Source organism: Lygodium microphyllum, chromosome 19, assembly GCF_053477565.2.
Source record: "Lygodium microphyllum isolate KBCC chromosome 19, Lygodium_microphyllum_v1.1.10, whole genome shotgun sequence".
Lineage (NCBI taxonomy): Eukaryota > Viridiplantae > Streptophyta > Polypodiopsida > Schizaeales > Lygodiaceae > Lygodium > Lygodium microphyllum.
This window is the reverse complement of record NC_141153.1, coordinates 58804444-58948622: the sequence shown is the minus strand read 5'-3', so window position 1 is coordinate 58948622 and position 144179 is coordinate 58804444. Positions and strand designations below refer to the sequence as shown.

Genomic DNA, 144179 nt, shown 5'->3' with positions numbered 1-144179 from the left:
ATCGGTAACTACATTCTCTTTTCCAGGCCTATATTTGATTTCAAAATCATATTCTTCTAGCACTTCGATCCATCGACGTTGCCTTATATTGAGCTCATTCTGAGTGAAAATCCATTTAAGACTTTTGTGGTCCGTTACTAAGGAAAATTTGTTACCTAGCAAGTAATGTCTCCAAAGTTTGAGAGCATGGATGACAGCCAATAGCTCCAGGTCGTGGGTAGCATAATTCCTTTCGTGGCTCTTCAATTTTCTTGAAGAATATGCTACGAGATGACCTTCTTGCATAAGTACACATCCTAAAGCAAGTGTGCTAGCATCAGTTACCACTTCAAACTCCTTACTAAGATCAGGAAGTTTTAGTATGGGTGTTGATACTACACTTTTCTTTAGTTTGTCAAAGTTGGTCTGTTCAGCAGGTGACCATACAATTGCTACTTGTTTCTTTAGTAGATCAGTTAGAGGTGCTGCAATCAAAGCATAATCTTTGATGAAAATTCTGTATCACCCTGTCAACCCAAGAAAACTATGTATTTCTTTGTTAGAAGTTGGTGTTGGCCATTCTAGAACGTCTCTAACCTTAGCTGGATCTACTAAAATTTCTTCTGCTAATACAATGAATCCTAGATATTCAATCTGTCGCTTGAAAAATGCGCACTTCTTCTTCTTGGCATAAAGCTTGTGTGCTCTCATTGTTTCAAGAACAATGCGAAGCTAGGGTTCATGATCCTTTCCCTGTTTTGAGTAGACTAGGGTATCGTCAAAAAAGATGAGTACAAAGTCATCAAGATAGGGCCTAAAGATATCCTGCATTAACCTGTTGAAGGTACTAGGAGCATTCATCAGCCCAAATGACATCACTAGGAATGCGAAGTGTCCATACCTTGTACTGAATGCAGTCTTCGGGATATCTTCTTCTTTGATCCTTATCTAATAATATCCAGATCTGAGATCTATCTTTGAGAAGATCTTCACCCCTTGAAGATGGTCAAGTAATTCATCTATTCTTGGAATGGGATATTTATTTTTTATAGTTGCTTAATTCAACCCTCTGTAGTCAATGCATAGGCGAAGCTTTCCATCTTTCTTCTTTTGGAACAACACTGGAGCTCCCCATGGAGAACTGTTAGGACGCATGTAGCCTTGATCTAACAGTTGCTTGAGTTCATCTTTCAGTTTGATAGCTTTTGGAATGGACATCTTATATGGCCTCTTTGCGATCGGTGCAGCTCCTGGCACAAGTTTGATTTCGTGGTCGACTTCCCTTTGGGGAGGAAGTTACGGGGAATACGTCTACGTATTCCTTTAACCATGAAGGTTCTTCTCTCGATTCCTAATCCTGATCTAGCTTATTCAATTTAATTAGATAGACATGTAGACCCTTTTGAACACCTTTTATTATCCGTGTTTCTTTTGCCAACTGTATTTTTGGCTTACCAGCCTCACCTTGAGTCGTGACTAGTTTCCCCTCAAAATTACGGAAGGAGACTTGGCCCTTCCCACAGTGGATGTGGGCATCATTGGGTATTAGCCAATCCATTCCGAGTAAACATTCATGGACACCTAGGTTCATTACCCTGAATCTCACAGAAGTTGGCTTCCTGCCCAATCGGAATTTTGCCTTAGCAGTTTGCCTAGTACAAGTGACCTCACGATCATTTGCTAATTCCACAAGTAAGGTAGGTGCATCTATTGTGGCTATCCCTAATCTATTTGCATAGATTGGTGAGATGAAGGAATGTGTACTGCCACGGTCAATCAAGGTTTTGAAGCTTTTACCTTGATATTCTAATGGAGTTTGAATCACCGAGAATTGGCGATTTTGACCCTTCTTGTGAAGAGTGGCGTGAACCGTTGCCCTCTCAATGTCAGCATCCATGGATGGATCTTCTTCGTTGTCCAGCTCCTTGTTGGAAACATTGGAGGTTCTCCCTCTGGTCATAATGATGGTTCCTTGGCCATAAGCGGCTCTGACCTTGGAATTGCCCCTGGCGATGCCCTCTGCCAAGCTTGGGACACTCCCTTTGCAATGGAAGCAACATGGGTTGCGATCATTGCTTTGTGTTGGAACAAAGTTGTTGACAGCATTGACCCTAGCTTTCTTTCTTTGGCCATGATTCTGACCCTGTACTCTCTTAGTCTAAGCCTTAGACATGCCCTTATTTTGATCTTTGTAAGGCCAAATCCTGTTGTTCCTTGGTTTGGTCTGCACCTCCTGTATTATTGGAGTAGCTCGAATGAGTGTGTTTTGTAGGTCCGTTGGGCACATTGATTCCAATCGAGTGTTTATGGGTGGATTCAACCCAATATAGAATTTTAACACCTGCTGTGTCATATCCATTAGGGGTGCATACTTTAGGAGTGAGACGAACTTTGAATAATATGCCTCAAGGGATAATCCTAGCTGCTTCAAGTCATAGAATTCATTCATCTTTTGTGTGCGGTAGGCAGGTGGCAGATACCTCCCTCGCACAGCTTCCTTAAGCCTATCCAAAATGATTGTCCCCTCCGAGATCGCTTGGTCTCTGCACCACTATTTCCACCAAAGTCTTGCTTTGCCTGTAAGCTTAAGTTTGGCGAGCATGGATTGGTTAGCAAGTGCAGTTCCTGCTGCCTCAAAATAGTCCTCCATGGACTCAATCCAGATCTCGGCGTCAACTTGAACAGTCCTTCCCTTGCCATCAAACTCGGGTGGCTTAATTTGTTTGAGAAGGAATTTCTTCTCTTGAGCTGCAATTGGACTTAGTGCAGGAGTCGAATTTGGAACTTGCGCTTGGGGTTGCGTCTGAACAATAAGATTCTTTACATTAACGTATTATCATACGTTCTCATATTACGTTAATATGACTAGCACAGCTTTTTAGCTAAGTGATTTAATCACTTAGCACCGTAGTTAACATTTATGATCAAGTTAGACAATTGTAAAAAGTCTTATTTATTCATGAGGGCATAACCCTTTGAGTACATTTATTTGGATAAGTAGGACAGGCTGATTGATACATTAGTTTGGGGAAAATAGGATTGTGTTACAATCGGCTACAAGAACGAGTCATGGATTTTCAGGAAACGGTAAGTCATAAGAAGCTTAGGGTATCCCTTCCTTCGATACCTGTTCTTCTCATAGCGCCCTAACACTTTGATTCTGTCAACAGAGATCACCCGGGTCACTTCTTCATAAACATACTTGTTCTACTTGACTTGCCGACCGCTAACGTGCAAAGTTGCGTTTACGCGATCTTCAACAAAGATGAATAGCTTCACGATCTTTAAATCCTCCATCCACTTGATTCTCTTCAAGTTGGTCTGATGGTACATGAGTCGGTGGGCTGCTATGTAGTATATTCCTGAGTCCCCCGTCCATCTCCGCTCCACATACAGGGGCGAAGGATTATAGATGCGGCCCAGAATATTCATCACGCCAAGCCTTTGACGATAATTCAAAGCATGCATTGCAATCATGAACATGACATGGAACGCCAAGAACTTGCTCCATGCTTCATGACTCTGCAACCCAGCATCCATAAGTGAGTAAAGAAATGTTTTCAATAGAAAACACTGCTCTATTCTACTCACCCTCCCCTGTTTACCCCCTTATTCCCTTTATTTTCCTCCATTAAGCTTCCTTATAATCTTTAGATCTCGTCGGTTCGCTCTGGTACCAACTGTAACGTGTCCACTTGTCCACTTGTGGGATACATCTTAACAGCCCATCTAGAGGGGAGTCTAGAAAGCGCCACCTGGAACTCGCAAGGAATGTCACAGGGTTTGTGAGCTAGGTCTTCCCGAGTCTGCCCTGAAGTGGAAGTATCTGGCCGTTCCCACTTAGGACCGACCTGAAGTCAGGGTTTCTTTCCTATCAGCCAAGTCTCTAGGAACTAGCTAGCATCGAGCTCCAGATGAACCACTTTGCGTAGGAACAACAGAGTCGAAGCAGATTTATGCTGCACTTGGTTCATGGAGAATGGGAAACGAGAGGGATGCGAAGCTCAACCTTTTTGCCCATAAGGCATAGTCACATTTCGCTCCCCTAAAACAGCATAAATCGGGATTCTACTCTACTGACTCTAGATGTTCACAATCTCGTTATCACATCTTTTGAGAAAAGTTCCCGGCTAACCGGGACTACCCTTCCGTAGGATGAACCCAAGTCGCGTCCACCGCACTTTCCTTGGGTTGCTTAGTTATCTAATTACACACCACATTGTGTTTGGCATGCAAAGACAGCTTCCTTAATTAATCAATTTAAACACAGGTTCCTTCACGTAACTTAGGCACTGACATCAAAAAAACAATGTCAAGCAAGTTCCTTTTCCAAATATTTGACATTTATTTATCATAGTCTTGGAATACATCAAGTATCACGCCCGAAGGCTATCCCAGCAACAATCAACAGGATTGCTGCTCCAAGTTTCGCCCATAGACCAGTACACGGGCCTCGAGATTCCATCTCGAGTCACGTCGGCCTCTTGTGCGAGATCCGAAGGTAAGGAATTTACGGCCAGAGCCTCCCCTGGCACCCAAGCATCCTCCTGCTCCAAGCAGCACCCACGAAGAGACCTCTCGCAGTGGGTTCGGTCCATGTACCCGGCGCGACTAACAACCCCCTTGGATAGGCCCAGGCAGGCAGTCAGAGGTAACTGAACCTGCCTCTCCCTCTAGGCTATTAACCTAAAGCATTAAGTGTTTGGCCTTGAATGAGTTTCTTGAGCAAAGAAGTTCAACAATGTACCTAAGTGTACAATCACGATCATTTCTGTGGTCGTTCATACAACCAACTATTAAGGTGTGATTCCTTTTTCCCAAATACTCCCAGCATTCAATCCTAGAACGTTCACGACTTGGCGAGATTCCAAGGGCTTGGCAAGCTAGGTTGCTTGTTTCCCCTTTTTCTTTGGGTTAGGGTTTGTACCCTACCGACCCCAATTATCCTTACCTTAGGTCTCCTTGTAAAATAGATCTTGGACAACCCCATCGTCCTCGGTTGGTCAATTTGCTTCTTGGCAATTCACAATTTCCCTAAGTTTGACAAATCGGTCCCCAAGAGAGAGAGTTGTAGTAGGGCGACTACTTGACTTCTTAACGAATCTAGCTTGTAATTAGATCTCACCTCCCTTAGCCTAAGATGTAGTAGTAGCATCTTATGATTTAGTTGCAATAGCATCTGACCTTGCAGACTAGTTGCACGAGATAGATAGCAGTGCCTATCTTGAGGAATTACATCCCTTGGTCGATATTACTAGTATTCGTGTCCTAAGGCCCGGTACCCTCTCATTACTCGCAACATAGAACGATCTAAGTACGAGAATGCTAGATTAACTCTACAAGTGCAACACTAAGCAACATTTTAACTTAACTTAACCTACCTTTCATATTGAATGTAACTGTCATTTCATGTGTATTATATGCTTTTCATCAAATGAAATATAACCCCTTTTTTTTTTCATACATCTACTTATGTATGCAAGTTGCTTATGCATGCAAGTTATGCTACCTAAATTTATAACGTTATAAAAAAATAATATTTTCTTTTCCCATGCAAGTTACGCGAATAAGAATATAGTTGCTTATTCAAATTCTAAATAAAATATTACTCTTTTATTCCTCCCCATAGCAACTACCTATTCATTAATTAAACATCCTTCTATGAATTAACCTATTTACGGTCGTTCACAAGGGGTTTTTTTATTGCACAAATGCATTGTATACAACATAACTCATTCTTTCCAACGTAAATTACCCAATGCAAGCCTTCCAGAGCACAAGAATATCGCAATTTATATTTAACCTATATGCGAGATGCAACTAGGACATGATTGCATAAGTGCATCTTTTAACACATGAACCATATATTAAAAAATGCAACAACCTTTCATCATGATGATGTGAGAAATATAAGTACCTTGTCATGCGATTTAAAACTTTTCCAAACATTCCTATGATCTTTTTTTAAAACAGAGCGTTCTAATTAAGTTTTTCCTATGCGAATTTATGCTTAATGCACTCATATCATGCGGAAATGAAAAGGGTGAATTTGATGGAACCTAAACATCTGCAGGAGGGGTATTATCGATTATTGCACTTTGGGTTGGGACTCCTACATATGCTCCTCTTACTCCCGCATGTGCTCCTCTTGTGTGGCACTTTGGGGACATCGCAATCAGGACTTGGAAATAAGTCGAGCAGGTGGAGGGTGTGCTGAAATTCTCTGCAAACTGGCAATCCTTCCTTCCCTCAAGGGAACTCCCTTTGCAAATGAGTTGTGTCCTTCCGCGGTCTACGGGTGAAGCACCCCCTAGGAAGCTTTTTTGTGGAAGCTTGTTGGAAGCTTTTTTTTAACTTCTTTTTTTCTGACAAGGGGCCCTGACAGCGTCGTGCTGAGAAAGGAGATGGAGACAAAAATGATGTTGAAGGGGAGCTACAAGCTCTACCCCGAGACCTACGGACTGCTTATTGATCAAGCGTTTCAAGCCGAGCGGCCATGGCTACCTCTCACATAACCGACACACCATGCCTACCTTACGAGTGTAGTGAGCTTACCTTGATGCTCGATCGAGTACCCTCCTCTCTCTTGCACACCGGTAGCTCCACGATCCTTGTGGCAAGCTCAAGCAACCTCAATCCCTCTCCCATGAGCTCCATTCTCCATAGCCACGCGTGAGACAAGGGAAGAGAAGAGAAGAGAAGAAGATGGAGAGAGGAGATGGAGAGCTTCTTCTCCACGATCCCTCACTCTCACACACTCACTCCCTCACCCTCTCACACTCCCTCACTCCCTTTCTCAAGCACAAGCAAGAAGGCAAGAAACAAGAGAAGAAGAAGAAGAAGCTTTTGCCACACACAAGAATGAGCTTCTCATTCACTTTTGAACTTTATATATATGCCCTCCCTTCTTTGGGTAGTCATCCCCTTTTTTACATGGCCGGCCATTGGCCTAAGCCCAATTCTCATTTCCCACCATTCTAATTTATCATATTCCCAACTAATGCATACAATTTGCACAGGAGCGAGCATGGCACTCTTTTACAAGGATTCAAGAGCGCTTCCATATTTAATGGTGCACTTTTTATTCTTTTGCTTTCTCGGGGCGACACAGAGACTTTCTAGGGGTCATGCCCGAACATTTAAATTTTTCAGGGTCTAGTTACCGATCAAGGTGCCTTTTCCTTCTTTTATCCTGCTCCTTTTTTTGCTATTTCCTTTTTTCCATTTTCCCTCTCCTCTGTGCTACAGTAAACACGGTAAACATTACCCCCTCCTAGCCAAGTGCCAGTCCCATGGCACTGCGGTGGGAAGTAGTGGGATAGTTGGGTCTACTGCTAAGCGGAACTAGTGGGTAGATGACACTGATTTAAAGGTGAGGGTGTGAATGAGAGGTGATGGAGTTTAATGACGATGACTAGAAGAGATTCCGATGTGCTTTAGGCTTCATGAAGATGCTCGGCATTTCTCACACAGTTGTGGCTTCCATTCTGCGACGGCTGATAAGGGTTCCAGTTGGCTAGTGAAAAATATGTAGCCGGTCATCCCTTGAGCATCAGAAATGCTTGATCAATAAGCAATCCCTTAGGAGGATGGTTTTGGAGGGATTTATCTTGGAGAAGCCCCCCCTGAACTCTGCCTTGACAAAGATATGCTTTGTCTTTGCATTGAAGATCTGTGTCTTTGATTTGAATATCTTTGTCTTTTATTTGAAGATCTTTGTCTTTTATTTGAAGACCTTTGTCTGTGATTTCAAGATCTTCAGTGCTACGTTGAAGATCTTCAACCTTGCATTGAAAATCTTCAGGCTTGTGGAATCAATAAGCGATCCATAGATCTTGAGGCGTTAGGCATGCATCTTTGAAAGATGAGGTTCCAAAATATATGCCAATGGCAGATCTATTACTGAGTACTCCTTTTGCTTGATTTGGTTCAATCATGGTAGCCATCAGCAGGCAGATGGTTGGCGACATGAAGCATGTTGGTCCGTCCAATCCAATGCAGAAAAGCTCGTGAAACAACAACAAGGGTGTCATGTCCGACACATGGAAAAAGTTTTGGTCATTAAAGGATGACGTTGATGATCTTCTTTAGCTGAGTAGCCAGTTCTTGAAACACGAACATAACCTGCAAGAAAATTTGTGCACTCCCTAAGGGGTGTGTCTACCTCACCATGTAGTGCATGGTGCCCATGGCAGTGGAACTGGGAGATGGGTCTAACCTTGGGCAAGCCCTTGGTAATGTCCCATACTTGAGGACCCAGTTCGTGTGTCTTGGAGGTGCGGTGCAAATCTTAGGGTGACAGGTCTGAAAGTCCTGCCCTTGATGTGCCCTAAGTGTGAAGTGGGAAAGGGGCTAGGGAGAACCCTAGATGCAGTGACTGTGGTGCACAACAAGGCGAAGGGAAGTTGCAAGCTCATCATGTGAAGTCTTCTCTCTCTTATATTTGCTTAGTAGTAGATTCATCCCTTGGCTTTGCTATTCTTTGATGTTGTCTCTTCTTTCCAGTTCACCTTTTCTTTTGTTTCCTTGTGGATTTTTTTTTTTGAAGAGATTATACATAGATGCATGTGATACAAGGGCATGATGGGAGTTTAATCCTCGTCATCCGAATGGCGGATAGGGGATGGTGGAGGGCGAGGGGCTTTGTTAAGGAATCTGCGACTCAGCATGTAGCCCTTGAGATTGAGGTGGGTCTTGAGAGTGGTGGTGGAAAGGAAAGGGTGGTTGCACTGTGTGAATTTACTATTGCTCATATCCTCGAGCAGTGCAATACAGAAGGATGGCAAAAGAGTAGTGCGCATCATGAGATGAGTCATGGTGCCGCTATCTATGGCATTGGGGTCGAAGTAAAGGGGTGGAAGGTGGCATTCTTGAGGTTCAGGCTCTTGGTAGATTAGGACCCTAATTAGTCTAAGATAATTACAGGTTGTTATGAAGGCGGGGTCAGGACAGGATGTGAACTCACTAAGGAATCTATCTATGGAACTGTACAAATTAGGGAGGGTAAATACAAGGGCATCTTTATAGGAGGTGCTATTGGCATTATAGATGATAGGGAAGTCAAACTTGCCGTGGATGGACGGATTAAAATCCACGCCTACCCTTCGAGGATACGGCATAAATGTGGGGTCATTTCTCTCAGAAGGAAGGGTGTTACAAAACGCCATCCAAGCGTCAAGGTTGACATAAAAAATGTGTCTTCTCCAGGTGGGTTGGCAATTGTAGCCCTCCACCGATCTAGGCACCTGGAAGACTTTATCATGCCAAAATTTGTGGCCCTCAGTTCCCCAAGCAGTTGGGTTGGCCTCTCGCTCCGCTAGCCACTTGTCCTTGAGCCTTGCACCCATAGCGATTACATCGTTTACAACTTCAATGGGCATTACTCTATTTAGTTTAGTGGGAAGCTCGAAGCTCAAGTCAAAGGAGTTGCGAGCACATTCTTGCTGTTCCCAGATGATTAACTCTGCATGGAATCCAGCGGGGAGGTCCTCAGGGCACGGTGGGAGAGGAGCAGGTTGCCTTGGGACACGTCTAATGTTCAGCTTCTTCCTTGCCTTCTCCACCATTTCTCTTCTGCGCTTAGCCAGGGCTACTTCCCTCTCAGCGGATGTGTCATTGGGTTGCACTTCATCTTGTCGTGGAGGAGAGGGTGGTGGGACATAGTCCTCCTCATGAGATCCCAGATCAAACTCTGGTCCACCCCCTTCTGCTTGCACTTCTTCTTGCACCTTCTCTTCTGTGAAACCAAGTTCGTCAATTTCTTGCACCGTCAAGCCTACCTGTGTAAGGTATTTTCTTTGCTCCTCCAGGCTCTACGGCGGGCCTCCTAGTCACAGTGGTATATGCAGGCCTGATGTTAGGGCTCTGCGTGCAATGGCTAGCTTCTTCTGCAAACTGATCATTGGCCTCATTTTCTTCTATTTTGGTGGAGTGAAGCAGTGTGTTGAGAAAAGTGTTCTATTGGGCCATCATAGAGACCTGGGCAGCCTCTGCCTGATTTTCAGCCAACACTCTATCTCCTTCTGCTTTGGCCAATCGGCATGCCAGGTCTCGTACCCTCCTTTTGTTGTGGTCAGCCCATTCCTTCGCTCTCTTCTCCATATCTTCCAGGCTCTCCCCCTGATGGAGGGTCATAGCCATGAGTCGTTGCTTTTGGTCTTCGAGCTCACGGTGTAGGCAGGATTGCTCCTGGTCTTCATTGGCGATCTGCGCACTGAGCTGATCTAGCTGCACCTGGTCTTCTCTTAGCTTTTCTAGCTCTGCAGTCTCCTGTTTGATCTTCTCAAGCTGGTTTTGTGCCTCCTGGTTCACTGCAGTGAGCTGGTCGTTCTTGCGCTGCAAGTGAGCAATGGTCTCCCTCTCTCCGTTGAGGCGATCCATTTGGATTTTTCTTCTTCCCTCCCAGGCAGCATCATGTTCCTTTAGGGTTTTTGCTTCTTCTACATCTCTATTATTGGCTTCCTCCTTTAGCACAGCAATCTCCTTTTGGTACTCTGCTATCTATTTAGTTTTCTCCAGCTGGAGAGTGGCTCTTGATTCTTGCTTTGTTGCCAACTCTTCCATGGCAGTTCTCTTTCCTTCCTTGGCCTTTTCTAGCTACGAAAGCAGCTCTTTAACGTACTCATCGTACTAGCCTGCTGGAGGTGGGGGATGGGACATGGTGGCGACAGTGGTAGTAGCTTCTATTTTCTGTCTTTTAAGCTCTGGACTTGGCTCCACATCAGTCGTGGCTGCCCTCTTCACTCCTGACACTGAGGTGGCTACGCCAACTCCCTTTCCACCAGGAACTGCAACCATGGGACCATATTGCTCTCATCGACCTTTGGCGAAGTTCATGGGGCAGGGATGGTTATTACGGAAGCAGCAGGGCTAGTTGGCACAAAACTGGTAGGGACATGCGTGATGGCCTCCTTGCCCTTGCCCTCTATGACCGGCGATAGGATGGGATCTGGCACATTCAAGCTCGTGTCCGGGTTCTCATCCTCCTGGGGCAGGGTTTGCTTTCTTTATCATTGATGTTGTTCCAGAGATAGGCAAGTTGCAAGTTTTATATCTTCTTGTTCCTTCTTCCTCAAGGCTTCTTCCTCCTCCTCGGCCCTTCTTTTCCTCTCCTCTTCTGCCTTTCTAGATTCCTCTTCCACTCTCTGTGCATCCTCTTTTTCTTTCCTTTTCCTCTCTATTTCCTAGTCTCTTAACACTCTTTGCGCTTTTTGCAGTTCTCCTTTCTCTTTCTTCCTCCTTTCTTCTTCCCTTTGCTGTTGGAAGCGCTACTCTCTTTGCTACTGCTGGCGCTTTTCTTCTTCATCACTACTCTCGTCAGTTTTTGTTTCCTCGTCAGAGCCAGAGGATTCTTCGTTGTGTGGTGAGGGTGGCGGCCTCTCCTGCTCCTCCTTTGCTGGTCCTGCCTCCTTTACTGCTTCTTCAATTAGGGCGGTTAGTACACCTCCATATCCAATGAATGATGCTTTGGAGGTGGCCTTCTTCCTATCTTTTGCTTGCTGGGGATTCACCTCCAGCAGGTTGGCTTCCCAAATCAAGCGCTACGACAGCCTTCTCGATTGTGTGTCTTACATAATCATTCCAGTTGATCTCTTCTGGTGCATTGGCCACGAGGCTTTCGAGCACAGGCACACTTATTCTGCCCATATAGGCATCGATGGTGGCTGGAGAAGAGGGTGTGCATGACTTTAGCACGCATGTGGATTTCATCATCAGGGATTCCTGGATATTGACTCTGTCGTTGGACCACACCTGGCCCCTGTCCATTTTTAGCATGGCAAAGGCATCCCCTTTTGGTCTCTTTACGGCCCTTGATTCCAGGCCCAGTGCCTTTTCTACTAGTTCCTTACTTAAGGGTACCCTGACTTGCCTGGTAGCATCCCCCCTTCCCATAGTCACCGTGGCACACTTGGAGGTAGAGTCAAAAGTTTGTAAGAGCTCAACACACCTTGCATGATCCACATTTTGCTCCGCCTTCTCCACATACTTGGTCATATTGCACTTTTCTATGACCTGCTTAGCTGCTTCCTCCATTTCCACGACCTTGGATAGGTTGTGGACAGTTTGGAAATTCAGCCGTCCGTAAGCTTGAATTTCTAGACTCAGCATATATTTTTACTTTTCTTCTTTCGTGAAGAGAAGCTTATGAGCGCGATCTTGATGAGCCATCTTAAGTTCCTGCCCAGTAAAAATACTTTTCATTAATTACAAGTGGAAAAGAAAAACATGGCTAAATGAAGCTAAGCATGAAAAATACGCAAAACAGGAATGCAAAGAACTTGAAAAATTTTGCTAACTTTTTTTTTTTAATCACTGAGTTCAACCTTTCAACAATTATATATGCCTTCTTAGCCTTATTTCTCCCCCTCGGAAAGATGAAAATCCTTCCTAGGATTGAACGAAGTGGTGAGGATATCAAAGGTGATTGTGATGGGGTGTTTCGGCCAACAGCCACTCATAAAATGCAGGGTTGTACTCAAGTTGAGCGTGACGATCGAGTTCACGGGTTTGTACAGAAACTTGGGAGATATAGGTCAAGACATCGTGAAAAATATCTCCGGTATCAAGGCGGCTTGCAACGTGCAGTTCTTCTTCCGTAAGGAATTGGTCAATGTAAGGATGGGCTAGGACCTGGTCATCTAAGTGTTGGTTCTGGGTAATGGCCAAAACTCTAAATGAAAGAGGTGCCACATAAGTAGGATCATACTCAATGGTCTTGATTGCCCTCCTTTGTTCAGCATTTGTCATGATACGACAGCCTTTCTTTTCCCATTGAGTCCGCAAAGTGAACCACTGCTGTAAGAACGAGGAAGTTGAGGTTGCAATGCGTGAGCTCATGTAATTCTTGTTCGAGAGCAAAATGAGGAGGCTTATGGTATGAGGTGATTAGTCGCCTGAGAACAGCTTGCTCCTTTGAGATTTCTTCATTTGCTATTAGTTCAGCAATCTTGGGGAATTTGACGGTCATAAACTTGTATTCCTCCCAAGTGCATGATAATGCACGAACATCGGAAGCAAGTGGTTCATCAAGAAGACCTAGGTCCAATTGCTCATAACTCCTAGCAAATGTGGTGAAAATGTGGTCTAACACCTTAATGCAGGTCACAAGGTCAACTCCCGAAGTTTCAGTAAGGTCTTTGGCCAAGGAAAGGAAAGATCGTACCGCATAGGAAGGCCTAAGACCTGTTGGTGGTGATGGTGCAATTGAGCTGGACAGCAGTGACTCCATTGCAGGTGTCACGGGTGTGGCTTTGCACTCCAAAGCACTTTGAAGTGCTGTAGGAAGCTCTGGTGGCATGGAAGTTGTGCTGGGTTCTGAGTGCACAATCACGGAAGTATTAAACTCTTTTGAGCGATGTAAGCTTGAGGCTTTTAGAAATTGCTTTGGTCGATAAATTAGCTGGGACTTATTAGTCACAGCCGGCAGTGGTTTGCTAACTACAGCCCGGGCGCTATGTTTGCAAGCCTCTCTCACTGGAGTAAGGTTGCTTGGAGATGAGCCTTTAGACTTGCCATTCTTAGGCACCCAAATCTAGGGGTTGCCTTCATAGTAGCCTTGCGCGCAAGAGATCTTTGGGGATCCATCGTGGCGTGGTTGTGTGCCTACATTGATAGCATCCAAATTGCCTCTTAGGCCATGATGACTGATTGTTTTGGCATTTAGAAGCACGTTTGGGTGGTCTACCCAGAGGTGGTCTTTGCCACTTTGGCACCCATATAAGCTTAGACTCCTTGGCCTTGTGAGCACTCTTGGTGGGTTTGGGTCTAGAGCTTGGCGTGAGACCTTAGTGTCCTTCTGTGTAGACTTGAGCGTAAGTGCGATCGTAGTGATTTCTACCGGTGGCTTCACAATGTTGAAAGGGTCAGAACAGCCCTTGCTGAAAGTCGTCACTATGCGCACATTGCCAATAGCAAGATGGATGCGATCTAGATTATAATCCACATTACAATTCGTCTGCTTCTTAAAAGTACGACCTAATAGTGACATATTACCGGCCCCTTTTGTGTTAGGCAACACGTGAAAGAAAGCTGGTATACGCTCAGACTTGATAGAAATGGCCACTTTGCACTTCCCAAAGAGCGTGTAAGCATTGCGCCCAAATGGGGTGAGTTTGGCATTGGTGGGCTGCAGTTTAGGTTGACCAATGCATGTCCAATGGTCATGCGTCAAGATATTGTAATCGGCACCTTCGTCAATCAAAGCATCAAAAGAATAGATCTTTTCCGCAGTGACGGTGATTCATAAGTAGGCGGGTGCCACTGCTTCTTCATCTTGATCTGTTATTTCCGTAATAGTAGCTATGCAGACGTTGACAGGGGCTTCCAAGATAGGTGGCTCATGCAACGGCTGGGAAGGAGGATAGTAATTTTTAATGCAGTTGCCATTGAAAAAGCCGATTCCTTTGCCTTCGAGCGTCTCTAATTCAACATTGCCCATTCGACTAATTGCGCGTACTCGAAAAGGTCCCAGTCCATGGAATTTCATTTTCTGTTTGTGACCCTTCATATAGTATAGCAGAACGAGATCCCCTTGATTAAAGTCGCGTTGTTTGACATGCTTGTCCAACCACATTTTCTTCCGTGCTTTCTCACAAATCAGCGGCCAAGAGCCGGGTTTCCGTGAGACATTCTAGCTCTACCAAGCGATTTGTCCAAGCATCTCTTCCCTCCCAGCGCTCCTGCATTGCTATCCTTAAGCTAGGGACAAAAAACTCTAAGGGCAGAATGGCCTCCATTTCATAAGTCAGCCTAAAGGGCGTCTGGCCTATAGCCGTTTTATAAGCCGTACGATAGGCCCACAAGGCCACCATTAACTTGTTGTCCCAGTCACTCCGAGATGTAGATACCACTTTTGTGAGTACATTGACTAGGATTTTATTGGTGGATTCTGCTTGTCCGTTAGCATGAGGGTAATAGGGCGAGGATTTTCTGTGAATGATTAGAAAAGTAGAGAGTAGATGCGATATCACCTCATTAATGAAGTGTGGGCCTTGATCACTGACTAATTCTATTGGACACCCAAACCGTGAAATGACTTGCTCCCACAAGAACTTTGCAGTGGTTCTAGCGTCATTCTTCCTTGTAGCTCTTGCCTCTGCCCACTTCGTTAGGTAATTAGTTTGCCACTATGATGTAGCGAGCCTGAGAGTACTGTGCCACGGGACTGATAGGTCCAATGAAGTCGATGCCCCATTTTTCAAAGGGTTGTCGGGCTATGACAGGGGTCAACTCCATTTTATCTTTGCACACGGGCACCTTGGTTCTTTGGCATTCGTTGCAGTGCTTCACAAATTTAGCAGCATCACGGAATAGGGTGGGCCACCATAGTTGGGATTACAGCACCTTTTGGGCTGTTGTATCCCTGCTAAAGTGTCCTCTAGCGATTCTACCATGTGCTTCTTTCAATGCATCGTGCATCTCGTGCTCACACACGCATCTACGCAACAAACCGTCTTGTCCTAACCTATAGAGTTGGCCGACTATCAATTGGTATGGTTGGATTTTCAAAATAAGTCTCCTCAGCCTGGCCTTCTCAATTGATCTCTTAGGTAATCCGTTCTCCAGTACCTGAACTACATCATCGGCCCAATATGGCGTCAGATAAGCTTTAAACAATTCTCTCTCACTAGACAGGTTAAAGAGATGAGCATCTGGTAAATCGTTAGGTATGCCTTGTCCAGCGGCTTCTCCTGTGGGTATGCGGGACATACGGTCAGCCATGTAATGCTGCTTTCCTTTGCATACAACCACAAAGAAGTCAAATTCCAATAGGAGAAGTAACCATCTAGCTATGCTTCCTGTAGCGCAAGGCTTGTTCACAAGATAGAGCAAGGCTTGATAGTCAACAAAGAAGATAAAGGGAGTGGCCAACAGAGATAATGTCTAAATTCCAATACAGCAAATACCATGTTTAACCCCTCCCTTTCTGTGGTGGAATAATTCATCTCGGTCTCTGTGAGCTCCCTGCTGGCAAAACTTACCAAATAGTCTAAGTTATGTTCACCAGGCTGGCATAGCACGGCCCCAATAGCAAACTTAGAGGCGTCTATGTGCACATGAAACATTATGTTCCAGTCTAGGGCTCGTAAGATTGGTGCAGTGGGAAGAGCCTTCTTCAACTCTTCATATGTGCGCTGGCATTCCCCAGTCCACTTGAACACGATCAGCAGCTTGTACAATGGTCTAGCAATCAGTGCATAATTTAGTACAAAGCGGCGATAGTATCCAGTATGTCCTAAGAAACATTGAACTCCCTTGTAGTTATTGGGTGATGGAAGGTCGACAATGACTCTGACTTTTGGCAATGCCGTTCTTTGACACCACATGCCCTAGGATACATCCGTGTTTCACCCAGAACTGGCACTTCAAGGGGTTCAACGAGAGGTTGTATAACCGACACCGTTCAAAGACAACTCTCAATTTCTCTAAGTGTTCGGCCCAACTAGAGTGTACGCATAAGTCATCTACAAACACCTCTAGTTCGCGCCTAAGCATATCTTTGAAGATAGTGCACATTAAGCATTGGAAAGTCACAGGTGCATTCATCAGCCCAAAGGGCATGACAATGTAGGAGAATACACCCCATTTTGTGGCGAGGGTAGTCTTGTGCCTGTCATCAGGGTGCACTTGTACTTGATTGTAGCCCGAGAAATCGTCCAGAAAACTGTAGGCCTCTTTACCTGCTACCCTCTCAAGCATGTGCTCGGTGTATGGTAAAGGATAGTTATCCCTCTTCATAGCGGCATTAACTTTCTTGTAATTAACGCACACTCGGATTTTTCTGTTCTTCTTCATTACGATCACAATCGGTGATACCCAGTCCGTATGCTCAATCTCATATATGAATCCCGCCTTCATGAGCTTATCAATCTCCTCTTTTACTGCATGGGCGTGTTTGGGATTCATGGGGTAAGGTCGTTGCTTTGTTGGCACTGCATCAGGGACCATTGGGATATTATGAGTCACAACCCTAGGGTCGACCCCTTTAAGTTCTTCCAATGTCCAGGCAAATACATCAATATACTCTTGCAAGACTGCAACAAGTTTGGCCTCCTCATCCTCAGTCAAATCGTCTGCAATGAATATAGGTCTTGGCTTTTCGCCCTCCCCAGCCAAGTTGACTTTCTTAACTTTAGCGGGTCCTTCGATGGGTTCACTAGTTTGGCCCTCCCTCTTCACACCTAACAAAATCACTACTCTGTCACCCTTTTTAAATTTTGTAAACCATTTGGGTAGATCCTGCGGTTTCTTTTGCCTCTCTGCTTCTGAGCCCTTGGCTCGCGTCCTGGCCTCCTCCTTTAATCTCCTGCGCCTTAGGTGGACTGGCAAGTCCCCTTTTGTATGTTTGATCTTAGAGGGTTGGGGTATCTCGGGATCACTCTCAGTGCTGACTTTCGACTTCGAGTTAAACTCGCATCCCTCGCTCGAGGAAGGAGTTTCCCCAGGGAGGCGTAGTTCAGTAGGTGCATCCGTCTTGAGCACTGGGATTACCCATGGTCGTGCTACTCCGGCTTGCTCGTAATCCACGGCTCCTATGTGTTCTAGCCAGGATCTATCGCACTCCATCCGCATGACTCCTTTTTCACTCCAATTCGTCTTTTCCTTCCTGGGTCTCGAGTCTGCCTTGATTTGTTATATCGTTCTCCCTTCTGTGTCATACTCTACTGTATCTATCTCTTCCTCACTTTCATCTCTTGTAGAGCGGCAGTCCTCATATTCCTCATCGTCAGAGTCTTGCTCTTCAGACCATTCATCATCGCCTAAGCTTTCCTCTTCAGTCTCCTTGTCATCAGTAACTAAAGCCCAATTGTATAACAAATTCAAATCGTGGACTTTGGTCCATTTCCATTCTGGCTTAGTCAACAGATCACGTAGAGGCTTTAGGTTGGTAGCCAAGTTGCCCTTCAGTGTGTCTATCAGATACTCTACGATTTCCTAAAGCTCTAGCTTATTGCTGGGGATATGGATGAGACAGGTTTCCTTGGGTTGAGTGAGCTTCATGCCATCATGCAGAGTGGCACAGTTGGCTCCTCTATTGGCATGGTTGCGGCTTTAGCAGATTGCCGATATAGTTCTTCCTCATCTGAGAATGGTAGGTCAATGGTTGCCAAGACGTGCATTCAATCCCACTCATCCTCAGGGCAGGGAATATATTTAGTGAGTGATCCATAGGGTTTGGTCATTTGAGTATTGCCTTTTAGCATGGCTGAGATGGCATTTAGGTCAACGGGGGTCATTTTCCAAGTGTCCATCTCTACCCTTACTGCTTTAGTTCTGCTCCCTAGGAAGATCAAACCATTCCCCCAATCTTCGATGACTCAAGCATTTCTCATCCAAGGTCGGCCCAGTAGTATGTCGTAGTCCACTCCCTTCATGACAATGAAGTTCATAGAAAATTGCACACCTGTAATCTTTACTGGCGAGTTCTTTAAGACTCCGAATGGCCTTACCTTCATTCCATTTGCTAACGTGACATTGAACCTGGCAGTCTCTACAGGAGGGTTTCCCCATGCCTCTAAAACTACATGGCTCAGTTTGCTAACACCGGTGCCTGTGTCTACAATTTCTTTCGGCGTCATATCTCCTAAGGCTAGAACAAGTAGGACTGCATGCATTTCAGTGCCTTCCCAGAAAGCATTGATGTGCAATGACTTAGGACTTGAGTGTAGAGTTAGACTTGGGATTTGCATAACTGCATCATGATCTTGCTGATTAGCACCCATAAGTCCTGTGTGTCCCTCCACCAAATCTTTTAACTCCTGTCATAAAGAAGGATTCTGCCTAAGCAGGTCTTCTAGGCTTAGAGTTACTAGGGTGGACAGCAGGGTTGCAAGGAGACTGCTGGGCTCTTGTCTTCCCCTAAGGCTAGCACTCCTGGGCCATGCATTTTGTCTGCCCTGGTAAGTTCCCCTTTGGCCTTGCTGCTGAGTTGCCCCATGTGGCAAGTGTACACTTTTAGTTTGTGGTTTTGTGGGTGAGACTGGTGTGCTAACGCTGGAAAAATCGTCCATTGGATCTTCTAGTATGGGTTCAGCATCCTTGAGGTGCTCCTGGGCATCCTTGACCCACTCCTTGACTTTGGCTATAGCTTCGAGTTGCCGTTTGGGATGGGGATATTTCCCTACCTTGGCACTCCCTAGCTCAGCTGTCTTCAGGGCTGAGGTCTCTGCCTCTGCATCCGTGACTTTCTTTCTTGTCACTAACGTCGTGGCTTCCTCGGTTTTAAGGGTTATCTTCGCGTCTATTCTCTTTTTCCTTCTCCTTCGGCTTTTCTTTCCTATTGAGGCTGCGTCAAGGTTACTTGGTCCAGGCAAGGAGATACCTGCATGCCTTGTTTGAGCTCGTGTCATAACCTGTAGTGGGATAGGTGTGTCCTCACTATCAAAGGTTTCCACTCCAAACAGCCCCAGAGGTACTAACGGTACGTTGGCAGATCTAGCTGATGGTTTTTGCCTGGGACAATCAGGAAACAGGTGAGTGATCCCACATTCTGTGCATCGGAGATCTGCTTTGTCCTTGTTAGCCTATTCCTTCTCTGGGCAACGTGATGAAATGAGGCATGGATGGCCGCAGGTCCAGCATGTGATTGGATCTTGGCTTGGCCCTACAAAGCCTCTGCCTCTTCCTCTACCTAATGCCATCACCGGCACTGGCCGATAGTCCATCAAGACTGGGTTGCCCTCTTCGTCATAGGATATGTATGGGTTGACATATGTCTCCTCTTCACTAGGCTCTTCCACATAGTGAACTAGAGCATCGCTCAGTGGGTGGGTTACAAAAGGCCCTGGTGGTCTTGGTATACCTGTTGGGTTCATCTCCAGCCTAGGTACAGCAGGTCTTGAGTCATTTGGTGCAGGGAGTGCCAATTGGGCTCCCCTCCCAAAGAAATTGGGTGGTCTATTACCTAAGTATGGAGGATTGTACTACTATGCATATGGGAATCTCCTCGGCATCCTGCAATGCAATGCATCATGCCTGAATCTACCACAATTTGAGCATGGTCTAGATCTAGGATCTTGGCATTCAACTGGGAGGTGATTGCCGCCACAGTATATACACTGTACATGTGATCGCGCAGGCTTCCTTATTAGTTCCTGCAGTCGTGCAATCTCCATTCTCATCTCCGCCATCTTCTAGCCTTGGTCCATACTCTTTCCCTTTTCCTGCACACGAGCGGTTGCTTTTTCTCCTGAAATAGTTGATCTCTCTAGATCCCTCTGATTTGCACTTTCTCTGCTGGTAGTCCTCATGCTTTATTCCCTAAGCTGATAATCTACACGTATTGCCTCTTTGAAAACTCTAGCTAGCACGTCTCGTTGCAAGGTAGAGTTACTGGCCAAAGCCTTGTAGAGCTCCTCACTTCGAATTCCGTTCATGAATACTGTAGACACTGCCCTCTCAGTAGGTCGTTCATTGGCAGGGATCCTTTTGAAGAGGCTACACACATCAGTGACATAGGCTCTGACGTCTTCCTTCTCCCTTTGGCTGATATTCATCAACCGGACGATGAGGTTGTCAAAATACCCTGCCTCCGAGAATCTCTTGATGAAGAGGCCCTTAAGGCGAGCAAAGTTTGTACGTTCTGCGTCATCGAGGCTAGAATACTAGATTCTCCCCTTATCGCCTAAGCACATGCCAAAAGCTTGAGAGCATTGCGCAAGGTCAGTAAGACCGTTTGCCTCGCATACTTGCTCAAACTGCTCCATGAAGCTGTATGGGTCACTACTAGGCTCATACTTCGCTAACTGTTTTGCTACGATAGGGATTCTAGCCTACCCTTTAGCCCCTTGCGTGACTCCCAATCCCGAGAGTAGTGCGATGGCTAGGGCTGTAGCACTCTGCTCAATGGACGTATTGTCCATGAGTCGCTTGGCTACAAGTTCGCTCAATGTCATGTCAGCCTCTGCTGCCCGTTCCCTCTCTTCATTCGGTCTAGATTTGGCTGCCCCAGCTAGGTCTACCACCCTTCTAGCCTCATACATATCTACATCTTGCTGTAGCTTTCTAGCCCTTTGCTCATGGTTGTAGGCAATTATGCCTTCTAGCGCTCTCCTGATTGCTCTTCTCTCTTCTTCGAGGCTTGCCACCACTTCTTCTACAGGTCTGCCCTGGATCACTGCCCTAGTAAGTAAATCGTAGTCATGGACTAGTTCCTATACTGAGACTAGGAATTCTCCTAGGTCTAGCCGGTCCTCTCCTCGGTCTCCTCTTGATCCTGACATTGTTTCTGCCTCCAATTCCACAAGGCCGTTGATCAGTTCAAGTAGTTCTGGCAGCGCGCGATCCTCTATGTTGTCGTCTTCTGAATCCTCGCGTCCACTTAACGTCCTCCTGGGTCCTAACCCTATTTGTCTGCTAAGTCTTGGGGTTCACTCCTATTGGTGGGTTCCTTGAATGATTATGTTTGAGTGTATTCCTTGTTATTACAACCAATCCTCAAATTATGTACACTCAGTGTGGTGTCTGTGCGTTCGGTCAGGCTTTCTGCTCTTCCAGTGCACAACCAATGTGGCCTACTATGTGTGCGGGATTACGGCCCTCAAGTGCAATGTCAATGCTACCTTCAACTCTTGGCCACTGGGTATGAGGTCAGCACACAGTTGCCTCGTTAAAATCTGGGTCTCTGCTGCGTCTCTCAAGTATGTGGGGGTCTGATGTCTGGTCTGCTGTTGCGACTAGGCTACGACAACACACTCTGCTAGGTTTCCTAGCCACACGGCCAAGTTTTCTATGATTTTCTCGCATCTACAGGGCCGCACTAGTGTTGGCAACGTAGATCTCGGCTTAAATTATTAAAATAATGTCAAAAATACATTCGACCAAAATTGGCCCAAATGGCAGGGTCCGAATCCCAGAATCGACGTCCGAACCGCCAAAGTCTGAATGTCTTGTTCGGCCGGGCTGAAGGCCAAATGGCCGGGTCCGAGGGGGCCGAACTCGAATTGTGCCGAATGGCCGGGTTCGAGCGGGCCAATTCGGCCGTCTGAACACTGAATGGCCGAATCCCGAATTCGAAGGGGCCGAACCGCCGAAGCCCGAATGATAAGGTTCGAATGGCTAGATGGCCCGAAGGCCTTTGTTCGGGTGGCCGAAGCCTGAAGCTCGAACGGCACGTGGCCAAATGCCTGAAGGCCAAACGCCGAACCCTAGGTTTGGGGCAGCCAACTGCCCGATTCTGGGGTTCGGACATCCGAACGCGTCGGGGTCGGCGCACTTCCGACAATGAAAATGGTAACGAATCTAGTGTTATGTTGATGATTAGCTATTCTAGGCTGTTAAATATACACAAGGGCATGCCGGGGAAGAGATTTGTATACTTGTAGCACCCCGGAAGTGTGATCGAAGGGTGTCCACTCCTCTCCTGTGCCTATAGCTCTCTCACTCTCTCTTGCTCTCTCTCAACTAAGTCAGAATGCAAATGAGCTCTTCTCCCCTTACCCCAGCCTTACATAGCATTGCCCAACCACTCTCTAACCTTAGAGCCTTTCCCCTTGCAATTTCCCCCTTAAAAAACACAATTTTTGCCTTCTTTTTCTTATTGCAACCAGATTTATAGCAGTAAAAACCCTACCATTTCAGTTTCGAATCTTAATCCTATCCTACCTAATGCTAACAAAAAATCACAAAACCAAGCATGGGTTGTATTTACCTACTTAAGCACTCATCAAAAAACTCAAAATACTTACTTGTTCCAATGATTAAACCTCCTAAATCTCCTATCTATCTCAAGCATCGTTTCGGGCAAAGGCCCTACTCCTATGCTCGATTTGATGCGCACGACGCTCAAGGCTCGATTCCGTCGGTCCCGGCAACGGAACCAAAATGAACGGGAGCTACAATCTCTACCCTGAGACCTACAGACTGCTTATTGATCAAGTGTTTCAAGCCGAGCGGCCATGGCTACCTCTCACATAGCCGACGCGCCATGCCTACCTTACGAGTGTAGTGAGCTTACCTTGATGCTCGATCGAGTACCCTCCTCTCTCTTGCACAGCGGTAGCTCCACGATCCTTATGGCAAGCTTAAGCAACCTCAATCCCTCTCCCATGAGCTCCATCCTCAATAGCCACGCGCGAGACAAGGGAAGAGAAAAGAAGAGAAGAAGATGGAGAGAGGAGATGGAGAGCTTCTTCTCCACGATCCCTCACTCTCACACACTCACTCCCTCACCCTCTCACACTCCCTTTCTCAAGCACAAGCAAGAAAGCAAGAAAGAAGAGAAGAAGAAGAAGAAGAAGTTTTTGCCACACACAAGAATGAGCTTCTCATTCACTTTTGAACTTTATATACATGCCCTCCCTTCTTTGGGCGATCATCCCCTTTTTTATATGGCCGGCCATTGGCCTAAGCCCATTTCTCATTTTCCACCATTCTAATTTATCCTATTCCCAACTAATGTATACAATTTACACAGGACGAGCTTGGCACTCTTTTACAAGGATTCGGGAGCGCTTTCACATTTAATAGTGCACTTTTTACTCTTTTGCTTTCTCGGGGCGACACAAAGACTTTCTGGGGGTCATGCCCGAACATTTAAATTTTTCAGGGTCTGGTTACCGGTCAAGGCGCCTTTTCCTTCTTTTATCCTGCGCCTTTTTTTGCTATTTCCTTTTTTCCATTTTTCCGCTCCTCTGTGCTACGGTAAACAGATGTTGATGAGGGAGGCGACATCCTGGCAGCCTGGGGGGTGGCACTGCGTGTCAGGAGGAGGGGGGGCATGACGTGTAGGCAGAGCAGGGGCATTGTTTCTCCATACCACAAGGGGGGGCTCTCCCCTTACATAGTGGGGAGGGGGGTGGTTCATGAGGGGGAGACGGCCGCCACCCCTACACCTGGGGATGCATGCCCCCCTCTCCCACTCATACTCCCTCTCTCTCTCTCCCCACCATGTTGTCTGCAGGGGGAGAGAGAGAGAGAGAGAGAGAGAGAGATAGATTTTTAAAAAATTTTAAAAAAGGGGGGTTCTCATAGGGGAGGCACGGGAGAGATATTACAGGAATGTGTAAGTGTAAGTGTATCTAGTTTTGCTCATGTGTGCACAATAGAACTACTAATACATAATGATGTAAGTATAATATATATGTAAATAATTGACAGAGAGGAGATGTGAATGTATACAGAGTGTGATATCACTTGTGTATGTATAATTCAACCACTAATATTGTGATAATATTATAAAAATAATCACATAAGCTTAATGTAGTGATGTAAAGCAATTAAGGAGAGAACTAGTAATGTGTTTTTAGAGAGAGAGAGAGAGATGAGAGATTTAACGGTAAAAAGGAGAAAGAGATAAAGAGAGAGGGTGTTATTGAGGGGGAGGAGGAGTTGTAGATGCATGTTGTGGGTGAGAGAGAGAGAGAGAGAGAGAGAGAGAGAGAGAGAGAGAGAGAGAGAGAGAGAGAGAGATGTTATTGAGGAGAATGAGATGTCGATGGTTGGTCTTCAACACATGGGGAGAGAGAGAGAGAGAGAGGAGAATCAATTGTGGTTCTAACGAGGAGGAGGAGAGTAAGATGTGGTGGTGTAGTGGTGATGCTAGTGGTGGTAATGTTATTGAGGGGAGTAAGATATAGTGGTGTAGTCGTGGTGCTAGTGGTGGTAATGTTATTGAGGAGAGTAAGATATCAGTGGTTGGTCCCCAACATATGAGGAGAGAGAGAGAGAGAGAGAGGATAATTGGTTGTGGCTCTAATGAGGAGGGGGAGAGTAAGATGTGGTGGTAGTGGTGGCGGCAATGGAGGAGCAACATTGGTGCTTGATATATGCCCAAAAGAAAAAGAGGACCAAGTGGACTATATGGAATAAAACTCAAGATTACAAAAAAAAAAAAGCTCGCTCAAAAGCTCGCTCAAAAGCTTGCTTCTTGCGTGCACTCAAGCCTACTTATAAGGCTAGATTGGTTACTAAGGGTTTTAAACAAGAACATGGCGTTGACTTTGAGGAAGTCTTTTCTTTTGTAGTCAAGATGACTACCCTATGCCTGGTACTAGTATTGGTTGCTCAATTACATTTGGACCTTTATCAGATGGATGTTAAGATGGCTTTCTTACATGGAGATTGGCATGAGGAGATTTATATGCAGTTGCCTAAGGGCTTCAAGGAAAAAGGTAGGGAACTCGTAGTGTGCAGATTGAGAAAGAGCCTTTATCGCCTTGAGCAAGCACCTAGGGAATGGTACCACAAGTTTGATGCTTTTATGCATTCACAAGCCTATACACGCAGTGATATGGATCCGTATTTACATGTGAAGAAGGCTTGTGATGACAGTCTTTTGATTTTGGCACTCTATGTGGATGACATCTTGATTGTTGGGAGAGCTCCTAATGAGCCAAATGCTCTGAAAAGTCAAGTCAAGAATACTTTTGAGATGAAAGACATGGGAGAAGCCTCACATATTCTTGGAATACGCATTACATGTAACCGCTCTCATGGGCTCCTTTACTTATCACAAACGTAGTATATCCAGAAGGTCCTTGAGCGGTTTCATATGTAGAATGTTTAGCAAATTGGTTATCCTTTGCCTTCTCATGTAAAGGTGAGCCATGTCGATTGTCAGCAATCTGATGAGCAGAAGGTCGAGATGGCCAAGTTCCCTTATGCATCCGCAATGGGCAATTTGATATATGTCATGATAGCCACTCATTCTGATAGCTTTTGTAGTGGGAGTTGTGGCACACTATATGACTACACCTAGCGGGCGACATTGGGATAACGTCAAGGGTTTCATGGGATATCTGAAGGGCATAGTAGATATGTACGTATGTCATAGTGGCTAGGATACAAGAGTCATGGGGTACACTATGCAAGATATGTAGGTAGTAGGAAATCCACCTCTAGCTATGTGTTTACCTTTTGCTAGGGGTGTTGTTTCTTGGTTGTCTAGGTTACAGAAATGCATAGCTCTCTCTACTATAAAAGCCAAGTATCTTGCAGCCCCACTGAGACTTGCAAGGAGGCTCTCTAGTTAGGCCATCTGGTGGAAAACCTTAGTATGATTGATGTGGTCCCTACACTACATTTGGATTCTATGAGTGCTATGTAGTTAGCTAAGATACCGATCTTCCATACAAAGATGAAGCACATTGAGATGCGGTACCATTTTATCATAGAGGTCATTAAGGACAAGTCTGTTGACCTTGTCAATATCTCAACTAGCCAAAATCCTCCAAATGTACTCACGAAAAGTCTCTCAGTGGAGCATTTTGCCTTCCTTAGAAAGTTGTTGGATGTCGGATGAGATGACCTCTATTTCTCATCGTGTCGTCGTACTCTATCTATGCATTGTACTTTGTCATTTTTTCTTATTCCCTCTTTACTCAAGGCATATTTGCTTTAAAGTGGGAGGTTATTGGGGGTAAAGGCGCATGTGCCTAGCAACTCGTGTATAACAACACTGACAGTACATGCACCTGCATACTGCAGGTGGCAGGTACCCATCACTATCACTTCATTCTTTATTCTCTTAGTAGCAATTGAATAAAGGAAAGACGGGTCACACATTGTGACTATTGGAGTTTCCACATCTTGAGTTATTTTATCTTGCTCTCTTGCTCCATCTCCTGTCATAGCTCACACCTCTCTTGCTTCCACTTGCTCGTGCTTCCACTTGGGCTTCTCCCTACATATTGATGGGATATGATTGATAGATGGTTGCCAAAGCCAAAGTATATGCTTTGGATTGATTTTTGGATAGAATATGTATGTTTTAATGTTGCTATACTAAATTTGTATGAAAGGGATGAAATGGATTTCGAAGGCTCATAATTGCTTAACATAGATATTGATGCCACTAATGGATGATAGCACTTCCGGGTGATAATACCTATTATTTACTATAGGGATTTCATTATGTGCATGGATTTATGAGGCATATGTCATTGATTTTGGTTTATATAGAGCAAAGATATTGATGTATGTCAGAGTATATCTGAGTCATAATCTCTGAGTGTGTTTTGGGCTATCATCCCAAGTGTGTCTTTATGCTTAGGATTTGGGCATATTATATGGATGTGCTAAGATTGCTTTGTTGAGCTACATGTGATACAAGGTCTTTGGATTGCGCCTTAATCATTGTCTTTGGATTCATCTAATCTTTGTATTCTCTCTCTTTCATCCTATTCCTAGACTCAAAATCTAGCACCCTTTCGTCTTTTACCCTTGCAGTAGATATTTCACCTTGCATGCTCCGACAATGTGGTATCAAAGCATTATATTTTAAATAAACTCCATCAGTATCATGATATTAAAATTGTTAAATAAGGATTTTTAAGTTATTCAGTGTCATAGTCAATAGACTAGAATATAAATTTTATTTTGTAGAGACTTTTTAAGCAACTTTTGGGCCACAAGATATTTTGGCATTATATACTACGACTTATGGATCAAGCAAATTTCAATTTAGGCATAATAATATTACCTTGATTACTCTCAAGACTATCCTAGAATTAGATTGGTAGGCAATCCAAGAGAAATGGTAGAAATTGTATAACAAAAATTATCTAGTGGATGTTGACAAGATCAAGTGCATTGAAAATGATATTTTAAGAGCTTAAATTCTTGAAGAACTCAACTCAGTCGAAGCCTTTTGGTTCTTTGAAACCAAAGATTTGAAAGCCCTTATTCTTATGAACAAGCAATTGAGCAATCAAAATCAAAATGTGTATTCACAACTCACATGAGTTGTAAGTCATAATTACATTGGAGTCCAACCTCATAATTCCTTTGTCCCCAACTTAAAAATATCAAGTTGCCTTGACTATTCCCTCTAGGACATGGATGTAAATAAAAATTCTCGTGGAAAATATGTAGTTGAGCTTAGTAAAACCACTATTAATTTGCCAACGAAGTATCATTTTAGGGTGAGTTTGGTGGATTGGTTTTTTGTACCATTCCACTACTAGTTCTTTCATGCTCACTAGTGGATGTAGTATGTGGGTTGGTACAAGACTTCTACCAACCACTGCATGCACATTGATTGCATCAACAACCTTGAGTACAAGCTATGGAGGATCCATTGGGCTGAGAGGCTCAACATAGTTTAACTTTTTACCTTCTATCTAGGTCCTTTAGGGCCTATAATGTATCATGAGAGTGAGGTGATGACTCGAGCCTAATGTGTATATAGTAGGATTATGTGGGTCATATGACCCAATCGAGTTGTATTCGCCCATAGATCATGCTCTTTCAGTTATCAAGTGGATGGATTTTTTAATCTTCACACCAAGTATCTAGCCTTAAATATCCTTAGTGAGCCACCCAAAATATGAGGCTATCTCCCTTTAGTAGTGCCATGGTTGATTTTGTATATCATACGACTTTTAAGTAAAGCAAAGCTCTTGTATATAAATAAAAAATAATATAATTGTTTTTTTTGTTTTCTCTAAGTTGTTCTATCTTTACATATATATAATTGTGTTAAATTAATCTACTTTGTCACAAATAAATTCAAGATAAACCTTGGTATAATTTATTGGTATTTTATATGATGTATCAATTTGCTATACATTCATTGGATTATACTTAACGAAAAGACTTCATGAAGATACTAGAAAGTCTTTATTGCCCTCTTGGATACTACAAAGAAAAATGATGGACTCAACATGGTGTCTATTGCTTTATTGATACCAAAAGTCTCTCACCTATCTTGAAATAAATCTTAAAAGAATTCGATGGATGGAAGAACTCAAACTTGTCATGATATTTTTATTAAAAAACCACTAGTAAAAACCATTATGACTACAAACAATCAAAGTATCCATCAAGATTAGTATATTTATGATCAAGTTACCAACATCCTACCTCCTAATAGAATAACTCACCTAGGTAGACAAAATGAAATGATTACATTATCAAGGGATTTCCAAAACAACCAAGCCACTACCAACTTCTTAAAGTCCATGAGAAACCCCTAGTTTTTTATAAAGAAATACATATGGCTAAGTTTCATAACTAAAGGCCTTACTCAATGTATCAAAAAGTTATTTTCAAAAGCTACATGTTATACATGTTAAAGAAATAAAACTTGAGCTTGTGAGGGTGTTAATAATCTTATCTAAGGTCATGAATAATCTTGTCTAAGGTTATTATGCATTTTCAAAATAAGAAAATAAATTTCTACTAAAGCAAGTTAAATTGCTTGAGTTTAATGGTAAAGGATCAAAGATAGAAACAAATGCCAAGACATGAATCAATCAAATGGAAGACTACTTCTCCATGGCTAGAAGGAGCATAGGTAATCAAGCTATGATCACCTAACTACGTCTCACTAGAGAAGCATGCCTATGGTGGTGGAAGCAATGGTATCATGACAAGGCTATTAGTAAGATATCCCAAACTTGGGAATAAATTGTTGATAAATGTGCAATCACATCCACCATAGCCTCTTTGTTTGGAACAAACAAGGCAAAGAAACAGACTGCAAATAAAGCCTTAGACTAGGTCAAGTATGCATGGTTTATTAAAACCACAGTTGGTGAATACCATGGCCACTTTCCACCTTTCTCCACCTACCAATACCACCTATTGTAAGCCTATAAAAGGCACTCATCCCCCCACTCATTCCATCAATTATTATCATTCAGTTGTACTTGCATTATGCTTGGATAATATTAGTTGTTCTTCTTTGTCAATGCCTTTGTTTCATTATGATTGTCTATTTGCTCATCAATGATCCTCCATAGCATGCATTCTCAATACTTTAACATGGTATCAGAGCGGGTTTCAAGTTAGTGAGTCATTGGGCCACTAATTGAGTCATTCTAGTTTGAATTTCTGGCTCCCTCCACCTTTCCATGAATCTCTCCTACCTCCATAGCTACCCACCTTCAACGAAGGACCTGAATCTCTCTTCCCAGGCCATTTCAACTTGTACTTTCTTTTGAAGAACTCTTCCCTTGCTCTAGCACTCCTCCCCATCACTTCAAATTACATTACTGAGTCTATGCTCCAGCATTGCACCAGTAATAGCTTGCAAGAGGCTAGTTTGTGCCATCTGTGATTCGTACCATTGATTCTACCTGCACACGTGATGATGCCACCCACTACCATAGGACAATTGAAGCTACACAACCAAGCTATCTTTAGCTCAAAGGGTTTATAAAATGGTTATGTCTACATGCTGCAATAAGAAAAAAACTAGTCACTTGTCAAAACCCTAAAGAGGGCAGTCATAGCTATCAAGCTTCAAGCTCATGCTTCACTTCCTTCTCTCCCTCCTGTGGCTCAAATCAAGTCATTGACCCTCTAATCTGCTCCAACACTTAGTCTTCAACAAACATTTAGGTTATTTACTAGCAAGGACGGGAGATCTTGACAAGATTTGCAAGCATTTCAAGAAGATACAAGCATAGTGTCCATTGATACTCATCTAATGTTTTAGCACTTATGTAGTGGCAAACTAGGATCAAACTGATCCTAATGAAGAAAGGTTTGTGGTCAATCACAAGTGGTCAAGAGAAGAAACCAAGGGAAGCTACACCTTCAGTCGTATGGGATAAAAATGATGATAAGGCTCAAGCTATTATCAAGCTTGAACTTGATGACAGCTACATTCATCATGTTGGTGATTGTGAAACCTCTTACGTGACATGGGATCGAGTAGAAACCCTATTTAGAGCTCATTAAAAATCCTCCAAATATGGTTTACTGATTGAATTTTTTAGGCTTGACATGCAAAGTAATACCTCACTTGCAACTCATTTGAATTATATGGAAAGCTTGTTGATACAACTTGCAGGAATCAACTTAAAGATGGATGAAGACATTTGCATTGGAGTGCTTCTCAAGAGTCTTCCACCTGAGTTTGATAACGTGTCTACTACATTAATCAACATGCCAAAGCCAAAACTTGTGGACATCAAAGCCTCTCTCCTGGAAGAGGAAAAGAAGATCAAGAACAAGGGAGAAACAAGCATCCCAAGAGGAGACCAACAACTCAGGGAAGAAGAGCGTAGTTTGTGACTTTTGTAAGAAAACTGGGCATATTGGGAAATTTTGCTATGCTACAGCCAAAGAAGATGAAGACAACATTGAAGAAGAAGGAGAAGAAGAACCCCAAGAACAAAAGGATAGGACTCACCAATCCCTCTTTTGTAGCTCATTTTTAAAATGTGGACTTGCCCTAATGTTCCCATCATAAGCTCCTATACTCCTCATGTAACCTCTGCACACTACAGCCTCTACACACTTAGTGAGGCTTTGTAATAGCCTCTAGCTTTGTATAGTTGGTTTTTTCCATGTCTATACTTAGCAAGGTTCTACTCACGACATCCTTTGTATACTCAGTGTTGTTGGGGGCAAAGGCGCCTTTGCCTAGCCGCCCGTATATTACTACACTGACATTACCCACCACTGCACAATGCAAGTGGTAGAGGCACCCGTCACCATCATTTATTCTTTATTCTTTTAGTAACAGTTTGAATAAAGGGAGGCCCGGTCACACATTGTGACTGTTGGAGTTCCCATTTGTGTCTCTCTCTCTTCTTGCTCTTGCTCTCCACCATAGCTCACTTCCAAGCAAGCTTCGATCCTCCTCACCTTTCAACTGGTATTAGAGCTTAATCATGGAGCTTGGCCCCACGTTACTTCAAACCGGATTGAAGACCTAGAGCTTGGAGCTTCAATGCCAGCCATGGCTTCTTCCCCCCGAGGTAAGATTTCATCTCCCACCTCTCCACGGCCCTCATAGTCTCTTTGCATGTATTCCTTGGCTTCATTGGGCACCTTGTATGCCCCCATTTGTCCCCTTTTCCTTAGCATAACCAACAGGCCCCACTGTAGCAACTCATGTTTTTTTTTTTGTGCCTATTTCAAAATCTGGCTCAAAAATCCCATTTTTTCTAATATCTCGAGCATTTCGAAACCCGACCGATTTAGGCAAGGTAAGAGTCTAACTTGGGTTTTGGTATGCTCTGGACGCGATGGCGATGTCAGATCTGCCAAATTCTGATCACAATATTTTTTGCAACAGATTTGAGTTGATTTACAGAAAGAAAATGTCATACTCTTAGCTTATGTGATGCTCTCGAGGCTTGGCATTTGATGCCCAAATGCTTTGAGGATGTTTGCCCAATGTTTTGAGATATTTTGGGACTTAGTTTGAGCTTCCATAGCTCGATTTATGTAAGGATTTACTATTGTACATTATTTGGGCACAACAAGGTTTTATTAGGGACGGCTTATGCATAATGCTCTTTGTTGACATTCAGGTGTCCTATTGGATGTATTGATGCTTAGTCATCATGGTTTATGCCCAGATATGCTATTTGAGAGCTATTGAGCCTTGATTTGGATGCGGACACTTCGTTGTTGGTTGGGATTTATGCTACCTTGGTTGACATGCTATTTTACCTGCAGTTTGGTTATACCTATTGGTTTCGGGCTTTGTCTTTGGGATATGCAATGAAGTATTGACCTTCGGGTACGACATCGAGCTTGTCTTTGGTTTCGGATCTTCATTTGAGCTTCAACTCGGCTTTGGAATGCATTTGATGCTCTGTCTTGGATGTACATATGGCATGTATGTTACCTATGTCTGACCCCATGCTTGGCCTATGCCACTACTACATGCTAGTTACATTGTTTGGAGTCGATTGCTACTAGTGCCTTGACTTGGCTTGCATCTGACTTCCCGGAACTTACTTGGGATATTTCTTGGCCTACCAGAGTTGTATTTGGGATACAGTTGATGTCTATGGATGCTCTAATTGGAGGCTACAGAACCTATATGCTCATGATATCTTATTGATGTCTGGTACTGGTGCTCTCATATGCCTTTCTTGAGCTTCTTGGCTTGATCCATATGGCTTTTGTGCCTTTGAAATTGTTTTCAATTTATTAAACCGTCTATGGGAGCATCGTTGGATGTTTAACAGACATTGAGTAGGTGGTTGATGCTATTGAGCTTTGAGTCTTCTGAGACTGGGATCTTCTTCACTTGGATGTTGCATGATTGATATGCCATGGTCCGCATGCATATACTTGGGCTGATTTGGGCTTCGCACTCCCTAAGCATACACCTCTTTGTGTCAGGTCTTCCTAGTGTTGTGTACACTTTGCCCTATTACACAGGGGGTGTGTCAGCTTACTGACAGATTTGTTTGACATGCTTGGGTATTTGCTCAATGTCTGTATAACTATCATATGTTGATTTATGCCTGCTTGATGCTGGTTATGATTTGACAGTCAGTGGTTGACTTGGTGCATTGATTTTTCCTACAGTTTGCTCTCATTGTACATGGTTGTAATTTATTATATCAAGAAATTATGTATGGATTGATGTGGGATTTTCATACTAAATTGTCCAAATTTTATATACTTTTGATGGTACTCGGTGGGCATCATCATTAGCTATCAGTTTGTGGTCATTTTGCCTTGGTTTTGGTGGTATTTTGGCTATTTACAGTAGAAAACAACAAGCATTTTTTAATTGTCTGCATTGTTTCGGACTACATTATGGGTTCTTCTTCCACTAACTGTGCTATCTTTAACATCACTAAGCTTGATGGTACGAATTATTCCTATTGGAAGAGCCAAGTTTGGCAGGTGTTGGTGCAAAAATCGCAGTTAAACCACTAAGGATCCATGGCGAGCAGCCTGAAACTATGACTGATGATGAATGGGATGAGCTTGATGAGTTATGCAAGTCCACCCTTATCTTGTCTCTCACTGAACAGGTGCATTACAATGTGGTTGACGAAGCACAGAGTACTTGGCAGCTTTGGGATAAATTTAAGAACCTCTATGACAAGAAAAGTCCAGCAAGTCAGATGTTGGCTGAAGCAACTTATGGACATGCGCATGAAGGAGAATATGAAAATGTCTACTTATTTGAGCCAGTTCCATGCTATTCTCAAGAACTTGACTTTTCAGGTATTACCTTTAATGATGAGGTTACTCCATTGTTTTTTCTTGGGACTCTAAGTGAGTCATGGGATGTATTCCACACTGCCTTATGTGCTCTTGCTACTATTTTAAACTTGCCTGATGTAAAGAGTGCTCTTCTGCATGAAGAGATCAACCATAAGAACTTGGATGCCTCTCGTGTGTCTCATGCTTTGACTGTTAGAGGCAGAGATGGTAATGGCAAGAATGACCATGGGAATGGCCGTGGCAGAGACTTGCAAAAGTCTAGGTCTAAGTCGCATGGTAAGTCACATAGCAAGTCTCGTGGGAGAAATGCTAATGTGACATGTCATCATTGCAGCAAGAAGGGTCATATACACCCACAGTGTCATGAGTTGCGCAGTGAGAAGCGCAAAGAGAAGAGGAAAGACAAAGTACATGAAAAGTCCTCTGATTGCAGCATTATGCATGCAAAATCCAGTGTGAAAATCGAGGAGATAAATGTCATGCAAATTGATGACTCCAATGGGAAGTACATACTTGCAGCTAGTTCTTATGATGCTACATCATTGATCAATGTTCACTCTATGTATGCACAGTGCTGGCTTTTGGATTCTAGTACTTCATTTCATGTTACACCATGCCGTGAGTGGTTCCACTCCTATCGCACTTGTCTCTGGTTTAGTTTGCTAGGGTGATAATAGAGGTCACTTGCTATTATTGGCATTGGGGATGTACGATTGCAGTTCTCTACTAGTAGTACTTTTCTATTACAAGATGTACATCATGTACTTGCGCTTACATGCAGTCTTATGTCTGCAGGGTAGCTTGATGATACTAGGTTTCATGTTTCATTTGGGGATTCTACATGGAAGATCATACGTGGCAGAATTGTGCTTGCTAGAGGTGCCAAAGCTGGCAGCCTCTATCCTCTTGTAGTTGATGGGTCCTCTGTTGACCATGTTTTGTCAATGGGTTCCATCCCACATGTGTCTCTTTGGCATGCCCATTTGGGCCATATGTCCTTGAAGGGAATGGAAATGCTTTCTGGTTTTTGCAGTACTTACCGCCCCTTGACTACTCATATTTTGATTTATGTGAGCATTGACTTTATGGCAGCAAACATACTAGGAATACCCATAAGAATTTTGGTAGGACACGCATGAGTGAGCCCTTGGTATTGGTACATTTGGATGTCTATGGACCCATGCTCTGTCAGTCTATGGGTTGATGCAAAGTATTTTGTGATGTTCATTGATGATTTTTTGCGTAAAGTATGGGCTTACACCATTAAGCTTAAGTCAAAAGTCTTGGTTGTGTTTCTGAGATGGCTTGCATTGGTCGAGAACCAAACTGGGCATAGGCTGAAATGCCTTAGGACTAACAATGGGGGAGAATATGTGTCACGTGCTTTTGAGCAACTATGTGATGAGAGGGGTATTGAGCATCAAATGACCGTCCCCTATGCCCCACCCCAGAATGGTTTGGCTAAGTGGATGAATAGAACCATCCAAGAGTGTGTACGTAGTATGCTTAGCTATGCAAGCTTACCACAGAGCTTTTGGACTGAGACAGTCAGTACAAATGTGCATATCATAAATAGATCACCTTCTAGTGGCTTGGATTTCCAAGTTGCAGAGGAGGTATGGACTGGGAAAACTCTGTCTTCTGCGCATCTACGTGTCTTTGGATGTGTCTTGGTTACAGATGCAGGAGAGCCTCTCACCTATGATGAGGCTATGCGTAGGGGTGACAGTTACTCCTACGAGAGGGCTATGCAGTCAGAGATAGACTCCTTGCACAAGAATATGACTTGGGATTTGGTTGCACTACCTCAGGGCAAGAAGACTTTGCCATGCAAATGGGTGTACAAGCTGAAAAGTACCCTTGGAAACCCCAAGCCGGCTTATAAGGCAAGACTTATCACTAAGGGTTTTAAACAGGAGCATGGAGTTGACTTTGATGAAGTATTTTCTCATGTGGTCAAGATGACCACCCTACACTTGGTTTTGGCCTTAGTCACGCAGCTTGACTTGGACATATATCAGATGGATGTCGAGACTGCATTCTTGCGTGGGGATTTGCATGATGAGATATACATGGAGCAGCGTAAGGGCTTTGCAGAACCTGGCAGGGAGCACCTAGTGTGCAATTTGAAGAAAAGTCTTTATGGCTTGAACTAGGCACCTAGGGAGTGGTATCATAAGTTTTATGCTTTTATGCAGTCACAAGGTTATAATAGGAGTGCTATGGATTAGTGTCTTTACATAAAGAAAGCCCATGATGGCTCCTTGCTTATTTTGATACTTTATGTGGATGATATGCTGATAGCATGGAAAGCTCATGATGAGCTAGATGCTTTTAAATCTCAAATGAAGAAGAGCTTTGAGATGAAGGATGGGATAGGCCTCTCACATTCCTGGTATGCGCATTAAGCGCGACAAGCATCAAGGACTACCCTACCTCTCCCAAAGGGAGTATATTCATAAAGTCCTTGAGCGTTTCTGCATGCAGGACATAAAGCCTATTGGCTGTCCATTACCTTCTTATGTGAAGGTTTCATAGGCCGATTGTCCACAAACGGATGAGTAGAGGGCCAAGATGGCCAATATCCCTTATGCATTAACCATGGGCAATTTGATGTATGCCATGATAGCCACTTGTCCAATATTGCCTTTCTAGTTGATATTGTGGCACACTATATGGCTACACCTAGCAAGAAGCATTGGGATGCCATAAAGTGTATCATGAGATACCTGAAGGGCACATCAGATATATGTATTTGCTATGGCAGCTAGGATACAGGAGTTATGGGCTACACAAACTCCGATTATGCAGGCCATGCAGATAGTAGGAAGTCCACTTCTGGCTGTGTCTTCAGCTATGCTAGAGGTGCTGTTCCTTGGATGTCCAGGGTTCAGAAGTGTACATCTCTCTCTACCACTGAGGTCGAGTATGTTGGGCCACTGAGGCTTGTAAGGAGGCCATATGGTTGGGTCGTTTGGTTCATGACCTTGGGATTAATACTATACCTACGTTGCATTCAGATTCTATGAGTGCTATTTAGCTAGCCAAGAATTTGATCTTCCATGTGAAGACGAAACACATTGAGGTGAGGTATCACTTCATACGTAGGGTTATGGAGGACAAGTCTATTGACCTTGTCAAGATTCCACTTACAAAAATCTTGCAGATCTGCTCACAAAAAGCCTCACTACTAAGCACTTTGCCTTCCTCAAGAGATTGATGGGGGCGTTGGATGAGATGAAGTTTTTCCTCATCCTGTTGTACATGTGTACATTGTATTGTCTTTTCTTTTTCTTTTCACTTCTCACTTGGGTAAATTCGCCTTTAAGTGGGAGGTTGTTGGGGATAAAGGTGCCTCTGCCTAGCTGCCCGTGCATTACTACACTGACAGTACCCACCATTGCACACTGTAGGTGGTGAGCATCCATCACCATCACTTTATTCTTTATTTTTTTAGTAACAGATTGAATAAAGGAAGGCTCGGTCACACATTATGACTGTTGGAGTTCCCATTTGTGTCTCTCTCTCTTCTTGCTCTTGCTCTCCGCCATAGCTCACTTCCAAGCAAGCTTCGTTCCTTCTTACCTTTCAAGTGTCTTTTATGTTTGTGATTGAGGAGGGATGTTGAGAAATGTGAAATAACATCCACCATAGCCTCTTTGTTTGGAACAAACAAGGCAAAGAAACAGACTGCAAATAAAGCCTTTGACTAGGTCAAGTGTGCATGGTTTATTAAAACCACAGTTGGTGAATACCATGGTCACTTTCGACCTTTCTCCACCTACCAATACCACCTACTATAAGCCTATAAAAGGCACTCATCCCCACACTCATTCCATCAGTTATTTATCATTCAGTTTTACTTGCATTATGCTTGGATAATATTAGTATGCATTCTCAATATTTTAACATAAATTAAAACAGTTGTCCAGGGAAGATACCTATCCCTAGCACACCAAATCCATAGAATGGACAAGTTTTTTAGCTCAAGGCGACAAGGCCTAACTATTGAGGGGTAGCACTCTCATTTTGTTTCCCTCCTAAAGTATGCCCCAAAAATAATAATAACACAATATAGTAGCTCACTTTTGTCATGGCCTAAATGCACCCCTAAATGGGCAATTGAAGGATACAAAATCCTTTGACCTCAAAGATATGCTACTATAAGCTCAACCTTTGATGGAATCCCCCCCCCCCCCCTCTCCCTAAAAAAATATTCAAGCTATGTCCTACTTCTCAAACCGTGAATTTCCCTATTCTAAGAGAGTTTATAGCAGCATATCTTTGAGGTTGAGCTTGGACCCCTTGATTGGTCAATCTTTAGATGGAAATTTGAAAGTGGGGTTGCCTCAACCTTGTTAATAATGCCCCCAATCACCAACCTAACAACAACAACAATCCTCCCCCCATAAATCCCAATCAAGGGGTCCAAGCTCATTTCTTTATATGCATGTAGATTCTCATAGTCTTTTTTGGCTCCAATGCCAATTAGGCTACTTTAAGGCTCAATGTCCAATTTGAACAAGCAATGCCAACCCTCCTCATAACCCTCCAATTAGGGAAAACTTTAACAATTGAGGGTGAGGACTCAGAGCAAAATGAGGAATGGGTGGTTGAGCTTGTTTCCTTGTTGCTAAACAGGAAGAGGAAGAGGATCTTGCTCTATGAGGAGTTAGAGAGAGATATTATCCATGCAACCATCAAATAATGAAGAATTTGAATAACAATTCACCATCTTGCAAGTGCATGTAGAGAACCAAGGTAAAATTTTCCAAATACTTATCAATTGTGTTGCTACTCATTCATTCATATCCATTGAGTGCATTAAGAAATTACAATTGGAACCTGAACCTGCTAGAAAACTTGTAGTTGAACTAGTAAATGGGAAAGAAGTATACTCAAATCAAAATGTCAAAAATGTTAATCTTCACTTAGGAAATCAATACACAAAGGTAGACTCTAGGATTCTATCCTTGGAGATGAATGACTATCTCCTAGGTATGGATTGGCTAGGTCCTAATTAGGCAAGTATCCACTATGGAAAAGGATCAATCACCCTTAACAACATTGATGGGACTTTAGTTCAAGCTTACGGAAAGGCTAGGAAACCCCAATTACAATTAGCAAAATCACGTCAAATAATTAACCATCTAACGAAAAGACTACCCATTTAATTAACTATCTAAGGAAAAGGCTGGGAAACCCCAAGTATAATTTTCAAAAGCAAGTCAAACAATTAACTATCTAAGAAAAAGACTACCCATTTAATTAATAAAATTAAATAAGGATAGATCCACCTACGGACATTGAAGAACCATCATGGCTTAGCAAATATGCAAATGTGTTTTTTGAAGAATTAACTAAATTACCTTCTAGATGTAGACCATGAGATTAAATTAAACTTGAGTGATGAGTGACTGACACAAAGACCCTACAAAATGTCTATTTTGAAGGCTATCAAATTTAAAAAGTAGCTTGAACAACTATTAAAGTAAGGATTTGTCCAACCTTGTAACTCACCATGGGATACTCTTATACTTTTTCAAAAGAAAAAACAGGGAATCTTAAGTCTTTACATCAATAATTGTGGGTTGAATCAAGTGACCATTAAAAATAAGTATCCCATCCCACTGATTGATGAGTAAGTGACAAAGTTGTTTTAAAAATTTTACTTTAAGGTCAAGCTGCTTTATCAAATTCAGACTTAGGACGATGATATCTCAAAAACTAATTTTAACATGAGGTATGGCCATTTTTGGATCCACTGTAATGTCCTCTGGATTGACTAGTGCACCGGCTACTTTCAACAAATTAGTCCATTACATTTTCAAACCATACCTCGACAAATTTGTCCTTATATACATTGATGACATCCTCACCTATTCCAAAGAAAAGGAAGACCATCCAAACCACCTGAGAGTTGTCCTTGAAACTTTGAGGGCAAACAAACTCTATGTAAGGCAAAGAAAATATACATTCTTCAAAGAGAAGATCGACTATTTAGGATTCAATGCTTTAGTTAAGGGATGGTTCATTGACCCAGCAAAAGTGAGAGATATCCAAGAGTGGCCACCTCCCTAGATTATCCAATATATTTGAGGATTCCTAGGACTCACAATAGGATACCACATTTTTGATAAAGATTACACCCTTATTTGCGACTCCCCTGTTAGAACTTCTCAAGAAGCAAACCAAGATAATATGGACTCCTATAGAGTATAAGAGTTTTGATATACTTAAGGGATTCTTTACTACTATACCAATACTAAAGCTCCTTGACTCCTCTCAAGAATTCAAAGTCATCACCTATACTAGCATTATTGTAGTGGGTTGTGTGCTTTCCCAAGAAGGTCAACCCATAACATATTCTTCTTGAAAACTCAAGTCTGACGAGAAGAACTATACCACAAATAATGTAGAGCTATTGGCACTCATTCATGCTCTTAAACTATGGTGCCATTATCGCAGATTCACCCTCATCACACTGATCACAAAAGCCTAAAATGGAACTTCACCCAACTAAAGTATGAGGCAAAGAAGGTGGATTGAAGTTCTATGAGAATTGAACTTTGAGATCCAATATTATAATGGTAAAGAGAATACGGTAGTCAATGACCGCAATCATCTTAGAAGGCCTTCCTAAACACCCTAATATTTGAAGACCCTACAAGGCAAGTGAGTCTTGCAAGCCTTGTCTCAATGCTTAGTAACCCCATTTTAGAGGTAGTGGTTACTGAAGGTCCTAAAGATCCAGACTACCTAGAAGTAAAGAGGATTATTTATCTTGAAAGAGAAACCCTAAAGGAGAAGACCAAATTCAAGGATTATATCCTACAAAATGAACTACTTTATTATTAGTAGAGACTTTATGTATGCAAATGCTAGGAGTTGAAAAATAATCTTTTTTGGCAAGCTCATGAAAGCCCAATAGTACTTGGACATTTGGGGTATGCCTAAACTTTGAATGTAGTTTAAAAAAGCTACTATTAGCATGGAATGAAAGCAAATGTCCTTAGGTACATGACATAATGTTTGAGTTATCAAATGATCAAGGCTAAAAGAATCAAACTTCCTAGAGCATTACATCCTCTTGATATTTCTAAGATGAAATGGGAGTATATCAGCATGGATTATATAGTTGCCTTACCAATTGTTCAAGGAGGATATGATACTATCCTAGTGATAGTATATATGCTTACAAAGGTAGCCCGTTCTATTCTAGTAAAATTAACCCATAAAGCTTCCAACGTTGCTAGAATCTTCATCAAGAATATATTATGTCTACATAGACTCCCAAAAAGAGTCATTAGTGATCGTGACACTCTCTTTATCTCTAAATTATGGACTAGTCTCTTTCAAGCCATCAAGACTCAACTACGCTTCAGTACAACATACCATCCATATATTGATGGCGGACAAACCAAGAGAGTAAATCAAGTCTTGGATGATATTTTGAGTGGATTGAAATTTTGTCATTGGTAGAATACGCCTATAATACTTCATTCCAACAAAGCATTTGAATGACCCCATTCCAAGCATTATTTGGACATGAGTGCTTATTTTCTCTTAACTTCTTTGATCCAACTATAAAGGTGGAAGCCTAAAAAAGAATGTTGTGTGTGTGTGTGTGTGTGTGATATAGAAAAGAAAAAGGCTTTAAGCCTTAGTAAGAAGAAGCCAAGAAGGGGTAAGGAGGCTATCTCGAACCTAGTGTGTATCGTGCTTACACCCCAAAAAACACCCTCCCTCTTATTTTTCATATAAACAAATACATAAATTAAAAACATGTAGAAAATTATTATTTTTTAAATCCATAAAAACTAGAAAAACCCTTAAATAATAAAACAAAAATAGTTTTTCCTTATCAAAACCTCACTAAAAGACAAAGTTTCCCCCTTCCTTTAAACTTTTTAAGGGGGGGTTCTCTTAGCTACAATGACTTATTTAAATGAGTTCATGGACATTTTGAACTTCCTACATTTTTCAAAGCATAACCTCCAATGTTTCAAATGGTCTTTCTTGCTATCAATGACATAGAAATCATCAAATGAATAGTCTCATGAAAGCTATGGATCAAAAGTCATGTGAGTAGCTCCCTAAAGCTTTGAGCTTCAATTCTTCATACCAAAGTTGATGATAGTACTGACATAAGCTCCCCAGTCATTGATAAATGTAATCTTGTCCATGTCATCAAGATGCATTATGATCTAGTTATAATCTGATGGTGTCCTACTACATAATCAAGAAGAGAGTTGGTGAATGGACTAGGAAACAAATCAAGAATTATTGTTGCATTTAACTTCCTGTAAACAACACAAACCTTGATCTTTCCATTATTGTTGGGTACCACAACTATGGGAGATAGCCACATTGTCAAGCATCTTTCACACAAAGCCCTAACATCTAAATAAATATGGAACCTCCCAAAATGCTACAAAACTGGCACAAATAGGTATGCATGTCAATGTCCATAGATGAATTTTCTATTTTCATATAATACTCTCAAAAGGGGACAAGTTTTAAGGTGTTGTTGATATTGCCAAGGCCAAAGGCACGCTCATAAGAAAGTGACTAAATGAAGCAAGGGTCATGTGGGTTAAGCCTTGAAAGGATGATGAAGCAGAAATGGTCAAGTGGATGAGAAGGCTAACTAGCATCAAATGGGCACAATGCATATGCGAATTAGGTGTTACTCACAAGATCATATGCCGAGCTGCATGAGAAGGCTAATTAGCATCAAATGGGCACAATGCATATGGGGATTAGGTGTTAATCACAAGATCATATGTCGAGCTGCATGAGCATGCTATTCATGTGCATGAAAAGCAAAGATCGTCCATTATCCTTTTTAGGAGAACTACAACTACTACTTGGAATCATCCAATTTATTATGCGAGTCGGAATTTACGTGATGCAGAAAGGAATTATACCACCACTGAGAAAGAATGCCTATCAATGGTATTTGCAGTGGAGAAATTTCGTCATTATTTATTAGGGAATAAATTTACCATATATGTTGATCATGAGGCGTTAAAGTACTTGCTTAATAAAGCAGAACTTTCAGGACGTGTGATTCGTTGGATGTTGTTATTTCAAGAATTTGATTTTCAAATAGTTACTCGTCCTAGTAGAGCTCATGTCTTAGCAGATCATCTATCACAATTATTAACATCAGACAAGGAGGAAGGTGTGGAAGATGATTTGCCGGATGCATCACTTTTTACTGTGGAGACACAAGTTCCATGGTACGCTGATATTGCAAATTTTCTTAGTATTGCTCGATATCCACCTAGTGCTGATAAGCGTCGGAAATGTCAGATATTAATGCAAGCACACTCCTATGGATTATTAGGGGGTTACCTTTATAAATTTTTTCCACACGAGGGTATCTATCGACGATGCATAAGGGAAGATGAAGTCCCAGTGGTTCTTAAAGCATTGCATGACGAGCCGTGTGGTGGCCATTTTGCCTGTGAATTGACTGCAAGAAAAGTTCTATTAGCTGGTTATTGGTGGCCTACCCTATTTAAAGATGCTTATTATTATTGCCGAAAATGTGATGTATGTCAAAGGACTGGTCGTCCTACTAAGAGTTTTGCAACGCCTTTGACACCCATATTAGCCTTAGCACCTTTTGAGAAGTGGGGAATTGATTTTGTGGGCCCAATTGATCCACCTACCAGATATCGTTCTAATCGTTATATTTTGGTCTGTACTGACTATATTACAAAGTGGGTGGAAGCGAAAGCACTGAAGACAGATAAAGCCATTGACGTGGCTAAGTTTATGTATGAGAATATTATTACACGTTTTGGTTGCCCACTAGAATTAGTAAGTGACCGAGGTTCCCATTTCTTGAATGGTCTTATCTCAGCGAGCTAATGGAAATTTACAAAATTAAGCATCGCAAATCAACGCCTTATTATCCCAGAGCTAACGGTCAGGTTGAAGTAACCAATCGCATTATTTGTGGGATTTTAACTAAAACGGTTGCTTCTCACAGGCGAGATTGGGATGAACGTTTGTATGAAGCGCTATGGGCTTACCGAACTACTTATAAGGTGACAGTGCAAAATACACCCTTTAATTTAGTTTATGGAACCAATGCTATCTTCCCTATTGAGCAAGCGTTGCCCACTTTACGAGTAGCTCTATCATTACGACTAGGTGAGGTTGAATCTTTGAAACAACGGGTTTTACAATTGGTGAAGTTGGATGAAGAGAGATTATTAGCTCTACAAAGTTTAGAAGCAATGCAAAAACGTCGCAAAGCATGGCATGACCAGAATATTAAAGTACGGGAGTTTAAAGAAGATGATTTAGTTCTAGTTTATGATAGTCGTTATTATAAGTTTCATGGGAACCTTAAAATTTGCTGGTTAGGACCTTTTAAGGTTGTTCAGGTTTATGATAATGGTTCTCTTGATGTGCAGGATATTAATGCTGAAAATGAGATATTTAGCGTCAATGGCCTGCGCCTTAAACATTTTTTGACTTAAGATAGCTAGGTATAGCTAGGTTAGTAGCTAAAATAATATTTTGACTAATCTACCTTTGGATTTCTTTTCTTTCTTGGGGGGTTTTTACATGGGATGCAGGTATGGCTTTTTTGTGGATGGATGCACTTTACCCTCGTCTTGATGCTGATAGTTCTGATCCTATTCATGCCGGGCCATATGATATTCCACGTTTTTAGACACATGACAGGTTTTTATATGCATGGAGGGGAGAGGCCTGTTGTGGTTCTTCTTTTGAGATTATTTTTTGTTTACAGTACCATCCACCCTTTGGTTGTAGGTCTTGTCAGCGGCATTTATTTGTGCGTGCTCAGCTCTTGTGGTGGCAGTGTCACACATACTTTCGACGCTATGGTACACATTATAATAGTGTTTTTTCTCCTGAGCGTGGCGCTAGTCAGTCTAGGGTAGGTAGAGAGCATGTAGAATTTGCAAGATATCGTTCCACTGTCTACCGCCTTACTCCATCTTATCATGATTTGCAGACTAGAGTTCCATGTCCATGTTGGGATTATATCTATTGGTATATGGATGCGACCGAGGGGCATTCTTTGGATGCTTTACCAGTGGCCCCTATGCCCTACTATGATGATAAAGCTTCGGGTCCGCTCCATGATGTGATGGAGGTTCTTAGCGATGCACCTGATAGCGAATCTGTGACCTCTGATGTGCCTATGCTAGAGGTTATTCCTGAGCATTCTGTAGTTGATAACTTAGTTGCTAAGTTTGACTTAGGTAGCGTGGATGATTTTGGATTAGGGTTATTGTTTGCAATCAAAGATCTTAGAGAGTTTGAGGATTTTAGTTTAGATCTTTTGTTTTCTTAGAGTCTTTTGTTTTTTTTAAACTTTATTCTACATTTAAAAAGAAGGAAACAATTATAAAAATGAAACAAATAATCATTTTTAAATTTTTTTTTGATTTGTTGTTACCTTCATATTTTAGGTTTTTGCGCACTTTAGTTAGTTAGTCTTCACCTGGTTAGGTAGTTAGTTGCACACACGGTTGGGATACTCCTTCAATGCTAGGAGCTTATTATAAGGGAGTTTGACTAGGAGGCCAGTTTCTAAAGGAGTTTCATTCTTTATTGAGCTAACCTATTAATGGTTTAGTGGTTAGTGGTTGAGTTCTGTGCAGGTTTAATGATTTTTGCAAATTGAGAACCGCTACGTGTTTATCCTCGCATTATTTTGGAGCTACCACGTCAACATTCATAACAAGTTGTTTCATACCTAATCTATCTATTTGTATTCGTTTGAAATAAAGGACAGTAACAATCTCTATAACTTGATTGAAATAATTTAGAGATTTCACAACCTAAGTAATTACAGAAGGAACAATAAACATTTAAAACACAAATACACTGAAAGATACATAAACAATTTAGTCTATATGAGAATTCACTCACATGGAAACGGAACTTAGTACTAGGGAGTGCTTAAAGAGGGGTGGTGTGTGTGCATGACAGTGAATTCCATTGTATGGATGTCTAATTAGGAATCCAATAGAGTTTTTCTCCTTGACTTTTTGTCGTTTTTTTAGCGATGTGGGGTAGCTGAATAACAAGATTCTCTCCACGAAATTTTGACTAGAAGTAGAGTGGAAGAGAGATGCTGAGCTGGTGAGTATCTTTGCTTGTCATTTGTCTAGGCACGGTGACTGATATTATGCGCTAGATTAGATTCCTCGCGCGACGCTGTTGAGCTAAAATGTTTGAAAGTTCAATTTCGTGATGTATTCCTAGCCTTCTATTCGTTCCTATACATCAAGAGACTCAAAACTAAAGTAATAATAATAAATTAAGTTCAGGAGAGTCTATCTATTTATTCTTCTAAAAAGACAAAAAAAAAAGAGAAAGAAAGAAAAAAAAAAGCCCTGAGACTGCAGGGTTGAAAACAAAAAACCAAAAGAAGATAACCATCGCCTCTGAGGTCCTGGTAGGCTGTAGGGATTTCCTTGATGGGTGCCCTGCGTCCGATGCCTTGCATCTCTTTGGGGTGTGACCTTTTGGGAAGGAGAATAAATATATATACTCTTTTGACTTTCAAAAAAAAAAGGGGGGTTTAAAAAAAAAACAACAACTCTGGGACGTTTGGAGTTATGGATCATTTACTGGTTGTTCTAGTAGAACATGGAGGGTTAGCAGTTAAACCATAGGAGTCCTATTTGGTATTGTAGTATTGGATTGCCTTGTTTGGGTTTTTTGATAGGCATGGACCTTATCGGTGACGCTATTTCAGAAGCAATATTTCTAGTAGGATAGTAGTGTGGCGATTTATTGCCTAGAGGGATTATTGTTGTTTAGCGGCTCTAGACAGCTTCCTAGTTGGTATATTCTACACAATGGATGAAGCCTTGTTATGCCTTTTAATGGGGCGAGTGAGTAAGGGGAATGTTAGTTTGCACAAGTTTTTACATAATTTCCTTGACATGTTTGTATTGTTTGCATTTTAATATGACACCAATCAGTATTTTTCTACCTTTGCAGTGTCTACTAGTTGTCCATGTGTGGTTTTGCAGTGTTCGTGAGGTAGCTGTGCTCATGAGGACACTTCGCAATTAAGTGGGGGAGAGTATATTTTTTTCTTGACGTTGCGTAGCAGTGTTCGTGACGTAGCTGTGCTCGTGAGGACACTTCGCAATTAAGTGGGGGAGAATGACAACACCTAGAAATATTTCATACATTGCAAAAAAATTTGACAACACTGTATACATCTGATACACTATTACCATTGTTTTACATTAATTTAATGCAGATGCGGTGTTCGTTGTTGGTGTCTTTGGAGGCCGTGTCCTTGCAGTCTGGCCAGGGAATGTCGATACAAAATTTAATCTTTTGGCCTGTCTACAACCACAAGAAACTCTTATATCTCATTTGCAAGGCATAGGCTATGGAGACCAAGACATAGAGACTGTAGGACTTTGTAGAAATGAAGTCCTTTGAGCTTATGTAATCCATATTCTTAGAGTCACTAGAAATCATGTTAATCATGGCAGATTATGTAGTTTTAGGTTATGGTTCAGGTCATGGAGGAAATCGGGGTAGTGAATGTGGTGGTGGTAGTTATTGGGAATTCATTAAGTGGAATAAATGTATTTAAAGACATAGCTGCAATTGTACATGAAGTACACCGGGCAGCGAGGTTATGGGACTCAAACATTGATTTGCGGAGACCAGTTGGTTCCTTAGGCAACATGTCATGACTTGGAGTGGTGAGCTTTTCGACCACATACCACATGGCCATGGAGTTGCAAACTACACAAATGGAGATGCCTTTGAAGGTACATATGATATGGGAAAGAAGCATGGGCATGGTGTCTACAAGTTTGCAAATGGGGCAATTTATGATGGAGAACATAGTAACAATCTCAAGGAAGGTCTTGGAGTACAAAAATATCCCGATACTAGCTTATATGATGGATCTTGGAAAGTTGGTAAAAAAGAAGGCTTGGGGTGTGTGTTGGGGGAGGGTAGGAACCTTAATGATTGAAAAGAAAGAGATTAGAAAGAAAGAAAGAAAAAAAGAAGAAAAAGAAAAAAAACGTGATGGGAGGGGATGTCAGATTTTTGGGGATGAACGGGAAGAGACATGAAGGGGCGATCTTCTTGGCCGCATGGAGAGGAGATGGACCGGAAGTAAGGAGGAGTCTACCTTCACCATAGATTTTGAAAAGCCTGTCAAGGACAAGCGTACAGAGGAGGAGGACATGGCACCTCCAATAGTAGTCGAGGCAGAGAAGGACACATGGGAAGAACCATGAAGGCACCAACAAATGGGCGAAATGTCTGGAATAGAGAGAGAGAGAGAGGCGTTGTTTCCCAAATTCCAACATGTGATTCAACGACAACGAAATCAGAACAGTCTTAGCAAGTGATGAAAAGAAAGTGAGAGAGAGAGACCAAGCAAGAAGAAATGGGGCGCGAAGGAAGAAAACTGCTGTGAGAAGAGGCAAGATAGGGGGCCACCATCAATAATCTGATAAAAGGCTGGGAGGCCTCTAGCACTGTGCGACTGTACTCATCCGGGCCTGTGATAGAAGTCCAGGTAGCAGCCAATGACAACAATAACACCAATCCTTACCCTTTTCAGAAACCTTCCTCCCTTAATCAAGATCTTGACCACCTCTCCCCTTCGAACTCATCCGCCATGCCACAAAAGGAAGCTCTTGTTATCAAGGGGGGAGCAACGCATGCGTGCGCATCATGATGATGATCGGGACTCAATGCTAATCCCTGTTATTAAACGAATCAGGTACTTGTGGGTCGACTCTGAATTATAATGCACCACCCCATCGATCAAGACGGCGGCAGGTGACAGACTCGTCATTTCATCTGGTTATCAATCAACCTCAGATTATGTCAGTAATAAATAAACGGTTCCAGTAATTAGATCGTAATCATAGGATGTAAGGCTGCGCAATCCATTCAGGATATAAGGTTGCAATAATCAAATGAATTAGATAAGCTGCATAGTTAACTCAATCAATGAGGCGAGAGAGAGAGAATGAAGGGGCGCCATTTTTGAAAAAAAAGGAGATGGGACGCCTTCTCTGAGTGGTTTAGATTGCATGAGGAAGAAAAAATCAAAGTCTAGAGAGCTTGGATAAGGAAAATAATTATGCTACAGCAAGATGCAATGCAAATCTTGGTTCTTCTCCTCCATCGCTCTCTCTTCTTTACAATGGCCAAATTGGAGCCTCAAAGTACTTGGGCAAACTGAGATCATAGGCTGGTAGAAGATTTTGTTCTCGTCAAATCGCCTGGCCTCGCCCAGGATTCGGTGGATAGATCATGGAGATATTGAATTAGTCTCCACCTCCTTCATAAGTCGTCGCTTCCCCAACCAAAAGCCATAGCTAAAATTTACTCTTGATTAAGAGTTTAATCTTTAACTTAAGAGAAAAATGTCATTCCCATTGCCATGGAGCAACAATCGCGCGAGGATCGGTGAGAGAGTAAAAAGATCGACGAGCTGATAGTTGGAATGATTGGCCAAACGACGGACTTGCATTGACTAGACTGCAAGAGGACACGGTCTTCAAAGACGCGACAACGACCCGCGAGATTTACAAGTACGTGCCTGAACCGTTTATCTAAAATGAATGATATAGTATAAGTAAATGTTCAGTTTAGTATTTTTAGAAAATGCTATGAAACTTGTTTTTCTATGTTGAATGGTTGTTTGCATTTATGTGAATCTATTTTCATTTATTAAAAATAGAAAATAGTCAAAAATGCTCAAAAATTACTTAAAAATGACACAAATAAATTTTTATAAAATGGCTGATTGGAAATTTATAAGTTATGATATTTTTCCTATAAAGATTATGACTCAAAATTTACTGAATTTCTATCAGAATTTTTAGAGATGGTTTAATATATTTAAAATTTTAAAACTAGTTATTTTTAAAGCGAAATAGCAGTTTATATTTAAATAAAACTGTTCTCTATCAATAAAAATATGGATCTTTACGTGAAAAGCTGAAAAGACAATTCTTAATCGCTGATGAACTTTTGTAAGCTTTAAAATAAAAAGTAACAACAGTTTAATTATATTCTACTGAAAGAACATTTACATATAAACATGGTGTTTTTATTTTGAGAAAATAAAATGATACGTGATGTACTATTCAATAACACAGGGATGGAAAAAACAAATGAGAGATACCATAGTATTTTATTGATGTTTGATGATGATAAGAAAATTATAACCTTAAATTAAATTACAAATATAAAAAAACCTTAATAAGATAATTATTTGATGGCATGAGGGAAAGCCTCAGCATCCATATTTAAGATCTATATTTTGTTCATATTAAAAAGAAATCATCTGATGATTGCAAGGAAGAGTGGAGGGCCACTAAGACTAATTTATAAATTAAAAGGGAATATGGGAATTTAAAATAAACTATGTATGTGTTTACGTTAGAGTGAGAAAAGTACCTGATTTTGTCCTGATTTGTATTTAGCGAAGGAAAAGAAGAAAAGGACGTTATATTCGCAAAACGAATTAAGTATTTAAATACTAAAAAGCAACGACGAAATTGCAGTACGAAGTGGGGAGACGTTTATCAAGGGATTAAAGTTTATGGTTTTTTAAAACGTTAGATGCTTTGATTTGAATGTTTGCTGTTACTTAAATAATTAAAATGAATTAATTTTAATCAGTTGGAGAAGAGAAATATAAAAATGAATTTAAAAGGGGGTATACGAATAGATCTAAGGGATCTATTCCATGAAACAAACTTCTTAAAGTCAAACATCTAAACTTCCTGGATAAACCGCCACTAGTTTGGCAGGAGCAAATTATGAGGAGCTGCCCCTGAGAGATGGGGAGAAGCCGTAGTTTTCCTAGGTTAGTATTCTAGGACCTAACACAGAGGCCTAGTTGTTTAGAGAAATGAAATATGAAGTTAAATAAGCTTACCAAGTTTTGTTCAGATGATTAGTTGGACTATCGCTAATAAGTGTCACGAATAAAAAGGAAGGCTAGATTAAATTGCAAGAATTAATTATCAAGATCTCCTGTTTAGTGCAACTACTTTTATGAGTTGGCTTGACAACCGGGTTAAAAGTGGCTTGGTCTTTGGCCAGTCAAGAAGTTGGGATCATCTCAATTTTGTGGCGAATAAATATTCATTACATTGTTTGCTTCATTTTATAGATGTAGAAAAATCATTGTAATCATTTTGTATGGCAACATAATGGCTATGATATACTCCAACCTTGTTCTTAAAAGTATACTTGGTCTTGGATAGGAAACATTAGTGGACTTTTCAACCTCTTAAATAGTCAAGGCTCACTATTTAAATACACTCATGTTCAGCATACATGGTATCTTTTGTTATGTTGTCTATATCTATACAACATGTCATTGGACATTGATATTTTGAGAAGTCATGAATTGAATGTATAGTAGATACCTTGTACTCTTTCCTTGACACAAGAAGGATATTAATCATGTTCAATTACTTAAAAGGTTGTCATAAGTAGCTTCTCGAGGGTTGAAGCTTTTGATGCTTTCTTGGGTTGCTAGGTGGTGGTCCTAGGTTGGGTTTTTTGTATTGACTTGTTTTACGTACTAGAAAGATTGTTCTAAGGGTGTAGACTGTAAAAAATTGCATCTATTGCATCACATTACTAAGCCACAACACTATCACCATTGCTCATTATCTCTTCTTATTGGGTTGTGTTTGGCGTTTTCTCCCTTCACCATTCACACAATGTAGAGAATGAAGTGCTAAAAGTCAGCCCAAATAAAGAAGGAGAGCCTAAACCAATCAAAGTAAGGATTATGGATTTATGTAGAAAAAGACTACAATAAAGACTTGATATGCAAGGAATTTCAATATATATTTGCATGGGATTGCACTAACATTGAAAGGCTTTGATTCTATAGTATGTCAGCACAAAATTTACGTACAGAAGGATGTCAAATTGATTATACAAAAAAAGGTATAGGATGAATAGGGTTGGTTTTATTAAACCTATCAATGAAGTGGCATTGTTGTGTGAGCAGTGAAGGGAGAAAACCCCATACATAGCTCATCGAGAAGAGACAAGGAGCACCGATGATAGTATTGTGACTTAGTAATACGGTTTAATAGATGTGATTTTTGGTAGTTTGGACCCTTGGATCAATATTTCTAGTGTACAAAATAAGTAAATATAGAAAACCCACCCCAATACCATCACCTAACACCAAAAAAAGCATCAAAAACTTCAACCCCCAAGGAGCTAAATATTACAACCTTCTAAGCAATCTATTATATGTTGATAGTAGTTCTACATAGTACAAAAGCATCATAGGATTAATAAAAAACACTACATAAAAATCAAAGTAGAGATGTAGATGTGTGATATGCATTAATGGATGCATTATTAATCATAGCTAAATCACCATTTAAAATCGAGATAAAGTTTGGCTTTCAAGCACTCTTTTTAACACCAATTTAGATGCATTTTGGTTTTAAATTCTCACAAACTATTTCATGCTTGTTTAAATGCAAATTTTTTTTTTTAATGCCCACATAGAGAGTAGGTATTTTGAATAGACCCATAAACCAAATGTTTGGGGTAGGAATTGAGAGTACACACACACACACACACAGAGATGGGGGAGCTCATGATACATAAGGTTGTGGAGAGACTCCTTAATTCAATATATCTAAGGTTTGCTTCACTTCCATTCTCTTTAGAATCTATGGTTTGTATACATTTGCTTTGGTGATTTAAACCTTGTTTGTTTTTCTTGAACAATTTAGGTCCATTCTTCTCTATGTCATTTAAGGTTGTTTGTATGTGATAAATGATTGCAAACATTGTGGTAAACATGGGACTAATTGTTGTTTAAACTTGTTTTTTAATGCTTGTTTAAACATATGTTTACATGTGATTTGAAAGGCTCTTTCCTATGATCTAGTTAACATGCTATTAAGTAAATGATTTTTCTCACGTGATATTAAATGCACAAATCACACCTTCTTCAGACCTAGGTTTCAGAGAGAAGACTTCAATCCCAAAAGAGGAAATTTACATTGTAGGGGTTGCAAATCATACTCCTGGTATCCAAATTGACCCAATTTATTTTCCTATGTAGAGCATAACAGAGACTGTTTCCTCATAGAGTTTTCTTCAATGTTCTATTCAAAAAATATATTTTATTATTTGAAATTAACTATAGTTTACCCTCTCTAAGGTTGGAGGATTAATTTTGGAGGATGTCTATCTCAAAATCTAACTGTAAAAATTTGTTGCAATGGTTCTGTAAACATTTTCGGAAACGAGAAACCCCATAGGTTCGTAATCTTAAAGTGGTAATAGTTGTTTGCTCTATTTACTATTTGTTTTGTCATCTACATTGGCTAATGATCGACCCATAGTTTCTTCTTCTTTGTAGTTTCATCTAGTTTGCTATTTATTTTGTTGTTTACATTAGCTATTAATCAAGTTTAGGGTGCCACCAAATGCTAGAGCTTGTATTGAAGGTGTGGGAGCCTTATTAGTATGAAGAGAGCCATCTTCTCAAAAGTTATCAAGTTCTATGGTTTGGATAAATTTATTTTGGATGTTTGGAGCTTTATTTGTTGCTTTTGATGTTATTTCATATATATTGTTGCAACATATAATCTAAGGCTTGTTGGTGTTAGGTTTCATTCCTCAACAAGTATGGTTGTGTCTATAATGAAGAAGAATGTTACTTGATGGGGCACAATAAGAGATGCAAGCTTGTGTTTTCAAGAGAAAGTGAGAGAAGCAAGGGGAGAGACTATGGCACATATGAAGATGAGGTGAATTTTGAGGCAATGAGTGACAACTTTCTTGTGTTGAGTACTGCAAGATTCCATAGACATTGATTTTGTTGATCTAAATATGATGAAGGTGTAGCTACCCCAAGCCATTATGTATACACATCATTTTAGCTATATGTGAAGCCAAATATGAACATCTTCAAAAAAGTCACAAATTTTTTTGTGGATCATTGTTGTCCTATACATACTGATAGCAAAGGCTCTTCATCTATTGTTGATAACAATTAATCTAATATTTATGGACATGTTGTAGGATTTGTCATGTGTCTTTAGGCTTTATCATATCTCCTATTTTACAAGACATGGCAACTTGCAATGGATTTTGTAGCACTATCATCCTATACTTTGTAAAAACTTTTTAGTAAGTGAAATTTTAAATGGCCTTATGTAATTTGTATTGTTATGAATACATAATTCAAGTGCTTTTCTTTTATCATTTGGTTCATATTGGGTCACTTGTAATACTTAAACTATGTTATTATATCTACAATTGATTCATAATAAAGATAATTATTGATAAGTATACAATAAGGGAAAAAAGAAACCAGGGAGCTATTGGTTGCAAAGTTGTGGTTGGAGTCACATGTCTACAACAACTAGCAGCTTCTTAGTTTTCATTTGTCTATACAAGTTGCATTTAATAAGGTGTTATAGGTTATTTCACATGTAAAAAAGTGTAAAGAACCACATTTATAAGTCACAAGTAAACACAATTTTGGACGTGGGCCTCTTGATGCGCTTGTTGTCAAAACTGTAGATGTGTTCATTATCTTGCTGCTACGTTCACATAGTGTGAAAAACTCTAGAGTGCAGCTTTCCTATTAATCTAGAGAGCCAATGCCATTTTAGACATTAGTGTTAGTGTCTGTAGTGTGAATGATATTTTATATATTATCTCTTGTAAAAATCCATAAAACTGTAGACAACTTCTAAATTAGGATGACATGTAAAAGAAAGTAGGTAGCTTTTAGCCATTTTGAGAGGATTTTATGTAAAAAGAAAGATTGGCGAAATCAAGTGATCGCTATTTTTAGACAGTGAACAGCACTCCGAAGTGGGAGATGAAGAAGGAGCGATCTGACAGAATTTTGGCCAAGTGTGCTGGTTTTTAATCTCCCTTTGGAGCCAATGGAAGCATCAGATTGGCGATTTGAGCAACATAGAGGAAGGTATTATTTTATGCACGTTTTTGTCTATAAGAGATTTATCTTCTCATAATGCAAAAATCAACTGACATACTTCATCTCTGTGAGTATTGTTCTACATCTTCTATTTCTTTTTGTGAGTATTCTTCTACGTCTTCTATTTCTTTGAACGCCTTCTCTTTTGTCTACTCCTCTCCTCCTTGAATTCCCCTTCACCCTACTGTCTCTTACCCCCGTGGTAGACTTTCAACCCCAAGTGCTCTGACATCGTAAGTTTTATTTCTTAGTTAAGAAAATGCATTAATGAGGCTAGCTGTGGGCCTAATCCCTTGTAGTGAAAGTAAAATGATATTTTCAAAACCTCGTCCAAAGTTGAACATCATTAATACCCCATTTGTGACAAGTGAAAACAATACAATGTATAATGTATCCACGATAGATTCAATTCATGACTCATGAAAATAACAATGCTCCATAACAATGCTGCATAGATATAAACAATACAGCAAAACATATTATGCAAAACAAGAGTAAAGAAGAGAACCAACCCTGATTAATTGACAAGCTCCATGAAATAGAGTACCATCAATCATTAGCCCATGCAATAGGGTTCCCTGTCGCTAGTGGACTAGTTGGACTAGAACACTGAAGAGGAAGATAGGGGGTTGGTGGGTAGAGAAAGAGAATAAATAAAAGATTCATTCACAATTACGAGAAATGCTTTGCCATTAATAACTAGAGAGATAAGTAGATAGGTGAGAGAAGGGAAAATGATTAAGATCAATAACAAGTAATGGAATCAAGAGAGGTTGAGAAGGACCTCAATGTGTAGGATAGATGTTAAGCTGAGAGTTTCTACATAGGCGTTTGCATCTTGACAACATGCTTCTAATGGGAGATAGTCCTAGGAGTGAAAACTTCTGATGGGCCTATATGTAGGCCAAAAGGGTAGGTGAAGACTCTAATGTTAAGCAAGCAGCACATGCCAAGGTGTAGAGATCATGAATGGATGGGGAAATGGTTATTGAATTGTACGCTACACAAGTGAAAGACAAGGCTACTGACTTATAGTATATTGTCCAAGCCTTTTTCAGCTAATATACATAAGGTGAAAACAATACTATCAACTTCAAAGAGAGTGTACAAAGTGGAAATGGAACTTGCAATGGAGGCTCTATGACAAAGATATTACAATGTCTCTGTTTGTTGAGCTTTATTTATTTATAATAGAAAGGGCCCCAATTAACGAGGAGTTCTCAAAATGGTTATGCAGCACCTATTAAGTACACTATAACCTTGTCTATCACTGCTTTGTGGTAAGGGCTTTGGTGGGATCACATGCTAAAAGGAATTACATTTTATCATGCTTTGTTGGCTTTAGAGACAATTTGGTCCGTAGGCTCCCATGGTCAGCCACATTCAGTCTCATTGAAGTGCTTCTCTCTAAATGCCATATTTGGATTTCATTCCAAATCCCCACATTGTGTTTGAAGTAGAGATCAAAGTCATTGCTACAACACTTGGTAGGGTACCTTATGTGCCCCCTCTTTCATCTAATGCTAAGGGCGAGAGGAGGTTTGCATTTTCTAGGATAGAAGGATGGAGCCTCCAAAAGCACTTGAAATCCAAGATAAGCACGGTATCACCTTATTTTGTGAAGTCAAGTTTTCTAACTTCCTGGATTTTGTTGAGATGCCAAGCTCAACACGTGCAGACATTGATGATGGACCCCCCAAATAGATGGGTCCACATGTCTACACTTAGTACATTGATAGTCATTATGACTCTTACATGGCCATTGCCTTATCACTTATTATATTTGATTTGTTGCACCTACCTATAGTTGGCATAGTTATAGTTTCGATTGATTAGTATAGTCAATTATGTGTTGTTTGACTTAGTAGGCCACTTTCTTTTATGTTGTATCTTATCTACACTTTGTATACATTGTATTGTGTATGAAAGAAAAAGAAGAAACCAAAGAAAACAGTTTAGCCATCCACTCTCTTTTTGTGTTCTCGAGTGAGCTTCCTGTGTGTAGCGTGTGTGTTTGGCGTAGCAGCTCAAGCAAATCCCTCCACCATGTGATTTGTGACATGGTATCAAAGTGGCGCCACTAAGACAGGTTGATTTTTAAGGTTGAAGTGAAGGAGAAGAAGCAAGGATTTGAGCGACAAATCAACAAATAATAAGCTCTCCCATTCATCCACTCTTTCTCTTTGATAGTGTTTGTGGAGGCACTAGAAGTAGGGCATAGTAAAAATCTCATATTGTTGTTAGATTTGGTATGTGACCTTCAAATTTATATACTAACCTAAAGGGTGTTAATCTTGTAGCTACCTTGAAAGCCATTTGGAACGACCAAGTGCAAACTCAAGCTTTGTATTGCAAACTTTCCTATCTTCTTCCATAATCTTTTGCAATGTAGCATACTACACATATATGAAGAATGTGCAGTGCTTTTTGGTTCCAGGATAAGCAAGCCAAAAATTAAGCTCCTTTATTTGTCCTATAACGATAGTCTAGATTGCATATCAAAGCTTGGCTTTAATGAAATGAGGAAATGGAAAGTCATTAAACATCTAGGCTTTTCGATCAGTGTGGGTGTAACAATGGGGCAATGTTTTGAATGGTTCATGGAGAAGATGTCTACTAAGATTAGCAAATGGGTCTTACTGGTAAATTGGTTCTACTTAAGTCTTGCACCAGCTATTGTGTTTGCTACAATGTTTCCCTTCAGTGAACAACAATGGAACAAAGTTGAAAAGATGTTCAGAAGGTGCTTATGGAGTCATGGAGAAGCCAAGTCTTGGGCTACTATTGCATGGGATCAAGTTACTTCTCCAGTGAGTGAAGGGGGCCCAAAGCTTGAATCCTTATGTGAGAGAGCAACGAGGCTGGAGACATATTAGATGTATATATTCCTTAATGTATTTATGATGTACTTGGGCGTCCTAGATACTATGACACTTATATCTTGAGCTTTGTTAGTTTACTTTACATTGGATTCACTTCTAGTGGGAGACATTTGTATTTACATTACAAAGCTTGGCTCATTAGAGACAGTGGGAGTCTCTTGTCTATGTATATGCTTGATTTATGCATATACTATTATTGTAGATACAGACTCTTGTGGACCGATTTGCTTTCGAGCACTTGGATACCTTATACTTGTCATTGTTTATGGGTTGTTTATGGTGGTGGATACATACTTGATATGCATTGCTTGTATGCATCTATGTATCTGACACCTTGTATTGACAATTCTTGATACTTGGTTGCTATATTGCTAGTTACATTTTATATATCTCAATTTCTACCCAGATATTCCCAGCAATGGGAGCTTTGAATAACTGCCTTCCAATCACAGAGAATCCAGAGAAAGGGAGGCTGTGAGTATTCCCATAGATCCAAGCAACAAACAATACTTAAACACTCTCCTCTCTCACACAAAGCCATGAACCTCTGCACACAAAAAATAGTGCCATGAATTCATCCTCACTCCCTCTCTCCCACAAGATTAGACATGAAGCACTAGAGAGGGGAGGAGAGTTGCGCAGAATGAGAGAGAGAGAGAAAGAATTGTGAGATTAGAAGATAAAGGAGAGAGGTAGTTAAAACCACCTTTTCCAACCTCCTCTCCCACGACCTTTCAAACCTCTTTTTTTAAAAATTCATTTTATGGAAGCACAAAATACAAAATTATTCTTAGTTTCATAGCCTTTATAGTTTGTTAGGCCAAGTACAAATGAGATTTACATGTCTAAAAGACCATGTAGTCTGCACTACATTTGACAATACGTAGCATTGATTTTTGACAAAATTTGCACTAAAATAAGGGTTCATCATTTCTCCCACACTGGAAAGGTGAGCTCCTGTGAACCAAGATTGGTGAAGACCCGCAACTCTTCATCACTTTGCTTCATCAAAAGGCTTCTTTGACCTTGAGACACTCCCACACTTATTCTTCAAGCTCCATGTTACATAGAACACAAGAAGGATCTCCCATCCGCCTTTGATCCACAAAAAGAACAACCCCCACAACATGGTAAAAATGACTTTGCCACCTTGAAGCTTTGTGCAAGAAAGGCCCCATAAAAAGATTTTGCAGTGCAACACACCCTCACTTAAGATTTGGTTGATGAAGATCTCCTCCCATGGCCTTGTGAATCTTAGATATGAGTTTGATTTCAGCTTAGGATTAACTATTATCATGATTACTTTGTGGGATAGAGAAGAGGCTAAGAATTGTGTGAATTGAATTCTAATTTTAGGTTTTTTTTTTTTGAACCAAGATTGAGAAAATATATTTGTCGAGATTGTTGTGAATCCATTGTTTTGGCTATAGCGCGAGCATTTGACGATTGATGTGGGAATGGAGAAAGCCAATGGATGCACTCTAAATGTGGCATATTACATCTTCTGCAGTCGATTGTAGGCCGCCCTAAAATATATGCAGCGATCATGTGCTGTGCCCAGATCTTGCTGTCTGCCATAGCAGGAACCTTCATACACTAGAAATACCTTCTTTTCATCTTTCTGTTCATTGCTCATCTTTTGATGCTTTTCTTTGTGCTGTCTTTTTGTCAACGATCTCTTGAGGCTATTCGGACATGGTTCTAATGAGAAAGCCACCCGCAATTACTTTCTTTCAAGGCATCTTGTTGTTCGTTTTGTGATTACTACACCGCCCTGATCGTATATTATCATGTCTTTGCTTCCATCGAGTAGGAAATCCATGCTAAGCCGCCCATGCTTAAGCGCATAGGATATGCAGTTTTCAGATTTTGAAAGCTTTGTTCTTCTCTATTTGCTATTGAATATCCATGGATCACCTCCCTCCCGGCAGACACACCAAATGAATAACTGCCTTCCAATCACAGAGAATCCCAAGAAAGGGAGGCTATGAGTACTCCCACAGATCCAAGCAACAAACAATACTTAAACACTCTCCTCTCTCACACAAGATTAGACATGAAGCACTAGAGAGGGGAGAAGAGTTGCACAGAATGAGAGAGAGAGAGAAAGAATTGTGAGATTAGAAGATAAAGGAGAGAGGTAGTTAAAACCACCTTTTCCAACCTCCTCTCCCACGACCTTTCAAACCTCTTTTTTAAAAAATTCATTTTATGGAAGCACAAAATACAAAATTATTCTTAGTTTCATAGCCTTTATAGTTTGTTAGGCCAAGTACAAATGAGATTTACATGTCTAAAAGACCATGTAGTTTGCACTACATTTGACAATATGTAGCATTGATTTTTGACAAATTTTGCACTAAAATAAGGGTTCATCAAGCTTACTCCTTTAGTCATTTTCTTATAGATGTATGGTCATTTATTGTAGTTTTATGGGTTGCAATGCCGAAAGTTGTTTATGAGTAGTTTCTTTGAGAGCAAATGCTTTTCTGGGCACTATAGTGCCTACTATTTTTGGATAACTATATACTCTTCAGTTTCCCACCTCTTGCCCTCTCTTTTGGCTCAATTTTGGGGCTGTTTTTGCTATGATCACAATAGTCCATACTCTTTTACTTTGCAATCCTTTGTAGACATGATGCCGGTAAGTACCTCTAGTCCATCAAATGATAGTGCTATTTTCTCACTATTTTCAGCATCAAGAAGTTGGATATGATAGCAACTTCTAATGTTTGAAGATGTCGATATGGTAGGCATTAGCGTAGAAGAAGTAGGTTAGGCCATTGAAAGACAAGGGCATAAAGCCATATCATTGGGATAGGGATGGATAGGATTAACTTGATGAGTTATATAAGTCTACTATCATACACTCTTTGTCTAAACAAGTGTGCTTGGATGAAGCTCATGGATCTTTACATGAAGTAGGGTACCCTTGTCTACTAATTTGAATGAGTTTTACTCTATTTTTAGCCAGCTTATCTCGCAAGGCATTTAGTTTGAGAATAACATAAAGTCCTTAATTTTACTTGTGATACTATTAGAGTCATGGAATACATTTCATACTACTATGAGTACTAATCCTCTTGAAGATGGTTTTAAATGCAATGATGTAGATAGTGCTTTAGTTATAGAAGAAGTAAATAGGAAGAATATTGATGCATCCTGTATTTCTCATGCACTTATGGCTAGAGGTGGAAATGGTGGAAATGGAAATAATAACCATGGTACAGACTCACAACCCAACAAGGGCAAGTCTCAATCTCATGGGCAATCACGTAGTAAATCCCATGATTGTAAGTCCTCTTTGACATGCATCATTGTGGGCATCAGGTTACATCAGGCTGTAATGCCATAAAATGCGTAATGAGAGATGCTTAAATATTATATAATATATAATTTTAATATATATAATATTACAAATAACAATCACGACATTAATGATTTGTGTTATCATATTAATAATATAATATATCATAGACACATTATATCAATATTACGTTATTATATGTGTATTATATGATATCATAGTATTAGAATGTATAATATAATACATATTAGATAGGATATTATTTAAAATGTATTATATTATATTAATGATATGTTTTATTCATTTTTAGTATATTATGTAGTATATGATATTATATCCCAATGTAGTAGTAGCCATACTCACCTTGAGACATTGAGATATTATAGTATGTAGTATATGTTATTATATTATTAGCAAATTGTATCATATGAAATCTTTATTTATTAATGGATTATTATATTAACCTTATTATATATTGATATTTCTAATAGTAATATCAAGATATTTAAATACTATATAATATGCCACATATTATTCCATATAATATCATAAAGTGATGATCATGACATGAATGACTTGTGTTATTATATTAATAATGTAATATATCATATGCATATTATATTATTATATATGCATCATGAAATATTACTTATTATAAAAAAACATTTTACTTTATATTAATGTTTTATCAGAGAGAGAGAGAGAGAGAGAGAGAGAGAGAGAGAGAGAGAGAGAGAGAGAGAGAGAGAGAGAGTGTGTGTGTGTGCGCGTGCCCGCGTGTGTGTGGAACGCTCTTATTGCATAAAGTATACCTTGAATTGTGAAGTGCTGTAACCATTACTAAAACTAGTATGGAGCAATAGCCATTCTCTAACTTCTTGCCAATGAACAAGGATCTAGTAGGAACCCTCTAAGCGAATAGCCTATCTTTCAAGGGGATTTGCCGCAACCAAAATGCTTCGAATATGCACATCCAATAGGTGTTCTTCCGAATTACCTCCTTTAAGAACTTTGATTGCTTTGGAATGCTCGCCATAAGAGTCTTGCCACATGTTTAGTGAGTACTTGCCTTTGAAAGTGAAGGTGACAATAAATTTTGTAAGTAGGAGAGGAGACGGGCATGCCATAAAATGGAAACTTGACTTATTCGACATGTGAAACATCAGGCAAGTCTACACGTGGCTGCACGCTAAGATGACTTAACCTTTTTTCCGTTAAGCTTAATGACATTTGTAAGGGGCCACTGTGGGGGCCCTGGGGCAACCCGGCGGCGCGGGCGGGTGGGGCGGGGGCTAGTCGAATGCGAAAACTGGCGGGAAGGGCTATGGGTGTGGTCGAGGTGATGGGAAAGGACAATCTGCTTTCCCACCAGCGACACGAACACTGACACCAGGCAAGGAAGCCTTCCATGGCTCCTCAGAGGAGAGCAGGCGGCGGCGGCGGCCGCGGAGGAGGAGGACCTTCCCACAAGCGCCATCAGGCCGCCGTGTCCCCGACTCAATCCACTCAAACAGGCATCCAGCGCTTCTTTGGCAACACCCGGACGCTTCCCACGCCTGCTCGCGCACCCCGCCCCTTGCCGGGGGCCCTTACCCCCCCTAAAGCACATGGTACAGGTCCACGGTTCCTTGTTTCACAGGAATCATCATATTTTTTTGGAAAACAAGTGTGGCTAATTACACCGTTCGGAAGAATTTTAGAAAAAAGTACTGTGCTCAACCGTCTAGCTGGAGCTGTCTGCAAATCAGAAATCGCCCATATATACAACCCTCTCAAGGCAGTTGGGAGGGATGGGGCATAGAAGCCACGGAGGGGGAATGCGGTGCCACGTGCGGCAGCTCGTCCCACAGGAATCATCATAGAAGCTTGTACCTCCATTTTGCTCCATGTGAATGGCATTCCCATCTCATCTGCGTGCGTGCGCATGCTTGCATATGCTTGTATTTTCTGCACCAATTGGGAGTCACGTATGACCTACTCATGTTTGTGGAGTCAGAGGAGTTTTTAAAACCCGATGTACATACATTCTTGATTTGCGCAAAATCTTATAGCATCCGTATTTACAGCTTTCTTTGCCATGTACCAGATGTGGGTGCTTGTGAGACCCCTCCCGAAGGCCTTGAAGAAAAGTTCAAGAGTGAAGAGACAAGGCTGTCTACTGATGTCCAACGGCATGATAAACGGTTGCGGATCTCTCCCAGCACGGTATCTTCCTACTGACAATTGTCGATGGACTCTGCTGACGATTATCACAAGGCATGCCCAACAAGGTTTTAGACTTTGCTTGCAGCTCATACAGCAGAGCCAGGACGATGGAGGTGATCAGGTTGTGTGGAGGATGTCACCCACTGCAGAACGCCTACAAAGTGAAACCACCATTCGCTCAAAACTTGCTGCATCGTCAATGCCAAGTAGCAAAAACAATGTAGAGCTGCCAAATGTACGTGATATTTTAGACCGAGCATCCAATAGCTTTTCTGCTACACCTAGTAGCCGACATCAAACCAAGGTTAGCAAGTGGACAAGATTCTTGAAGATACTTGTGTATGCAAGATCCAAGTGGTGAGCCTGATAACTCAATCATTTTTGTTACAACGAACAGAGATCTCCAGGGTTGGCAGGAAAGCTTGAGCAATGGTTGTCTATGGCTGAAGCTCCTCAAAATAAGCAAAAAGGTACTTCTGGAGCCGACACTGTAGGTGTGAAAAAGGTAAACCAAAACAAGGCATTACAGCCAACAGAAGTCTGTAGCCATGGTCAGCATCTTTCTGCTGAAGACAAAGAAAATGACGAGGCTGTTTGCTTTGGTCTTGAGAAACCTGATTGGTTGCCTATAGTTTCTCAAAGTCAACAGCCAACTCTGTCATCTGGTCGCCGTAACTCGGTATAAAAACTCTCCAGTACAGTCTTGCTTCACATCATTTTATTTGTCTTGCTGAACATCATTTTATTTTATATTGAGCTAGAATATGCCTTGAAACCGCAGATCCTCAAGTCTCAGAGGAAGAAGGGGGTTACAAAGCAAAAAGGCTCTGGTCAGAGACGGAAGGTACCAATAATGGATAAACTCTGCAAGTCACTTCTTTTCTTGTATTTTACTTCATGATCTTGTCAATGTCAGGGGTTATCATTGGGAAGAATGGTAGAGCCATTTGGAGTGCAATTTACAAAGCTATTATAGAATATGTGATCATTGTTATCATCTCGCAGGCATTGCTTGAGTTGTTGGATCAAGTAGAGAATGTAATATGCATATCTGAAGGTTCCAGTAGCCTTGCGAGCTGCAGTCTCATACAGACCAGCTGTGAAGTTGTTGAAGTAAACCAGCCCTCATCTGAAGCTCCATCAAAAGAAAGAGATATGGCCAAGTCAAAGATATCTGTTGGAGTTAAGGCCAATGAAGCAACCAACAGTGCCAAGGGAACCAGCTGCAGAAAAAGGACACTTGCAAAAAATTCCAAATTGCTGACAGATTTCGATGTTCTGGAAGCAGACTGCAGTAATAAACCACAATATGTGGAACTGCCTATGATTAATGCAGAGACCACAGCTCGGTTACTTGACAATGACCACATTTCACCTACAGAATGTCCAGCAGCTGTTCCTGACGCACTTGCAAGCATTCATTTCCTTGTCTTGGAGGTAAGGATGCGGTTCATGTTGCTTTCTTTTCTCTGTCAAATTTTGTATATAAATTGGCTCTCCTGATTAAACGCAGAGTTCTTACTTTTTGTGCATAGGTTGCTGATGAGTGCCAAAAAGACAAATTCCCAAGAAAGGTGAAGTTTCCAATCCTTTCAGATCTATATCACATGCATTGGCCAATTCCCTATATTACTTTTTTTAAGTATGTGTATTTTCCTTCTTTTCTGAGATTTTTAAAGGGGCCCTAACTTAATGTACCTTGTCACGTTGAAGGTTTTGCGGTTACTGAACGAGCATAGTGGGGTTGAGCGGATACTGTACCTTCTCGATGAATGGTAAGGAGTGTTGAGTGGCCTCACATGGTGCTATGTCATTGCTAGTATAGTTTTCAAGGTTGTTTGGTATTTCAATGAATGGTAAGGAGGGTTGAGTGGTCTCATGTGGTGTTATGTCATTACTAGTATAGTTTTCAAAGTTGCTTGGTGTTCCAATCACATGCACATGGAATCATGAAAATCACTCAGATAAAGCAGTGAGTAGTACTGTAGACAGAGCAATCATGTCAGACAGACAGTGAATGAAAGGCAGTGCTGATTTTGCAGGTTTTTCACAGTGGTCCGGCCTGGTGATACTGTCAATGTAGTTGGGGAGTTCAATGTGGATGGAAAATGCACAATTGACCGGAATAACAATCTACTCATTGTTCATCCAGATATCTTAATATCAGGATCAAAAGTACGTGTGCGTGTGTGCGTGCGTGCGTGTGTGTGTGCGTGTGTGTGTGTAAAACCTCATTAAGGCTGCATATTTGTTATGCTGTTAACACAGGTTGGATCCAGCTTCAGCTGTCCAAGGAGGGCAGTTTTGGATGAACGCATACGCTCATGCTCAGTGGCATTTGCTGCTTTGTTAGGAACAATGATGCATGAGCTATTTCAGGTTTGGATCATTCACATGGGATTGTTTACTAATCACTCGTTTTCAACCTCATAGTTTGTAGCCTTGAAAGTCAGAACTTTATCTGTTCAAATCTTATCAATGAGTTTTTTCTCTTAATTACTGTAAGATATGTGCCTAGAGACCAGGATAGATCAAACTTGAGCTTAGGCCCATTGTCATAACTTAATGTAAGCGATATTGCTATGCATCCTGTGATTAGTCTGACTTCTTTTCTTGTTTTGATTTTCCTTTCTGAAACCCATGTATAAAACCTCCTCATGAATGGACGTCTATGGTGGTAACACATGTATACCAATGTATCATCTTCATCATCTGCAGACTCTGTGGAGAGAGGAGCCAGTGCCAGTGCCAGTGCCCACGCAACCAGTGACTCACTGTTGTATGCGACTGTCTCGTGTTCAGATATATGGATTCCATTTCCCGTGCATACATCTGAGTTCTCATCTGTATCGTGTTCTTTTCTTTTCTTTTCTCTTTTTATCTTGTGTTTCAGCAGTTTATTTCAGCACATGTTTATGCTTCCACCGCTGCTCCACTTCTGACATGGTATCAGATTTCAGGATCTGTGCTTCTGCTGTGTTTTCTTGCTGATTTCAGGACTGTTTTGTACCCCTGTTGATCAGACGACTGCTGTCGCAGCCAGGCGACCTGTTTTTAGCCTGCGTTTTTTGCAGTTTGTCATCGCCTGCTGCCTACGCACCCTCTACTGCCTGCGTTTTTCATCTGCAGCTGTTGGCAACAGTTTTCAACCTGTTTTTCTCCAGTTTACAGCTTGCGTTTTGCTGATCAGCATCTCTTGTGGCTGGATGACTGTTAATTCAGGCCGTTTTTGCTGTTTTTGGCAGTTTCTGACTGATTTTTTGACTTTCTGTTGTAGATTTTGTCTTCTATTGATCAAATTTTGGGTTATATTGCATGTGAACTCTCATTTTTTGCAGTCTGTGCTTGTGTTTTGGCTGTGTTTCCTCTCTAAATTCCATCTCTTCTCTACTTCTCTTCTTATCCTCTCCATATGGCTCCTTCGTGCACTTCCACTGATGATAAGTTACATGGACCTGACTATCTCACGTGGAGTGCTGTCATGAAAGCTTGGTTTGTGCAGAAGCGGTTATGGTAGATCGTCTGTGGAGCTATTGCTCGACCTCTTCGTCCTTTTCCTCTTCTTGAAGACTTTGATGAGAACAACCATGAGGAAGCGGTGCTCACATGGGACTCGGACGATGCCCGTGCTTACTCGGCGTTGCTTCGGTGTATTTCTAAAGCGGTCTTACCGGCGGTTACCTCCTGTAGGACATCTTCTGAAGTTTGGCAGAAGTTGCAGCAGATGTACGAGGCACCTTCCACCATGCGGACAGTCACACTTTATGGCCAGCTCCAGCAAATGAAATTTGAGCCGAAAGATACTATTCAGTCTTTTCTTCTTCGTGTTATGCAGGTACAGGATCAACTTCAGCACATGCAATCTACTCTTTCCGAGGCTCATCTCGTCGGGACGGTCCTCTACAAGCTCCCCCTGGAGTTTGATGGAGTGGCCAATGCTTTGCGGGTGCAGGCATCATCGACTCCTGTCAGTTTTACACATATGATCTCAATGCTTCTTGAGCATGAGACATCCTTGAGATTACAGGGGCGGCTTTCGGTACATTATGGAGGCGAAGCTTATGTAGCTTTAGAGAGGGGTGATGGGAAGAAGAAGTTGAAGGCCCAGTGTTACCACTGTGGCAAGAATGGACATTTGCGGAAGCACTGCAAGAAGTTAACGGTTTCCAGGAAGAAGGAGCAGAAGACGAAGCGGGATGTTGACTCTACCGATGAGTCCTCTCCTTCATCAGAATCCGACTCAGATCCTCCGACCAAGGTGAAGTCCAAGGCGCGGAAGGGATCCTCTACTTCGGATCGTAGGAAGGGCTTGGTGGCCCCTTCCTCGGCTGCTTTCTAGTAGTGGTGATGAGGTTATCCCTCACGACTCTCTTGTGCCAAAGAGGAAGTGTGAGCGGGTGTTCAGATGGGGCAGCCGCGCCTCATCTATACTTTTATACAGGTGCACAGGTTCCAGAGAGGGACGTCCCTGACGCATCGACTTCAGTCTGGCGGAATCTAATCCTGGAGCTGGGATTGACATCCAGGTTTATGATGAGCTGGTTATCTGACAGAGAGCGGGAGGCTTTCATCTGGAGCTCACATGAGGGGACCCTTTGGCGGTCTGGCCAACGGTCGGGAATCCATGGTCACCTATGTTCAGGGGCATTTTTGACAGGATGGTCTTGTATGCTACTGCGAGACATTGATGATGGACACAGAGACATGCTATGATCTTCTCTATTTTCAGGTGTTTGGTACAATCGACATCGACATCACGTTCTCTTCGAGGCACCTTGGTAGTGGCTTGATCACCCACTGCTTGGGTATCCATGGTTCTACTTGGTGGTTCTATGTTGTATAGTTTTTGATTCCTTTTCATTGTACTATTGTATTGTATCAGCTCACTCATGATTTGAGAGAGGGTGTTAGCAGAGTATTTGTCAGCTCATGTGTGAGTCTGAGCTTGATTTGAGGTGGGCATTTTTTTTTGGTATTTTAGGTTTTTTTTTGGTATGGCATTTTATGCCAGTGGAGCATTTTTATGCACCAGTCGGCCAGCATTAATGCTGTTTGACCAGCATTATTGCTCCCTACTTTTTTAGCCTATTTATACTCAGTGCTCCTTCTCAGTCAGTATCATCATCTTCACCATCTGCAGACTCTGTGGAGAGAGGAGCCAGTGCCAGTGCCAGTGCCCATGCAGCGAGTGACTCACTGTTGTATGCGACTGTCTCGTGTTCAGATATATGGATTTCATTTCCTGTGCATACATCTGAGTTCTCATCTATATCGTGTTCTTTTCTTTTCTTTTCTCTTTTTGTCTTGTGTTTCAGCAGTTTATTTTAGCACATGTTTATGCTTACACTGCTGCTCCACTTCTGACAGTAAGACATTAAAATTAGTTGATGATATGCTCGTAAAAAATTTATACAAGGGGCATGTAAGGGTTTCTTGCTTAAATAGCATGTCTCTTTAAATAGAACCTTTTTACTTGAGATTTTGTTTTGAGAAAGTCTTTCATTCGATACTACTTATGGAGGCTCTTAAAGTTGTATGAGAGCCTTTCTAGAAAGCAAAAGATTCTAGAATTGATCAGTAACTTTTCTTTTTTGTCAAGCTTGTTAAATTTATTTATTTAAAAATATAGTGCACAAGCTTAGAGAATAAAGCGTCTAGAGGGAGATGAGTGTTACAACACTTGTTGCTTGGGCTCCAAGTATCCCTATACTTGTCCAACTTTTGAACATGTCCCTTGTTTCATTAGTATCATTTTTCTCTAAAGCTTGAAGTTCTCTTTTTCATAAATACAAGTTTTTGCTTTTTTTCTTACTTTGCTCATATCACTTAAACTACCAATAGTATCTTGAAGAAGTTTCTATAGAATAAATAAGTCAATATAGCCTTTTTTTTGCTTTTGGTTTGTTTCTTGATAGTAGACATGGAATTTGACTTGATCACTACACCATGGCCTATTATCTCACAACTTCTTAGTTCTCTTTGTGTAAGGTGGGACCTCGTGGCCATGTTCAATGCATTTCATACTCGGATGGCTCTTTGCAATACATATGGTTGATTCTTATTACTATTCACTATGATATCTTAGTTGGGATGTAAGTATAATGTGTGTGTGGAAAGGGTGTATCCTCATCAAGGTTACTATAGGATATTGATTTGGATGTTATGAGAGAAAATGTACAAGGCTTCCTCAACCAATTGTGCAATTATTCTCTATGGATAGCTTCAGTAGAGGAAGTTTGAACCTAAGGATACTATCTAGTTGTTCTTGCTTTGTGTTACACAGGTAGAAGATTAGCTTCATCACATGCGAATTGTCCTTCTAGAGGCTTATCTTGTAGGGATTGTACTCTACAGTAGCCAATGCTTTGTAGACCTAGATATCATTGATGGCAGTGAGCTTTACACATATCCTTGATGCTGCATGTGCGTGAGGCATCTTTGTTGTTACAAGAGAGGCTTTCATCTCAATATGGTGGCTCCAAAGAGACATTTGCCACTTTAGAGAGGAATAACAAGAAGTCGTCGTCGAAGGCCAAGTAAAGATTGTTGTAAGAAGAGACATTTATGCAAGGATTGCAAAGAGCTAGCAGCTTTGAGGAAGAAGAAAAGGATAAGTAGGATACGTACTCCTCTTTGAGGTATCCATCTTCTTCGACTCCGACTCGAATTCTCCAACCATACCAAAGCATGGACAAGGTCTCTTACTCAAATCTAGGAAGGGCTTGGTAGCCTCTCCTTTTGTTGCTTTTTAGTACATGTGATGCAATCATCCCTCACGACTCTTTCGTGCAAGAGGAGCGGGAGTGTGTGAAGGTGGTGAGGTGGGGTTGTTGAGCCTCATCTATATAGGTATACAAGTGCATAAGTTTCAGAGAGGGACTTCCCTAATGCATCGACAGTTTTTGAAATCCTAGAGTTGGGATTGACTTCCAAGTTCATGATGGGTTACTACACAAAGAGCCAAATTGGCTTCTAGTTCGAGCTCACATGAGGGGAAAGTTTGGTGGTCTTGGCGAAAGCTGGGGAATCAATGTTCATGTATGCATAGAGGTCTTTTTGATAGGATGATCATGTATGCAACTGTGAGGCATTGCTTACAAACACAATGAGTTGTTATCGTTTTTCTCTATTTTTGGGAGCTAGTATGATTGACATTAATGTTAGGTTCTCTTCGAGGCACCTTGGTGGTGGCTTGATCACCCACATTGCTTAGGTATCCATGGTTCATTTATGATGAATCATTATTATTGTATCATTGTATTGTATTAGATTATCCATGAGTGAGTTTGGGATGTGATTCAACGGATCAGGCATTTTAGTTGTTTTAAAGCAATTTTTGGTGGTCATTATTATACAAGTTATGGCATTTATTGTTGGTTGACTTTATGCATTTATTGCATTATCTTTTACCTATTTATTTGGCTCTCGACAATTTGGTTATTCATCACTTGCAAATTCTAGTATATGTTTTTTTAGAGAGAGGGAGTTGGTTCCAATGCCCATGTAGCCAATGCCTTACTATTGTACGTGATTGTTTGGTGTTTGGTGTTGGGGATAAAGACACTTGTGCTTAGCCGCTCGTGTAATATTACATTGATAGTATTTGCACACCTATACATTACAGGTGGTGGATGCTTATCACTATTCCTTCATCCTTTATTTTTTTCTAGTGATATTTGAATAAAGGGAAGGCCGATCACCATTGTGACTGTTGAAGTTTTCACATCTTCTCTTTTTCTCTCTCTCTCTCTTTTTCGTAGTGAATGTTATATTTATAAAGTACTAAATAACAAAAGAGTTACAAAATCATGGCAAAGAGGTAGAGGAAATTGCCATATGCCAGGGAAGTAAGTCCTGAGGGAGTAAGTTAGAGTGCCGAATGAGATCTATTTGCCAATGCAAGAGCATGGCAAAGAGGTAGAGGAAATTGCCATATGCCAGGGAAGTAAGTCCTCCCGAGGGAGTAAGTCAGAGTGTCGAATGAGATCTATCTGCCAATGCAAGAGACCTTTAAGCCTCGCAATATGTCCCTGAACATTAGAGGCTGAATAAAAAAGAAAAGCATTCCGAATGGTCCAATTGTGCCAGCAGCCCCAGTATCTAAGAAAGTGAAACAAGATCTTCATATGCGACTGTGCCGGTGTGGGGTATTTGGGCCGTACAAAAACCCAATCAAAAGGGCTTAGTGAGAAATCAACCATTGCTCGCCAAACCGCTAACAAGAGTGACTAGATTTTCTTAGCGAGAGGGCAAGAAATAAATCGATGATGGGTCGATTCCACACTGGTGGTGCAAAAGAAACAATTGCCGTTGGAGATTCGACGCTTGGAAAGGGCTGAAGCAAGAGGAAGACCACCAATCATCACCCTCTAAAGAGAGACCTTGCATTTGAAAGGTGTCTTGTTCAACCAGCCCTCCATCACAGTTTCCTTCCACCATGACTGAGATTTACGCAATCCCCATACAATGTCAGCTTTATTAACCAGCCATTGATGATCTTTAATCAGAAGATGATACACCTGGTTAGCTGAGGCCTTTTCCAAATTTAGCCGACCTGCAAGGTTCCAGTCCTGCCAGGGACGATCCAAAGCAAGGGCAGGAAAGGGTTGTCTGCTCTGGAGCACCAGCAAAAGCTGTTCCCATAAATCACGGTATCCAAGAGGGATCCTAAAAAGCCTTATGGCTGTACGAAACGATATCAACACATTGTGATTGGTAAGGGTGGCATCTGTAACTGAAGTCAAGCCGAAACGTGCCATGCAGTTAAATTTTGGTCTGAGCTCATGTTTGCCTTCCCAAGAAAGTAATCGTGAGGTTGCCAACAATTCCAGTTGAAAAGAGTTAGTATCTAAGCGGTCCTTCGCTGGATGCCACCGAGCCTTCTGGAGAACCAATTTCCAGGAGCATACCAAATGAGCAAGCAAGGATGAAGAAGGACCAGAAAACCGAGAGTTTGCATTAAGAACATGCCACTAGGAGCTTCGAATTTGGGTATTTCCATGTAGAAGCCTGTGATTCTCAAGAAAATAATGGGCTATAAAGACCCACGGGTGACGATCCAAGCATATGGTACGAAAAAGAGATCAATGAAGTGTGAGCATATGAGTTTTGGCATCCAAAATAGCCCCACCACCCATGCGTTTGGGGGTACATGCATGCGACCAAGAAATCCATGAAATGCCTGCATGCAAGGAGTCCTTCCATAACATGAAACGAATATACTGAGTAAGAGCATTCAATGTAGCAGTAGTCCAAGGCAACAATGACAAGAAATATGTGAGCATTGGCAATATAATTGTTTGAGCCACTTTGAGGCGAACATGGAAGGGCCAAGCCTGCGACTTCCAATACAGAAACTTAGCTGTCAGGTTCTGTGAAATCCACTCTAGTAGTTGCTTTGGCCGAACATCAACACCCAAAGGGTACCCAAGATGCCTGACAGTGGAACCACGGGGAACAACCATTCCCTGCCAGTTCAATGATTGTAAATTTGACTCCGTGCAATTGAGAATGGCTGATTTCAAAGCATTGATATGAAGACCAGAAGCATGACCAAAGAGAGACCAAACATCTAATGCTTTGCGAAGATTATCCTTGTCCGCGTGCAAAATCATAAAGCTGTCATCAGCCAAGGATTGACTAATGAAGTGCTATCCAAAAGAAAGAGACAATCCAGCCAACTGAGTAGAAGCTGCCAAATGAGATAACATCGAAAGAATCGGATGAGTCGCAAGGGCAAAGAAGAGAGGACTCAAAGGGCAACCCTGTCTCACAGAGCGTGCAAGGACAAATGGCTCGGTAACACCACCATTTAGCATAACTTGCGAAGAAGCCGCAGCACTAATGGTGTAGGTCAAACGAGACATCTGAGTACCAAAGCCCATAGTAGACATAAGTTTTGCAATGAAAGATCAGTCTAAATAATCAAAAGCCTTTTTCAGGTCCAATTGAATCAATACCACCTCCTGATTAGAGTGCCTTGCATAGTCAATAGCCATTTGCACATTTAAGATATTATGCAGAATGTTTTTGCCCTTAATGAAACCATATTGAAGAGGATGCACAATGGCAGGAAGATGCTTATGGAGCCGATTCGCCATCACTTTGGAAAAGATTTTATACATCGAACCCATCAAAGAAATTGGTCGCCAATGTTTCAACATTGACGGTGAAGGAACTTTTGAAAGCAGTTTGATAAGACCTTCTTTCCATGAGGAAGGCATGAACCCCGTTTCCCAAACCTGCTGAAACATAGCTGTCAATGGTTTCACTAGTTGGGTAGCAAAAACCTCAAATAATTCATTGGTGAGACCATCCCAACCGGGACTTTTATCATTGGGCAAGTGTAACAAAAACATCCATAACCTCCGTCTCACAAATATGTCTCCAAAGTAGTTTGCATGTCATGTGGAACTTGATTGCGGACCAAATCATAGAAAACTGAGCATGCATGAGTAACTTGGTCAGGAGGTGAAGGAGTAGAACCAAGAAGGTCTAGAAAATAATTCCTGCACATATTCACAATAGTCTGAGGATCAATGACCATTTGACCTTTTGAATCTTGGAGTCTAGTCATATTTTCTCGAGCAGGAAATGCATGTAGAGCTCGAAAGAATGTACGAGTCTGACAAGCACTATCTTGCAAATTCTCAGTCAAATTTTGCATTTTGGCTTGCTAATACGATTTCAACTGAAACTCTTTAAAAGATCAGCCAAACGCATAGCGAGTGGCAGCAGAAATACATCATCTGGAGTCTCTACCAGTAGAGAACAAACCATAGCCAGTAAATCCTTCGTTGCTTATCGATGCCGCCGACAAAGAGAGGCATGATGGATCCCATACTGCCGAACAACCCGCTGTACATTAGAGAGCAATCGTTCAAAAGAAGCATTGCCCTCAGAGGAGAAGTCCAATAAAAATCTATCAATCAATTGCTGTATATAGCCCCGAAAGATTGAATGCTTCAAATAAGACGAGTTGAAACGCAAAGGGAGTCTATCCAGAAATTGCTTAAAAGGTGCAATGGGTTGTGCAAGCATCTCAAGCTGTAGAGGAAAATGGTCTGACAAGGCATATTGCTGTAACACTTTCATTTCCAGCATCTTAGGAAGAAAATCATCATCTTGAATGATGTACATGCAGTCCAACCATGACCATGTAGTTGTATACTGCGCAGAATGGAAAGTAAACCGTGTAGAAGAAGGGTGTAGCCATGACCAGAGATCTTGCTTAAGTACGGCAAGAGCAAACGCATTTCACACATGGCTTTCCGGAGCGTCCATCACCGAATGCTTTGATGTGGACTGTGAAGAATTAGCACACATATTAAAATCCCCCATAAAAAAACCCCGTCGGCCAAGTGACAAGGAGGTCTGCAAAGTATTCCAAAGATCCCGACGGGATAAAGGGTCATTTGGAGCATAGAGGCCAAGTAACCATAAGATCTCTCCTTCAAATAAAACTTCAATCACCACAAAACGACCATGTACATCATTTTTAATAAGAACAAGTTGATATTTCTCATGTACAATCATAAGCATATCAAAATAATGTATGGCATGTGTCCTTGCATAAAACAAGCGAAACCCATGGCAATCCACAACTTTTCTTGCTTCACCATGACTCTTGTGCTCAATAGCACACAAGACATCCCACTGATTCTCATGCAATACAGTCCACATAGCATGTTGCTTATTGCGAGAACAAATGCCTCGCACATTCCACGTGGCTATCTTCATGTGTATTAAAAAAAAAAAAGGAATGAGGCAAAGCTTGCCTCGATTTAACCTTTTTTGCTAGAATGTCAAGGACTCCCTCATCCAAAAAATCAGCTAACACGGCAAAAGAGTTATGATGTCCAGTTTTAGAGGTAGACGGTATATCCATTGTCTTGGGGATGGAACGGGGATAACGAGGATCCCATGGGGTAATCACGTTACCTCTAGCATCAAAAGCCAACTTAGCAAGTGGGCCCTTTGAACCGTCCGTATATACTTTCCTAGTAGGTTGATTACGAGGAGCAGAAGAAACCATAGCATGAGCAGTGTGCTCTGAAGACAACATTTCTTTTCTGCGCATATAAGTACGCAAGGAATCTTGTAAAGCATTAGGCACAGTATCCGCCATGCCAGCACCAAACCTTTTACCTTTTTTGGCACGTACATCTATCCAGTCATTGCCACGGGAATCCAAATCCGAAACATGTTGTTTACCTTTATCCAAAAATTTAGGTGGCTGGGTTGCATCTTGCGACGGAGCATCAAGCACCATATCTTCCATGGGCGGCAAAACATGTTCAGCATCTGAAGTCGGTTGCTTCACTGGACATTCGGCCATAAAATGCCCCAATTTTCCACACGAAAAACAATGCTCTGCAAAGTTACCCCATTTCAAACGAAAGTGCAAAGGATGCATGCCAAAGCAATTAAGACGTAACCAAGCATGCCTTTTCCGAGCAGTGTTCTATAACATACACAAACGGTTACGATTCATGGCCCTTAGGCTCGGGGGGACTAGAACAGTGCCCACAACGGTCATGGCATCCTTTAACAGTGGCCAAAAGACAGCCGGACAGTTTTCCACTTCAACCCACACCGGGCATTCACGTTGAAGTAGGCGCTGTAAATCTGCCATTGGGCGCCATGGCACAACATGGACCAAACGGCGATCAAAGAACAATGGCAGTTTGGACAGCAGATCGGCACGATGCTTCTCAGATTTCAACAGCACCTCATAAAAGCCTCGGGGCCCAACAAAAATCTCTTCAACACACTCCCCTTGTACTCCCCTTGTAGACTTTGCAGCCACTGGCGAATATGGGAAAGCACCGGGATTCTACCAGTGAAGAAGAGTATAACAACATGTTCATAAAACACTGAGAATAAGTGCAAGACATTTTTCGGGTCCATAGTGGCTTCTAGAACATCTTCAGTTCCAGAGTCAGAAAACGTTTCATGATTATGTTGAACATAATCGCCAAGCAGAGTGTTGGCAAACTCCAACAAATGCTCCCATTCAACATCCTGAGAATCCACAGAATCAGAAGCAACCTGAGCATAAGAACGTTCCTGATGATCGATTGTCTCTTTCGAAGTATGCTTGGTGCGTTTGCCCGCAGGCTGGAAGTCAGGACCAGGGGGCATCTCCTTTGTGCAAGGAACCATATCCTTTGGTTCCTTTGTATTAGAATCCGAACCAAGGGTTGCCATCGTTTGGTCAATAAAGGCCATATCCAAACCAGCCATGTTGTATCACTACTTGTGCAGGTCAGATGCAAAGCCAGGAGCTCACGGAAGGCAGAAACGGCGTAGGCCTCTCTCTCTCTCTCTCACTCTCTCACTCTCTCTCTCTCGCAAAGCAGGAAAATGGGCAGCATACAGAGATGGTCGTGTCATCATCATAGATAAACGCCAATGACGGGGCGCGGCCTATGAGACCCACCTGAGGTTTGCAGTGTGGAACTGCAACGGAGCTATGAAAACAGATGCAGGATTATTCCAGGAGGCCTTCAGCAGCAAGGACATCGTCCTCTACACAGAAACCCACCAAAGCCCAGGCACCTACTTACCAGAAGTGAGGGGATATAGATGGGAGACGGCATGCCGCCCTAGAGCCCGAACAAAAGGAGGGACCCGAGGGTCCGGAGGGGTGGCTGTGTTGTACAGGGAGGAGTTACAGCCCATGGTGCAAGTCATGCGGAAAGATGAGGAAGCCCGGTTCATGTGGATCCGGATACACACAGATCGCCCCCGAGACATATACATGGCGGTGTGCTATTTCCCACCAGCACACTCTCCATACGCACCACTGAAGGGCGAGTCACCATACCTACCACTGTACGAAGATATGCACTACTCTAGCTTGGGGGATGTTATGTTGGCCGGAGACTTCAACGCACGCACAGCACAGAGGTAGACCTCCTTCTTCGAGAGCGAAGACCACATGTACAAAGGAGGAGATAGGACTCAACCGGGCATCACAGGACATAGCTGAATGCACCGAATATGGTGAACACCTACTGGTGTTAGGGGGGGCACACGGACTAGCCATCCTCAACGGTCTCGACAGCATGATTCCCACACAAGCATGCGGCCAATTGCATCGGATGGGGGGCACATGGAGCACCCACACAGAAACTGGGAGCAAGCACAGTGGACTATATCCTCGGCCCTCTATCACTTATCCTCGACATCCAGTCCTTTAAAATATCACCTCGCCCACTCGCAGTGGCTGCCGACCATGCCTACCTGCAATTTGACATAACCTGCAGGTATGACCTAACTTCCCCAGCAAGCAACCCCCCAAGATTCCCCAGGTACCACTTTACCAGGCTAACTGTGAGCGCATGCTCTGACCACCTCTATTGGAGCCTGCAGGAAATGGACCCCCACACACGTCTGGAGGAGGTCACAGCACAGGTGGCGGACACACTACATACCTCGGCTACCGAATACTTCCCCCACACATCCCCCCACTCCACCCCTCTGAACAAGAATGTCCCATAGAATAGCTGGTACGACGCAGAGTGCAGGGAAACCCGGCTCCGTCTTCAACAGGACGAAGCACGGGGAGTACACACGCATAAACAGGCACGCTGTCGTCTAGTGCGACGGAAGAAACGAGCCTACCTTTCCAAAGTGGAACACGAATTCTATCAGCTATTCTTAGGACAGGACAGCAAAGAGGCATGGACCTAGGGAATAGTACTACAAGTTTGATGCTTTATTCATTCACAAGGATATAGCTTTAGTACTATGGATTTGTGCTTATACTTGAAAAGGCTTGTGATGGCAGCCTTATGATTTTGGTACTCTATGTGGATGATATGTTTATTGCGCTGGGAGCGCTCATGATGAGCTGGATGCCTTAAAAACTTAGCTCAAGAAGAGCTTTGAGATGAATGAGATGGGATAGGCCTTGCATATTCTTGGGATGTGCATCATGTGTGATCGCTTTAGGGGGACTTTTTTATCTGCTATAGAAGAAGTATATCCAAAAAGTTCTCGAGGGGTGTCATATACAGGATGGTAAGCCTATTAGTTGTCCTCTACCTTCTTGTGTCAAGGTTAGTCAAGCCAATTGTTTGTAGATTGATGAGTAGAAGCTTGAGATGGTGAAGATTCCTTATGCATCCATCGTGGGCAGTTTAATGTATGCCATGATAGCTACTTGTCTCGACATAGCATTTGCAGTGGGAGTTGTGGCATGCTTTATGGCTATACTTGGCAGATGGCATTGGGATGCCGTCAAGGGTATGATGAGGCCCTTGAAGGGCACAATAGCTATGTGCATATGTTATAATGGCCAGGATACAGGGGTCGTGGGATACACTAACTCTGATTATGCAGGACATGCAGACACTAGGAAGACCATCTCTGGCTATGTCTTTACCTTTGTTGGAGGCGTTGTTTCTTGGATGTTCAGGGTGTAGAAATGCACGAACCTCTCTACTATCGAGGCTGAGTATGTTGCAATCATTGAGGCTTGCAAGGAGGCTCTTTGGTTAGGCTGTTTGGTGGTAGATCTTAGTACTATTGATATGGTCCTTACATTGCATTCAGATTCTATGAGTGCTATTCAGCTAGCCAAGAATCTGGTCTTTCATGTGAAGACCAAACACATCGAGGTGCGTTGCTACTTTATTAGAGAGGTTGTTGAGGCAAGTCTGTTGACCTTGTCAAGATCTCAATTGACCAAAATCTTGCAAGTCTGCTCATGAAAAGTTTCTCAGTGGAGTGTTTTGTCTTTCTTAGGAAGTTGATGGGCATTGGATGAGATGACGTCTTTTCTCATCTTGTTGTACTTATGTACATTTGTACTTTGTCACTTTTTTTCTTGTTTTCTTCTCACTAGGGGCACATTTGCCTTTAAGTGGAAGGTGGTTGGGGGTAAATGCGCTTGTGTCTAGCTGCCCGTGTATTATTACACTGACAATACTTGCACACTACAGGTGGCGGGCACCCAACACTGCCACTTCATTCTTTATTCTTTCAGTAACATTTGAATAGAGGGGAGATTGGTTACACATTGTGACTCTTGGAGTTTTCACATCTTCTCTTCCTTCCCCCCCCCCCCCCCCCCAACTTTTACTTGGGGCTCACTCCCTTCATTTGGTACATGGATTCCATTTCCTAAGTATATCACTGACTTCTTCTTTGCAATGTTCTTGTGTTTTCTCTTCTCTCTTCTTCCTTGTGTTCAACAATTTATTTCAGCATTTTTCTATGCTTCCATTGCTACATCCACTTCTAACAAGATGCACTCTATAAAAGCACATCATAGTTTCAGGGCTTTGTAGATTTCCTTGGGCATTATCTTTTAGCAAGCCAAGTCTTGCATTGTGTTTATCAGGACAACTTACCACCTATTGGGCCCCAAACGTTGGGGCGATAGACCAACATGCTAGAGTTTGCATAAGCATAGTAGAGATGCAAGTCTCATCAATACAATGAGCGCAAAACTTTTGTTCAAAGTAGCTTTCATGGATTTACAAGTTTGCATGCATGTATTTTCTGGTCTTAGTTGAGGATGGCTATGTAGTTGCTTTTTGGTTTAATGGTCATCTACTATCTTACTTTGCAAGTACACCATGATGGGTTGGTATGCATGGAAGGTTCTTGACTTTATTTACAAGCATTGGGCATACACTTCTACATACATGACAATTTTTGACATTTAAGTCAACTTTTTCGTTGGGCAAGGCCAATGAAGTAGCATGCTTTCTATGTAAGATTACACATCAAAAAGTAGCTTTGCTTTTAGCTTGGGAGGAAAAGCACGAGAATACATGCGATCGAAATCAGTCTCAACCTCCATATATTGTGTTGGAAATTTCAAGTCCCAAAAGTATCAAGATGAGTTTTTCCACTAGTATCGAGATGAGTTGCTTTTGAAGCAATGATTGATGCTACAAAGCTTGGAGAAGCAAACAACACACACAAAGCAATCATCCGCAAAGACCTATATAAACACAAGGCTAGCTCATTCCAGGGATGATGATCATTCCCCAAAGCTCTCGAACTCTTTTCGCTTATAGCCTTGCAAGAGTCTTGTGCTCTTCCAATACTTGTCAAGCTCTAGCAAGCCCTTGTACACCTAGATGTAGTTTTATCTTGTTATTGCATTAGTATACTATCAAACTTTTGTTCGACTGTGGCTATCTTGTGCTTGTGTGTTCTCTTTTGAAGGGCTTTGTCCCGTCCTTGCTATATTGTTTGAAACTCAATAGCGAGTTATCAACATTCAATTCACATTGTAGATCATCTACAAATCCAATAAGGTGGTTTAGTTCGTCTCTTTGGCATATTGGTTTATGTACCTCAATGTTTGGTATTGTTGCCCATGGTGTGGCCTTTGCATTTGGTTTATATCAAAAAGGTAGAGTCATGCAAGCTTAGAGTAACATTGTTCTTCGAAAAGCTTTTTGGGTAAGATGATTTTATGTTAAGCATATTGATGGTATATGCCCCTAACACAAAGAGGCATGGGAAATTTTTAAGCTTCAATTGCCCAACAAAATCAATGGATTATACCTTGAGACTTCAATATAGTGCATTCATTGGACCTCAATATCATAGGCCCTACCTCACTATTGGATCAAAGGTGGAGACTTCAATATATTGGAGTCTTTGAAGGGCAAGAGGTGCAAGAATGCTAGGCTATTAGAGGTAGAGTGCAAGCACCTTGGGAGGAGCTGATTTTGAATATTCAAGATTAGGCTCCTTCATTCACAATTGAGTTTGAAAGTTTGCAAACTCCCTCAAATTTTTTGATAGAGATTGAAGAGTTGAGGTTACAACTGTTTCCATGGCTAATGAGTTAATTTAGATAATCGATCTTATGATAAAGGGGACATTGTTGGCATTACTCCAAGCCCCACTCTCTAACCATTCTAAAATTCAGTTAGTTTTTTTCAAAATAACAAAGGACTCTCTTCAAGAGCGGGGATACACAACCATGCCTACCACAAGAATAAGCTATAATACCCATTACACAAATTCAATGGGCCAGATCCTATTGGAAGGGATCATACTGCCAAGTGCTTGCATGAGAGTGGGGATACACAACCATGTCTACCACAAGAATAGGCTATAATACCCATTACACAAACTCAATGGCTAGATCCTATTGGAAGGGATTATACTGCCAAGTGCTTGTATGAGATTAGTGACTTCTTTAAATAGAATCATATATATATATATATATATATATATATATATATATATATATATATATATATATATATATAGAGAGAGAGAGAGAGAGAGAGAGAGAGAGAGAGAGAGAGAGAGAGAGAGAGAGAGAGAGAGAGAGAGAGAGAGAGAGAGAGAGAGAGAGAGAGAGAGAGAGAGAGAGAGAGAGAGAGAGAGAGAGAGATGAAATGATATATTAACGTCTACAAAAGGCCAAAATGACCTATGAGACCATGAGTTACAATCATGTGTATGATGGTACAATTGTCTGGGCAAAATATGTATGTAGCACAAAGCAAAATAAGAAAGGAAACTAACTATAGCTATGTGTAAAACATAGAGCTCTATCTAGTAACAATGAGCTCCAAATGGTACAGTCTCATGTGGGTATGGAGGACCTAGCTCTAGCTCGAGCAATAATCCCATGTATCCGCCTATGAAGGTGTTGTCGCTGTTTGTGCCGAGGCCTAGGACGTTTGGATCGGCTAAGCTGAGCGGTTCGATCAATCAATACTCCTTGTTTGTGTGTGGACTGTGGAGGTGAGAGAGGCTCTTGTGTGGACTATGGCTGTAACTGTATTAAAGTCTTCTGAGTCTCCTTTGCAAAGAAGTCTATGAGCTGCCTCTGTGAAGGGCCTCGATGTCCTGGGGTAGTTGTACTCTGAGGCGCATGTCACGAAGCCGTCGTATCTCAAGAAGAAAGAGGCCAAGGCATTGCTGATCAGTAAAATCCATGATTTTGGATAGTGGTCCAAATCCGTCTCTAAAGAGACAGTGGAAACGACCATGGACCTCATAATATGCTGGGCAACGGCAAATATAATGCTCCTCTGTCTCTGGCTCTAATTGGCATATCTGGCATATGCGCTCCTCCGGTGGGATGGATCTATATCTGCCAATCTCAATCTCTAGCTGATGTGAGGAGGTGCACAACTGGCCAATAGTACATCTGATCTCATGGGAAAGGTGGGTGTCCATGTATCTCGGACGAACAATAAATCCATTATCTGTAGTATGAAGGAAATGCACACGGTAGAAAGCCATCTTTGTTCCTAGTTCCTGCCTTGGCATCAACCATGTCCGCCTGATATCCAACTGGGTAAGATCCATCCTGATGATCTTGCGGATCTCTAACCTACTCAAATCAAGAGATGGTGCATCAAGGGAGTACTGCTAAAGCCATGCAACTCAAACCAGGCCGACATCTGTGCATACCAACATGAAGTATCACTCTTTCTGGCAAGCTGCCTGGAGGACGCAAGGGCCAACCATGCATATTTGTGTTTGGGTAAGTCCCATAGGCTATGTATGTATGCGACCGATCAGATGAGGGTCTCTACCACAATCGGTGTAGTTGCTAGCTCGGTTCTGATGATCTCATGTGGCACTGCGGCCTTACATCTGATCATCTTGGATATCATGGACACTAGGGGTTTCTCCATCGACCTCCATCTGCCATAAGTGCGCCTTGATGTGCTACGGTTGTCAAGACTAGGCCCCCATATCTGTACTCCATAAAGTAGTGTGGATGTGACCAGTCTATCGAAGAGCCATAGCTTGGTTCAGGGTTCTTGGAATTGCACCTGTGAGCACATCCTCTCCAAACCACCTAGTGCTGTGTATCCACGAGTTGGTCTAGTGTCTACTGCCTCTTGCATAGAAAAGGTGGGCCTCGTGAATAAGACTCCTAGGTATATATAAGAATCCACATACTCCAGCTCCTCGGATCCATATGTGAATTTAGGTGCTGATCTCATGACCCATCGTGGTGTAGTATTAAATACCATCACCTTGGTTTTACCAAGGTTCATTGAAAGCCCACTGTCCAAAGTATAGGAGTGTAGTACATCCAAGTGTCTGTAGACCCTCTGGAGAGTTAGCTATCAATACAATGTCATCTGCATACAAAAGGAGAGGTAACCAAGTGCCAGCTAGTGGAGCTCCTTTATGTCCTTCCTGTGAAATGTAGTCAACAATCTTATAAATGTACATGCCAAATAATGTCGGAGAGAGGGGGCATCTCTGCTTCACCCCAATGGTGGAGTAAATAGGTGCCGAAAGGCCCTCAGGTGTTCGGACTCTGCCCACAACTCTTTCATACAGTGCCAAAATATCCCAACTGAGCTCTTTCGATACTCCCATGGTATGCAATCTATTTATTAGCCTGTCTCTTGGTACTGTGTCAAAGGCTTTGTAGAAGTCCACAAAGCAGCAGTAGGTGCGTCGGCCATGGGCCCTTCTCTCCTCAATGATCGCTCTAAGTGTGAGGATGTGATCCAATGTGGAGAAGCCTCTCCTGAAGCTAGCCTGTCCCTGGGCTCTAAGACCCCACATCTCTGCCCACCTGCTTAACTCATGCTCAAGGATGGAAGCATATAACTTAGCCAATGTATGCCCAACCATGATAGTCCAATAGTTATTGGGTAGAGTAGGGTCCCTTGACTTGAGGATAGGCACAATAGTGTTTGTGCTCCATCTTTCTGGTAGGCCTTCACACATGGCTCTGTTAAACATGTAAGCTAGGAATCTTGCCACCAAATCTCTAGCATGGGTCAAGTGCTCGGCTACTAATCCATCATGGTCTTGTGCCTTTCCTCTTCTAAGTTTGTTAATGGCATCTAGGACCCTACTTTTTGTAAAGAAAGTGGTGGTCTCTGGACAAGGCTCAAGTGGGTCAGGAAGAGGTGGTTGACCCTCCACAGTATAAAGACTAGTTGCATACTCCTCCCAGACAGCGGTGGACGTAATAGGTGTGGTTGGGCAATGCTCTTTGAAAAGCCTCCAAGCCTCTATAGAGTCGTGGCTCAAGAATAACTGATATAGTTCTTGCTCCAGTTGGGCCAAGAATGTTCTCTTCTTCCACCGTGTGAGGCGTAGAGAGAGAGAGAGAGAGAGAGAGAGAGAGAGAGAGAGAGAGAGAGAGAGAGAGAGAGAGAGAGAGAAAGCAAGAACCTGGAGAGGTCGTCGAATCTGGAGCACGAGGGAGCAGCGATGGCGGGCCTTCAACCCCCGTGACCTAGCGACCAGATCGTGGTCTCTGCGCAGCCGCCGAACCTGTCCGTGCCTGCCGTTGCTGCGCCCGTCGGTACCTGCCGCTGCTGCGCCCGCCTGTTCCTGCCGTTGCTACGCCTGTCGCAGGTACGCCCGCCCGTCGGTCCCTGCGCCTGTCAGTCTCTGCCCGTCGTCTGGACCTGCGCCCGCCTTCATCCACGTCTCACGACTGCTCGCCGGACGTCTGCTGCGCCTTTGTGTGCCCGCCTTCGTCGACGTCTGACGTCTGCCCTGCTGGTTAAACGCTGCCCGTCGCCTGTACCTGCAGCGCCCTTCAACTCTGCACCATCGACGCCTGCCCTGGGCCTGACCCTGTGGCGCCTGCCCCGTCGACGTCTGACCTGTGCAGAGTGCTCCGCCTGTGGTTGACTGCTCTGCGTCAGCGTGCAGGGCTGACGCAGCCCCGTTTAAGCCTCCTGTGTTTGACCCGTTACACGGCGCCCCGGTTCATCGGCGCGTGTCTGTCCTGTTCGTCGTTGCAGTCCTGTTGCTGCAGCCGGGTGGTGCACTGATTTTGCAGGACTGCGGGACCTGCACAGCGCGTGAGAGAGAGAGAGACAACGAGAGAGAGAGAGAGAGAGAGAGAGAGAGAGAGAGAGAGAGAGAGAGAGAGAGAGAGAGAGAGAGAGAGAGAGAGAGAGAGAGAGAGAGAGAGAGAGAGAGAGCTCGTCCTCTGTGTGAAGACAGCAGTATGGCTGGCCTGGATTTGGATTTTCTTGACCGGACGGTGGCAGCCCTTGGCCCTGATTCCGATGCAGAGGAGCCGGAAGATATGGTGCCATGCACGGAGGAGTTGCCGCCGAGTTCTGAACAGCCGCCTGCCGGCAAACGCTCCAAGCCTACGCCTGATGAGCCAATGAGTCCTCCGGAACGCTCCTATGCGCAAGTGGCCTCTGATCCGGTGGATTCGCAGGAAATCGACTGGGAGCATTTGCTGGACTTCGCCAATACTCTGCTTGGCGATTATGTCCAGCATAATACCGAATCTTTTTCTGTTGCGGGAACGGATGATGTGCTGGAAGCCACGGTGGACCCCAAATCAGTCTTGCGATCCTTCTCGGTGTTCTATGACCGTGCAGTTATTCTTTTCTTCACTGGCAGGATCCCAATGCTTTCGCATATTCGCCAGTGGCTGCACCATCTATTGCAAGGGGAGTCTGTTGAGGAGATCTTCCTTGGACCTCGCGGGTTTTATGAGGTCCTGCTGAAATTCGAAAACGCATCGCGCTGAGCTCCTGTCCAAGTTGCCGCTATTCTTTGATCGCCGCTTGGTTCATGTTGTGCCATGGCGCCCCATGGCCGACTTCCAGCGTCTGCTTCAACGCGAATGCCCGGTGTGGGTAGAGGTGGAAAACTGTCCGGCGGTCTATTGGCCCATGTTGAAGGATGCGATGGCAGTTGTGGGAACAGTGTTGGTTCCCCCAAGCCTCAGGGCGCTGAACCGCAACCGTTTATGCATGCTATGGGACACGGCCAGGAAAAGGCCCGCGTGGCTTCGCCTCAATTGTTCGGGCATGCATCCTTTGTATTTTCGCTTAAAATGGGGCAACTTTGTGGGCCACTGCTTTTCATGTGGTAAATTGGGGCATTTCATGGCCGAATGCCCTGAAAAGCAATCGTCTTCGGATGATGCGCAGGTTGTGCTGCCCAAGGACGACATGGTGCTTGATGCCACGCCCCAGGAAGCCCTTCAGTCTCCTCATGTCATGGACAAAGGCAAACAACAGGTCCTAAGTGTGGATTCCCGTCGCACTGACTGGATTGAGGCACGTCCTCAAAAAGGTAAAAAGTTGGATACATGCCTGGCGGATCCTGGGCCTCCCGCTTCCCAGGATTCCGTGCGCACGTATACGCGCCGGAAAGAAATGGCCACTTCACAGCAGGCTCTGCGTCCTAGGGCCCCGTCGGGCCCCCGCAATCAGTCTCCAAGGAGAGCCTATACCGACGGCCCCAGAGGCCCACCTGCCAAGCTGGCGTTCGATGCCAAAGGAAATGTTATTACACCCTGGGATCGGCGTTATCCCCGCCCCTCTCCCAAGGCAGTGGATTGCCCTTCTACCTCCAAAGCAGGTCGCCAGAATTCTTTTGCAGTATTGGCTGATTTTTTGGATGAGGGTGTCCTGGATGCTCTCGCGGAAAAGGTGAAATCGAGGCAGCAGGTGCCTCGTTCCTGACTTCCTTCTTTGAGGATACATAAAGATAGCCACGTGGAATGTGCAAGGCATTTGCTCTCGCCATAAGCAACATGCCATGTGGACCGTCTTGCACGAGAACCAGTGGGATGTATTGTGTGCAGTTGAGCACAAAAGTCATGGTGAAGCAGGAAAAGTGATGGATTGTCATGGATTCCGCCTGTTTTATGCAGGGACCCATGCTACGCACTATTCGGGCGTGCTGATGATTGTCCATGAGAAATATCAGCCTGTCCTTGTTAAAAATGATGTGCAGGGCCGCTTTCTGGTGATCGAAGTCTTATTTGAAGGCGAGATTTTATGGCTGTTGGGCCTCTATGCTCCGAATGATCCCGCATCCCGGCGGGATCTTTGGTCCACTTTGCAGGGCTCCATGTCACTCGGCCGAAGGGGATTCTTGATGGGAGATTTCAATATGTGTGTCGACTCTTCTCAGTCCACTTCAGGGCATTCGGCAATGGATACGCCGGAAAGCCGGGTGTGGAGTTCTTTTGCTTTGCATGTGCTCAAGCAAGATCTTTGGTCGTGGCTTCACCCTTCTTTTTCAGGGTTTACTTTTCATTCCGCACAATATGCAACTACCTGGTCGCGGCTGGATAGAATGTATATCATGCAGGGCGATGACTTTCTTCCCGACATGCTGGAAATGAAGGTCTTGCGGCAATATGCGTTGTCGGACCATTTCCCCCTCCAGCTTGAGATGCGGGCACACTCTATTGCACCTTTTGTGCAATTCTTGGATAGGCTCCCTTTACGTTTCAACTCCTCTTATTTGAAGCATTCAGTTTTCCAGGGCTATATGCAGCAGCTGATTGAGAGGTTCTTATTGGACTTCGCCTCTGAGGGCTGGCCTTCATTTGCACGGCTGCTCTCTAATGTGCAGCGGGTTGCTCACCAGTATGGGATCCATCATGCCTCGCTTTGCCGCCGACGTCGACATGCAGCAGAAGACTTATTGGCTTTGGTCCGTTCCTTGCTCCTGGATTCCCCTGATGATGATTTTCTGCTGTCTCTGGAGAGGCGGTTGGCCCATCTTATTCAAGTGTTTCAGTTGAAATCTTATCAACAGGCCAAGCTGCACAACTTGATGGACACAATGCAAGATAGCACCTGCCAGTCTCATAAGTTCTTTCGCGCCTTGCATGCATCTCCGCCCCGCGAAAATATGACCAGACTCCAGGATTCGGAAGGTCGCATGGTCACGGATCCGCAGACCATTGTCACTATGTGCAGAAACTATTTTATGGATCTTCTTGGTTCCTCTTCCTCGCCTTCTAGCCAGGTTACGCATGCCCGTGCGGTCTTCTATCATCTGGTCCGCCAGCAGGTTCCAGTTGATATGCAAGCCGCTTTGGAGACGGATATTTGCGAGGATGAGGTTATGGACGTTTTGTTGCACCTGCCGAATGATAAAAGCCCTGGCTGGGATGGTCTCACTAATGAATTCTTTCAGACCTCGGCCACGCAGTTGGCGAAGCCATTGGTGGCCATGTTTCAGCAGGTGTGGGAAAAGGGGGTCATGCCCTCCTCATGGAAAGAAGGCCTTATCAAACTAATTCCAAAGGTCCCTTCGCCGTCAAAGTTGCAACACTGGCGACCAATCTCTTTGATGGGCTCCATGTATAAAATCTACTCCAAAGTGCTGGCGAATCGGCTCCACAAGCACCTTCCAGCTATTGTGCATCCTCTCCAATATGGTTTCATTAAGGGCCGCAACATTCTGCATAATATCTTAAATGTGCAAATGGCCATTGACTATGCGCGGCACTCCGGTCAGGAAGTGGTATTGATCCAATTGGACTTGGAAAAGGCGTTTGATTATGTGGACTGGTCTTTCATTGCAGACCTCATGTCGGCTATGGGCTTTGGTACCCGAATGTCCCGATTGATCTACACCATTAGTGCTGAGGCTTCCTCCAGAGTTATGGTTAATGGTGGAGTTACAGAGCCATTTGTCCTTGCACGCTCGGTCCGACAGGGTTGTCCTTTGAGCCCTCTCTTCTTTGCCCTGGCGACTCACCCGGTCCTTTCAATGTTATCCTCCATGGCAGCCTCTGCCCAGCTGGCCGGGCTGTCTCTTCCGTTGGGTCAGCACTTCGTTAGCCAATCTTTGGCGGATGACACCTTTATGATTTTGCAGGCGGACAGGGACAACATTCGAAGGGCATTAGATGTTTGGACACTCTTTGGTCAGGCCTCTGGGCTTCGCATCAATGCCCTTAAGTCAGCCCTTCTCAGTTGTACGGAGCCTGATTTGCAGTCCTTAGGCTGGCAAGGCCAGGTGGTTTCCCGTGGCTCCATTGTCAGGCATCTTGGATACCCGTTGGGGGTGGATGTACGGCCAAAAGCCCTGCTGGAGTGGATTTCACAAAAATTGGCGGCGAAGTTTATGTATTGGAAGTCGCAAGCGTGGCCATTCCATGTCCGCCTCAAAGTGGCCCAGACAATCATGCTTCCAATGCTAACGTATTTCCTGCCGTTGTTGCCATGGACTCCTACTACTTTGAAGGCCCTCACTCATCCCATCCGTTTCATGCTATGGAAGAAGGGCTCACTGCAGGCCGGCATTTCCTGGATTTCATGGTCACACGCATGTACCCCTAAGCGCATGGGTGGCGGAGCGATTTTGGATGCACACACTCATATGTTAGCTCTCCGTTGGTCCCTTTTTCGTGCCATGTGTGTGGATCACCACCCTTGGTCCATCATAGCCCGTTATTTTCTTGAGGACAGCGGGCTCCGCCATGGCAACACACGGCTTCGGGCCTCCTGGTGGCATGTCCTTAATGCTGACTCTCGTGTTTCCAGTCCCTCTTCCTCTTTGTTACTGCACTTGGTCGGCTCTTGGAAAGTGGTGCTCCAAAAGGCCCGCTGGCACCCAGTGGGGGACCGCTTGCAGACTAACTCCTTTCAGCTGGAATTGTTGGCAGTATCGAGACTCCTTTCATGGGAAGATAAACATCAACTCAGACCAAGATTTAATCGCATGGCCCGTTTAGGTGTGATGTCGGTTGCGGATGCTACCCTTGCCACTCGCAATGTCCTCGTCTCATTTCGGACTGCTCGGCGACTCTTTAAGATCCCGCGTGGATACCGTGATTTGTGGGAGCAGCTTTCGTCGAAGCTTCAGGGTCGGCAACCCTTTCCGGCCTTGACTGTGGATCGCCCTTGGCAGGACTGGGATCTTGCAGGCCGCCTGAGTCTGGAAAAGGCCTCTACTAATCAGGTGTATCATCTTCTTGTTCAAGATCACCAATGGCTGGGAGAGAAAGCTAACACTGTTTGGGGACTGCGGAAATCGCTGTCATGGTGGCACAAAACGCTGATGGAGGGCTGGCAAAATAAGACACCTTTCAAATGCAAGGTTTTTCTTTGGCGGGTAATGATTGGTGGTCTTCCTCTGGCCTCGGCCCTTGCCAAGCGTCGCATCTCGAATGGCAATTGTTTCTTCTGTACCACACCGGCGGAATCGGCCCGACATCGTTTTCTCTCTTGCCCGCTCGCCAAGAATATCTGGTCACTCTTGTCGCACATTTGGCGCGCGGTGGTGGGATCCTCGCTAACTCCTTTCGACTGGGTTTTTGTGCGCCCGAAGTATTCCGCACCGCCACAGTTGCATGAGAAGATCTTATTTCACTTTTTCAGATATTGGGGATGCTGGCACATTTGGACCACGCGCAATGCTTTTCTCTTTGATTCGGCCTCTAATGTACCCCGACATATTGCCAGGCTTAAATGGCTCTTGCATTGGCAGCTGGATATCATCCGACACTCCGACTTGCTCCCTCGAGAGGATTTGCATCCGTGGCATATGGCAATTGCCTCTGGGTCGTTGCCATGATTGGTGTAACTTTTTCAGTGCATTACTACGGGGCTTCCCCACACGTTGGCCTAGGGCCCTCGTGTATCTTGTAATCAGAAAAAAGAGAGAGAGAGAGAAAGAGAAAACCTCTTCACATGCTAGCTTTGTGTCATCATGTATCTTGTAATCCAGTAATCTTGTATTTTTTTCGTAATTAATACAATTACCTTTTACGAAAAAAAGAGAGAGAGAGAGAGAGAGAGAGAGAGAGAGAGAGAGAGAGAGAGAGAGAGAGAGGCACCAAAGCCTGTCTAGTAGCAACTTTGAAAAGAGAGCTTTCCGAGGCCTTGCATACAAATGGGTGGCGCATAGACTTCACAATGTCAAGGTAGAGATGGAAGACATGAAGAAAGCTACAACAAAGTACTCTTCAATTTGAAAGTTGGGCTTGCACAGTCAACAAGGATTTCTTCCATACAACGAATGACTCTTGAGACATCAAGTCAAATGTTTAGGGAGAACAAAAATGGTCTAGCAAAATCACGGCTGGTCATTGATTATTGTATAACTTTCTTGAGACGCACAATCCAAACCCTTGAATTTGTGGAGGCTAGTCAAACAAAGCACCAAGAGGGTAGTTATAAACAATATGGAAGCCGCATGTTATTTGTCAATCTTCTCCAGGGAGAAAGAGCTTTCAAAAGCACTTTCAATCCTTCCAAGTGGCAATTGCCTTGGGAGGATGGACTAGACAATATCATTTTAATTTATTGAGAGCTCATCAACAATGGCTATTGGGAGCTTTTCTATATTGATAACATGCCAAAGAGACTATCTAAATGTTCAATTTATCTCAACCCCAAGCATAGGGGTGACATATTGAAGTTCACTAAGTAGAGATCAACCACCTTGCTTGAGGCTACTTTCAAATCCTAGACAAGACAACTAGGTTCCAGCTTTCTCTAATGATGCCGAACATCATCCATCATACTCGGACATGTTTTGCTCATGACCATTGTATATTTGGCCACAAATTTACGTCTTGGGGGACTATAGCACTAACCCAAACTAGAAAACACAATCTTTATGTGTTGTTTCTCAACTTTACAAGTCTATGATAGAGAGTAGATTTAGGATTTTATTAGAGGGCACAATGATGCAGATTGACTTTCCAAAGGAGTGGGTCAAAGGTGTTTCAATCTTTACTCTTCAGCACATAGCCAAGTGATTGTTGGCAATGCCACTAGGGGTGATTGGCAGCAATGAAGCAATTAAGCACTAGGCAAGAAAAACAATTAGCCTACTTTCTCTTCCTCTTTGTGCAAGAAACCAAGTTCCTACAAATAGAAGTATTAAAGGGATTAGGTTGCACATCATCATCCGTGATAACCTTGAATTAACTTCACATCTTTGTGGCAGCGATGCAAATCCTATTTAGCTTCAAGTTCCCTCATTGATTCACACATGTCATGCCAATTCTAGGTATGTGACTTGTAATAGCCTAATTGAAGGTCTCATGAGCTTTTTACTTGGGTTTCTCACAAAACTTGAGTGAGGTATTTGGGTTGCCATATAGGAATAGACACTACTTCAAAGTAGTAGGTTGCATCTCTTCTATTGAAATTAAACTAGAAGTTACTTTACTAAAGTAAAGTCAAACTCTCTCTTGAGTAAGGGTGTCAAGTAACAATTAGCCACAAAACTATAGTTCATGTGTTTGCAACTCCTCTAATAACTCTAGCCATGGGACCCAACCTTAAACCACAATCTATCTACAACTAAATTTGGCCTCACAAACACTTGCTTTGGTTGTGTCTAGCTTTTACCAATCCCAAGCAAACCATTTTGGAGCAAAGCATTCTATCCTCCAATTGCCTTGAAGAAAGCTGACACAAACTTGAGTTATGATGTTGATTGTGGAAAAGATGCTAATAAATAATCCGAGAGAGGGTCAAAAACTAGAACCCAACAACTCCAATAGGAACTTTTGCATGTGAGTATTACATTTAAAGCTTCACCTAAATTGTTGAAGCTCTCCTATAAGAGGTGATAGTTGGAAGAACCTCTTTAGAGATATAGCAAAGAAGAGTAGAATATGCATGAGCATCATTAGAATCCTAGGGGTAAGGACAACTTCCTCGTGGTTGTCCTCGTTGAAATCAGTTGGAAGAGGAGTGGGGCGTTAAGGATACTCAATAGCTCTAGAAACAATGTACCACATGCGCTTCTGCACAAAGTAGGCTTTCGTAATAGCACTTCATGTTAAGTAATTAGGGCCATGAAGTTTGTCATCAGTAGAATAGTAGGGAGGAGCCATTTGGAGAGGATAGAAGATAAGGAATAGAGAAAGAGTATAACCAAAACACAGCATAGACTGCACTAAACAGAGTTCACATGCAGTGAAGAAAGAAGCTGATCACAAAAATGACAGCTGCATAAGGGAAAAATCAGATTAGATAGGGGAAATCAATCAAAATCAGCAAGGGCAGCCTGAAAAGGCTGTTGCCCAGCTTGCAAGAGATGAGAAAACTGAAAAGGCAGGTGCAAAATGTCAAAGCAAAGGCTGCCACAGCATTAAATGCAGTAAATGCAGGTTTTGCTGAAAATGCAGAATTGGGGCCAGTAGACAGGCTGATTGACAATAGACTGATGTTCCCCAGGCTGAGAAAAGTAGACAGCAGACACAGATGATCAGTAATCAACAGTAGACAGCAATAGGAACGTAGATCCTGAAATTTGATACCATGTTAGAAGTGGATGCAACAATGGAAGCATAGAAGAATGTTGAAATAAACTGCTGAACACAAGACAGAAGATAGAGAAAAGAGAAAACACAAGAACACTGCAAAGGAGAACTCAAAGATATGCTCGAGAATTGGAATCTAGATATCAAACACAAGACAGTCGCATAAAACAGTGAGTCATTGGCTGCGTAGGCATTGGCACTAGCTCTCTTTCTCCAACAGGGCATGCCTTGGAACTTGCAAGTGATGAATGACTAGACCGTGTAGGAGGGAGCCAAATAAATAGGCCAAAAATAATGCAATAAATGCATCAGGTTGGCCAGCAGATCAGCAGCGATAAATGCCATAAATCTCATAGTAATGACCACTAGAAAATGCCAAAAAACATCTAAAATGTATAGCCCGCTGAATCACATCCGAGACTCGCTGACTATATTGCTAACACATCCTGACTCCAGGCTTACGACTTTAGTGTTTGGGATTTCTAATGGGTTGGGACATGTATAGATTCTGTAGCAAGGTGAATGTGAAACATAATCATCAGGTTATTTCTACAGAAACCTTAATAAGGTAGCTCTTTAGAATAGGGCAGATAGATGTTAGGGGGACTGGAACAGGTTAGGAGTACGATTCTCTGCCACAAAGTCTCGCTCTTTGGAGATGGGTAGTATAGATCAAACATTTACATGTTTTCTATTGTCTACGTGCAATGTTGGTGCAATTTCTTACATGATGTATCAGTATTTGTTGTGATTCATCAGCCAAATGGAAGATCTGACTTCATACTACAGCATTTTTAAGCATATAATGGTTTTTTGACAAACCTTCTCCCTACCTGTCAAAATGTTTAAGCTTGTAGGTGGAAATTTATCAAGTGGGTTGTAGTTCCATCCAGATTGTTGATGAAATGGTGAGGTCACTGATATACTAAGTGAAAGCTACCTTTATCTAAAGGCTGATGTGCCCTTTGACTGCAAAATCTTATTTGCTTTTACACAAACTTCTACTTACAGTTTTGTAGACTCTTGATTGAGTCATAATTTTGTAGACTCTTGATTGAGTCATAATTTTGAATCTTTCTGATCTGTTGACCCATTCAGTTTGGGTTGATCAGCAATGGTGTAAACAAGGCAGCCTTGGAACAAGAAGCTGAGCTAATCGTGTGTCGATACATTGATAGCCTTTATGCATGTGGAGGTGAGTTTCTTCTAAATAACAACGTTTTTGGTAAATTCCTCCCCTTGAGTAGTTACCTTATCATTCTAAGCTATTTTTCCTGTAACCGGAGGGGCTTTGCAGTAGCTTATTATTTGACCCTTTAAATGGTTTTAATATGCTTTACTATGCAGGTAGTGAAAGTGAAGCTTTAGACAAACTGACAGATTCCATACCTACAGTATTGAACTGGATCAGCAGTTTTCTGCATAGCTCTGTAAGTAACTGCTTTTATGTATGGGTATAATAATAGTGTTCAGTACAAAGTGGCTCTGGTCTGTTACTAATTTGTACTGTACTTATGTGAAGCCTTCTTCATTGCCGAAAGTCAATTTTGGAACGAGGGATGGTCAACAGCCAGTTTCAATAAGCAAGGTCCTAAAACTTTGGAGAGATCCTTATGCAGGATTTCTGTTTGTAAGTTTACCAGGGATGTCTTCTTGCGAGATTACTATGGAAGTTCCTATTCTTTTCAGGTCATTGACATTGAAGAAATGATTTATTCACCCAAGTTTGGCTTGAAAGGAATGATTGATGCATCTGTGTTGGTGAACTTGGCTTCAAAAGATCAGGTGTTGCCCTTAGAGTTTAAAACAGGGAAAGGAACTACAGGACAGGTGAGTTGATACGGTCAATTCAAGTGTTCCCCTTTTGGTGCATGTGGTCTATTCAAGCTTGCAGCTATAATTTTCTTATGATGCTAGGCAGTGTCATGTACACTTCATTTTTTCTTGATGATCTATTTGTTCCATATCAATTAAATAGGAAGTGTAATGATGGCTGTGCCATACTGTCTTTCCCAAACTGAAAAAATCTGGAAATTTCACTGGTTTGGAAACACAGGCTTCCTTGGAGCACCGAGCACAAGTCATTTTGTATAGTCTTCTGATGTCCGACAGGTAATTCCAGGCATGACTTGAAAGTGTGATTAGATAGCTATCCACTATGCACTCGTTCAAATGTTCTTAAACAGTTGTTATTACTGCCATGTCACCATTTGGAACACAATTATGTTTAAAATCAATTGAAATGTCTTGAAGTGCCCTTTTTGGAACACGGTTACATTTACAATCAAATGAAATGTCTTGAAGTGCCCTTTCTAGCCATGAAATTCTTATCTACAAATTTCCATCTATATAGTAGATTCCTAGTTTCACACATTTCTTCAGAATGCGAACTATGCACATCACACACTCACTCTGCCACCTTGATATAGTAGGGTTAGACCTTGATTAGGAGTAGGGGTGTACATATAGAATCAGTGGCACACCTGAACTGACTATTTGTGAAATTTATTCAAGGCCGTAACACTTTTTGGTTACCAGAGGTCATTTAACTCTCGTAGCAGAGATATGTGACTGAGTTGTTGTCACTCTTAGACACTCTTGCTTGTGGGGCTATTTCTTCCCACTTGCTCCCTAGGTCCAAATTGTCCCCATGTGCACAGGGATGGATGTCACTAAGTAGAGTAGATTTGTTGGGTCACTTATTTGGCTCATTCATACCTGACCTGATGTTTCTACACTAGTTGCTTTCATGTTCTTTCATGTAGAGGACCCTCCAGCCCCATTGGTGGGCCGTTCTGTTAGTTTTGGGTACTTGTGGGCCACCCAAACACACGAGATCATGTATGGGGGGGGGATCTCTCTAACAAGTAGGGAAGGTGTTGGTGCTTGGAGCAGCAAGGTAGAGTCTAGACTATAGAGTTGGTTGTTGGGCCACCCAGGATGTTGTTTGGTTGAGGCAGATTTTAGCTGATATGGACTTTACAAAGAGACTACTGACAGTTATTCAAATTAATAGCCAAAGTTGCTCGGCCATTGCATGGAATGCAATGTTTCATATTTGTGCTTATAGAGGTCTAGAACGGTTATGTTTGAGAGCAAATCTTGAAGCAGAAGTTGGAGCTGTTTAATTGTCCTACAATGAACACTATAGCAGACATCGCAAAGGCTCTTCCATTGCCTCATCCTCCTCATTTGTGCTCCTTGTTCACAAAACCCCAAGGTTTGAGAGGAGTTGTTATCGGCCATGGTCAGTTCCTAATTGTAATCCCCACACTAAGTTGGCATGGGATATTAGGAGCTTTATCCTTATGGACAGTCTGTTTGATAGAAGTTTAGTCCTTTAATGGCTAGTGTCCTTGTTTTCGGGTGAGCATTTGAAGGATAGAGGACATAGAATGCCGAACGGACAAGGCATGCTGTGAATGGTGAACACCGGGAATCCAAGGACCTGAATTTTCTGAAATCTGGGGATCAGAGAAGCAGGGGGTGAGTTCAATTATGAAGGATTAGGGATTCAAGACTGGTTTCTATCTGATCTGAGCTGATCTGCATTTTAAGCACTTAATTACAACCGTCTTCATAGGTCAGCATGATTTGTAGAGCTTATGTTATGGGAAACTTTTTGTTCTACGTTATCTTGCACACCCTTTCTCTTTCTGATACTGTTGCATCATAACAAAACTATTCTCGTGGAAATCACAGATATTTGCAGGACATAAATAATGGATTGCTGTACTATCTTTACACAGATGAAACCCAGGTATAATTGCGATTAAATTGCTATTCATTAACTTGGGGCTTATTTTGCCATTTCTCATCTGTCTCCTCTTAATGTAGGGGGTGGTGACTCAACGCACTGATCTTGTGGGGCTAATCATGAGGCGTAATGAGCATGCATCAAACCTGCTAGCAGCATCATTGACACAACAACTTCCACCCATGTTACAGGTTTGCCTTTTCCTTAGGTACATGCTGACAAGCAATTCAACCTAGTTTTTGTGAATTATATTGACTATTGTATCCTCCTAGTTGTATTGTATCATTCAGGTCAGATATGCGTGCACTTGTTGATGATAGTATCCAGTATGCCGCATTAGTTTCTTCTTGTGCAATGGAGATGTGTATGTCATTCCAGTCAGATAAGCATGCACTTGATGATGATAGTATCTAGTATGACGAATTAGTTTCTTCTTGTGAAACGGAGAAGCTGAGGGGGGACTGTTCATAGTAGGAGAATATACTATCAAGATGGTGTAGCCATGAGGCACTGTTAGGCATGAAGTGGCAGCAAAATCATAAAAAATCACTACAGCTTTGCATTGAATCTTCTTGTCTCTCTTAATCTTGGCTGGTTTTGTCTCGGATGTTAATAATATATTCTCCCAAATTAAACATGCATCTGTGCCTTCTAAGCACAGTGCAGTGGCAACGTGTCTTCTCAATTTTACTTCTACTGTTCACTACAACACAAAGTAAAGAAACTATACTGTTTAGTATAGATACCTTTTAGAGCTTACTTGAGGTAATTGAAGTTATCCATCCAGTGTTAGAAAGTCATCTGGATTTATCTAGACAAATCACTAGTTTTAGGCTAATGGAGCCTTTAATCAGTGTGCGCGCGCGCGCAGACCTGACCCTGTCCCAGTCTCTCCCCGCCCGACCCATCTCCCCTCTCCTGGCCTGATTCGTCCCATCTTCTAGACTTGACCTGCCCTGCCCCAGGCCGTCCCAACCAGACCACCAGCTCAGTCCCCCCTTGTAACCTCTGACTGATCCAAGGGGGGAGGGGGAACCCCTTGGGCATACACTGGGTTAACTTCCCCTTTTATTTTCAGCAGCACAGATGGAGAAGAAGAAGACGTTCACTGCAGCAATAGTCTCCTGACATCTTCAATCCTGCCACCAGCAGCTCACACTAGACAGTAGGTGGGCAGTCCCCCCTTGTAACCTCTGACTGATCCAAGGGGGCAGGGGGAACCCCTTGGGGATACACTGGGTTAACTTCCCCCTTTATTTTCAGCAGCACAGATGGAGAAGAAGAAGACCTTCACTGCAGCAATAGTCTACAGACATCTTCAATCCTGCCACCAGCAGCAAAACCTTCGTCATGGGAGCCATACTTGCTACAAGAATTAAAAAAAGTTCAAGGCGAGCTAGCAGCAATGAAACAAGAAATGATCAAGGAGGAGTACATCAAAGAGCTGCATGAACAGGTGCAAACTATGAAAGAGCAACGACAGAAGGCCAGGGAAGAACCTATAACAAAGTCATTACAAGCTGAAGTGACCAAGCGGATACAAAGAGTGAACTCATTCAGTTCAACACATTTTTTTTAAAGAGGTCATGTCAATAATCAAGGAAAATAAGAGGATTGAAAGTATTAAGAGTGAGATGAGGATTGGTTGCTTCCTTGTAGGATGGGGCAGGGAGAAGCTCACTTGAGAGTTTGAGAAAGATATCATCTTGGAAATAGATGTACTAAACGCACAATTAAAACTTAAACAAGGTTGTCCTGTTCATAGACTTGGGGGACCCTATTCACATTATCCCAAAGGGTATACAAGCCAAGGTTACATCATGGACATGATAGATATGGTGGCAGTGATGAAACAAATTAAGTCCTTACAAGGGATAAGAGTGTGGGTCATAGATGAGTTGACCTCCCTTCAACTCAAAAATTGATTGGTAGAATAGCCAAATTTAAAGAGGCAAGAAGGAATGGAAAATGGACAGTATATAGAGGTGGAAGAGTAGTTATGAGATTTCTGCACTCCACCCCCTAACCCAGTGTTTGTAATCAAAGCTTTCATGGGCCATATTTCCTTGTTACTTTTATGTGTGGCTGCATGGCATTGATGCCTTGAAGTGGAATGAAATGAATTATTTGATTTGTCCTTTAGGTCAATATTGGCCTCCAAAGGATGTTAATAGGTCTTTCTTTCTTTCTCTCTCGTTCTCCCCCCCCCTCGGGGGCCCTCCATGGCCCCCAAAACCCAAAAAAACATTGTAATAGGCAGTTGTTTGGTGTGAGCTACAACTTTATGCCATGTGATTGGATGACCTTGTTGCCCTCATCATTGCTAGATCCAAGCCAGTGTCCACTCATACACATAAGCTTGTAGTATGAGTGGAGGAAGATCCCATCCCACGATATTTGCTTTACACAATACTAGCAATGATGGCAGCATTTTCTAAGAGTAGACTTAGTCAAATCTACTTGTCATACTTAGTCAACTGTACATAGTAGACATGATTTGATTTTACTAAGCTTTTATTCCCTTTTACTTTGTTCTTCATGATGGAACATCATTTCCACTTGTGCTATATACCTTAGGTCTCATAGGTCATTTTGACGTTTTGCAAACATTGATTTGCCTCTCTTTCTCTCCCCTCAGTGTCTCTACATCGTAGCTTGCACACCCAAACCTATAGTGGTAACAAAGCCAACTCTGTTGTTGTTTGAGCTTGTGCCCAACTGTAGATTGCTAGAAGACCTTGGGCCTTAATACAACACTCCTCGCCTACATGGCTTGAGTATTGGTAGTGTGTGCAAAATCTATTCTTTTTAGGGAGCTACTGCTAGATGGATTTAGTTTCTTTGGTTTCATTTCAGGAAGTAGTGTATCGCTCTTGTTTTAATTTGCCTTCTTGTCTTGAGAGTTCTTGCTACTTGCGAACTTCCCCTTTGAGAGGACGCTAGAGTCCCCTGTGAAAGTGAGAATGGAGAAGAGATCTTTTTGTGACTTGGTCATGTAGCCTTATGCAATGCAAGATTTGACATTTCAACTCATAGAAGGTTGGCAATTAGGGTAACAAAATCATGTGGTGCAGAAACTAGAAGTGTTTAGGAGATGGCTTATTCGTGAAAAAATGCGACGTGACCATCATCTAACTTTTGTAAGCCAATAGTGGCAAGCTCAACAAGTAGCCACTTGGACTTGGCCATCTTGACTTTTATATCATTCCATTCCTTAATAGAAAACCCTTGTAGCTCATACTCGGGATTGATACATTGGGTTTGATCTCTCATTGCAAAGCATTCAAGGAGATGACTCCATTGATTAGATGTGACGGGAAGACGCTATAATTGTGAGTGAAACTCATGAAATAACTCTTGCATTAACTCGACATTTGTTGTAGCATTGCGAGCTCTTCATTGATTGACATGATTAGGGTGGGCTAGTCAGGGTTTGATATGGGCTTTAAAACAACTACTAGGTCCCAAAGACCTCGAGACTCCAGAAATTTTTGCATAAGGTAGGCCAAGTGGTGAAATTTAACTTGTTAAACGAGTTTTATCCGTGGAGGCATTCTTGGCTGTAGCAATTGGAGTGTTAGTGTCAAGGGCAGAATAGGGTGGGTAGGGCGTGCAAAAGGACACTTGGGGAATTAATTACATGCATGTGGAATGTGTGCATAGTGGATCCATAAGTTGGAATGGTTTTTGACTAGACATTGGCATGGTAATAGCACGAGTAGATGGGAGTTAAGCACATGGTAGAATTGAAATCCTTGTATTGGAGAGACCCATGGAGGGTGTGATCGTGCAACATGAGCAAAGGGTGGATATCCCTATGTTGGAGGAGCCATAGGTGTAGATCTAGGTGGAAGTGAGGGGGGTATCCGACATAGTTGTCTTAGGATAAATAGATGTTTTCACTTGTGGGTGTGTGTAAGTTACAGTGTTAATGGGTGAGATTCTCGAATCTTGATAACGATGTACTAGGATATAGAGGGGCATTCACCTATGGAAATGAAGAAAAAACAGTGCTAGGAAGAAAAATAGAAGATCCTAATCTTGTTGTGTTTGATGCAAACGTGGAATGTAAACCCAAGCAATTGAAAGTTGAAGATTGAAAATCTAAGTTATTGTATGCAGGTGTAAATTCTAAGTGTCGAGCAAAAGAGGAAGGTATGGGAGGGGATTGAGTACGATTACCAGTCGATGCTCAAATGAAATAGAAGATACAATGTCAAGTATATGTATGGATATATGTTTACTTCATAGTTGCCAAGAAACTCGTTTTATACTTGGTCGTTTTAGAAATGTATGAAACACCCACTTTAGATTTCCAAAAAATCTGTACCTTAAAAATGGATTTGAACTTTTATACTCAACATTTGCCATGAATGCATTTGACACATTAACATTGTTTGCAAGAAATTTCCTTGAGTTGTATTTTATGATGCATGCATATATTGATGGCTAAAGCTAATATTGCCATGGATAATGGACCATGATGCATGTATATGCTGATGCTATGTTCATTGTATAGGATTATGAAATATGATAAATTACATCATATAAGTCATACTTTGTACATGTAAAGTCTCATGATGGTTTTTTTCCATCTCGAATGAGACATTTCTAATGTTTTTAGGAAACTCCTATGGAACTTGCTTCATACCTCTCGTTTCAAAAACCCTGGACAATTATGGTTTGCTTCGAGAGCCTCCTTGATTGACATTCACTATTCAAACTTGTCATGATCTAGATCCTATATACCAAAAGGAGACAAAAGGGAGGGTTTTGTTTTGTATGACTTGAGCGGGTTATATGTACTTGATATTGGGCTTGGCTACGATGAAGAAGATGGATCACCATATGTTCCAAATGTAGTATTTCCTTCTTGCTTGGAGGGGTGGTCAACCTCACCAACTTGTTTTGATGGATTTGCAAAGTTTTTAAGAGTGTCTAGGAGGTAGTTTGGATATTTGATACACATGTACTCTTGAAACTCCTCATTCAACATGAGATTTAAATCTGGCCAAGAAGATAAAGAAGAAGATAATGTGTCGTCTTCGTTGAGGCCATAATGTCTCCCCAAAGTCTCCAATGATAGAGATGCTTGGAATGGCATTCTAGGATCCCAAGAGGAAGGAATTTTAGACATTAGGAATTGGTTACATGCTGTTTATATATCTCACGCAAACCAAGCCTCCACAATAGCTGTAGTATACTCTTTAGAAAATCATTGGCTTTGATACCATGTGGAGATATTCTAGGGTTTGCACAAAGAAAACACAAAATGTACGAACATAACCAAAACACAATAACTTAGAGACAAATGAAAAACACAAACAATGAAGAACACTGACTTTGAAGTAATTGAATGAATGACTGTACAAGATGCTCAAAGGGAGAGCTATCCAATAGTTGATGACTCTCATGGGAGAAGGCTTAGGGAGTAGTCGAAGAGTTATGTCCATTGGAGATGGATCTTGAGGGCAAACCACTAATCGGAGTTGAGATGATGCTGAAAATAGATGTGGTCGTGCTTCAACATGACATTTGGGGTGACCTTGTAAGCAAGAACTCCTCTTGGTAGTCTATATAGGCTTATGTGATTGGATGAATTTCAAGGTTAATATGGACCATTAGATGTTGAGGTCTCTTGTAACTCACTCTCGGTAGAGTTTCTCTCCTAGATAGTTGCGACATAGGCATATTTGTTTGCTTGATGTCAAGTTGGCTTTTTTGTTGACTTTGCTCTTTGTGATGAGCGGGCTTGCATGGTGAGGCTTGGTTCTTTGTGGCCCAGTCTTCTTCAAGAGGCTCAAATATTGTGATACACCTTTCAACAAGGCATCATGGGAAATGACTCATGGCCCACAAGTATGCAAAGCTTTGCTCTGCATGTCAGGCTTCAAAACTTGACACTAGAAAGATGGTAGGTACATTAATTTCCTTGCCCATTTGGGAGCTAGTGTACATACTACGGAAGAAGTTAGAGTGATCCACAATCTCTGTTTCAGATGTTATGAAATTGCATCGCTTGTTGTGTAGGATTATGTTGGAGATAGATAATAAGTTCTTAGTCCCTTTTGACAACTTGATTTTGTGGCCTTGGTATTGTTAACAATCATGTGTATTGCACGATCTCTCATTTGTGAGCCTAGTCTAAGTTAGATGAGGACATTAGGAGCTTTGACATTCTGTTTGTCTGTCCTTTCACGTGTTTTGAAGGAGACAGCTCATTTCCAGTGCTTTATGTTTCTTCTTCAATGGTTGGAGGGTTTGTTCATACCAGATAGGGGGTGATTATTATGTGGCAATCAGCATTTTTATGAGCCACCTGCATTATTTAATTATTTATTTGCAGGTTGGCCAGAATTTCGGCATAGTGAGATAGTAATTGGCCAAAATTTAAAGGGTTTTGGCTATTTATAGCCACCCCACAGTTGGCTGGGTCATTCATCCATCTTCTGCAGGTTCAGCACACTCTGACTTTTGGCACTCTCCTTCGTCTTTGGTGCTGCCATTTGTCTTCAGCCTGATCTGGTGCCCTCACTGATGGCTTTGGCTGCGTGCTGGGTTTGATCAGTCCACCTTTGTATTCAGCTTTCATTCAGAGTTCAGTGCAGATTTATCACTTCCATTCTCTTCTTTCATTGCAGTCTTTCTCTTCCCTTCTCTCTTTGCATTCATGTTCCGCTTCCGTGATGCATTCTCACAGGTATAAGTTTTCCTTTTAAGCTTCTCAAGGCTTTTATCACTTTATTAGAGTGCTTCTGTTGAGATTTGCAAAATGCATGCGAGGAGCTCTTATGATTGGTGAAGCATGCCATTAACAATGTTATTCAAGCCTGGATCAAACTTAATTTATTTTTGATTATGGGCACGATCCTATCCCTTGTGCTGTTGAGGCATCTATTGATAACTATGTGGCACATTTGACATGAATGTAGATGGTGCAACAACTGAAGGAGAACTCAAGGCTTTTGTCACTTTATTAGAGTGCTTCTGTCAAGATTTGAAAAATGCATGCGAGGAGCTCTTACGATTGAAGCATGCCATTAACAATGTTATTCAAGCCTTGATCAAACTCAATTTATTTTTGATTATGGGCACAATCCTATCCCTCGAGCTAGTGAGGTGTCTGTTTATAACTATGCGGCGCATCAATTATACTTGACAGGAATGTAGATGTTGCAACAACTTAAGGAGGATGTCAAAGAAGCCCAACATAATAGGCATATGATGCTGACATGCTTAGATAGTCTAAGTTTTAGACTTTTGGAAATTTTGGTTGGCATTAAAGCGCTGTTGTTTGGTAGCCTTAATTTTGACCAAAGTAGGCTACAAAATTCCCAAAAGATTCTAACTTCTGCACTATGTGAGTTTGGTAATCATCGGTTTATCATTTTGGAGTTTGTCTTTGCAGCAAAGTGCTTTGTCTGGTAACCATAACTTGACCAAAATCGAGCACAAAATTCCACATAATATTTGAATTTTTGCAATAAATAAGATATTGGTAATTGTTGCACCCTGGGAATAATTTTGGTTTTTATCTGGTGTTTCAAGACTTTCAGGCTTCAAAATTGGTTATTTCAGATGTTTCATTAACATGAGATGTTTTGTTATCAACAGAATCTGCATGTCTGTCAAAGATGCTGGCATCTTGACACTTGTAGTATCTACCATAAGGTTTGCTTTGATTTCCGATCTATTTTCAATTTTTGGAATCTTGATCTGGAGCTAGCTCTGTGCTTTGCAATCTTGAAGAGGCTAATAGAAGACATGGATTTGCATTCTCCTCCTTTGAACCAACTATACTGTTTACAGGCTCAGGAGCGTGGAACAGCTGAGAGCAGTGGACTTGGAATGCTTTTCAATGAGCGAATTGAGCATCTTACCAATTCTCATCTAGAGTTTTTGAAGTTTTGGGACCGCCTTGTTGATCTTGAAGCACAAGATTTGAGTGTATGTTTCAGGTCCTGTTTTCCTATTTTGAACTCTTAAGATCATCTTGTTGGAGCACAAGATCTGAATATTCCAAAAGTGTGTGAGGGTGAACATTTTGTTTTAGCTTTGAGCTTGAGACGATGTTGCAGGCGTCTCAAAGAGAAATTTGGAGACTCCCTGCCAAGGAGCGTGAAGCAGTGGGCCGTTGCCTTTCATTTATGAAAGTCAACCTCTCCTTTGAAGGCCCTTGTGATAAAGAAATAAGCAGCAGCGGTTTTCTGTATTCCTTTTGCAGAGATGTTTCCCAAATGAATCAACACAAGCTTGTGAAAACTGAACAACATAGTAATCGGGCATTAGGTCTGCACGAGCGACCTTTCTCGTCTGGTGATCATGTGGTACATCTTCATCCCACGGTTATTTAGACTACTAAACCTTTACTGACAAATTTGCTCAACCATTTGGTTTTCTTATCAGTACATTAAAAAGAAAGTTTTGGTGTGAGGTTACAAAATGAATTACATTGGAAAATAGTAGGTACTGTCAACCATGTCCTCTGCTACATGCTTGTTGTCACCACTGCTGATCATTAGTCAAGGTAGCTATCACATGCCAGCCCAAAATGCTTGCATAGCTGACTTTGGTTAAACTGTCTGGCACTATGTGGTTAGAGGGTTTATCATTTTAGAATGCAAACCTTGTCATGCTTAAGAACTTTGGGTGTTTTACAGGCTCTGTACTCTTCAACTTAGTAGCATCTCTCCATGTGTGCATGTGGACTCATATGCATTGATAGATTAAAGGTTTTTGATTACTTGCACGATAGATGACCATATCATATGTGCACCTCATCATATATCAACTGCTAGTTTGAAGAAGCTATCGATTCTCTCTTTACGTTGCAGCATACATTGTGGATCCACGCCAGTGTCATTCAGTGCCCTCCTTGTGTCTCTCTGCCATTACATGCAACCTAGCCTCCACTTCTTTTCTGCATATGTTTATCCTTTACTCCTCAGCCCTTGCTTGCCATCTCTTCCTTCTGTTATAATCCTTTCTAATCCCTATTTAGTTAACTACCATGTGTGGCTTTCTTCTCGTCCTTTCCTCATTGTCCCTTGGAAGGGAGAAAAATCTTCTTAACTTGACAGGTGTTGCATGCTTTCTTGTTGACCCTAACACACTCAGCACTCCAACATTTTGTCCCTTTTTTTGCAGATGGCCTCCCCGTTAGTAGAGTCCCATGACAGCATATATGCTGTGATGCTCAAAACCTGAACTGAAATGTGAACACATGTTTTTGGTCTAAGCAATACTGGCATGTACGTATTTCAATGGCTGCTCTTGACATTTGTGGGGATTGCAATGGGATTTTGTTACCTGAATATATCAAAGTTCGAATGCATCTAAACATGTGCAGGCTCAATCCAGGAGAAGCTGCTTTATGTCATTTCAAATGTGAGCTTGGTCCCTAGTGCTTAGATTTTATTTTGCTTCAAGGATGATTAATGGCATTGCCCTAAGCTAATGTGACTAGGAAAAGACGGGTGTAGTGGGGCAATTCCAGTTTGGCATGGATTGCATGGGCATTCCTTATGTCCATTTTGGTGCCATCACAATGCTACTATCAAGAGAAGTGCAAGGGAAGATGTAGCACAAGCTTTAGGTTTTTTTGAAGCCTAGTGGCAGGTATTATGTTAGCAAGCATGTTTTTCTTTCTACCTCAAGACATCATAATGGTTAAGAAATGTGAGATGATCAAAAAATTTCGAAGCTCTTGATCGACATGCCGCTGCCCATGTTCCCGCCATTGCGATCGTTGAACCCCCCTCCCTCGTTGATTGGCGTGGTGCGCTCCCCTTGTCCCTCTCCCTTGCCGCCATCGTGTTGCTTCCCCCCCCTTGCACCTCATTTGCAGGGTGACCCCCGCCCGCCTGCATCCATCCGCGTTGCCCCCTTCCCTCCCCGCCTTGGGTTTCTCTCCCTTGCCGCCCCGCCTTGGGTTTCTCTCCCTTGCCGCCCCAAGCAGACGTTCTAGCCCCTCCACATTCAGCGATGCTACTGTGACCCCCAGGCATGCGTTGAACCACCCACACAGCGCGGCCCCCCCCCCCCCCCCCCCCCCCCCTGCCTTGGGTTTCTCTCCCTTGCCGCCCCAAGCAAACGTTCTAGCCCCTCCACATTCAGCGACGCCACTGTGACCCCCAGGCATGCGTTGAACCCCCCACACCCCACCCCCCCCCTTTGTTGCTCCCTCCACTTGCAGCAACAACACCCTCTTCGGCAATGCAACAGTGTGTTTGGTAGGTTCTCAAAAGGGACGTGCAATGGAAACCTCTGGTTAGATGCCGGTGTATTTTGCGAGTGCCCCCCAATCAAACACCTTGCGCGTAGTCCTCTCTGAGGAACAACTCTTAGCAGTTCGGGCCATAGAGCTGGAGCTAAAAGAAACAATGATCTTTGGTCAGGTCGTAGGACACTCCTTGTCTTGGGCAACTTCATGACTGGCTTCACTCTTCATGTTGCGTATTGGCATGGCGTAGATCGTGGAGGCGATTCTCATGGGGCAAGGGATCTTCATGGTACGACTCACCTCGGTAAACGCAACCCAAGAGTTAGTGGCCAATTCACCCTATGCCTCCACGAAGGGGGTCATTTACATGGTCCCTTAGTATAGTGGTTTCATAATGGAGGCATTCGCGCTCCACAACAGTTTCCTTAGACACCCGGTCACCCTACTCTTCCTTGGACTGGCGATAGAGTATCGTCAGCTTTTGAAAGACTTTGGATGGCTCTTCAACACGGTCCTTCCTGCCTCTTTTGCAGACGCAGTGATAGCCACAGGAGTCCCAAAGGTAAGGTGGGCTGTGAAAGAGACAAAGAACATACCACAATTTCTAGAGATTGAGGCAGGCGCACTCCTTTAGGCAGCAGGTTATTGTGACGGGGCAGCCCGGGTAGTGCCTGCGTTGCCTTGAATTTGGGCATTTGGCAACAGAGTGCACGCCCTTTGGAGCCAAGGCAGCTTCGCCGACAGGCCCACAGGTGGACGCAGACAGCTTCACACGGGTTCAAAGACGACAGAGAGGGAGATGGCAAGGGGGGCCACAGCCAGCCCTTTTGATATAGCCACGGTAGCAGGGAGCAGGAGGGCGAGTGTCGGCCCCCCTCCCTTGGCAAAACACCACGCGGCCCACCCCTCCTCGCCCTACCCGGCAGGACCATAGGCCTACACATCCACCCCTCACAGAGGCATCATAGGCGGCCTCACTTGAGGGCCCACATCCCCCACCCCCTCACAATCTCCCCCCCCCCCCCCCCCCCCCCCAAACACACACGCACATAGCCACAAGCTCTTCCGTCCATGCCGCCGGCCACACTTTCTCGAGATAGGCGTAGCTGCTACCATAGGAGTTTTTTTGTAGTGGGCGTTGGTCTTAAATGAGAGTTGTGGAGCATAGAGTTCCCACTATCCCTGGAGGTGGGAATCTTCGTGGTACGCAAGTCAAGAAGCAGCAAGGTCTATCTATTGGCACCATCGGATGGACCAAACTATATTTTTTTCCTTCAGACGTCTCACATAGGAGATTGGACATCGACCTAGATAGAGAAGGTTAAGAGCTAGGTGATATATCCCATCTCCTATTGGATGGGAGAAGGTGGATTGCCACTCTTTTCCCAACAGTGGCTAGGTTGCATGATGGACATTAATTGGTGGGCTGGGGATGAGGTACCACATCTAAGCATTATCTTTCGAGCCCCTCTGTAGTGGAGAGCTCCGATCATAGTAATAGGGAACGGTCGTCTCGAGGCCCCGGAATGCTGGAACATCGTCTCGAATGGATGGGCTGAATGGAGACGCCAAAATGGGATGGGGACGTTCCTTGTCCTGTCCCCAACAGCCGTCTCCTTGTCCCGACGGTCCCCTATCCCATCCCCTGTTAGGGGACGTTTTTGACAGTTTTTTTTTTTGGTGGGAGTGGGTGTCTTTTAGGGGGTGGTTTGTTTGCATGTTCTTTGGTAGTATACATTTACCCACACACACTGTAACATGGGACCGGTTTTGGGAATAGGGATGGGAATAGGGACGGGCCCACGGGGACTAATAATAATAAATTGCCATCCCCTTTTACCATGAGAGGGGGACTCTAACATGGGGATGGGATTGGGACGGGAAGCTACAAAATGGGGATTCCCTATTACTATGCCCACACATCCATCCACCACATCATATGTATACATTTTTAAATGCTATTTATGTATGCCGTTTCCTCCCTCGTCCCACCCCTCTTCCCCGTTTCTTGCTTTTAGCCATTCCCTGTCCTTGTCCTCGTTTTTGTTCCCCGTTCCATGTTACTATGGCCTCGATTGATGTGATTGAGTGGCCCTTGGCACATGTGGCCCGTTTCTACTAGTGCTCAGAGTCTCGCCTCTTAGCTTGGCTGATAGATGCCTTGGTGGTACCACCAGGCGTATCTATCACCCCCATGGTCTGCCGCTCGAGGGCTACCATGGGAAAATGAAGCTCACTGTCCAGGCTGGCAGCAAAGCGTATCGGCATGCCTCATAGCTCCTCTTCCTTGTTAGCAGCTTCCACACCGAACAAATGTCTTCGGTTAGTCACATGTATCCCCATGAGTTTACATCTTGCATCTTGGAATGTGAACAGCCTCCACTATAGTGGAGCACGTGGTTCCAAGAAGTTGATTGTTCGACAGGAGTTGCAGCTTGCCCTTGCCGGACGGATCGACATCTTACTTATACAAGAGCACAAGCTCACTCTCGCCCAGGCCCAGCAGGTAGGGAAGGTACTCTTGGGCAGTTCACACACTTATTGGGAGCATGCCATCAGTGTCCATGGTAGGAGTGGAGGCGTATACACCACTATTGGCCCGAGCCTCACCGCCTGTGTACGAGACCACGGGATGATCATGGCAGGGAGGGTTCTATGGATCATGTTGGATATTGGGGACTCGTGCTTTGGAGTCCTCAATGTCTATGCCCCTATCGAGGTTAGGGCACGCAACCGGTTTTGGGTGGAGATCGCAATAGAACTCCCAGAGGTGGACTCTTGGATTGTTGGAGGAGACTTTGACAACTTGGAGGCCTTAGAGGCAAAAACTACCAAGGCATGGTTGGGGAGGAGTAGGAGACATGGAAGGTCTTCCTATTGGCAGTAGGAGCACACAATGCTTGGAGAGACCCAGCTTTCCACAAGATGGAGAGATTGCTGGACTTCTCTTGGGGATACGGGCAGCCAGGCAGAGTCCTATTGGAGCGCTGGGACAAGTTCTATGTGGGAGAGTGGGGATGCTCTCGTGGAGGCCAGGTAGGGCAGTTGGTGGGCACCTCTTTGTCCGATCATTGCCCGGTTCTCTTGACACTTGACCCCTCACCATCTTCCCTAGACACACGATCCTGTTAGATCCTTGACTTGATCTATAGGAGGGAGGAGGTAAAGAGATAGATTGAGTAGATTGGGACTAGGGAGTGGGGCAGGCGGGACTGGATCGTAGAGGAAGTTGCAGAGGTCCTAGCCGAGTCGAGCAGTTTTTGCCAGGAGGCAGCCTTACAGGCTAGGCAGCAAAGCTGGGAGGAGGAGAGAGCACTCCGACGGGACCTAGCAGCCATGCAAAGATTACTATAGGAGGCACGAGCAACCATTGTCGGCCTAGAGGACAGGCTCTCGGAGTTCTCATTCCGTACCTCAGCAGCCTTCTGGGCACGGAAAGGAGACACGATGTGCAGGGAATTTTTCCAGGTGCATGAGCTCCGCATTTCAGGAGAGCAGATACGCAGTCTTTGGGATCAGTATGGGAGGACTCGTTCTAGCCCAGACAAGGCGATGGAGATTGCCACCGACTACTACAGGCGCCTTTTCTAGCAGGAGACAACTTTAGCTAGAGGACAACGATGCAGACAGCAGGTCTGGGACCACATCCTGTCCCTCGTCACAAAGGAGATGGGACGCTCCCTCCTAGCCCCTTTCATAGGGAAGGAACTAGAGGAGGCTTTCCATATACAAGACGGACAGAAATGCCTGAGAGAGGATGGCCTCTCTAAGGCCTTTTTCACTACCTACTGGGAGGTGGTGGACCCCTTATTGCTGGTCTTCTAGGAGATTTTCACTCCTGGATAGATGCCAGGGAGTCTTTTGGCAGGTCTTATCAGTCTCCTCCCCAAAGAGGGAGACCGGTTAGAGCTATCCCAGTGGAGACGATCACTTTGTTGTCAGTGGCCTATAAGACACTGGCAAAGATGATTGGTAGGCGACTCCGCCTTGTGCTTTCAAACATCATTCATGACACACAGATAGGCTTTGTCCAAGATAGTAGCATCCTTGACAATGTCTTCACTTTCTTTGAGGCGACAGAGTGGGCCCAACACAGTGGTTAGGGATTGGTTGTACTACTCCTAGGTTTCGAGAAAGCCTATGAGAGGGTGGATTGGGACTTCTTAGAGGGCACTATGGTGAGGTTGTCCAAGATAGTAGCATCCTTGACAATGTCTTCACTTTCTTTGAGGCGATAGAGTGGGCCCAACACAGTGGTCAGGGATTGGTTGTACTACTCCTAGGTTTCGAGAAAGCCTATGAGAGGGTGGATTGGGACTTCTTAGAGGGCACTATGGTGAGGTTTGGCTTTCCCCAGGCATGGATCCGAGAGGTCTCAACACTTTATATATCAGCCACCAGCAGGGCTCTCATAGGTGGCAGGTGAGGGGAGGAGTTTCGACTAGAGAGATCGGTCTGGCAGGGCTGCCCCTTGGCCTTGTACGTGTTCCTACTCTTTGCAGAGGTAAAGTTTCACTTCCTCAGGTCACGTGTGAGCGGGTTACGTGGCCTCTGACTTCCAGTGAGAGAGGAGACAAAGCTGTTAGACTCAAAGTATGTAGATGTTACAACACTCTACGTAGAGGACGATGAGTTGATGTTGGAGAGAGTGAGACTAGCTCTCGAGGTATTCTGTACTGTAGTTGGAGCAAAAATCAATTGGCGAAAGTTGGTTGGTTTCCTTACAGACTCGGACTCTAGCAAGGAGTGGGGCGTTTACTTAGGATTTAGATGGGTGTGCAGAGGGCAGACCGTCCGTTCTCTAGGGTTCTAGGTGGGACTTGACATCACTCCCACCTAGCAATTTCTTATAGTCCTTGACTCTATTCGGAGGAAGCTGACCTACTGGAGTACTGCTCATCTTTTCCTAGTAGGTCGAGCCTTGGTGGTTAACCAGGTCCTCCTAACAACGGCTTGGTACATCACCTCATGTTGGTGTTTGGCCTCGTCCCGTGTAGTACAGCTTCGCCGCCCAGTGCAGAACTTCCTTTGGATTGGGTCAGACGGTTCCAGGGATTTCTAGGCCAAGGTTGCGTGGGCGACCATCATCTGGCATCGATCAGAGGGAGGGCTGGGGATCATAGATTCAGAGTATCAGAGTATGGCCCTGTTGGGCAAGCTAGTAGTTCGCGGCCTCACACCACGAGGGCGGACCTAGAAGGTCCTATTGCAGGAGGGTCTCTAGGAGTGTAGACTGAGGCTTGGCGGCGATTGGAGGTCGTCCTTGAGATGGATCTTCACGACAGCCCAGATCACCTCCCCCCCCCCCCCCCCCCCCCCCCCCCCCCCCCCACACACACACACACCCCAAAATCTCCCTTTTTACGCAGTTTGCTTCGTGTGTGGCAAGGCCTTCGTAAGGCCCTAATTCAAAGCTCCCCAGGCTGTCAGGAGGAGATAGATCGCCAGTTGGTGATTTGGAACCCCGAGGTTAGAGATCGGGAGGGGGTATAGATTGGTGAGCGCCCCCACATCTAGTGGGTTGGGTGGGAGGCCGGTGCGGCTCGTACCATTAGGACATGGCGAGAGGTGTATAGGATGATGGACGTGGGGGTGTTGCAGCAGGCATCAGGCTGCCAGAGAGGAGTGGAGTTGACAAGAAGGGAGATAGACGCAGCTATACCTCAGGAGTGGGTTGCCCCCGCGAGACGAGAGCCAGTAGAGCCTAGGGAGGTATGGGTTGCCAGGTTTTCACCAGCAAGTATCCCCCTACATCCCCCTACAGGTGGTAGGTAGAGTGGGAGGCGCCCCATATGGGACTTTCTTCACCGTATAGGAGGGGGGCGCCTGGCCCTTGACAAAGGAGAGCAGCAGATAGTTGGACTTCCATGGAGGAGGATTTGGGTGGTTGGCCTTTAGGGGAAGACATGGCGGCTGGACCCTTATGTCTTTTGGGAGGAGCTCAGGGAGTGGCGCCTCTGGATTTGGGAGGGACAGGCCACTTGATGAGCTGGAGTGGGATCTGGGAGAATGGCTATAGCCGGCCATTGCAGTTGCCAAGAAGCCACTGAGGTTCCTGGAGTACATAGCCAGGATTGGCAGACACGTACTGATGTAGGAGGACATGGATTGGGTGCCGTCGTGCAGCAGGCATTGGGAGGAGCACAACATTACGGAGGCTTTCTGACGGACATTCTGGCACCACCTATGGGATAGTTGGAGGCCAAGGAGGGTATTGTATTTCCTATGGCTGGTGGTACATGGAGGGCTAGCAGTGGGGAGTTGGTTAGCCTAGATACAGGAGGGAGGTTGTAAACGCTGCAAATAGTAGAGCCTCTGGAGTCCCCAAAGCACTGCCTTTGGTTGTGTGAGGTGGCGCAACTCGTGTGGAGAGGAGCATGTTGCATCCTCCGCCGTATAGCACCCAGCCTTGAATATGTCTCATGGGGAGCTTTTTGCTAGTAGGCAGTCAGCCAAGGCCGTCACCTTCTGTATGAGGTTGGGATGTAGGGCACGATATTCATTATTGAGACAGGTTTGTGCACAGTGGTTGGTCTGGAGGCCCTACCCATCCGCCAGGTACTAGAACCCATAGCAGATTGCTTTGAGGTATGGGAGATCATTGGGAGTCTTACTGGATGGCATATTTGGAAGGTGTGGTGTCAGGAGGTTTTTGGCGGGGAGAGACTTTCAGTACAATTGACTTTAGTAGAGCTTTGGACTTCCATCATCCACTCCCTCCGTGGTCGATGGGACCAAGTGCGGGGCGAGTCTCGAGCTCGGCAGGGGCTCCGATCTCATTTCATGTGCACTTGGGGTGGCTAGGACCTGTTTTTCGTGATGCAGACAGGCAGCCCCAAATGGCGATACACTCCCCTCCATGGCTTATTGCCCTTATTCCCCCTAAACCGCCCTGAGAGGCTTGTATACTTGATATATCTGTGACTCTGATCAGCTCCAACTAGTCTGTTGAGCATGAGCACTTCCTTGTACTTAGGGTTTTTTCTGAAGTAATATAATTAGGCACACTTTATTTGCAAAAATATAAATAAATCATAATGGTTAAGGACTGTATCAGGGTATCTCCGTGAAAGGACATGTCTTTGCAAACAAATCTTTGTATCTTGCATATTCTATGGTGGTGGGGAAAGGAGTTCGTCATGTCAAGAGTGTGGTTTTACCTAGCCAAGGGTGTTGCCTTGTTCTTTTCCAAGGTGTTGGTTTTCTGAAGTTGGCTCAATGGTTGCATTTGCTCTACTCTGTGCAATGGCAGTGCCATCCTTGACCATTCACAGAGCAAGCCTAAGGCTGACAGATGATAGCTGCTCTAGAGTTGTGATGCGACCTTATTGTGCTTAAGGTGGTGGAAAGTACACTTGGTATGGGTTGGTAACATGCCCATTTCTGGCCTTGCTAATACATGTGGATGCTAGGCAACTGTCAGATGGTTTTGCAGATTTGGGATGTAACTCCAGTAGCTTCATATAGTGTCAGAATTTGGTATCACTCGGCTTTTTGTTAAACTTTTGGACGAGAGTTGAAGGGAGCTTTAGATCAATAAATATTTCATTACTGCTTTAGTTTGCAACACATTGGCATTGGCAATGAGCATGTGTGTCTTTTCCAAGATGGGGAGCAATTGAGGAGGCATAGAAACATTGTATTCAGATGCTGCGGAGCTATAGAGGTCCAGAAAAGAGCCCTGAATTGGTTCTGGGGATGTGACACCGATTGAGGACAGGCTCACTGACATGAGCAAATCCAAGGGAGCATCTCTTACGACATCGAAGTCTGTACTTATGTGCGATATACACATACTTTTTTAAGACAGAGTAGGCTGCAAGACATTGTCACAAATGGGAGCTCATCTCCACCATTATTGCTTGATACATTTGTAAAGTGAACTGCATTGAGGTCACAGATCAGCAGGATACAGTGATATTTGAGACACTCACCCCATACTTGGATGGAGATCACACACCCTTGGAGGTAGGTGGAGGGACTATAATGTAACTCAGAACCTGTAGTGAGGAGATGCTTCTCTACTATCTAGCCATGTGTGAGTCTATCACACTGCAGTTCCCTATCTAAGGATTCCCAGCATGGTTTGGCATTATGGACCACCAGATTAGTTATTCTTGTAGCGATTGTACTGGACTTTTTCCAGAGGCCAGCCTAGGAGATGTCTATTCTATATGATCATTTTCAAAAGTTAATTGTGAATTTTTTTTTGTATCTTACCTAATGATTATCACTCAGGAGCTATAAAAATTTCTCTTCTTTGAGGGAAAAAACTGTAGCCCTGTTTCACTGGGCAATGGCATGTAATCTTTAGCCTTCTGCACACCATTTTAATGCACATGCTTGTGTTTGAACTTTGGGCTTGTTCGCACTACCCATATACAAGCTAACAAATGTACCTGAATTCACTGCCTTGCAGGTGCTGAGCACAGAAGGTGGGCATGTAGCAGTTGCAGCTGGTATTATCTGTGATATCACAGAAACTTCTGTATTGGTAAATATCAGTTGATTATTTAACCAAAATATTGAACATTTGCTTTTATATGCTCTTTTCATCTGCAGGTTCTAGATCCTGATAATTTCTTGAAATGAGTTCCAGATAAAGCTCTCACACAAATTGAGGCTGCCTGGAGGAGATGGGCTCTCTGATAAGGATCATCTCTTGAAGCAGGTTTGGCGGATTGATAAAGATGAGACCGCTTCCTTCTTGGCTACCATGAGGTAGGTCATTCGTCTAGATTTGAACTTGGAAGTGTGTTGTCAGAACCTGGCTCTTATAGCTGACAATATCTTTGCTTGGCAAGGTTCAACCTTTTACAGCTTTTCTTAAAGGATAATGGCCATGAACATGGTCGGCAGCTGATTGTTGATTTGAAGGTGCGGAGTGGCACAGTTTCCTCAGAATTCACGCCTTTGTAGCTGATGAATTGTTTGGAAAAATTCATAGTTTATTATACTTTCGGATGGCAATGTCTATATTTGTGCATACATGCTTTTTACAGCCACCAAGATTTGACAATGGAGGATATTTCAGCCAAGATCCAGCAGCATCATATGTGCAATCGGCATCAGACATTAATGATGATCAACGTAGGGCTATTTTCAAGGTAAGGAATGTTGCCTCACAGTCTCAATGAACTGTTACCAGTGATGAGATGAAATCAGGGTTACAACTATTCAATGCATTTGGTTTCAGCTTGCAACGTTTTCTGGATTTGCTAGCAAGTGTTTATTGAACAGATTTCACAAGCTTGACAATATTTGACACATGTATGGAGATTTGAAAGGTTTGACAATTGGCATGAAAAGGGAAAAGATAAATCCATCATTATATTTTGCCAAAATGAAAATTCTGCTGCAAGAGTCAGTGTATACACATTCTGCTCCCACGATGTGCTTTGAGAGTTATTAATTTTGTTTGGCCTTTACAATCCTTTTTTTCTGCAGATACTCTCTGCACGAGACTATGCACTTGTGCTTGGGATGCCAGGAACAGGCAAAACTTCAACAATTGTACATGCAGTTAAGGCACTGCTTAAACGCCAGGCATCAGTATTAATCACATCATATACAAACTCCGCTGTTGACAATATTCTCATCAAGCTTAAGCTTCAGGCAGGGCTTCATTGAGATTTTTCTGCTCTTTAGATAGATCAAGTAACATAGTTTTATGGCATGATGAATCTGTTAGGGCTTCCGGTGATGGATTTTTTGTTTTGTTTTGATTTGCCTTTGTTGATTTAAAGGGTATTGACTTTGTTCGACTAGGAAGAGAAGCTGCTATTCATCCGGACCTGAAGGATCATGTGATTGAAAGTAATTTTCAGACTCATCTTTGGGTCATCTATCATTTTATAGTTTTATGGCTCTTAATAACACAGACATGATTAAGTGCAGGCCTTGGTCTCAGCACGGTTCAGCAATTTGAAGCAAGAATGGCTGAAGTTCATGTTGTAGCAGCTACTTGTTTGGGGGTGACACATCCATTGCTGACAAACCGGAAGTTTGATGTTTGTATCGTTGATGAAGCCGGGCAGATAACCTTGCCTGTAAGTGTGGCTATCTAGTTGAACCATCTCATCATAATCATGACCTAATAGTTAAATGCGGAATCTAACAGAAACTAGTAGTTAAATGCGACTTCCAACGGAGATTCACCTGACAAGGTTGCAGCCTTTGTTATACATAAAGGCATTATGTTGACAACAGCCAACATTGATGAGCCCACAAGAAACCAAGTCCTGAGTTTTAGTTTAAAGACTAAATGGATGGAAGAAAGCATCAGGAGCTTATGTAGAACTCCTTGCAGATATCAAATTTAATTAGATATTTGCTCCGATGGGAATGACTCCAACATTGTACACCTGTGTCAATTGTGTGCTGAGTAAGGACTACATTGAAGGGTGCAAGATGTGTGAAACATTTCTTTGAGGCATTACAACCTTGATTAAACAACTTTTGTACCCCTTGGCTTTTTTTTTTTGCGTAGGTGTGCCTTGGTCCCTTGCGGTTTGCAGATACTTTTGTACTTGTTGGTGACCACTATCAACTTCCTCCCTTGGTTCGGGTAATAGTATGTTTTTTGCAGATAGACTGGTATTGTGCTTTTACATCACTGCTATCTTGTAATTTTGGTTCAACTGAACAGAATGCAGAGGCACGAGAGAAAGGGTTGGCTGTAAGCCTGTTTAGAAGATTATCGGAAGCACACCCTCATGCTGTTGCTGCTCTCCAATGCCAGGTTACTGCTGATGCTGATATACAGTGGTGTTCAAGTGTTAATTCAGGATTTCACAAATGTTTCAATACTGTATACATGAAATTAAAGAATCCAACTCAGAGTCATCACTCATCATTTTGTTTAACCAGTATCGAATGTGTGCTGGAATTATGAAGCTTTGCAATACTTTGATATACGGCAACCGATTGCGCTGTGGCTCCCTTGAAGTTGCCAATGCTCAGCTCAAACTCGTGGACAACGTGTCTTTTGGACCTTACTGGTTGCAAAAGGTTTGCTTTCATTAAAATTTGAAACAAGGGGTTTTATTTTTCAGTTTTGTTTATAGCATTTTGTTTTACATCGATACAATATGCAACAATAAATTCAACATTCAGTTCATCTTGTATTAGATCCTCCAACCTGAATTATCAAAGACTGTTCATTGGTCATAATCACAACTCTACCTTCAGTTGGTGGGAAGTTGGAACACAGCTTTGGCCTTTTTATTCAGTCCATCTTGTACTAGATCCTCCAACCCTAATCAGTGAAGAGTGTTCATTGGTCATAATCACAACTCTACCTTCAGTTGTTGGGAACACATCGTTTGGCCTTTTTTGAAACAGTGTACTTGTCACGAATTTGAGTCATACAACAAGTGCTGTCACCCTGTATCTAAGACAACTTTTATGGAGGCTCAAAGAAGAGAAGCTTCCTCCATTAAAAAAAGTATCCAGTGAAAAAGAAGAAATTATCATGTACTCCCTCTTACTCTTCCTTCCCCAACCTTTGTGTACCTTGTGGTCCCTCCTTCTTACTCTGCCTCTCCTCTCCTCACCACTGTCTTCTCTTGCCATCCCCACTCATACCAGTCTCACAAGGGTAGCAATTATAGAGGTGGTGGCATTAAAGGCGTAGATGTCAAATAAGATAAGAGATGCTGACAATGGTGCAGTTAACCCCTTGAAGTGGAATTCACATCATGTCAATGGTCACAAGGAGCAACATTTGGCTGGCACTCATAGTCAGAGGAAATGGCTGTTTCCTATCCTTTTCATTTTGAAATTCTGTTTCCTATAAGTTGCTGCCATTGTTTCCGTTTTGGCTGTTTCCTGATGTTTGACCCAAATATTACCCAAATGTTTCTTTCATCTTGCTTGTTTGCTGATTTTCTCACTACCTTTGCAATTATGTTCATGTGCTCCTCACGTCCTCCCTTTTGCATTTTGAAGGGTGATGAAGTAGCGTTTAGCACTTTTCAATCTTTTTCTAGCGGTTCCCATTTCCTGGTCTTCAGTTGTTTCTATTGCAGTAAAGTTGGCTATGGTCATTGCCATTCCATTTCAAGTGATCATGTTGGTAGGAGCTCAATTTCACTGGGCTGCTGTGGCAGAATACAAGGAGAAAACTTGATTTCTTCATCTTGGTGTGTGAGATGGGATTGTTTGGAGTAGATATCTTGAATTTGGAGCTTCACATGCTCCTAAGAGTTGGAGCCTTGTGGTGAGTGATAATGTGATGCATTCTTATTGTGCTACATTTTTCATACTTTCTATTGGAGCTGTAAATTTCTCTTTTGATGACATTGAAGGATTTTATGACAAATTGTCTTCAGAAAAGAAATGCCAAATTATATGATCAGTAGTTGGGCTATCAATGACCCACTTCATCACCTGCTCTCCAAGCCCCCTTGTGACCCCAAAAGGAAAAACAAGAGGCCAAAACTTAAACTCGGGGAGCAAACTGAGAAATCATGATACCTAGACAAACTCTACCTAGACATATGGCATGTGGGTGAAGACCAGAATGAAAAGTGGCCCCTAATCTTAAGATCTTATGATGGCCTGTCTAAAGGCTTTCTAATCTAAAGAGGAATATGGAAGGGAATGGTATACTTGGGGAGACCTAACCAGGATACAAGTGACTGATGGGAGGTCATGCTTGTTGCAAATCTGTCAAGTTCAAGAGGAAGGCACATGCACACCATTGCAACAGCAAGATCACATCTGCACCTCCGCATTCGATGATCTAGGTTTTGCTTCTTGTGAGGCAGGATAGCTGGCACAAGCATCACACGAGCATGATTCATGTGACAACTTGGCAGCTCATGCACCTTGAGTCCTGTCACACATTTTGACATCTCATGACAGGCAAGAAGTGGATCTAATGTGTGAAGTTTAAAAAGTTTTATAAACTTTTGTCAGTGTCTGCATTCATAAGGGTGTGTTTTTCATTCTTTTGGCTTCAGCAAATTGTTAATCTTGGCACTTGCAATTGGATGATTCTTTTTTGTGTGTGTGGATCTAGATTATCTGAACTTCATTGAGCCTTTGCAACATTAGCTACTGTCTTCATGGCTACAGTTTCTTTAGAAGATCGGTCCACCAATCTTTCTCTTACAGCCTTTGCACTCAAGGATTGGATAGATATCAAGACTTAGTATGATCTATTTTGTTACTGTTTCTCAGTTCTGCTGTCCTACATCTATTTAGAAGTTGAACTTGGTCTTGCTTGCCACATGGCAGCATAGCAATCACAGGAATGAACAACCAATAGCAGGATCACCACAAAGGGCTCAATCATGGACTTGCAGTGTTTGCTATTGTAAATGGACAGACTTGTAGATGCTGGTTTGATACATGGGCTGGAATTACTAGGTGCCAAACCTTTTATGGCACATACTTATGCTGCTGACTTCTTGCATGGCCGAAAATGACCCCCAAAATATTCAAATACTAATGGATACTTTGTCTGCATTTGGAATGACAGTAGGGGTGCAAATTAACTTCTCTAAATCTGAATTTTCGTTCAAAATCTTGTGATTGGCATGCATGGATTTGGTTGGGTAAGATTTTGCAGTCACGTTTTTTTGTTAGGCATCTTGGTTATCCTATTGGATGGAGATACTCTCAAGCAGCAAATGGAATGGGTGTCATCAAAATTGAGTCGTCACAAGTTGTATTGGAAGTTATCCACTTGGCCATGTGTAATCAATAATTATGGCTTGTGTGCAATTCGCTCACCACTTTTTCCTTGGACATGAAGAAAAAAGATATCAATTCATTTACATTTGTAGCCATGGAACTTTTGTAGCAAGCGCATATAGATCAGGAAGCTTTAAGGTTACTCAAGGTGGATTTGATTTGTGTGCCAAAAGTGCACGGCGGTCTACATATTTTGAAGATCCACCATGACATGTTAGGACGGAAGGCTACTTTGTTATTTACTTTCTTTGGGCAAAAAGACCCTTGGACAAATGTGTGGGCAGCCGTGATTGTAAATATGAGAACAAAGTCTATGAAAATTGGATTCGTATATCATTGGGAAGTGGTTTTGAGCCATTTTAAAGGGAAAATTCTAGGCTATTCCTACTCCAAATCCGATTGATACAGGATTGAAATGGGTGCTCACTGCTGCCCCACCTACAATGGTTTGGTGGACCGCCAACCCAAGGCAATTTCGTGCACAAAGAAGGCGTTCATTGGAGTGCTCTAGAGTCTATTTGAAGAACATTTGACTATCCAAGAATCTATTAAAGCCTACAATTTGCTCAAATTAGGCATTAGATGCGTTAGTCATGTGGTTGACTCAAAAGCTTAGGTCCTCCTTTTTCCATGTGCCTGTCATAGACAGAGTCTTTGCATGCATAATTGTTCTATTTGGAGAAAAGTAAGGACTCTGCTGCAAAATTTTCATCCCTCCTGATGGTATTCACATGATGGAGGATTTGAAACCAATAGGTTGGGCTGTTGTGCTCTTTCTTTCCAGGCAATCACATCATTTAAAATTTGCAGGTGTATGTACTTTGGTGCTTAGATAAATTAATTAAATGGTGAAAGTCACATCTTACCGAAAGTTGGATAAATAGGTTGCCTTTTGAAACAAAGGCTATTCCTTTAGAGGTGTATGATTGGAGTTTGCTGGTGGGGCAAAAATTGGCAGAATGTGGCTTTGCCTTGTCTCACTATTTGAGATGCTCATGTGTCTCGGGTACTACCCCATATCTTCTTTGGTCTTGCCCAGCTACTAGAGATTTCAACTTTCGCAACAATTGCATGTCCAATTTTTTGCATGGAGATTTGGCAAATTCTTTTGGTTTGGTAGATACCTGTCTTGGCCATCTCAGTACACCAAATTCTTCACCTAGGGGCAGGTTTTGGGGTCTGGACAAATTGGAATCAAAGAAACCATGCATTTTGGAAGTCATTCGTATCATCCTACAACTACTTTTGCCATTCACTGCTGCATTCTATATATGATAGCTGTCAGTTTGTGATGTAAATGCCTCTCTCTTTTGGATGTGTTTTACCATTTTTTGAATTATTGGAATATTTTTTGCCATGAAGTCTACTCCCTTTGTACATTCACGATATAGTGAACAGTGGTTTTATGCAAAATTATTTGCACCCTGTTGCAGTGGCAGGATGTGGCAAAGCCCTTGCACCCAGAGCATGATGTGAGCTTGTCAAACTAGGAAAGTCTAATGTGGCTCTGTCTTGCAGGTCATGGATCCAGCTGAGGCAGTTCTATTTCTCAATACAGGTACACAAAGATTCTCCATTATATGTTTTTCATATGTATGTCTACATGTTGTATGGCTACCTCAATATGTTTTACTTGTTTGCAGATGCACTTATTGCTCAAGACATACAGGGTCACAATGCAGCACACAACACAACTGAAGCTTCCCTCGTTATGACAGTGAGTGATTTTCCCTTTATAGATGTCAGTGTGGTTTTTTTGTAAGCAGCCAAGATTGTCCTTCACAGTAAGGTTCTGTTGTTTTTTGCTTCTCCCTTGCTACTTTATGATCATCTTCTTTGAACACGAATATCTTTCTGGAAACATAGAAACGACATTTTATTCAGTCACAAACAAGATCAATTCTTTACGAGGTAATGTACCTCATAATCTGAACAAGAGATGTGGGATGACACCTTTCCTAGCAGTTCTAGATAGAACAGGTGCACTTCAGTATACTGTATGCTCGAAGATCCGCCAAATCTATTATCTAACAGGCAACTCAAATCAGCATATGAGTTCAGGGATTCAACAATCGTAGTGGCAAATGATCTGAGTTGGAGCATCACATTATGTTTAGTGGTACTGCAAAAGAAGAGAATAAAAGTTATATAGAATGTCTAGCTGAAGTCAAATACCATCTGAAAGGGTTTCCAACTTCGTTGACTTAGCTGATTTGCTTCCTTAGACACATACAAGCCATGTTTCAGTGTACTGTATCCTTAAAGATTTTGTGGGAGAAGCTTAACATACACCATCGAACTGGCAACTTCAATCAGGGTGCAGGTTCAGGTATTCAAGGAATCCAGTCACCAATGGACCACAGCTTGTAAAGCTTTACTGTAGTAGGAGAAGAGAATAAAGTGCGTGAACTCAATGATGGATTTAAGGCTCTTTGCTCACTTAGGTGTATTTGCTTATTTTTCTGAGCATGAATCTAATTGCAATCTCTCACTATCTGCCAAGAAAAGCACTACTGTGTTCAATGAGCTGAGACTCGAGAGACATGAAAAGCACATACTCTTGCATCTAAAAAAGGATTACTGGTGGCTAACAACAGCCTATGAGATTTTCAAACCCTAACATTTCTGGTGCAGTGAACTGTGGTTTGACAGTAACAGTGGTCTTAGAATAAAGCTGGTAACCGTGTGTGCTTCCCTGAGATGTTTTGTTTCTGTTTCCTTTAATGAAAAGAAGTAGCCTTAAACTAGGAGTATATCAGGGAGAAAGATACTATACCATGCTTATGAGAGGCAAGAAGATTCTCTATTAAAACCTCCCTAGAGTGCTTTATGGTGTAGCATACATATTGCTTGGACCCCCTCTGATTGCAAGTTCCAAAAGAGTACAATGGTACAAGTAAATTAATGAAGTGCTGGAACTATGGATGCCCCCAGTCTTGAAGAAATTGAATATAGTCAAAAAAATAGTTGCTCAAAGCTCCAACAAGACCGACAATTGTATTCAACCATTACGATGTCCTAAATACCATGCAATGATGAAAAATTGTATCCCAAGCAATTGAACATGTAATGACTAAAGCACCAACTGGATTCCTGCAAGGAAATGGAACACAAAAGATATACCCAAGAGGCACCGAGCACAACCCACTCCCCAAAGTGGGTATTAGACATTTTTTGTGAGGACACCGGTTGCTCCCTCTGAAAAACCATCTCCATTATCCCCTTTGAGTTGATGCATCATGAGATAAAGATTCGATATTGATGAAATATGCCCTGCGCTCGTCTGCACCCTAACAAAAACCCCACACATGTGCTCATGTGCATGCCCTCATCCCCCCCTTCCTAACAAGGGAAAAGAACCCATGTCAACGGTAAAGCTGCTCAAAGCACCATGTTTTGCAAGACTTGTAACTTCCCCGCACATGCACTTGTCAGTGCTTCAAGCTGTAAGAGGTGTTTGGATGCCCTCTCTGTCCATGAGATTTTCCAACGTGTTTTGTACCTCATTAGAGATACTCACTACCAACGTAGCTTGCGTCTCCAATACTTCTAGAGCAGGCTCCTCCATTTGGTCCATAGTTGTTCTCTTCATGAGCATCTCAAAACAAGCATCATGGAATCAATGATAGTGTCTAGTAGATCATTAAGGGTTTGCAACCAGAGTGCTGTAATTGAAAATAATAATAATCCTTTAGTTGGATGGGAATTCTCTAGGAGCTCAATCTATATGAATAACCACAAAAAGAGCATGTCAATGTTGGGTTTGACTCATGCCTATGCTCACAGAGGAGTGTTGGTGATTCCTAGTAGGACACTGGGGTACCTTTTACTCTTTGTAAGATAGGTTTTTCCCCCCCAATCACATTATTCTCTATTTGTGTGTTTATGTTACATAGTTCGGTCACTTACCTCACTTTATACACTTTCGGGTGTGAATGCACCTTAAGGCACTTACATAGCCCTAAGGTCAAAGGATTGTATTTTGTCATTGACTTTCACACGCTGAATCTAATCGTGTGTTGAGTTGTGTCTACACTCTCACTCTCTTTATTGTCTACACTTGTGATAGTTGCCATCTCCATATTCAACATTTGGTATCAGAGCTCGACGCTTCCCTAGTTCGGCTCCTCCCAATCTCCTAGTAAGCTCACCACCTTGCAGCGCACCCTCGACCTCTGCTGCTGACCTTGACCAGTTAGTAGCCGTCTTGCAGTGCTTGCATTGCTAGTTTGTCCACCAATGGTGCTTGTCCCAGTAGTTTTTGCCTCTTCCCTATCCAACAGTCACCACCCCTTGCTTTGCCTGTGCTGCTTGTGCAGTGCGGCCGCCTATGCAAAGCCCGCTCTGCTAGTTCCTTCTAGTCACCATTAGTTGTCGTCGGGTCCTCCAACTCGATGAGGTTGTTGCCAGCCAGCTTGGGTATTCCTACTTGTACTCTCGGCAATCACAGCTCGTGTTCGGCTTGTTTTCGGTTGTCACAAGTATATTTTATTATTTTATTTGAAAAATCAGAGCTAAAGCAAAAGGCTTTTGCAATGGAAAGGTGCATTTTTGCTTTAGCAAGTGCTTTTGGGCAAATATCACAGAAATTTCTTGGAAATTCGGTTTAGAAAATTTGGAGCTTTTGCATGATTGGCAAACATTGGCACATGTCTTGAAGATTTAGTCTGGAATTGATTGAAAATTTGCACATTGGACAGTTAAATTTTGGGGCTTTTGTATTTTTCATGTTTGCTGAGCATTGTTTGTGCGCTAGACAGAGTGCTATTTGCTGAAATCTGTAGAAATTTCAGCACATTGAATAGTAGTGATCAAGTGTAACACAATTTTGTTAATTATAGGTTGGCGTTTGCTGTAATTTCTGAAAATTTGCAGATTTCTAGGTTACACTTGCAGTTATGATTTCTCTTGGGCAGAGAGAACATTCAACTCTACAAAGGATGCTAACACTTGGTTCTTTGACAATGGTGCTTCTTGAGAATGGTGCTTCTAAGCACCTTACATCCCATAGGGATTTGTTGCTAACAATGCTTCTTATCTTGTTAGAGGTATTGGAGAGATTGTCTTGAAAGCCATTGATGGCTCTACTCTCTATTTGTAGGATACATTATATATGCTAGGAATAAAGAAGAATCTGTTATCCATTTCTTCTTTAGCAAAATGTGGAATGCAAGTCACATTTGATGATGACAAATGTATGTGCAAGGATAAGGAATTCTTGACTTTGGTATTGAGTGGCACATTATGTTATGGAGACTATGAGTTAGATGCTCATTCGATTGATCAATCAATCTATTTGGCATCTACTATTACTCTTGTTATGTCACAGGCAGAGTTATAGCATGCTCGCATGGGACATGTTAACTATGGTAGTTTGATGCTTAGATGTTAGATGGTTTATCTCTCTTGGAGACCTCTTGAGTATATTTATGAGGGATGCATTTTGGAAAAAAATGTATGGGTTCTCTTTTCTTGTGATGTTGCTTTTAAAGCAATGGCTAGGTTGCAAATTGTGTATTCAAATGTATGTGGACCTATGCAGACAAAGTCATTGGGTGGATGTTATTATTTCGTCACCTTCATTGATGACTTCACTCACTTTTGTTGGGTCTATTCATTTACGAAAAAGTTAGAAGCATATGATGTAAACTTGGCTTTTACTGAACTTGTGGAAAATCAATTTGGCTTTAAGATTAAGACTCTCCGTTTGGATTGAGGGGGGGAATACATGTCTTCTTTGTTGAATAAAATTTTGAAGCAAAAAGACATTGCACATTAGTATACTATTGCATACACTCCATAGCAAAATGGGATTGTAGAAAGAAAGAATCGGTCACTCATAGAGATGACCAGATGTATGCCGAAAGCTAAAAACCTTGCCACATGGTTTTTGGATGGAAGCAATTATGTGTGCTTGTCACGTTTTGAATAGATGCTCTACTAAGGCATTGAAAAATATCACATCTTTTTGAGGCTTGGAATAGTCGTAAACCTTCAGTTGCTCACTTTTGTACTTTTGGGTGTCTTGTATATGCTCATATTCACAAAGTATTGAGAAAGAAGTTGGACAATAAGGTTGCTAAGTGCATATATGTGGGGTACAATAGTGAGAGCAAAGGGTACATATTGTATAATTCTATTTCCAAGAGTTTTTGTTAGTAGGGATGTGATTTTTGATGAAAAATCAGAATTATCTCTTGCTGGTTTTGACACATATCAAGCTGCAAATGATGTGTTTGAAGGGCTGTTGCTTATTTCTTTTGGTGATACAGCTAGAGCTTTATTAAATGAACAAAATATTTAGTCAGTTGCTCCATTAAACAATGCAGAAATTCAGCCTATGGTTGATCTGAATATTCAGCAAGATGCTGAACTTGAGGTTCATCAAGAGCATATACATAATCAGGAGGCTAGACAAATGCCTAGATGGTACTTGCAAACTTTAAAAGACAATTATTTGGATGCTCCTCTTGCTGGTCGTACTAGAAGACAAGTACCTTTGCATGATCATGCTAATACAATGGAGTGTTTATGGCAACAAACACACTTGATGATGAGGAGCCTGATTCTTTCAAGGATGCACAATAGAGTGTGCATTGGCTACAAGCTGAATTTGAGTCTATCATGAAGAATCAAATATGGAATTTAGTTACACTGTCTGTTGGAAAGAAAGTTGTTGGTACTAAATGGATCTATAAGCTTAAAAAAAAGTGGATTGGTTCATTGATAAGTACAAAGCCAAGCTTGTGGCAAAAGGCTATGTGCAAAAGAAGGGTATTGATTATGAGGAGACATTGGCTCCTACATCCGGTATGACCACCTTTAGGTGTATGGTTGCTTTGGCTGTCCATTATGGTTGGATTATACACCAACTTGATATTAAAATTGCATTTTTACACGGGAGACTTTAGGAAGAAGTGTATGTTCAACAGCCCATGGGTTTAGCAATTGAAGGATCTGAACACTTGATATGCAAGTTGAAGAAGGCTTTGTATGGTTTGAAGCAAGCTCCACGAGCTTACTATGCAAAAATTGATGCCTTTTTACTCCAGCCAAGGGTTCATTAACAACCCATCAGAGTCTACTCTTTATGTATGCAAAGAGGGGGGATCCTTGCTAGTCATTTGTCTTTATGTGGAATGATCTTCTACTGAGAAGGACACATGCTGATTAGATTTCAACATTCAAGATAAATTTGCAGCAAACTTTTGAAATGTTAGATTTGGGGTCTTTGCATTACTATTTGGGCATTCAATTTATTCATGATGCTAGAGGCATTGGATTGTCACAATCTAGATATATTGGTAAACTCTTTAAGAGATTTGGCTTCTAGGATTGCAAACTAGTTAGCACACCGATGGAGAGTGGACTCAAGCTGTCTTTGCATGATGACAGTGATTTGTTTGACATTCATACATATGCTCCAGCACTTGGATGCCTCATTTATTTATGCAATACAAGGTCATATATTCAATTTGCAGTTTTAGCCTTGAGCACATATACACATGGCTCACGCATGACACATTGGCAAGATGTGAAGTGTGTTTTTTGTTACCTATAGGGTAATAGGACTCTTGGATTGCTTTATGCCAAGGGGGGGCCGTTGCAATTACATGCTTATAGTGATTCATATTGGGTTGGTGATTTTGATTCATGTCACTCTACAAGCGGAAACTGTTTCTTTCTTGGCTCACCTTGCATTTCTTAGCTCAGCAAGAAACAATCCACTGTTGCCACATGGTCTTGTGAAGTTGAATATAAGGCAGCTTTCACTATTATAGTTGAATATGTATAGCTGAGACGTTTGTTGGTTGATCTTGATGTATCTGTCATGGAGCCTACTCCTTTGTTTATTGACAGTCAGAGTGCAATTGCAGTAGCAGAGAACCTCGTGTTTAATGCACGCACAAAACACATAGAGATCCACTATCACTTTGTCAGGGAGAGGCTACATGCAAGGGATATTAGCGTTGCCTATTGTCCTACCAACAACAATGCGGCAGACATTTTCATCAAAGCTCTTTCTTGTGACAAATTTGAAGCATTTTGCAATGCTTTAAATTCGATTTGCTTTGGTGGATGATCCTTGTATGCTAATCACTTTTCACTCTTGGGGGTTTTGTTAGGTTTGACTCATGCCTATGCTCACAAAGGAGTGTCGGTGATCCGTATTAGGACACAAGGGTATTTTTTACTCTCCGTATGAGGTTTTTTCCCCTAGTCACATATTCTCTATTTGTGTGTTTATGTTACCCAGTTTGGTCATGTACCGCACTTTATACACTTTCGGGTGTGAATGCACCTTAATGCACTTACACAAACCTAAGGTCTAAGGGTTGTACTTTGTACTTGACTTTTACACTTTGAATCTAATCATATGTCAAGCTATGTCTACACTCTTACTCTCTCTATTGTCTAAACTGGTGTTGAGCTGATAGCTGCCATCTCCATATTCAACAGTCAAGCTTTGAGTAGAAAGTTTAAACAAAGATCAACGACCATGATGGGACTCAAGGCGATCCATGGTGATGAAACAGAAGCATAAAGGCTTAACTAGGAGAGATGAAACATGCACTGATGATCTTGCTAGGATAAATAAAAATGACCCAATTTAACACAATGGTCACTTTTATGCACCAAGAACTTAAGACAACTCATTTGAGGTATGCATGTAGTGGCTGTCAATTTGGGTTGAAGGTTAAAGGAATGGCTTTTTGACCAATATGTGGAGAGAGGTAGAGACCTCATAGTGCAAGGATAGTCAGCACTTGCAGAGACAAAATGCAAATTCAAAACGGTGAAAGGCTGTCCGATGAAAGTTTGCTTGGTCATTTTGAGATTAAAGAGGGAGACTGATAAGGTGAACTGTGAAGTGCACTGGTTAACTGATCTTCCATCTTTAAGATAGTCTCACCTAGCAGGATCTTGCTGCAGACCTCACCAGGAGCTGCAGAAGGTTGATGATTTGAAGAAGTAAAATATGAATAATGCTCCAGTCAATGCATGCTCGTGGGCTTAATTTATCACGTCTTGCTCTCAGAGGCATCTTGACCTTCCGGGCCAGTTATTGTCCTAAAAAGAATGGAGAATTAACTGCACATTTTCTTTTCTAGTATGCAGATTGATTTGGATGCAGCTATCGATTTCAGATTCTTGACTGAACTTGGAAGAAGCATGTTGAACATCTTAGTGAAACGTTTTCAGGACATCAAGCATTCGTATACCTTGAAACTAATATTGCAATGGTTAAGCAGCAGAAGGGGGTTTTGTGCTGTTCAGTAGACTTGTTCTTCTGCTCTTTCTTTGATAACCATTGATTGTAATGGTTTGGAACTTTGATCTTACCAGGCAATCAAAGGTTTCCTGGATGCAGGCCTTGAACCCAAGGAAATTGGAGTTATCAGCCCTTACAACTATCAGGTGCAGCTTATCCGTAGGTTGCTTGTGGCAGAGAATCTAACAACTTTGGAAGTGCAGACAATTGATAGGTTTCAGGTGTGTTCTGTCAATGTGCCCAGCTTCAATTGGAAAATGTGTTAATCTGAAGTTGTGTTTTGTGGTGCACCTTGTCATACATTTTTCTGTTAATTCAAGAACCAAGAATCTTTATTTGATGAATTTATTCCTTGAGAAGGTCTCTATTGTATGTATTTGAGCAAGACAGGGAACTTCTCTACTCCAAAGAAATAATTGAGATCTGTCATTTGGTTTGATTAAAGTTGGTTGTGAAGCAGTTCAGTGTTTGATCTCTTTGTAAAAACTTTGTTTGGGCTAGGTATTGTGTTCTTTGCCAGTAGTTTTAGACAGATAATCAAGTGCATCTGTCGTTAGATGCCAGGTTTGCCTTTTGAGGTTTGGCTATGACCAAGTTATATCTTACATTCTCAGCTTAAGCAACTGCTTTCTGTCTGCTGTTATACCCCGAGGCATAAATGCTACAACATATCTGATGTGTATAAGAGGCCCACTGCACACCACCACCACCACCACCACCACCAACCCACACAACCCCTCGTTTTTCCATACCAACCTGCAGCTTGTGTGCATGGCCTAGACAGTTTATTCCATTGTCCTGTGCCATTAAATTGGCATCATGAGCTAGACCTGATAGATGGTTAACAGGGGCTCTAAATTGGATACAGTACTGATAAGGGCTACAATTGTACTTGATATGTGGACAAGGTCAATATTCACAAATACACTGATCTTGTTTCACTTAACTCAAGGGTATGCAACACTCCCTTTGATAAAAACCTCCAGTTCTTGTATGTACAACGATGACTTTGATTTGGTTTTAATCTTCAGAAGGTTTTTGCAGTTTGAGCATATTGTTGATCAAAGTACCATCATTGTGTGTTTATTTGCTGAATCTTTAGGTCCGTGGTTGATATATAAAAGAACTATGGTAGAAGAATACAATTATATGCTTGCCTGTTTCTTGCTACTTGTTCTCTTCTGTAATAGTCAAGATTTTCACATCCCTGCAACATATGATTGTTCTGAAATGATTGGTGTTTTCACTCTTGAAGTACCAAAAAGTACGTGTGGAGTTAAGACTGAAGACATGAAATACAGTTGCAGTCTGCTGCCAATGTGGCATGATCTGTGGCTGGAATAAAATGCTGATTTTGAAGCTTTGGTCAAATTTAGGTAAGGGAGGAGCTGTAGCACAGCTGCTTCCTTATTACCATTGTATATGTTTTGGGAGAAGCAGTGTCAGTTGCAACTTAGAAAGCATTGTTTTACTTCACACTGATGTCTGCTGTTCAATTATGGGATGGTGCTCCATCAATGGCACTTCAATGGCTGCATGTTAAAGTACTTTATGGATGAAATGCATCTGCTACTATATCCTTAAACAAGTTAAGATGCTAGACTTTTCTACGAGAGAAATTATAACTAGCAGGTTTTGCAAATATAACTTTGTAAAGATGAGACTGCATAGTTCAACTGATATTGGAAGATACTTTTTTATTTGACCAATCGGAGGATGGTCACTACCATGTGTTTAATGTAATACTGAAAGGGCAGGTAAGTTTTGTCTATTCAAGTCATCATTCTACTAGGCCAAAAAGGAGCTCGCTCTCAGGAAAGGAAAAGAGAAGCTATTATTTGATGCTTCTCACTGGCTGCCAAATGTATTTGCATCAATGGCTTGAGTATAAGCTTTCTGGATGCTTGTATGACATACCTGGGTTATGAAGTGAAGGCTGTTGCATATCAGTCGCTTGATGCTCTTATTGCAATGATGTCTTTGCAGGGTCGTGATAAAGATTGCATACTAGTTTCATTTGTGAAGTCTGGCAAGGAGGGAAAGAGCTCAGCCACTTTATTGGCTGACTGGCACCGTATTAATGTTGCAATCACCCGTGCAAAGGTGAGTTTAGAGAGAGGTCATGTTGTTACATACAATTCAGTCAGTATTCCTCTCAAGCATACTGTTTTTGCAGAAAAAACTGATTCTGATTGGTTCTCAAAGAAGATTATCCTCTACTCCAGTGCTGAATCTTCTCATTGAGCAGGTGAAATCTTTAGTTATAGTGTTTGGTTTTGGCTTTGTGCATTGATGGCAAAGGAAGGATGTGAATCCACAATATCTGGAAAAAACCCCACCAACTATTATTTAGATGTGATCTTTGTTTGCTTGAAATTTGGATTATGGGTGGAATTAGCTATTTCTCACAGTATTAGGCTGTTGAACAATTACAAACCGTTTTCAGCATTCTTCTACATGGAGCTTAATCTGATCTCCTATACAGGTGGAACAATCTGGAGGTTTGGTACACATTCCCCAGAATGTATCACTCTTAGCCAGAGGATTGGCCCAATGTGGCAGTTCAGGGGTGTCAGTTTAATCCTTTAGTTTGGTTCTTACGGTCACAAGGACTCTTGAATGCACTTGTTGTGAATCACAGAATGGAGGTAACAACTCTGCTTAAAGTTGAACCTTCATTGAACCATGCAGGAAAATATGAACATTTAAGTTGACTGGGCTGTGTGATGCCATGGGTTTGTTTTCTGGCTTGTATGACAGAAATCCTATCAGACTACACTACCTCTAGTCTTTAGCGCTGTTCTTTGGAGGATTAAATATGTGCAGGGACAATGAGCAGGTCCTGATGCCATTGAGATACGCATACCAAATCTTTATTCACATGATATGATTTTGTTAAGATTCTAACTTGACCACCTGTCAGGTAATCCTTTGATCCAACTTGCTGGTAATGCAAAACATGTAAGACACTGCTGTTGTATCATACCTGCTGAATACAGTAAATTTCCTTGAATTTCAGTTGGCTGCCAGTGCAGAAAAAGTGCTGGGCACCCTGAAGAGAGGCGCAGCATGAAGAGCTGTAACAACTGCCAGGATTTGCAACATTTTGGAGAGGAATGTCCTCAGCCTTTCATTGTTTTGGATTCCACGTTACTGACGAATCTTAAACCTCTTGTATTTATTTATTTAGCCAAGAGAAAGGCAGCCTATCGCACATATACGGCGTCAAATTCTGTCAAACTGGAAAACTGGAGCCATTAACTCTGCCTGCACGTTTGCCATAAACTATGCCAGTTACTTTGGCATGTCGACCTGCACTTTTTGCCATAAATAGGTTGATGAAAAATTATTAGGACAGAAAATACAGTTCGTAGCTGGTTCGGATGGCACAGTGAAGCCAAACTTTGCCTATTTTGGCTGAGTTAGAAATCAAAGGCTCCGTTTCAATAATGGGGGAGGGTGCTGTCATTCTCATCTGTGTGAATAGCTTAACCTTGCCAGTTCAGGGTAAACTATGCCCTGTAAGAAAGGGCTCTTAGAGACCACATAGAAAAGAAGTACGATCCACATTCAACAGGAGTATGATAAATGTGTACAAAGGCACTGAGTACAGAGGACCTGAGAACAAGATCAAGATTGTGCTGTTTGGAGAGGATAGATAATAGAGAACATTTTAGAAAATTGTGTTGCCCCTCTTCAATTCTCTTTCTTTCAAGTCTGTCAAAAGCCTCGCATGGGTTACAACTATGGATAGCATTGGTTGCAACATCGTGGTTTGCATTAGTTGTACATGTAGGTAAGCCCATTCGAAAGCAAGCTTACATGATACATGGATGCTCTCATGGCTTAAAAAGTACAGGAAAGCGCAAGATGGAGGCAAACAAGTCCTTCATACTACTGAAGCAATAGGCAGAGAGAATGCCCACAACCAGAATGTACCATCTCTAGTGCCAATTTTACCATTCAAGCTGTTCCACTTGCAATCTTTAAGAAGATTAGTCCAAGACCCTTCCCAAACTCGTCAGTGAGCTCGAGCTTTTTACAAATAAGCAAAGGCTTGGGAGTAGTACGTCATTCTGAGAAGAGTACACGTAATGGAACGCTGTCGGATTTAGTGCTTGTCGATCTAGTAAGTGGGCTATGGAGTTTATTGTTATTAGCAGTAACCAAAAGTGCGAGTTGATTGAATATCCGACTACTAATTGTCCAACAGCTCTCCCCTTCATACTCGGGCTTATCCATGCCTTTTGACAGAAATCTGCCCACCAATGGATACCATTCTTTATATGGTGTGCCAGCCCAACAGCACTCTGGCAAGTAAATATAACAGACCAGGAATGATAAAGACAGTTATATTGAGCTTCAACATGAAGAGGCAATGCTGTAGTGGACCGAAAACAGATTGTCCTGGTGTTCATTAAGAGCCCAAAATACTCTCTTTCCAGGACGTCAACAGGTGCAGTTGGATAGCTGGCGTCTCTTCCTTCACCGGAAAACCAGCAGATTCGCCATATCAACTGTAGCTCATGTAAAGCTTTAGAAATGTTGCGTGCCTTCAGCATCATGAAGAGGTGATCAATAAATTCTTGTCCTAACACATGCTATGAAGTCATTTTTGTGTTCCGACATCTTAAAGCTTCAACTATTTCATATATCTAAACCAGGTAATGGGAGGACTTTAGTTAGATTGTATCCACCATGTTTGATTCAACGAAACTATTTATTGTCACATGAGTCGCAAGGTACATTGGTTAAAAGGAATAATGGAGCATCAATACATGAAGGAACTTTGAGGTCAACAAGTCACAACACTATCAAAATGGCTTAAAAAGAGTATTATAATTCGCAAGAGTTAAACAACGTGCTTCAAAATGGAAATTTTTATAAAAAACTCGCCTTAAATATCAAGAGATTGCATATATCAAGTAAACTATGGCGATGAGCTTGCTTTTTGGTCCATATCTGCAAGCTTATTTAATGTTGTCTCAAACACAAGAAACAAAATGTTAATAGAATAACATTGTTCAACAAACATCTCAAATAGAGGGAAAAGGGCCTTGTGATATACGATATTGAGATTGTTTTGCTAATTACATACATGTGCAGTAAGTCAATGGATAGGAAATTGCCCATGTATGAATTGTTTGACTTTTTAGGTTTGTGTCTTCACATGCACAAGGCGAGTTTACTTAGTAGAAATTTAGAATAAGAGGTCTCGTCACTTGAAGCATTATACTCAATTTATTTTTGGTAGATTATAGTTGCTATTTTATCAATCCTTTGCTAGTAGATATATAGATGTGATTGTAGAAAAAGACAATCACTTCATCTAGGCCATAGATTTTGCATATTTTGGAATACGTAATCGGTAATTTTTGTGCACACTTGCAACAAGCATATGTTTGAGTAGAGCTTTTTCTCCATTAAAAGAGCAAGAATTTTGTTGTTTACGCATTTTTTAATAGTGGCAATTAGAGCATCCATCATGTGTCTATTTGGTAGCTAAGTTTCTCAATTTTAAATGAAATGTTTCGATTTATACTTATTACATCGCATGAAAGGATGCTCTTTCAAGAGATGAAGAAAATAGGGCATTTCTCTAGTATATGCTCGTGCAATAACTAAGAGTTAGTAGAAGGATAAGTATTTAATGCATTGCATGCTCGAATAAGTGGATTGTAACTAATATATGCTTGTACAATAACTAAAAGTTAGTAGAAAGATGAATATTTAATGCATTGCATACTCAAACAAGTTCACTTTAACATGTATTTAAGCATTGTGCTTTTGTTTCATATGAGAACTTTGGTATTGTAACTTGACAAAGCAAGGGCCTTTTCAAGACTTTGCTTCTAAAAGAAAGGAAAAGTTTAGACAAAAAGTGAACCTAAGTTAATTAAGCTAGTTCGTAGTAAGTTTGAAAGTGGTATATCAAAGTAGGGGTAATATTCTAAAGAATGACCTTGTCACTCCACCATTGTGCAAGTATATATCCTAAGTATCAATGCTCATAGAGACATCCAAAATGCATATAGAACATGAAACCTTGTAGTGTTTCAATCTTACATTCACTTGTCTAAAGTGACCTCTCCATAAACTCACATGGAAGTTGTAAAATTCAACGAAAGAACTTAGACTTGATCTTTCCCTTTGTATTTTAATAACAAATTCATAAAGATTTTTATTTTTATTTTTTTAAATTTGAGTTGATATGCACATATAGATGCACATATTTGGCTTGTTGAATGCTAGCTTGAGGGTGGTTTAAGTAAAATATAACTATTAGGCACCTTTAAACAACCAACTATTGTCACATGCCATATTGTCACTTGCAATGTATATTTTGGATTGTGGAAGTGCAATTATTTGTTGGATTTCTTTGTGCATGTGCTATTGATGTATTTGTTATCTTTAATATGCTTCGATTTGATGAGTTGAATCACTTGATCAATCAATATTCTTTCCATAGATGTAAGCCAAGATTGCATTGGGGACTCAAACTCCTTTTGGATGACAATTAAGGTTGCTCAACAGTTTTGGTGGGTTTTGATCATGAAGAGGTTTTTGAGATGTATTTGGATGTGTCCTTGACAACAAACTAGCACTCTACCTTTGAAGAGAATCTCTCTTAATTCTCACATCTCTAGGAGAAAACGGGTAAATTTTCTTCGATTTGGGTAGTTTTTTCGATAGTGGTCTAAACTTATCATTGAATAGACAATGGGAGTATCCTTGGATCTTAGAATGTTAAGCAACGATAGATATAATGATCGTGGTGGTGGATTCACCATGTTCCTTTGGAGATGTAGATGTGTATTTACTAGTCTCAATCTTTAGTTGGTGTGAAGAGATGCACATAAACTAATAAATCATCTAATTCCATGTGATGTAAGTATTGATATATGTTGGGGGTGCAACAAATCCATCCTTGTCATAGTAGATAGCCATCTTCATCAGCACCTTGTGCTAGTGTCACCCATGTCCTAGTCTCTAGTTGATCTTGCTTGATGATCTTGTCAAACTTTGGATGACCTTATCAATTTGTGAGAGATGGTGCATCAATAGATTTTGAAAGGGTGGTAGTTTGTCCTATTAAAACCATGTAACTCATTCATAATGTCATTTGGGGATACAATGATTTATGTAACGTTTCAACGATGATATGTGTATTATTGTTGCAGTTCATTTTATATTTTCTTTGTTTTGGTTATATTTAGTAGGTCTTGTAGAAATTCATAAGGCGTGTTTCATGAGAATTTTATTTAGGTTGCAAATGAAGGATGTTATTGCTTTCACTTTCTACCTTAATAAATTTAACATCATATTGAGCTAGATGTAGGCCCAAAAGTTAAGTTTGCAAATCTAGCTTAATAAATTCTTGAAGAGACATGGTTGGATAAGAAGCCCTAGAAAATGATACAAGAAGTTTGATACCTTTATATAGTCTCATAGTTACAAGAGAAGTGAAGTATGTCACTTATACAACACAAAAAGATAAAAGCTTAATAGTGTTTGATCCTTATGTGGATAATATGTTGATAACTAGAAAAGACAAGAATGAGATTGATACCTTAAAGAAAAGATTAATGAAAACCTTTTAAAAGAGTTTGGGACATGTAATCACATTCTTAATATGTGCAAAATCAGGAGTAGGATAGAGATTGCTCTACATGTACAAAAGGATTGTATTAGCAAAGTGTTGCATTGTTTCGAGATGGAGGAGGAAGGCAACTAGTGTTGGGGGTAAAGGCACCTATGCATAGTCGCGTGTATTAGTTACTCGTACACTTGTAGACTACATGTGGTTGGCGTCCATCACTGTCACTTTATTCTTAATTCTTTCAGTGACATTTGAATAAAGGGAAGGTTGGTTACACATTGTGATTGTTGGAGTTTCCACATTCTCTCTCTCTCTCTCTCTCTCTCTCTCTCTCTCTCTCTCTCACCATAGCTCTTGCTTTCGTCCCATGCTTTCATTTTAGGGCTCACTCCCTTCAATTGGTATCAGAGCCATCTTCCTTGAGAGCTCGATCGTGACCCAATATTGTGTCAGCTTGTAAGGAATACCTTTAGCTCATAGTTTTAATGGTAACCATGGCTTCTTTCATTTGAGGTAAGCTTTAATCTCTTGCTTCCTCTAGCTTGTGTTGGCTTTTTTCAAGCCATGGGTAGACTTGTTTGAATTCCTTAAGGTGCTTTTCCAACTCCATTTCCTTTAGCAGGAGTAGCAATAATAGCATGAATTGTGCTTGTTCTTGTCGTCCACCTCCTGACTCTCTCAAGGATATCCTTCAATTTTTGGCACTACTCTTGACACTTCGAATCTTATGGACTCTTCCTTGGCATTGGTCTTGTGATTCTAGGCATCATTTGAAGTCCTTGAGATCAGTCATTGACTCATAGTCTGTGACCATTTGCTATCGTATAGTTTCGGACAACACTTATCCTATTGTCTGGAGGTTACTTATACTTCTAGGGATGTTTATTTGATGTTGGATCATTTGAGGATGCTATACCAAAGTATTGAAATGCTATGGGATTGATTTGAGCACTCATTTGCTCAGTTTTACAAAGGTTTTTTACATCTATAATAAGTAGGATTGAATGTTATTTTGTTAGAGAAACTTTATGTCTATTGCCATTGGATGTTTCTCGAGCAGTTACGATGCTACACCAGGGCACACCATTAATCTTACATGCTTGGTTATACTCTTTACATGCTGTTGAGTTGAGATGGGAGCTTTGACTCTCGATATTGATTGCCATTCAGTATTATATACGATCATTTGAAGCTATAGTAAGAGTTTTGCAAGTTACTTGGGTCGAATACTCTCGGATATATGCTACTTGGATCTTGAATGTATAGAGGCTTTTTGCATAATATTTTGAGCTTTATTTGCTTGTTTGCCATTCGACTTTTATTCCAGTGGCAGTTGTTGCTTAATACTTGGGTGTTACATTGAGCATTTGGTTATGTAGTTAAGCTTGAGGGTTGTATAGTGACACCGTGAGACTTGATGACATGTATATGCTCTCATCATGCTTTATGTACATAGTGTTGAGAGTATAGGCATATACACTCTCCTTATTTAGGAGTGGATAAGGGCAGGTAGGTGTGAATGGTCCTTAGGGAAAGGGAAAACCCTAACCTTAGCCAGTTGGGGCTATATAAAAAACCCATGGGTCTACATCAACTAATTGAGTGAGGTGACCCTAGTTGTACTCATAAGCAACTTTATAAGCAAGAGATGTTCTTGTACTTTGTGCCTTCTCTCCCTCTTATGCGCACACTTCAATGTTGGCTTGCACTTGATTTCTTCACATGGTATTAGAGCCACCTTTGATCCTTATTAGCTTCCCTTAGGCTCATTACTCCACTAAGTGCACATGAGCCTTCATCTTCTTCATCTTACCTCTTGACCTCCATAGCCATAGCTCAACCCCCTAACCTTGGAGGAGCTGGTGTGTGTGAAGGAGGCAATATTAGATCATGATTTCTTATGGAGACCTCACCCCCAGCTCAGGGTGCTCTAGCTTAGTGCATCAAAAGCAAACATTGGGCAATGTGGAGGGCAGCATTGCTAAGTTCATGGAAAATGACACAATCTAGATAGCGTGATGTCTCAGAGCTTGGCGTGATCAACAGGTGGCGCAATCACTCCGGCTACCATAGGGCTTTCATAGCCCCCTTAGTGGGCCATCTCCCTCTAAGAGAGTTTGACCTCATTCCACTCCTAGTGTTTGCTGTGATCAAAACTCGAACTGTGGGTTTTTTGGCAGTCATAGCCAGGAAGCTTCAAGCCTTCTTATTCTCACTTTTTTAAATATGAGCATTATCAACAATGATTCTAATAATTGAAAAATCTTTGTCAGGATTAGTTATTGCCATGTGGAGCTCAAATCTAGAGGTTTTTATCATCTCATGGGCACTACGAAGCTTGTGAAGTTCAACCTTTATTATGAGTAGAATAATAGAAGTTGGTACAAGTGCTTCTTAGCACTATTGATGTATTTAGTTGGTGTTTCTTATTGTTTGTTGTTGGTAAATCAAAGGAATGAGTATTATTGTACTCTCCTATGATTCATCCCATAGCATAGAGTTGATTGATCAACCTTGTTCCACTAAGAACTCCTCTAATAAGCCACATCATCAGGAGGAGCTAGAAGTGTAGTCTAAGTTTACTTCACTAAAGCCAAGGAAAACAATCAAACATAAAAAAAGGATTGTTCAAAGGCAAGGACCACCTAAGTCCTATTTTGAAATACTCTATATGTATGATTTTCAACCATTCTCATCCTTGCAATTTTAATTGTAAAATCTATAAAGAAGACAGGGCATATTGTAAACAATTGTTGGAAAAAATACCGAGAAAGATGAAATGTAATAAATGTAAGAAGACAGTACATATTACCAATAAATGTCCTAACTATTTTGAAGTACCTAAGGAATTGGAGGACAATTTTGCCTCCCAATCCACCAATGACCGACTCATTTGAGTCCTGTATCCTTTTTGCTTATAATCGTCCTTGTAGCCTGATCTATAAAGGCATTCTATTTTGGGTTAAGTGGAGGGATTCTCCTATGCTTTGTATTCCAATGCCACCTAGCATTGAGGGGTGGGGGGTGTTGAGAGTATAGGCATATGAACTCTCCTTATAGAAGAGTGGATAAGGGTAGGCAGGTGTGAATGGTCATGAGGGGAAGGGGAAACCCTAACCCTAGCCTAACCCTAGCCAGTTGGGGCTATATAAATAGCCCATGGGTCTACATCAATTGATTGAGTGAGGTGACCCTAGTTGTATTAATAAGCAACTTTATAAGCAAGACATGTTATTGTACCTTGTGTCTCTTCTTCCTCTTATGCACACACTTCAATGTTGACTTGCACTTTGATTTCTTCACACATAGTTGATGCTTAATGGGTCGATTTGACATTGTTTTTGGATTGGCATCTATCTTTGTTACATTGTTGTCAGTGATGTATGCATCTTGGTTGGCTATGCATTGAGCTTCTATTACTTTGCTCAATCTGTTGTACCTTTGGTTGGTCTCTTTTGTTACTTGTGAAACCTAATTTATGCATGATGGTTATGCCTATGGGATGTATCTCAGTCTGACACATTGATCCTTTGACAATTCTTGATGCTAGTCACATATTTACTTACTCTGCTAGTTGCAGTTATTCCCTTGCAATTGCAGTTTGTATCAGTGATTGCTCCTCTTTGGCATAATTTCTTACTATTGTACTTCATTGTCAAGATGTTATAATTGTAATTTAGTGCATTATTTATGTCAGCAAATCACCTCCGTTTGATAGTCTTTTGAATTGAGTTTGTGGAAACTCATTACTTGGTCCACTACCCCTTGTTTTCAGCTTGATATGGCTGGTTTTGGGGTTGATTTGTAGGGTATTATATCAATATGTTTTCTCATTTTGTGCATTTGCTTATCTTGGAATCGTTGTTGGTTCTAATGATAGTGTTACCTTTAATATTGACAAGTTGGACGGCAGAAGTACAACTATTGGAAGGCCTAAATCTGGCAAGTTTTAGTGTAAAAAATGCAAATTAAGCCTTTGAAACATGAGGGTGTCAAGCTAGAATGTAGTGATGCAAAGGGTTAGGTTGAATTGGATGAGCTATGTAAGTCCACAATCACATTGTCATTCTCTAAGTAAGTTTTCTATAATGTTGTTTGTGATGGTTAGTTATCATGGGACTTATGGGATAAGATTCATAATGTCTATGACAAGTAGAGCCTTGCTTCTCAGATGTATTAATTGAAACAACTTATGGACCTTTGCATGAAGGAGGGGACTTCCATGTCAGCGCACTTAAATGAGTTTCATTCTATTCTCCTCCATTTGCCTTTGCAAGGGATTGAATTCGAAGGGTAATATTCTCCCTTTATTTCTCTTGGTTATGCTACCTAAATCATGGGATACATTTTGTATTGCTATGTGTCTAAACATGTCTCTACTGATGGATTGAAGTTACAAGATGTAGAGGGTGCATTCTTGAATGAAGAGGTTAATAGAAAGAATATCGATGCTTCTCATATCTCTCATGCTTTGATAGTTAGAGGAAATAATGATAGGATCGGTAATGACTATCGTGGGAGACTCTCAGGAGTCTCGTTCTTAGTCACGTGAATAGTCTCACAATAAGTCTCGTGGTGGTAAGTCCTCACTGACTTGTCATTATTGTGGGAAAGTAGGACATATTTGGCCACACTGTCATTAAAATGCATGAGGACAAGTGCAAAGAAAAGGGAAATGGTAAAGTATAGGACAAAAATGATAATTGCACTATTATCTCTAGCAAGTCTAGCATTAAGATTGAAGAGATTAATGTCGTGCCGATTGATTTCGATGATGATTTCATACTTGTAGATACTTGATACTTGATTGATGCATTGTCAGGGTATACTCAGTGTTGAGTGATAGATTCACAGGCTTTTTTTCATGTGACACCTCGTAGAGAGTGGTTCCACTCCTATCGCAACTAGAGCTATCCATTTGGGTAATGACCTGGCATTAGACATAATTGGTATTGGTGACGTCTGCAGTTTGGTTCAAGTAGTACATTTACTCTTTATGATACATGTCATGTATCAGCTCTCACAAAAAGCCTTATTCTTGTAGGCACTTTGGATGATGCATGTTATGCAGTTGGGATGTAGGTAAGATGGGATGTCTCCTATAAGTTTTGCAAGCTCAGAAGGTTATGCACAACCATGATGTTGTTTTCCACGAGAAGAAACTGCATAAGCGACCTAAGCATGTTGTTGAGGTATGCAATGTGATATTTCATGAGCCTCTTACTACTATATAGCTAGCTAGACAGTCTATAGCAACAGCTAATGCTTTAGTGGCCTAGGTCCTTGATGCTCCACATGATATACATGTCCCATAACTTATTTTGAGGCGGTCTACTAGAGATAGACGACAATCCGTATGGTTTGAGCCCTCTATGGATTATGTTATGGTGATAAATGTTGGTGAGCCTTTTATTTATGATGAGGCCATGCATAGAGGTGATAGTCACTTTGGGAGAGGGCCATACAATCAAATTATGACTCATTGTAGAAAAATCATATGTGGGATTTGTTTCCTTTGCCTAGTGGAAAGCGTGCCTTGCTATGCAAGTGGGTGTACAACCAGATTGGTTATTCAAGGTTTTAAGCAGAAGCATGGTGTAGACTTTGATGAAGTCTTTTGTCTTATTGTGAAGATGACTAGCTTATGCTTGGTGCTTTGGTTGCTCAACTTGACTTGGATCTTTATCAGATGGATGTCAAGATGGCTTTTCTTCATGGGGACTTGCATGATGAGATCTACATGGAATAGCCTAAGGGCTTTGTAAAACTTGGTAGGGGTCACCTAGTGTGTGGATTGAGAAAGAGCCTTTATGGCCTTAAGTAGGTACCTTGGGAATGGTACCACAAGTTTTCTACTTTCATGTATTCACATGGATATTTGTGTAGTGATATGGATTCATTTCTATACGTGAAGAAGGCTCGTGATGGTAGCCTTATGATTTTGATCCTCGATGTAGATGATATGTTGATTGTTAGGAGTGCTCATGATGAGTTGGGGATGCCTTGAAAGGTCAGCTCAAGAAGAGCTTCGAGATAAAGGACATGGAACAAGCCTCACATATTCTTGGGATACACATTACACGTGATCGCTCTAAGGGGCTTCTTTATTTGTCATAGGAGTACATCTAGAAGGCCCTTGAGCGATTTCATTTGTAGGATGTTAAGCATATTGACCGTCCTTTACCTTCTCATGTGAAGGTTAGTCAAGCCGATTGTCCACAATCTGATGAGTAGAAGGCCGAGATGGCTAAGATCCCTTATGCATCCGCAGTGGATAGTTTGATGTATGCCATGATAGCCACTCGCTTTGGCATATCATTTGCAATGGGAGTTGTGGCATGCTATATGGCTACATATAGTAGACGCCATTAGGATGTCGTCAAGGATAT

At 42.1% G+C, this 144179-nt stretch overlaps 1 protein-coding gene across 1 annotated transcript; it reads left to right on the top strand.

Annotated features, from left to right (window-relative positions):
- The first annotated feature begins 62362 nt into the window (after nt 1-62362).
- Nucleotides 62363-134907, top strand: EMB2411 (DNA replication helicase). The gene is made up of 38 exons (XM_087700133.1): nt 62363-62658; nt 63135-63253; nt 63339-63557; nt 63651-63932; nt 64035-64097; nt 64259-64690; nt 64789-64827; nt 64967-65028; nt 65296-65428; nt 65522-65632; nt 94335-94431; nt 94584-94666; nt 94759-94824; nt 94926-95066; nt 95293-95348; nt 96939-96996; nt 97074-97184; nt 104608-104664; nt 104803-104940; nt 105072-105320; nt 115635-115709; nt 115815-115936; nt 116020-116092; nt 116218-116322; nt 116663-116830; nt 116962-117031; nt 117113-117264; nt 117705-117782; nt 117864-117956; nt 118085-118225; nt 122435-122474; nt 122560-122633; nt 130265-130411; nt 132177-132293; nt 132367-132438; nt 132676-132838; nt 132951-133113; nt 133210-134907. The coding sequence occupies exons 1-36, from the start codon at nt 62457-62459 to the stop codon at nt 132769-132771; spliced, it is 4341 nt and encodes a 1446-aa protein (XP_087556259.1). The 5' UTR covers nt 62363-62456; the 3' UTR covers nt 132772-132838; nt 132951-133113; nt 133210-134907.
- The last annotated feature ends 9272 nt before the right edge of the window (nt 134908-144179 follow it).

Excerpts from the sequence above, each read along its gene's own strand:
- EMB2411 (XM_087700133.1), top strand. The coding sequence starts at position 62,457 with ATGGCTCCTCAGAGGAGAGCAGGCGGCGGCGGCGGCCGCGGAGGAGGA. Across the intron at positions 63,558-63,650 it reads GTAGCCGACATCAAACCAAG|AGATCTCCAGGGTTGGCAGG; the intron begins GTTAGCAAGTGG and ends TACAACGAACAG. Across the intron at positions 117,957-118,084 it reads TTGCTGCTCTCCAATGCCAG|TATCGAATGTGTGCTGGAAT; the intron begins GTTACTGCTGAT and ends TTGTTTAACCAG.